Source organism: Hibiscus syriacus, unplaced genomic scaffold, assembly GCF_006381635.1.
Source record: "Hibiscus syriacus cultivar Baekdansim isolate YM2019G1 unplaced genomic scaffold, ASM638163v2 tig00110183_pilon, whole genome shotgun sequence".
In the NCBI taxonomy this organism is placed as follows: Eukaryota; Viridiplantae; Streptophyta; class Magnoliopsida; order Malvales; family Malvaceae; genus Hibiscus; species Hibiscus syriacus.
Window position 1 is genome coordinate 624,856 of NW_024062614.1, and position 134,245 is coordinate 759,100.

The 134,245-nt window shown below is 36.0% G+C and overlaps 2 protein-coding genes and 1 pseudogene across 2 annotated transcripts; 2 read left to right on the top strand and 1 right to left on the bottom strand.

Moving 5' to 3' along the window:
- Positions 1-15,779: 15,779 nt before the first annotated feature.
- On the bottom strand, positions 15,780-18,082 carry LOC120217100 (glutaredoxin domain-containing cysteine-rich protein 1-like). The gene is made up of 3 exons (XM_039214306.1): positions 17,949-18,082; positions 16,586-17,111; positions 15,780-16,481 (listed from the first exon to the last, which is right to left on the bottom strand). The coding sequence occupies exons 2-3, from the start codon at positions 17,096-17,098 to the stop codon at positions 15,780-15,782; spliced, it is 1,215 nt and encodes a 404-aa protein (XP_039070237.1). The 5' UTR covers positions 17,099-17,111; positions 17,949-18,082.
- A 29,082-nt stretch (positions 18,083-47,164) lies between these two features.
- On the top strand, positions 47,165-48,784 carry LOC120217121 (annotated as a pseudogene).
- Positions 48,785-53,636: 4,852 nt separating this feature from the next.
- Positions 53,637-91,976, top strand: LOC120217101 (DExH-box ATP-dependent RNA helicase DExH1-like). The gene is given in 18 exon segments (XM_039214307.1): positions 53,637-53,685; positions 53,687-53,784; positions 53,970-54,069; positions 54,159-54,332; positions 54,335-54,373; positions 54,484-54,579; positions 55,818-55,851; positions 55,854-56,090; positions 56,434-56,492; positions 56,590-56,628; positions 63,867-63,959; positions 64,358-64,572; positions 89,857-90,016; positions 90,133-90,406; positions 90,478-90,670; positions 90,772-90,958; positions 91,165-91,533; positions 91,652-91,976. Coding segments are annotated over 18 exon segments (2,547 nt in total). The 5' UTR covers position 53,637; the 3' UTR covers positions 91,784-91,976.
- Positions 91,977-134,245: the final 42,269 nt, after the last annotated feature.

Below are 134,245 nucleotides of genomic sequence, written 5' to 3' on the forward strand. Positions count from 1 at the left end.
AATCTAATCGTCATGTACTTGCCTATGTTTTAAAGGTGTCAGGCTAATCTTTTTCTCATCATGTTTGAAAGTATACCGATTTGTAAACCAATCATAAATGATATGCTTATTAAATTGACAAGGCCTCCCTAACAACAAATGACTAGCGTGCATAGGTACCACATAACAAAGCACTTCCTCCTTGTATTTGTCAGTAGAGAACGAAATTAGTGCTTGCTTGGTGACCTTTAGTTCTCCTCCATCATTTAATCATTGTAGCTTGTACGTGCTTATATGCTTTTTTGTTTTCAATCCAAATTTTACCCTTAACATCTTCAAAGGTGAAAGCGAAACATTGGTAAGTTTGGTTTAGACGGTATCGCATCAAAATCTCTTTAAATTAATAAATTATTAATTCATCTATTAATTAATATCTCTTTAAATTAATAAAATTATGTGGTCCCGATATTATTAATTTATAGATGTTTTATTGTATTAGTGATCTAGCTTAGATCAGTGTTTTAGATGCAATTTTCAGGATTTACTTCAAACAAAGGACAATGTCGTAATATTAGATTGTTAAATACACATTTACTTGATTATGATCGTATTTATTATGTTAAATTTATCACCTCACATAATTACAACATACATAAATGCTCATAGGCCGCATATTCAATTGTTATCTTACAAGGCTAAACAAGGCACTTTAACTACACAAGCATCACTATCAAAGCAGTTAAGTGTGACATTTCCTCTCTCATCATTGCGTAACTACTTCTCTCATCTAGAATATTATCCAATGGTGAATTAGTTAGTATCTTATAATATTTTAAGGCATTAAGCATCATCATTTTCCATATAACACATTATTTTGTTTACTCATTATTGATTCATTTTCGATGCACTCAGGAGTATTTTCGTAATATTACTCATTTAAGGATATTTTTTATAACTTACCACTCTTGAAGGTATGTTAATCATATGAACACATCTAAGCCTTTCATTTAGGTTAAATCTTTTATTATGAACCAACCTTTTATCTTAAAAAATTTTAGAAGTTGAACTTAACTTTCCGGAGAGTTAACCTTGTAAAAACAGTATATTTTATGCCTTTTTACTTAAGTTTTTGTGTGTTCTCACGCCCATTTAATCACATGTAGATACATTTAGTTCTAGGCCTGTAAATAAACTGAACGTTCAGTGAACCGTGCGGCGGGAAGTTCGTTTATATTCGTTTATTTATTAAATGAACTAACATGAACAAGATTTTGCGTTCGTTTAATTAAATGAATGAACACGAACAAAGGGCTTGTTCGTTCATTTACGTTCGTGAACATTCGATTATATGATTGTTTATGTTCGTTCATTTATGTTCATTTATGTTCGAATAGAGGACAAGTTGAATATGTTACGAAGATTATTGAAGTTGTTTGGATTTTAAGAAGATTGTTTTGTTGAACAAATTAACTTTAAGACTTTATTATATTCATATAGTTTATTTATGATTTATATATGTTTTTGTCGTATTCGAACAAATTAACTCTAAAGTTGCATGTTATATTAAAGAATTTTAAGTTGTTATTCTTGTTGTTTACTTTTTTTACATTCATTTGTTGTGTTCAAATAAGTTTGTTTTTTGTGTTTGTGTTGTTCGTTTATGTTCATTTATTATGTTCGTTTATGTTCATTTGTTTGTGTTCATTTACGTTTGTTTATGTTTGTTTATCATTTAAATGAAAGAACATGAACAAGCTATATTCCTTAATAAATGAACATGAACAAAAAAATTTGTTGCTTATGTTCATGTTCGTTTATTTATTAAATGAACAAACATGAACATACTTCCGTTCGTGTGCGTTCGGTTCGTTTACAGGTCTATTTAGTTCATTTCATTGCATGTGGTGGTATGTGAATGTTTTGCTTCGATTATTTTTTTATATTGGTGCTGCTTTGGAGGAAGGTGTGTTTTGCTTGATGATGTGTAGGATAGGTAGGAAGCATTATTAGCGAAGGGATTATGCTGCAACATTTTGGGTAGCATTTCTGGGGCACAAAAGGAAAAAAGCTGGAAGATATTTATTCAGCACCCAAAGAATTAAGGGCACTAAACCCTAGGTGCCTCCACTGTAAATAAAACAAGGCACCCCCAATTAAAAGGGAGGTGGCCACCCTTCTTCTTCATCTTTGTGTCCTCAATTGTTGGGAGATTCAAATGCTCTAGCGTTCTGGCCTTTGAGAGAAGCAGCTTGCTCGAGTGGTTCACGACAATCCAACGATATTTTGGGAGTTCTTCTTCTCTAGTGCTTTTTACTTTTTCTTTATTCTGGAAAATGGGTTGTAATCGATTGATATTATTTGAATATTACCCAACCATCAACTAACTAATTTGGCTTGGGTTTATTGTTGGATGATGATATTTTGTTGAACTGAATGTGATAGCATTATACTATTTTTGCATGTTTTTTCAGTGTGCTTGTTGTATGGTTTGTAAGAGCTTTCGAGAGTTAGCCATTACCATTTTTTTAAAGCTTAATATTGAGAGAGTTAGGCTTAGAAACAAAATGAACAATGGGATTGTGATGAGAGGTAAACCCTAACTCACCTTTGAGATAAAGAGAGAGTTCCAATGGATAGAAGGGGTAGAGCTTAAGGGGTAGTAATTTGCTAGGGTTCACACTGAGAGTTATAGCTTTAGCATTTTAGCTCTCAGCTTCTTCCTAGGATGGTTTAGAAACACCTTAAAAACAAGTTATTAATTGGATAATGCTTGTCGTTCATGTAAACAAATCATATGATTCCTTAATAGACCCAACCTCTTTATCCCTAGTGAAGAAACCACGCGTGTGAGGACATATCTTAGTCTCAACTTGAATTTCCAGTTTTGTTTATAATTATTGCTGCAAGATTTCTTTATCTGTTAATATCACAACTCACACACCATACTTTTGTTTATATTTTGTGTGCATATTGTATACTCAAAATACCTCTAATCCATGTGGAGATGATACTCACTCATCACTTTATTACTTGTTCGATGTGTTTTTGGCGCCATTGTCGGGGATTGGCAATTGGTTATTTTAAGTTTAGTTTATGCACACTTTATTTTCTTATCTTTTTAGATGCATACTAACTTGTTTTTGTTTACCTTTTTGTTTCATTTCTTTTCAGGTGTTATGCTATTGCATGAATAGAAGAACACTCAATGAATCATTATTACCTATTGAACTTGAAATTGAAAGGTTTTTTCATCTAAGAAGACGTATACAAAGAGTTATGTATCAACCTGGATAAAATCCTGTTCAGCATCCTGCAGATTAAAATTTTGCAGCAATTCGCAATGTTGGGTGATAGTTCAACCACGTCCCATTCGAGATCATTTAGCTCCTGTGTTAGATGATCTTAACCCTTGGATTGTCTCTATAAAAATTCAGGAAGCCTACTTTGAACTCAAGCCTATGATGTTTAATATGCTGAATTATATTGGGCAATTTGGTGGTGCATCTCATGAAGAGGCAAGGCAACACATATGTTCCTTCTTGGAAGTATGTGATTCTTTTAGGCAGCAAGGCATGCATGAGGATGTGTTAAAATTGAAGTATTTCCTTATTCTTTGCAAGATCAAGCAAGAGCTTAGTTGAGTTGTGTTCCTCCAGGCTTGATGGAGTCATGGATCAATCTATGCAAAAGCTTTTTGCTACGTTATAACCCACCCAATATGAACACCCAACTCCAAAATGATATAGTTATCTTTCGTTAATCTAATGACAAGTCTATGTACGAGTGTTGGGATCGATATAAGAGATTGCTTCGTAAGTTCACATATCATGGCTTTCATGATCGAACACAAGTAGTGGTATTCTACAATAGTGTAAATGCTCTAACCAGAATGATGCTAGATGCTCCAGTAAAGTTTCATTTGCTGGACAAGTCACCCGAGGAAGCATTTGACATCCTTGATAGGATAGCAAATAACGACTATCAGTTCCCTACTTCGAGACTTGGTACTAAAAGGAGAACGCATGGGACTCTCGAGCTTGATACTAAGGACTCCGCTTCAGCTCAATTTTCAGTCATCACAAATATGCTAAATAATCTCCCACGCCCAAGTAAAGTGAAGGTAGCGTCCATACCTTGTGTTCCTTGCAATAGAATTCACCACGTAAATGAGTGCCCCGAAAACCATTAATCTATCAACTACGTAGGGAACTTCAACCGAATCAAAAATAACCCATATTCGAATACCTAAAATCCAGGATGACATCAACATCCTAATTTCTCTTAGGGTAATCAAGGAAGCAACAATACAAGTAGCTCGAATCCAAAATAGAATCATATTGAACCCCCAGGTTTTCAACAAAATATATCATGGCAAAATTATAACAATCAACATCCTCTTCAAATTCCAACTCATTGGAAGCCACCTTGTAGAACTTTATGACCACCAATAAGGTCATATTCCAAGATCATGCATCTTCTATTCAGAATCAAGAAGTATTGTTGTAAATTCATAGCTCATCCTTGTGAGTTTTAGAGACGCAAGAAGGTCAAATAACACAAGCCCTACATGTTTGACCTTAAGGTAATCTCCCTAGTGATGCTGAAGTCACTAAAACCCATGGTAAAGAGTAATGTAGTGCACTCACCTTGAGGAGTGGCACACAAATCAACAAAGAAGACAAGTTTAGGGGAAGAAAATAGAAGATCTCAATCCCAATTCTATATAGGAAGAATCTGAAATACAAGAGGAATTTCTTGAGAAGAAGAAAGATGAGGGTTTGATTGATGAACATACTGACGTCAGGTAAAATATTGCCACAACAAAAGTTAAATCCCCACCAGTAGAAGAAACAATCAGACCCTACCACCCTTCCTCAAGAGACCAAAAAAGCAGAATGAATACCTTCAGTTCAAGAAATTTATGGATATTCTTGATCAGTTACACATCAATGTCCCACTTATGGAGGTCATTGATCATATGATCATCTATGTGAAATTTCTCAATGATATCATCACCTAGAAAATGATGGTTGAAAAGTATGAAACTTTTGTTACATCAAAAGAATGTTGTTATGTACTTAGTAGTTTTCCACCAAAAAGAAAAGATTTTGGTAGCTTCATTATCCCATGTTCTATTGGGGATAACTATGTTGGAAGAGCCTTATGCGACCTTGGGTCGAGTGCAAATTTGATGCCCAAATCTATGTTTATGAATCTTGGGATGAGAAATGCTAGACCAACCACCATAATTTTGCAATTAGTCGATCGATCTCACGTCAGTCCTGAGAGGATGATTAAATATGTGGATGATTCGGAGGAGTGTCAATGTCTTCAGGATGTGGACTCTTTGATAGAAGCTAAAGTAACCAAATTTTGCTGTAGCAATTTTTCACAGATTGAAGACTATGAAAAGCTTGATGGAGATGACGTTGAAGAGCTTAAAGAATCTACAATGGAGGTGCAATAGTCTAGTTTCCTCATAGCTAGACCAGGGACGCACTTTGAACCTTTAGATTTTGCTAAATTTACTACTCCTAAGCCTTCACTTGAGCATGTACCCTTTTTAGAATTAAAACCCTTACCATCACACCTTAAGTATACTTATTTGGGTAGTAACAATACATTGCATGTGATTATTTCTTCTAGCCTAAAACTTGAGTAAGAAAATAGTTAAATACATATTTTGACTCAGCATAAGAAAGCTCTAGGTTGGACTATGGTTGATTTAAAGGGTATTAGCCCTACTATTTGTATGCATAAAATTCAACTTGATGAATGTCACAAAAATTCTATTAAACCCCAAAAGAGGCTTAACACAGTTATAAAGAAACTGGTGATGAAAGAGATCATCATGTGGTTCGATGCTTGTGTCAACTACCTTATTTCCAATAGTTCATGGGTTAGCCCAGTGCAATGTGTGCCCAATAAGGGAGGCACTATCCTTGTGAGTAATGAAGACAATGAATTACTCCTCATAAGAACAGTAACAGGTTAGAGGATATGCATAGACAATAGGAAGCTCTACAAGGACACTAAAAATGATCATTTTCCCTTCCCTTCGTCAATCAAATGTTGGATCGGTTAGCAGGCAAACCATTTTATAATTTTCTTGATGGATATTCGGGCTACAAATAGATTGTTATAGCACTAAAGGACCAAGATAAGACTACTTTTACATGTCCCTATGGCACCTACACCTTTAGGAGGATGCCTTTTGCATTATGTAATGCACCAGTCACATTTCAAAGGTGCATGCTAGCCATATTCTCGAACATGGTGGAAGAATTCTTGGAGATTTTCATGGATGATTTCTTGATCTTCGGTGATGATTCCAACTTATGCCTTGGCAATCTGGAGAAAGTGTTTAAGAGGTGCGAAGAAATAGACTTGGTTTTGAACTGGAAGAAATACCACTTTATGGTGTCCGAGGAAACTGTTTTAGAGCACAAAATCTCACAAAAGGGCATTGAGGTAGACCGAGCTAAAATTGAAGTGATCAGAAAATTGTCTTCTCCCACCACAGTCAAAGGAATTCTAAGCTTTCTAGGGCATGTTAGCTTCTATCGAATAGTCATTAAGGATTTTTCCAAGATCTCGAAACCCTTGTGTACTCTGCAACAACAAAATCAACCCTTTATCTTTGATGATAGTTGCATTGTAGCATTTCATTAACTAAAGAAAAGACTCATTTCAGCCCCTATTATTGTCCCACCTGATTGGACAACCCCATTCAAGCTTGGGACGACGTCGAGGTAAGATTGTCCATGTCATTTATTATGCTAGGAGAACTCTAAATGATGCATAAATCAATTACACAACCATCAAAAAAGAGTTACTAGATGTAGTATTTTCTTTTGATAAGTTTAGGGCATATTTAATAGGAACTAAAGTCATTGTGCATATTGATCATTCTACTATCATATATTTAGTGACTAAGAAATATGTCAAACCTAGACTTATTACATGGATACTACTTCAAAAATTTTGACCTTAAGGTTAGGGATTGAAAAGGCACTGAAAACCAAGTAGTTGGTCACCTTTCTAAGATGGAAAATAAGGTTGAATTAGAGCATGAACTAGATATTAAAGAAGAATTCCCCGATGAGACAATATTATATGCTATGATAATTTTCTGATATGCTAATATTGTTAACTTTCTTGTTAGTGGTGTTTTGATTTTGACTTGACTAGCCATGGAATGAAGAAGTTCAACCATGACGCGTGTTTATATTATTGGGATGAGCCTTATCTCTTCAAGCAATATGCTGACCAGATGATTCGAAGATGTGTCCCTAAGGAGGAACAAAAGATATCATATATCATTGTCATTCCGCGTCGTGTAAAGATCACTTTGGAGGTACAAGGACTGCTGTAAAAGTCCTTCAATCAGGATTCTACGGGCCCATATTTTTCAAGGATACTCATGACTTCTACAAGTCTTGCGATAGGTTCTAAAGAACTGGGAATATCTCCAGGAGACACGAAATGTTATTGCAAAATATTCTGGAAGTGGAACTCTTTTATATATGGGGCATGGATTTCATATGACCATTTTCTTCATTATTTGGGAATTTATACATCTTGTTAGCTGTCGATTATGTCTCCAAGTGGGTCGAGCTAGTTGCCACACAAAAGAATGATTCAAAGGCAGTCTTCAAGTTCTTGTACAAGAATACATTTACGAGATTTTGAGCTCCACAAGCCATTATAAGCGATGAGGGAAATCTTTTTGACAACAGGCTTATTTCCAAGGCGTTTCAATGTTATGAGGTGTGACACAAAATTTTCACAGCATATCACCCCAGACTAATAGGAAAGTCGAAGTCTCTAATAGAGAAATAAAACAAATATTAGAGAAATTTATCAATCCAATGATAAAAGACTGGTCACCTAGACTTGATATAGCCCTTTGGGCTTATTGAACTACTTTTAAGGCACCTCTAGAAATGTCTCCATTCAAGTTGGTTTATGGAAAGTCGTGTCATCTTCCTGTAGAGCTCAATCATAGAGCATACTAGAAAATAAAAAAGCTCAATCCAGATTCCAAATTATCTGGAGAACGAAGGCTACTGGAGTTGAATTAGCTGGAAGAATTCCACACACATGCCTATGAAAGTGTAAGACTGTACAAGGAAAAGACAAAGACGTGGAACGATAAACACCTTTTGTCGCGGCATTTTTCTAAAGGCCAACAAGTGCTCTTGTAAAAATTAAGGCTGAAGTTATTCATATTAAAATTTTAAGTCAAGGTGGTCTGGGCCATTCATTGTACACAAAGTCTACCCTCATGGAGCTGTGGAGATAAAGAATATTGATGATGATATTGTGTTCAAAGTTAATGGTGACAGATTGAAGATATATAATGGTGCTCTCATTCTACAAGACAAGCCTTCTTTAAACCTCAATGATGTCTGACAGTTTGCTTCTCTTTACCTTTATTCATTTTGCTATAGCATTTTTCCTATTTTCCTGTGCACATAAATAATATTCTTTACTTTCTTTCTTTTTGTCTTTACGTTCTTTATTTTTCAAGTTTTTATGCACTTTATTTATTTCATGTTTTAAATATAGGTGTTTAGCATCAGAATTGTTTAAGAAATTGTTGATAGTATACCTACACATACACCTGCACCAACCGCTGAAGTAATTGACCAACCTATCTCGACACTAAGGAGAAAACGAGTGAAGCATATGGCAACCAAAACTCCACCACCACCACCACAATAAGATGTAGTGAGGTACCTCTCTCTTGCATTTCGTATAGGTTAGTTTAGTTTCATTTTAGTTAAGTTTGATGTAATAAGGGAAATGATTCTATAAAGTTTGGGGTATGTATTATTCATAGTTTCGTTTCATTTGCATTTGTGGTATTGAACATAATTTTTCTATGGCATTTTTACTTAATTGAAGACTGTTTTTTGGAATAAGTTGACGATGTATGATGATGATAATTTTTTATGGCTATCGAGAATTGAAAGTAAATAACAAGTTGAGATTGATAGAATTTGATCTAGGATGTGATTCCCTATACTTGAATATTTATACGATTGTATGTTTTCTATGCTTAAAGGCCTTAGAATTTTTTTTAAAGAACTCTTGCATGCCTTAGTATACTTTGAAAATTAAAATGAATGTAATGCTCAACGTTAGCATTTAAAAAAACTCTATTGTGCATATTGAAAATCTTGAATGTTAATAAATGCCAAAGGCATAAAATTATTCGGGATACTCCTCTTTGCATTGAATTACCTGGAAATAATCTTAAATAAATGGTAGCAATTGCATATGAGTAAATGAAAGTCTTCACAGGGTGACTCTACTCTAATGGCTGGGGGATGTGGTGTTTGCTCCACTTCATCTTCAAGTATGTGAGAGTACTTGTGAGGAGCTGAAGCCCCTTTAAAACAGTGTATTTTGTTAAGGAAATGGGAGTAATTAAGTGCTTAATGTGTTAAAAAATAATAAGGTTGAATAGGGAACTTATTTAGAAACTTTCTAACTCCATTAAGCATAGACTAGATGCAATTACGCACACATTTAGAGGGAAACTAATCTTAGAGAAAAATCTTGATTCTTGATTTTGTCTAGCATGTTTTAGCCTACGTATATATTCCGAGGACTAAAATTTTTGCCATAACATGTCCTTGATTTGAGCTCTTCTATAGCATTTTTCTTGTTTGCCACTACTCATTGCTTGAGGAAAATAGATAGCTTAAGTTTAAGGGTTTGTTAACCTTGTAAAAACACTATATTTTATGCCCTTTTTACTTAAGTTTTTATGTGTTCTCAAGCCCATTTAATCATATATAGATACATTTAGTTCATTTCATTACATGTGGTGGTGTGTGCATGTTTTGTTTCGATTATTTGTGATATTGGTGCTTCTTTGGAGGAAGGTGTGTTTTGCTTGATGATGTGCAGGATAGGTAGGAAGCATTACTAGAGAAGGGATTATGTTGCAGCATTCTGGATAGTATTTCTGGGGCACAAAAGGACAAACGTTGTAAGATATTTATTCAGCCCCCACACATGAACTTTGAGGAAAGTTATACCCCATGTGAAGGGAATCATTTCCCTAGGGAACCTAAAGAATTAAGGGCACTAAACCCTAGGCACTTTCACTATAAATAGAACAAGACACACCTTATTAAAAGGGAGATTTGATTGATCTAAGATATAGGAGAAAATTGGGAGGTCGCTACCCTTCTTCTTTATCTTTGCGTGTCCTTCATTATTGGGAGCTTCAAGGGCTCAAGCATGTTGGCATTTGAGAGAAGCAGCTTCTCGAGTGGTTCACGGCAGTCCAACGGTATTTTAGGAGTTCTACTTCTCTAGCTCTTTTTACTTATTTCTTTATTCTGGAAAATGGGTTGTAACCGATAATCTCGGGGTCACTCTATAACCCTCCCAAGCACCTTAGAAAAAGCTTTAATCGATTCCTAAGGTTTATAGGGGTTACATGGTGTCATTTAACAACCATTTTATACATATTTAAAAACATATATCATTTATTGTATCCAAAGCATACTTTAGCACTTCAACACTCAAGATGCATATACAATCAACAAAGCATCACATTTAGAAGGCACAAGTTGCAATTCAAAGTTGGAAGTGTATTATTTTGGTGCTAGAATCTTGAAAGGAAACTCTTTACTCAACTCTTACTAAGCTCTTCCTTTCTTCTAGTACAATAAGACTCTCCAACCTTTTTCTCTTCTCATATATGCAAGAAAAGAGTTTTCTAATTAAACAAAAGATTGCATGAAGACTCAAGAACGAATTTAAAGCCTTTGAAAGTTATAAATGAAGCTCATATTACCTTAAAATCCAAAATCTTCATTAAATCCTCCACTTGTTATACACTCTCTTCATTAAATCTTCATATTACCTTAATCTTACGTTATTTGGACTTGATATCCCTTTGTAAGAAGCAAACCTTGTACATTGAATTATAGAGTTTTAGATTTATGGAAGAAAGAGAAAAGAGAAGGTGAAGAAGATAAATGAGGGAAAAGAAAAGAGAATTAATTTTTTTACCAAAATAATCCAACATATGACTTAAGCAAAATCCTAAGAAATTAGCATATTTTTATTAATGGTATAATTACTCTTTTACTCTTTCCATATTTTATCTAAATTCAAAAACTTCCTTTTTAAGGCCCATCGAGATCGAGCTCTAATTGCATCTGATTAGGCTCTCATTCGGCCCAACAATTCTAATCAAACAACCATATCAGTTCATAGAGCTCTTGGATTAACCATTATGAATTGACTCAAAAATTTGGGACGTTACAAGTTTCTTTCTTTTGTGAAAAAAATAACATTAAGGGTTCAAAGATTAAAGATACATTTGTTGTTCCAAAGATGTATAGGAGAAAAATTCATGAAGTTTCAAATTTGCATCATTTTCAATTTTCATGTTGAATTATTTATAAGGTGATTAATACACAATTTTAAGAGTTTAATAATCATTTTTCTTAGACAATAATATAGTTGCTTCTTTGTGTAGCTTGCTTGAGTCCAAAAGATTTTTATCTTTCTTTTGATAAGAGAAAATTGATTCGTCTTACCCAATTTGATCCTTATGAATTTTCTATATGAGTGTCACACCCCAATTTTAATTTTTAAATATAATTAATTTAATTAAGGGACCAAAATGTATAATTTTGAAAATTTTGGGGTTAATTTCAAAAGTTTGGGAAATTCAAGGACTAGCCTCATAATTTTCCCATAACTCACCTGACTCCAAAATAAAAAATAGAAATAAAAGGCTGGGAAGGTTTGAACCCGTAACTTAGGGTGTGCCTGGCCATCCCCTACTATCTGCCCTAGGTCTCTATTTGAATATGATTTTAATATATATATATATATATATAATTTATTTGTTTTATACTCGGGTTTTAATACCCAAAATCCCCATTCTCGTGAAATCCCTACTCAAACCCTATCCATCATGATCTTTTCATCAAATCAACGCAGTATAGCCACCTTTGGAGCACGCCATCACCCTCAACTGACTCGCTGACTATCGGCGACCAAAGCCCATACACCACCGTAGTGTGATTCGATGTCGATCAATGCAAATCGACGCTTGAATCATCGTCGAAACCCCCACCTTGTCGCTCAATTTTTTCGTGATCTAATCGTTCCAGCCGTCATTTTGCCTCAACATCGCTACCATTGAATTCCTCATTGTCGTGCGCCCAAAACCCGATCGGGTTCATCGTCCACTGTCGACATTCTCGCCATCCATTGTGGGTAGGTTCTCAAACATTTTGTTTCGGTTATTTGTTTAGGTTTTGGGTAATTTTTGAGTTCTTAGTGTTGCAAATGATGTTTGGTTGATCGTAGAGTAGTCAGCAACCGTCCCCTAACTCGTCGCCATCGTCACGCACCGTCGCGTACGCGTGGGGCTCGTCTTTGCTCCTTAAAACCTCTAGAAATGGTTGAAACGATTTAAACCAGTCCAAACCAATTTGAACCAGCCCGAGTCAACCTGAACTGACCTGAGTCAACCTGATCCGATCTGAACTGTTAACTTTGACCGTTAACCGTTAACTTTGACGAAAAAGTCAAAATTTTCAAAAAGTTATATTTTATGCTTTTCGACGTTCTGAGTCTAAATTCGAAGTTTGTTTTGCTAAATTCGAACCCGAAAGACTCTTAATTGACCATCAAACCGGAGTGTGCATATGTAAATTAAGTATTTATTTCAGCGTACCTAATTTAACTGAAGGGGCAATGGTATATTTAAGGTACTCCTAGATCTCTTGACGGTTCGACTGCTCGGCCCGGTTCCTCCTGATCCGCTCGTCTGCAAGAGCCCATGAATACTCGTATAGTTCTGAAACCTATTAAATAATCAGTTTAGTATACTACTCTGATAATAAATCTATACTATTATGACCTAGGTTCCTTTACTACTGAAGAGCATAGTGACGCCAATACTCAGTAGATCTACCAGACTGATTCTTTTTGCAACGTGTATTCCTTGTGTGTCATGTACCTGTTTTAAATATATGTTTGAAATACCATGTGCACATGACTATTTTATCTGATTTGCAATGTACTATATGTTTGACTTGTGTCCGTATGATTTATCTGATTTAAAGTCTTATTTCTGATTTACAAAGATTTAAGCTTGATTGTCGATTCATGTTCTTTGGTTATAGATTTTATTGAATTTATATCTATTTAAACTCTGATTTCCTACTATCATTGGTTACTGTTTGAAAAATGTTTTTTCTTTGAGGTACTCTGGATCTAGTATGAAGTCTCTGCAGGTTCAGCTTTGGTCAAACTGGTAATTCCTTATACAGGTTCATATCGATCGAGTTGGTAATTCCTTATGGACCTAAGGCGACCCTTGGGTGGGCTTCTAGGCTCAATGGGCCTAGTGGTAAGACCTTATGGACCCTAAGGTACTCCTTTAGGGTGGCTCATTTGTTGTGTGCATTGAGTAAGTCCTTGTGGGCCTGAGGGAACTCCCCTTAGGTGGGCACCTACGCTTCGACTAAGGTAAGACCTTATGTACCCAAGGTGCTTCCTTAGGTTGCCACCTACGCCCTTTGGACCTAGGGTAAGTCCTTATGGATGCAGTTCTAGGGAATTGCATATGGTGTTCGGTTAGAGGGCGATTCTATATTTTTAAGCTAAAACACTACTGACGTTTTCACAATTTAGAACTGAATTGATTTTAGAAACTCTATCGACGTTTCATGACTTTATTGATGAATTGATTTTGAAATCTAAACTATATGTTTTATTTCTGCACTGTTGGAACACACTGAGCTCCCTAGCTCACTTCCCCAAACTTCTCTCTTTCAGATATTTTGGATAGGCATCCCAGACCTGACATTTGGAGGATCGACACATTAGTACATTGATATTTTGTTGTAATGTATTTATCTTCCGAGCTGCATTTATTTTGGGTGACATGTGCCTATATTTTGAAAATGTTGATTTTATGATTTATACTGCCTTTGATACTGATGTTGGAATATTTTATTTTTATTTAGTCCTTACAACGACTTTTATTTACTGGAATTGAATTTTTATATTATCAAATCTAATTTTAAAGATGTTTATTCGGAATATGGTTTAAAATTATTGGAAATGTTTTGGAAAACTTTATCATAATCTACTATATCTGGTCGTAACACATAGGTCGGATCTAGGGGTTTACAATCAGACCTTGTGGTGCTTGATTGTCAACTTGAGAATCATATTGTTGATATTTGTTCATATGAAAGATTGTGTAATTTAAAAGGACTTGTTGATTTATCTGAAAAAATTGTTGAGACAATAAAACATGTTGTGTACCCAATTGTGTATTTACTTTTGAAGTTGACTTTGATTTTATCGGTTGCAACCGCAATAGTGGAAAGAACATTATCTACGATGTACTTTATAAAGAATTGATTGCGCAACCGTATGGAAGATGAATGGTCGAATACTTGTTAGTTACTTTTATTGAGAAAGAAATATTTAATAATGTAGACAATGAAAAGATCATACAATGATATTAGAAAATAAGGCCTAGAATGAACATATGTTTGCCCGCTCTAAAAAAATATTTATAGATTCTCCATTGGAAATAAAATTAAATATGGGTCAATGAGTGTTCTTAGAGATAGTTTTAGAATTAAAATTTCAAAAATGCAAAAAATTCCTAAGTTATGAAAGACTCTTATCTATAGATTTCAAGAATGTGAATTACAAAAGTAGACATTAAATAGAACACTCGAGAGTGATTTCTGGTTATAAATACAATAATGCTTTTAGTAGTAGTGAGTAATGAACTTTTGTTCATTAGAATTTCAAAATAAACTAAGAACATTTAATGCTAAAAGGAACTGTTAAGAAAACTCATCTTATCCACTTATATAAAAAAGAACTCATCTTTCTCCGGTGATGGAACCACGTGGGGTAGGAGGAGGACATGACCCACCCCATTTTTATGATTTAATTGTATTTTAAGTTTTCAAAAAATTTTAAACCATTAAAGTTAAGTCTTGACCCTCTTAAAAAAATTTGTTTAATTATTTTTAATACATTATCAATTTTAAAGTTAAATGAAATTAAGTTTTGCCTCTAACTTTTTTGTTTAATTACTTTCTAAGATATGACAATTTTGAAATTAGTAAAATTAAACTACGATCTTTTTTTTATTTAATTACCTTTTAGAACCTTGTTAGTTTCAAAGATAAGCAAATTAGCCCCTCCCAAAATTTCATCCTAGTTCCGCCCTCAATCTTTTCTACTTCGATATATGGTCCACCAAGCCAAACTCTTTAGAATATCTCAAGAGTGAAGATAACTTAAGAATCATGTTATATTCCAGGTTATTTACAGTTTATTTTCTTTAATGAAGAAGTACCTTATTAACACCTTCATATATTTTGGAGAATATGTTCTTACTAGACAATTTTATTCTTTGATGAACTGTTTATCACAATCTGATGCAACAATGTACCATTATAAGTATTCCCAAGCACCAGTATAAAATTTTTAGTGTCCTTTTACACAAGAAAAAAAACGTAGCAAAAGTTGATGATGAACAAAGGAATAATTAAATAGAAAATTAGATATTTCAAAATCAAAGACCTCGGGATCTAGCCCATTTATATCAGTTGATGAACAAATATTAAACAATTCATCATTTTCCTTGATATACATGCAACCTATATCCAGACCTGCAAATGAGATCTATAAGATAAAAAGGCAAAGGGAAGTATACAACATCAAGTGAAAGGGCAAACAAGAAGGTGAAATATATTGTAAAAAGGGTTAAACGTGTTTCAGCTGCAAACTGAGCATTTGACCAATCCATTCTCATTGCAATCTGGACATTGCAAGCACAGTTCATCATTATCTTCGTTTTTTGTAAAAACCTTGCGACTGCCATCGCAGTTGGGGCAAACCAGGAATCGCATATTGGCACATTCCCTGCAAGGGATATGTATTGAAGGTATCCCTTTGAAGAGTTCCTTAAGTTTTCCTTCTTCATGCAGTCCAATGATTTCATCAGCTCCTCCTATGTATCTCCCTTTGATGAACAACTTTGGAGGGACTACTCTTTCACTAAATAGTCTCCACAGTTCATCCCTGAATTCCATGTCCATTGAAACATCTCTTTCATGGACCAGAATATTGAAACTGCTCAGAAGATATTTGATATTGCTGCAATCTTTAAATGTTTTCCTTATCCCTCTCAAGCTTGTTGTGTACAAAACCACTGAATCTTCACCACCTGGTGGACATTTCTCTTCAAAATCTTTTAAATATGGATTCGCTTCAGTCTCATTATTCTCTATTTCAGGTATGTTTTCATCTTTGACAGTGGTGTTAGAGGAGACCGGAAGCGGAGAATGATCCTCTTTAATCACTGTCTCTTTGACCTCTATGTTATGTGTAGGCTCATTAGTACGCTGGTTGCCAACATCAATGTTCAAACCATTTTCTTTACCCTTTTGATCTTCTATATTAGGCTTATTAGTATCCTGGTGGCCAACATCAATGTTCAAATCAGTTTCTTTGTGGCCAACATCAATGTTCAAACCGATTTCTTGGTGGAAAACATCAATGTTCAAACCAGTTTCTTTACCTTATGATCTTCTATGTTGGGTGTAGGGTTATTAGTATCCTGGTGGCCTACATTGGTGTTCGAACCAGTTTCTTTACCCTTTTGATCTTCTATATTTGGTGTAGGCCTATTTGCATCTCCATGGCCAACAACAAAGTCCAAATCAGCTCCTTTACCCTTTTGATCTTCTATGCTGGGTGTAGGCTTATTAGTATCCTGGTGGCCAACATCAGTGTTCAAATCACTTTCTTTACACTTTTGATATTCTATCTTGGGTGTAGGCTTATTAGTATCCTGGTGGCCAACATCAATGTTCAAACCAGTTTTTTTACCCTTTTGATCTTCAGAATCAATAACTGGTTCTGGTGGATTAATGTTGATTTTGCACTCTTGGTCTTTGTAAACCGGACTACGGTGATTTTGATAGGTAAAATCGTGTTGTTGTGGATTAGTACAGGTAAAGCCTTTTTTCAAAGTGTTGACAGTAGGAATCAATTTGATTTTCTTCAGAAATCTTCCCTTCAAGCCTTTCATCTCTTATGCTGATCTGATACATAATGCAACGGAAGAACTTAAAATGAAAACTGAGAATGAATGAATCATAAAAACTCAACTCTTTTAGTTTTCAAAGACAAAAATGAAAAAGCTGTGTGGGGATGCTTTAAAACTTTTGAATCATAACCTGAATATGGAAAAATGAATAACTTTTTCAGATATTACATGCATCAGCTAAATTAATTTTCAAGTTGTGCATAAACACTATCCAGACGTAGTTACTTGAACCTGAATAAGAATGAATGAATCATAATAACTGAACTCTTTTGGTTTCCGATGACAAATGAAAATGCTGCGTGGTTTGCTTTTAAAACTTTTGAATCATAACTTGAAGATGGAAAAATGAATCACTTTTTCAGATATTATATGCATCAACTAAATTAAATTTCAAACTTATTGAGAAAAATTTTGTTGACAATATGCATCAACACACTGCAGACGTAACTATTTAAACATTATTAAGAAATGAATGAATCATAATGACTAAACTCTTTTGGTTGGGGTTGCTTCTAAAACTTTTAAACCATAACTTGAAGATGGAAAAATGAATCACCTTTTGAGATATTACATGCATCAGCTAAACTAAATTTCAAGTTTAAGATGACAACAATTTCTATTGACAAATACCTACAAACACCTTGTAGACTTAATTACTTGAATTTAAATTTTTTAAGAAGAATATCAATCCCATTACCATTGAGGTCATCAACAATAATTTCATTTTTAAGCACAAGGCTTAATGACATATATCATGTGCGTATAGAATTGAATTCATTTCCTAATAACAATGGTTAGAATCGATGGAAGAAAAGGGTTAGAAGTCTCAAACCTGAATTTGTTCGTCCCATTTGCTTAGCGTCGAAAAGTTGATGGCCCAAACTACGATCTGATGATAACAAGGCGTTTATTGAATTGGGGATGGTATAATTAAAATTCAAGACCCAAATGTTAGCCAAGAAAATAGGCATTAACAAGAGACATTGGTTATTTATAGCAACCTTGCAACGGCTTTTGTTTCATCATACATTATAAAGCTCTCTTCCCCCCCTCTTAATCCCTAATTAGCACTGTTAGTTTGTGTTACATATTTAGTCATTTCTATACCTTATGTTAGCTTGACATCTAAAAATAGAAAAAGCCATCATTTAGGATCTCAAGATGTCGATCTGTTACAATTTTTCCATTTTGATACACCCATAAAATTATAAAACTAGTCTGGATGGTCATGAATCGGGTCAGGTTTTTTGCTCATCCAAATTCGATTCGAAAATTAAATCCCTTCACTTGTATCTGACTCAAACCAGTTTTAGAAGGGTTCCATTTGACCCGTAAGTTGACCCGATATTTAGGGGAAAACTAGTATTCGTACCTGACCCGATATATATATATATAAATTCATTTCATTAGATAAAATAAGGACCTAATTGAAAAAATAATAACAAAGAGAGTGTCTTACAATTATTCTTAAATATTTAAGAGATAATTATCATATTATATCCGGTCAGACTAAATCGAAACCCATCGGACTCAGATAAAATATACATCCCTAATTGTATCACCTCAATATTAAAAAAAGAAAAAAAACACTTTAAAACATTGATTTTTTAAATATATATAATATGAATAATTTTAACTCAAAAGATAATATTCAATGGTCAAGTTACTCATTTGATAAAGACTTTTGAGAAAATATATAATAATTCGATGGACTAAATTATTGTTTAAACAATTTTAAAATATTTGAATTTAACTATAAAATAAACAAATAAATATTAATATAAAATATATTTAGTTTTAAATAAATAATGAATTCAAAACTATAATAATAGTTAAAAATTGAGGTGATTCGACTGTACGGAGGTTAAAATACAACTAAAAATGACGTGATTACTTTGATCGATTATTTGTCAAATGAAAATTTCAATAAAATAGTGATAACTCCGTAAAAAGACTATATCTAGGGCATTTTTCATTTAAGTATTGATTCTCTAAAAGCTCATATTGAATCATATAGATGCATTTAGAATCATATAGATGCATTTAGGACCATATAGTTGCATGAGGTGGATATATATTTTGTCGTGTCAATTTATCTTGAAAACGGTGTTGCGTTATGGGGAAGGTGCGTTATTTGATGATGTGAAGGATTTGGGAGCAAGGATGCGTGTGTAGAATTGGCATGACAATTTGGGAATGCTGAGCAAAATGTGAATATCGCGGTAAATCATATGGTATTTCTAAAGCAGAAAAGACAAAAGAAGATATTTTTATAAAAAGTCATTTGTTATTGTCTTCACGTGCTCTCAGGTGCCAGCCACCTTGGAGAGACCACTGCCACCTTTGTACCACCCCTCACGTGAAGGGAATGAACCTTAGGGTATCATGGGAATTTTGACACAAATCCCTAAGTTTATTCCCCACTATAAAAAGGAAATGAGATCACCAAATTACATATACTGTATTTTAGACCTTTTGAACCTAAATTCTTGAGCAAATAGAGAAGAGGAGGCTGGAAGAAAAAACTTCCACCTTTTTCCTTTCCTTCACCTTTGTTGTGGTGTTCCTCCATTAGCAAGCTTGAGGGAGTGGCGAGCTAAGAGTCCGAGAGGAGCTAGCAAGCTAGAGCAGTTCGTGGTGGCTGAAGAGAGCTATGGTAGTGCGCGTCGAAGGCTTTTTCTCCATTCCTTCGATATTTTTTTATCATTTATCATATTTGGGTTGTATGGAACGGATGAATTTCATGTTTTGTTTCATGGAATATTCGAACCCCACTATGAACTAGCTTTATTTGGTGGGAATTCATTATGGATGCTTAAGTTTTTCTTTAATGGATGGTTGTTTTTTTTAATGTTTTTATTTATTTTGCTCATGGTGCTTACTTATTTAAGTTTATAGGAGCTATGAGAGTAGTTATTCCTTATGAGACTACTTAGTGTTCGAGAGAAACCAAGTAACTCATCTTTAGTGTTCGAGAGAAACTAAGGAGGATTAACATAAGCAATAGGTGTTAGATAATAACTAGACCTAATCCACCCTTAGACATAAGTCTAGGATTTCAATTGACTAAAAGGAGTAGTGCTCGGTCGAGAGGTTAAATGCTAGTGCCAACACTGAGTGGTATTACTGTGACATATTCTATTGATTTGAACTGATGGGATCCATGTACCTACTAATGTCGAGAGGTATTGCCATGGCATTCTCAACATGTTGAGTCCTTTGACTAGAGATAGCATATGGCACCTTTAGTAAACTCTGTCGAGCAAGTAAGACATAAAAGTAAAATCATCCTGAGAAGATAAACTTAAGTTTCCTAAGTGACCCCTATCGTTCATTTCCATAGTAATGTTGTGTGAGGATTATAATGTCATTTTATTCAAATTCAGTGTTTAAATTTTGTTTTGCCTTTACATTTTCATTTGATTTCACTACACACAATTTATTTTAACATGACATTTCCATCCTTTTTGCCACGACATATTCATTTGCTGCCACGTCACACTATCATTCCAACCCCACCAACATACATTTTCACATTACCTCATCATTCTCATTAGTACATACCATCAACTAACTATAATTAGATAAAGTGGTTCTTTTCTTTGATTGAACTTATAAATTTCCTACAATCCCTTTGGAGAGATACTCACTAATCACTTTATTACTTATTCGATTGTATATAATTGTACATACTTCGCGTCCATATTTAATACTCACAAATCCGGACAAGTTTTAGGCGTCATTGTCGGGGATTGGGAACTGGAAGTTAATTAGTTCTGTCATAGCATTTTTTTTTTCTTCATTTTTTGTATAGTTTTACTTGCTATTTTTCTTGTCTTTTTCAGGTTTTTGTTGTGTATAACTCGAGGACATCCCAAAGGACCACTACTTCCAATTGAACCTGAGATTGAACGATTTTTAAACAAAGGAGACGTACTCAACGTGCTCAAGAAAACATGTATCAAATTGGAAATCAAGGTATTGGTCAAGAAGAAGATCAGAATGTCGAGGCAATTTTGAATAAAAGGAATGCAACTAGGCCTCATGCTATTCGAGATCACTTAAACCCTAGCTTGGACGACCTAAATCCTAGAATTGTGGCACCCGAGATTCAGGAAGCCTATTTTGAGCTCAAACCATTCATGTTCAATATGTTGAATTCTATAGGGCAGTTTAGTGGCATGCCTCATGAAGATGCCAGAAAAAGCACATTCGTAACTTCTTGGAGGTTTGTGATTCTTTCCGATAACAAGGAGTATACGAGGATGTATTAAATTTAAAGATATTTCCATATTTTTTGCATGAACAAGCAAGGGTTTGGTTGAGTGGTGTTCCCGTTGGCTCAATGGAGTCTTGTACTAATATATACAAAAGTTTTTTGTTGCAGTATAATCCATTAAACATAAACACTCAACTGAGGAATAACATTGCTTCTTTTCGTCAAGCTGATGATGAGTCAATGTATGAATATTGGGATCGATATAAAGGATTGCTTCGTAAATGTTCTAATCATTGGTTTCAAGATTGGAATCAAGTAGTAATGTTTTACAATGGAGTCAATGCACCCACGAGGATAATGCTAGATGCCTCGAAAAATGGGACCTTGCTAGATAAATCACTTACAGAGGCCTTTGACATCCTAGATAGGATTGCCAATAATGATTATCAGTTCCCATCTTCAAGGCTTGGAGCCGGGCGAAAAGATCCTAGGACATTCGAGTTGGATACTAAGGATTCCGTGTCCGCCCAACTTTCTACCATCAACAATATGTTGAAGAATTTGCAACAATCAAGTAGGCTGAAAGAAGTGAAGGCAACCAACTCAATATGTCCATTATGACATGGCACTCACAATGAGAGTGAGTATCTAACCAATCATAAGTCCATCAACTATGTAGGGAACTATAATTGAGGTAATAACAACCCCTATTTTAACGTCTACAGCCCTGGATGACATCAACATCCAAATTTCTCTTGGGGAAATTAAGGAACCAACAATGCTGGTCAGCCCACTAGGAAGTAGAATTTCAATGACTCCCAAAGTTTTCAAACAAATATGTCATTGCATAATTTTAATGAGGGAGTATCATCTTCATCCAAAACAAGTTCTTTAGAGGCCAATATTCAAGATTTTATAGCAACCATGAAGACCATGCTGCAAGACCAATGCTACGTCCATAGAAAACAAAGAAGCCTTATTACACAATTAATGAGATTTGCTTCAAACCCACATCTCTCATCTTTGAGGGCCTTGGAGGGTCAGGTTGGTCAAATTATTGCAACATTACAGGAACGCCAACCAGGTCGTCTGCTGAGTGACACTGAAGTTACTAAAGCTCATGGAAAGGATCAATGTAGTGCACTCATTATAAAGAGTGGAACCCAAATCAATGTACAAGATAAGTTTGAGGGAATGAAAAAAGGATGATTCAACCCTCGTAACAGTGTATGCTGAGCATGTAGTGCCAGAAGAGACACAAGTAAAGGAGGATAAGGATGAGGGTTCATCCATTAAAACTACTGAGGGAACAAACAAAAATGACACGAAAAATGTTGTTCCCACCCCTTCATTAGAAAAAGTCAAACCCTCACCCTTCCCACAAAGACTGAAGAAGCATAATAATAACATACAATTCAAGAAGTTTGTTAACATTCTTAACCAGCTCTACATTAATGTTCTTTTTCTTGAAGTTGTAGAACAAATACCCACATAAGCTATATTTCTCAAGGAGATTGTTACCAAGAAGAGAAAATTTGAGAAGTATGATACCAATGCCATGGCAAAAGTATACTGCTCTGCCTTGAGCAATCTGCCGCCAAAGCAAAAAGATCTGCCAGCTTTATTATTCCATTCTATATAGGAGAAAACTATGTTGGGAATGTACCACATGACCTTGGCTCAATTGTGAACTTAATGCCAAAGTCAAACTTCTTGAAGCTTGGAATGGGAAAGGCAAGACCCACATCTGTTATTTTGTAACTAGTCGACCGCTCTCATGTTCGTCATGAGGGGCGAGTTGAGTATGTCATTATGAGAGTGAAAAAATTTGTGTTCCAGTAGACTTCCTTATACTTGATTACGAGGTTGATGTCATGGCATCCATAATTTTGGGGATACCCTTCCTCACTAATGGTCGTGTTCTTATTGATTATGATAAGGGAGAGCTCAACATGAGAGTGGTCGACCAATGTGTGACTGTGAATGTGTTCCATACTCTTAAGTATGTGGATGAGTCTGAATAATGTCAGAGTTCTAGAAGAAGACTCATTGATAGCAAGAAAAGCGGTCGATTTTTCCATAACAATTTCATTCAGCTGGAAAATTATGAGAGGCTTATTGAAGAGGAAAGCGTCAATGACCCCCAAGGACTTTTTACACACTTTGAACCTCTTTATTTTGATGAGTTTATTCCTTCTAAGCCCTTATTATATCATGCACCTAGCCTAGAGCTAAATAATTTGCCACAATATCTTAAATATGCTTACTTGGGTAGTGATGAAACTTTACCTGTTATTATCTCCTCTACCCTCACTCCTAACCAAGAACGTAGTTTGCTAAGTATTTTGTCGCAGCATAAAAAAGTTAGGATGGACTATGGAAGATTTCAAGGGGATAAGTCCCACTATTTGCATGCATAAGATTTGGGTTGAATAATGTCATGGCAGTTCCATAGAGCCACAAAGAAGACTCAACCCAATCATGAAAAAGGTGATGATGAAAAAAATCATCAAATAGCTTGATGCTGGAGTGATTTACCCCATATATAATAGTTTATAGGTGAGTTATGTCCAATGTGTTCCCAAGAAAGGAGGCACGACCGTAGTGAGCAATGAAGACAATGAGATATTACCAATGTGCACAATCACCGGATGGAGGATATGCATGGACTACTGTAAGATAAATAATGCTACCAAGAAGAATCATTTTTTCTCTACCCTTCATCGATAAAATGTTGGTTGATTGGGGGTAAGGCATTCTATTATTTTTTTAGATGGATATTCTGGGTAAAATCAAATTGTCATTGCACCAGAAAACCAAGAGAAAACATTCACGTGTCCTTATGGCACTTATGCTTTCAGGATAATGCATTTTGGACTCTGTAATACCCCGAAAACTTTTCAACTCTGCATGTAAGCTATCTTCTCTGACATGGTTGAGGATTTTCTAAAAAACTTTATGAATGATTTCTCTGTTTCTAGAGATGACGTTAAGAACTACCTAGGCAATCTGGTAAAGGTACTCAAGAGATGAGGAGGCTGACCTCGTGCTAAATTGGGAAAAGTGTCACTTTATGGTAATCGAAGGCATTGTTTTCGGCCATAAGATTTCTCAAAATGGCATTGAAGCAGACAATGCAAAAATTGAGGTGATTGAAAAGCTACCCCCACCAACATCTATCAAGGGCATTAGGAGTTTCCTTGGACATGTTGGGTTCTATAGAAGATTCATCAAGGACTTTTCCATGATATCCGAGCCCTTATGCACCCTGCTTCAACAAAATCAGCCATTCAAGGTGGATAAATTTTGCCATAACGTGTTCACTGAGCTGAAACAAAGACTTATCTCTACACCATTGTGGTTCATCCCGATTAAACATCACTATTTGAGCTAATGTGTAATGTGAGCGATTATGCCTGGGAGCTATGATTGGGTAACATCGAGGTAAAATTTCTATGTTATTATTATGCTAGGCATACCTTGAATTAAGTACAATTGAATTATACTACCACTGAGAATGAATTACTTGTCGTAGTATTGTATTTGACAAGTTTAGGTCATACTTGATAAGCACTAAAGTTATTGTTCACACTGATCACTCAACCATAAAATACTTAGTGAACAAGAAGGATGCCAAGCCTAGACTCATTAGATAGATACTACTATTGCAAGAATTTGACTTGGAGGTGATAAATAAGAAAGTTATAGAAAACCAGGTTGCAAACCATCTCTCTAGGCTAGAGAACATTTCAAAATGTCATGACAATTTAGATATTCAAGAAAAATTTCCTGATGAGAAAATTTTATATGCCATGGCAATTTCGTGGTACGCGCTGACATAGTCAATTTTTCTTGTTAGTGGTATTTTGCCTTACGAATTGAACAGCCAGGGCAGGAAGAAGTTCAAGAATAATGCCAAGTTCTATTTTTGGGACGAGTCATATTTATTCAAACAATGCGCAGACTAAATGATTCGACGTTGTGTCCCTGAGGATGAGAAAATAGACATTCTATAACATTGTCACAGGATGCTCAGTTTTACAAAGCGTGGTGATTGATGCCAGTTGTGTTGTGAACATTTCCAGATACATGAAATGTCATTGCAAAACATTCTGGATTGAGTTCTTTGATGTGTGAGGCATTGATTTCATGGGACCATTCTCATATTCTTTTGGAGACTTGTATATCTTGCTTGTCTTGGACTATGTGCTCCAAGTGGGTTGAGGAAATTGCAACACTGAGGAATGCCTCTAAGATCATGCTCAAGTTCCTTCACAAGAACATCTTCACACGATTTAGAGCACCTAGAGCCATCATTAGTGATGAAGACACTTATTTTGATAACAAAGTAATTGCCAAGGCATTGCAAAGATATGAAGTGGACACAAAATTTCCACATATCACCCACAAACCAAGCAAGCTGAAGTGTCCAACCATTAGATTAAGCAAATCTTAGAGAGGTGGGTGAATCCTAGGTGGAAGGATTGATCCCCAAAGCTTGATGAAGCACTTTGGGCTTATAGAACGACATTCGAAACGCCCTTGGGCATGTCACCTTTCAAGATGGAGTATGGGAAAACATGCCACCTACCTGTGGAGTTAGAGCATAAGGCATATTGGGTTATCAAGAAGCTTAATTTGATACACAACTAGCTGGGGAATAAAGTATATTAAACCTAAATGAATAGAAGAGTTTAGAGCACAAGCATACGAAAATGCCATGCTTTACAGAAAAAGACCAAGTGGCATGATCGAATGTTTTGCCAAGGCATTTTCATGTTAGCCACGTGCTCCTCTAAAAATCAAGACTGAAGCTCTTCCCCGCAAGCTAAAGTCACGATGGTTAGGACACTTTGAAGTGCACCTTTTTTACCCACATTGTGATGTTGACATAATGAATATAGATGATGGGACCATCTTCAAAGTCAATGGTCAGCGTTTAAAAGTTTACAAAGGAACCCCGCCCTTGCGTGACAAATTGGCACTCTTATTGCAAGATGCATGAGTTTCCCGTGAAGTATTTTAAAGATGCCACGACATTTTGGATTTACTTCTGTGCATAAATACACGTGTAGTTTATTTGATTATTATATTTTTTATTTTTAGTTAATTTATTTTTAATTCTTTTTTAGGACCCACACATATGGCATGTAAGGGAAATGACAACTAAGGACAAAGCAATGACAAACCTTAGCTTTTTGGAGTGGAGACAAGAAGACAGGATATGAGGGCAATTCTTTTACTTTTAACTTTTTGAAATTTTTTCCTTTTTGGATTTTACTTTTACATTAATTATTTTTCCTTTTTCTTCAAGCTAAACCCCATCCACCCGTTACATAACCTCCCCTTCCCTTTTATTTTCATCTTTTTTATTTTACCTTTTATCCTTCAACCACAAGCTATACCACCAAAAGCTTTAAGCTTTTTATCTTTCTTTCATTCCACAACCCAAAGATGGTGCTCACATCCTTAAGATCAACTTTTCCTTCTCACCTTGGTTCATCGACGAAGCGGTGCATGAACATTTTCAAGGGCTCAATAACCATCGAGTTTTCTTTAGCAAGGCTTTTTCTTCGATGATGAATATGACTGCATTGGAGGATATGTCATGAACATTTTCAACCAACATAAGTGGCACAAATTTTCTAGGCATCCGGGGAGCGTGAATGCATCTCTTTAAAAGAGTTCTATGCCAACATTGTCGATCAACCAACACTCAGTGGTGTTCAAGGTATTTCGATTCGCTTTACTCTTCGGTTATTAATCAATATTTTAAATTGCATGATGTTGTTGATAACCATACAACATTCGAAAAGGGCGGAGACCTATCATGGTGTTTTAGAGGACCATGTTTTTCAAATACCATATGGAATGAGAGGCAACAAGCCGGAGATCGGTGCATTGTGAGAGGTTTCCACCATAGCTAAGTTATGGAACCATTTTATAAAGCATAAGCTCCTTCCACTGCCCAAAACCATTGTCTCACTACCGAGGATCATTTTGCTACACTCAATTTTGGTTGGGTACTTGATTGATGTCGGGAAGATCATCGTGAAGAAGTTAATGCTGTTTAAAGCGAGCAAGTGCCCTAGTATTTCCAAATCTCATCACAACAATTGAAATAAAATAAGGTTGTTGAGAACCAATTTGATAAACTATTTCACGGGCTTTCGTGTATTACAAGGTCCAAGATGCTTACGTTACTTAGGTTCAAAGAACAAGGGCAAGGAGAAAGAAGTGAGCACCTCAAACTACTGCAAACCAAAATGCCATGGCAAAATAAATGGTCTAGAGTGGCAGCTTTGATCAGCAACCTGATGACCTTCTTTGCCTATGTCAAGCGAAGGGATGAGTTCATGGCAACAACCTTCATGAAGCTCATTCAATGTAGCTCTTGATCTCTCAGTCTTCCCTGATACACTCTTGCCATATATGTGGATGTGACACATCTATAGGTGCTCTGTAGCCAGATAATGAGGATGAGCTGGAAGATATTGACCCAATCCACACAGTACCCACAACAAGGAGATGAGAGAATTAGCCCCGGCCACCAACCCTGACAGCACCACCATAGCTAGTGAAACCACACGATGCCACACAATCAGTAATATGTCGGTAATTCCTTTGTGTAAGAGTCGACGCCATCTAAATAAGGCTTCAGAATGTGAGGAGACCCAGTTTATTCTAATTCTTAAAGGCCTTAGGACCCCCTACTGAACCCACCATCGGACTGAACACTTCATCCCCATACTATTACGCAAGCGCCCACGTCGCACAGCCACCACACCACCATAAATAGTTAAGGTATCTTGCATAGCATAACATGTAGTCTAGTTTTATTTAGCATTGAGGATAATGTTTCTCTCAAGTTTGGGGGAGGTAGGATTCTTAATAAGTCATTGTATTATAGTATTAGTAGAATAAATATGCCATGACATTAATAAGTGTTCAAGTTAGTTTTTTGGAATAAATTAATTATGTCTGATGATGATGAACTCTTTATGGTTAGAATTGAATGTATATGATTATTGAGAATGATAGAACCAACTCTAAGACTTGCTTCTTTGTAACCTTTTGATACATAATTGTATGTTTTCTATACTTAAGGAACTTTGAAATTTTTTATAAGAGAACCCTTGCATGTCTTGGCATAAAACTGTGACAGTGACCTTAAATGATGAAAAACCCTACATGTTCATGAAAATGGAAAAATGATAAAATAAAATAAAATTGTGAATAAATGCTTTGGCATAACTGTAGAGGGAATCTTTGTGCCATGGCATTGTTTGGATACTGTATTTAAATAAATGGTAGCCACGACATATGAGTGAATGAAAGTAGTCACGGGATGACTCTACACAATAAGTAAGGGAATGGAGTGTTTGATCAACCTCATTGTCAAGTCTAGAACGGTAGGTGTGATGAGATGACACCCCTAGCAGTGTAAAAAAAGAGAGAGAAAATATTGTGAGTAATTTGTATTTAAGTGACTAATAAATGTCATAGTAAAATAAGAGAGCTTGCTTAAAAAATAGATTGTTAAGAATGAACTAGATACAATCACACACACACAAAAGATTTTGCCCTAGGGAACATTACTTGATTTCTCAAACAAGTCTAGCGTGTTGAAGCTAACTATTCTGAGGGTTGAGATTCTATCCCATATGACTATCTTAATCAAGAACTTTGCCATGGTATTTTATTTTGCTTACTACTATCCATTGCTTGAGGACAAACAATGACTTTAAGTTTGGGGGTGTGATACCTCCGTAAAAATGCTATATTTAGGGCTTTTTTATTTAAGTTATTGAGTGTCTAAAAGCTCATATAGGATCATATAGATGCATTTAGGAGCATATACTTTCATGAGGTGGATATATATTTTGACGTAGCAATTTATCTTGAAAACGGTGTTGCGTTATGGGGAAGGTGTTTTGTTTGATGATGTGTGATCGCTTGTGAATGTATATGCTAAGGCAAGCTAATCTATGCAAGTATACACAATCGATGCAAGTAATATAGTAGTGAGTGAGTATCGTCTCCACAAGGATTGGATTAGAAATATCTTTTCACCACAACTAGAACTAATGCCACAAATTAATCTTACTAAGTATTAAAGCTAAGAACTAATTAAGGAGCTAAGATAATGATTCAATGATTACAGACAAGTGTGGTCGAGACAAAGAAAGTATACAGACAGATAAAACAAAACAAAACAAAACAAGTATTGGAATAAATATAATGCAAACAACCTCACATATTCAGACGTGTTACAGAGCACTAATGCTAAACTATTGTCTCGACAATAATTATTTTAAGCCCAGAATGAATTATTACGACTCACTAAACTGCCTGACAGGATTACTAGGTATTCTTAGACGGTTGCTATGTTAATACCTCTCAGCGTTAACTATAGTCATTTGAAATCTCATGCTTATCTATAAGGTAGACAAGTTAGAACTTCACCATCACGGATTCATTCCTTTGTTCACGTTGATCTCTCTTAATTCTCTCAAATTCAAGAATCATTTTATAGACAAAAGGCTATCTCTCGATGCTCTTACAATGCCCAGATATGTTTTACCGAAACCCCAGGTGATCTCTCGATGCTCTATAGTGTTAAGGCAAAATATTGAAACTATAAGCAAAACAGTCATAAGCAAACATAATTCACATCATAAACATAAAATATTATTCAGGCAAACAAAGTTAACACCAAGTAAAGCATTCATGGTGTTATCAAAGATCATCCAAGATTAGACCGTTTAATACAACCCCAAATAGAATATAGTTTAGGAACAAAGGAAGAGTGACTTCCAAAATCGGGGTTCTGTCGCGACAATCTTGATCAGCACACGCCTGCCTTGGTGATCACCCTCTCTTGAGGCCTGATCATCGCTCTGCTATCGTCTGGCTATGGAGGACACCAAGAAAGACTGGGGTAGGGAAGCACTGCAGCTGCTTGCTCATGCCTAAGGTAAAGCTCTTCTTTCTTCTTCCTTGCCTCTTTCTTTTGCGGCTACGGCTATTATAAGAAGAATCTCTAGGGCTTTGCATGCTTTTGGAGTTTCCTAATAGCCGTTATTAATTTCCCAAACTTAAAAAGGAAAGGCGGCTGGCGGTTGTCAGAATAATCAAGGCTTGCTTGCACGTGAAGTAGGTCATCCAGCTGGTATGTGACATAGGCGGTTTCGCCACATGTGCTTCAGACTTCTTCAGATAAATCTTGCCTCGTGAGATAAATCTGCTCCTCACATTCTCATCGACTCCATTGGCCTTTGAAACTTTTCATTGTCATAACTGAAATGTTCTTCCTTTGTAGAGTTCCTGCACAAACACAACTCAAATAACCCCTTCTCCTCAGCAATATCAGTTAAGCCAAATAAATCTTGCCTAGGCAAAACTTATCCACCACAAGCAAATATAACCTATATGCAACTAAATACAACTAAAATTCTAATACATACTTTGTTTAAACGAGCAATAACTTAAGTGAAAAGACTATAAATTAAGTATTTTTACGGAGTTATCACACCTCCAAACTTAAGCTATTGCTTGTCCTCAAGCAATGGATAATAGCTAGAAGAAAATTAAAATTGTCATGGGAAAATAGTATCAAGAATATCATCAGGTTTGAGATTTCAGCCCTCAGCAAAAATATGTGGCCTCAGTATGTTCGACAATCATATTAGTCAAGTCCCCTCCCTAGTCAGGATCTTACTATTGTGTGTGCGTGATTGTAACCAGTCTAGCACAGAGGTAATTAGAAAACTTAAAGTAAGCTTCTAGGTTGTCAAGGCAACAAATTATTCATCAGGCTTAGTTTATCTAGTTATTTATCAATTTATTCTCTTTATTCACTTTTTTTATATAGGGAAGTAAGCTCATCACATACGTTCCACACTCTAGGTGAAGAGAGCATACCTTCCACCCCCAAGCTAGTCAAGCAGAGTCATCCTGTGACTACTTTCATTCACTCATATGCATTGCTACTCTTAATTTCTTTTGGAGTTTTTATTATTCATGCCTTTGCATAGGAGTGCCCTTTGTATTTTTCAAGTTTTCAAGTTTTTAAACTAGAGAGTTTTTACCCTTAGATATTTTGAAGTCTTGGCAATTAGAAAGTTATTTCCCTAAAATTTTACAGATTACCTAGAGCAAAGATAGCCTACAACGTGTTTTATAAGTTTCAAAGGATCAGCCTAGGGTTGGTTCTCTTCTTCAGACAGTCTTTACAATAATTCTGGCCTAGGTAATAGAATTTTGATTCATCATTTGACATCCCTAATCATTCCTAACAATAATCTTAACCTGCTTATGTCATACAACCAAAAGTTTCAACCAATTAACAACATTACTATTTAACAAAGTATGACAGAATGGACAACACCAGAAGGAGATGGCTAAGTATACAGCCCGCCGTTATCTTTTATCGCTTCTTGCTGGTCGAAGTGCGGGCTGGAGTGGACTGCTCGGTCGTGGGAGTCGGTTGTGGTGGAACTGGTGGTGAACTAGGAGATGCTGTTAGGGCTGGTGGTATCGATTGAACTGGGGATGGAATGGGATCCTGCTCAGCCTGCTTCGGTGCTGGCGTGAAATCTTCATCAGTGAAGAAGTGGGGTAGAGTATCACTGCTGCTTTCGATGGTAGAGAATGATGAGGAACTGATGAACTCTTCGTGTCGTCGTGGCTTCTTCTGGTATGGGTGAGAATGGTTACCAATGGTGGCACATCAGTGGGACCCCTGGTGGAACGTCTGGAGGGACATAAGATGTCGAGGCATGGAATGTGTTGCCGCCCGCATTGTAGTTGATGATGATACTGGGGAAGGTTGGCAGTTTGATCATTGTGGTTGGGATCAACTCCTTGATGAAGGCGTTGAGTTACATGTCCCTTGCCTTGGCGTATTCAAAGTAAATTTTCATGTGGTCCTCCAAGCACCCAATCTTTTCATGCGTCTCACGCGTGTGTTTGGCCACAGCGGCCATTCTAGCCGCGGCAACCGATTTTGCTCCTAGCTCCAGACCCTCCTTTGGGTCGTTATCATTGAAACTCATCAACTCGGGGACCTTTTTCTTTGTAATACCCTCCTTGGGTTTGATGAAGTCTTCGAATGGGTCCTCGTGAACCTTTTTCTTTCTGCACAGCGTGGTTATAAGGTTTGGGAATAGTCGATTACCACGATTCTTCTTAGCACAGTCATGGATCTGTACAAAGATAATTTAACCCACATCGATCGTCCTGCCGTATATGATCGAGTGTAACAGTATCAGCCGCTTGACGAGGATAGTGGTGCTGTGGGACGTTAGCATCAGCTTGCCTTTAAGAAAATGGTTCCACAGTTTCACGTGTGGCTTGAGGGCTCGGTGATCTACCCGCTTTCTTGTGGGGACATTCCCTTCAAACTTGGCCCACCCAAAACATAAATCCTGTAGAACTCCACTGTACGTTTCTTGATCTACCTCGGCCAAAATTTCTTGTGTTGATCATCCACCTTCCCCAACTTAAAGTATTTGTTAAGTGCAGAAGGGGAAAAGCGAATGAGTTTTCCTCGAACATATAACGTGTGGTTGGAGGTATCCGCGAGGTAGGCATAGAACTCCCTCACTATTGCCGGTGCTACGGCGTTAGGATTACGAGCAAACTTCTCCCAGTTATGTTTCTTTATGACGTCCATCACATCAGGTCCAAACTGCTCTTCTCCCTCGGCTGGAAAAACGAATCCATCTTCCAAATAGACTTGGCGTTGCTGAATAGTTTTGAAGCGTGCATCGGTTGTTTGAAAACGTTTGAAACTCTGTCTGGGGGTGGGGCCGGTCTCGATCTCACCATTTTTCTTGGCTGATTTTAGTGGTGGTGATGGGAAAGTATTTTTTAGAGAAAGAAAACAAATTTTCTAGTTTGTAGAGAAAGATGGAAACACGATGAAGAAGAAGAATAGTGGTAGTTTTTTTTTCTTGGAAAATGATGGTTGGTTTTGGGGTATTTGCGTCTTTTCTCGGTAGGGAAAAGATTTCTCATTAAATGAGAAATACGTGATTTGACGTAAATGAGGGGAAAAGATTTCTTTCCCTTTTGTTCTGCCGCCAAAACCTTTTTCCCTGGTTCGTCCTTTCTTCCTCATGCATGCTTCAACTCCCCATACTGACACATGTTCCTTGTTTGCTTACAATATGAGAGAATAGAATAATAAAATAAAATGGATTAAAGCATAAAATAACTTAACTTATTTATGTACAGAATTCAGATTTTCGTTGCCTAGGCAACGAATATTTTCTCAATTAAGAAAAGTAAACTCTTGGGTATCTTGTGCCAACGATGACGGTTTGTCGCGCATGATTGGGGCTCTTTTGTACTCCTTAAGTCTCTGCCCATTCACTTTGAAGATGGAACCATCGTTTTGGTTCTGAATTTCAATCGCTCCATTGTCATGGACTTGGTGTACGATAAATGGTCTTGACCATAATGATTTTAGCTTACCTGGGAATAACTTAAGGCGTGAATTGTAGAGCAATACTTCTTGTCCAGAATAAAATTGTTTCCACAATATTTTTATGCCATGCCATCATTTTGTTCTCCTTGTAAATGCGAACATTCTCGTATGCATGTGCTCTAAATTCATCTATCTCGTTTAGTTCCAATAGTCTTTTTTCTCCAGCAAGCTGAGCATCCATGTTTATCTTTTTGATGGCCCAATAAGCTTTGTGTAAAAGTTCAACCGGTAGATGACATTCCTTCCCATAGACTAGCTTGAACGGGGACATTCCTAGCGGTGTCTTGAATGCTGTGCGATAGGCCCACAGTGCTTTATCTAGATTCGGTGACCAATCTTTTCGACTTGGGTTGACCACTTTTTCGAGGATCTACTTGATTTCTCGATTAGATACTTCGACTTCTCCATTCGTCTAAGGGTGATACGCCATAGTAATTCTATGTCGTACTCCATATCTTTTCAGTGCCCTTGGCAATCAATTTATTATCAAAATGTGTCCCTTCATCGCTAATGAGAGCTCGTGGTGTCCCAAAGCGGGTGAATATATTTTTGTGCAAAAACTTCAACGCCGTCTTGGAATCATTCTTAGGTGTTGCAATGGCTTCAACCCATTTTGATACGTAATCCACTACCAAGAGAATGTGCATATCTCTGAATGATGTTGGAAAAGGTCCCATGAAATCTATGCCTTATTCGTCAAAAAGTTCGTTCTCCATAAAGTTTTGCCATGGCATCTCATGTTGTTTCGAGATGTTTCCTGTTTGTTGGCATCTATCACATGACTTGTAGAATTCATGCACGTCTTTAAACAGGGTTGGCTAATAAAATCCCGACTGAAACACTTTTGTTGCTGTACTCATCCCACCAAAATGCCCTCCATATGTGACGAGTGGCATTGGAGTAGGATATCTTGCTGCTCTTCTTCTAGAATGCACCTTTGGATTATTTGGTCTCCGCACTGCTTGAATAGAAATGGTTCATCCCAGTAGTAATGTCGCACATCGTGTCGAAATTTCTATTTGCCCTGGCTAGATAAATCAAGAGGAACAACACCACTAACAAGAAAATTAACGATTTCAGCATACCACGGTGCAGCCATGACAAATAATAATTTTTCATCAGGGAAATCCTCTTTAATATATGTGATGTCAGGATAATCAGGTTTTTTATCTAGCCTAGACAAATGGTCTGGTACTTGATTTTTTATACCTTTTCTATCATTGATATCTAAATCAAATTCTTGTAGTAATAATATCCACCGAATTAGTCTAGGCTTTGCATCTTTTTTATTAATCAGATATTTAATAGCTGAGTGATTTGTATGCACAAATACCTTAGTGCCTATTAGATATGGCCTAAACTTATCGAATGCAAATACTACTGCTAAAAGTTCCTTTTCAGTGGTGGTATAGTTCACTTGAGCATCATTAAGCGTTCAGCTTGCATAGTAGATAACATGAAAAATTTTACAATTTTCGTTGCTCTAGCACTGCTCCGACTGCATAGTCACTAGCGTCGCACATAAGCTCAAATGGTTCGTTCCAGTCTGGTGGGATAACTATTGGCACTGTTGAAAGCTTTTTCTTCAAATCTGTGAAGGCATTCAAACAATCATTAGTAAACTTAAATGGATGATTTTGTTGAAGCAAAAGATATAAGGGTTTAGAGATTTGAGAAAAGTCTTTTATGAACCGCCTATAGAATCTTGTATGTCCAAGGAAACTGTGTACACCTCGCACATTAGTGGGTGGGGAAAGATTTGCAATTACATCGACCTTGGCTTTGTCGACTTCGATGCCATGGCATGAAATTTTGTGTCCCAACACTATTCCTTCAGTTACCATAAAATGGCATTTTTCCCAATTCAGTACTAGGTTGGCTTTTTCACAACGATTCAAGACCTTGGATAAATTACCGAGGCATCGGTCAAAGTCATCACCCGAAACGGATAAGTCGTCCATAAATATTTTCATGCACTCTTCCACCATTTCTGAAAAAGATTGCCATCATACATCGTTGGAATGTAGCTGGAGCGTTACACAGTCCAAACGGCATTTGCCTAAATGCATAGGTACCATACGGGCATGTGAACATTGTTTTCTCTTGGTCTTCGGGTGCTGTGGCAATTTGATTATACCCCGAGTATCCATCGAGGAAGCAATAAAATGCCTTTCCTGCGAATCTATCCAATATTTGATCGATGAAAGTGAGGGGAAAATGATCATTCTTTGTGGCTTTGTTGAGCTTCCTATAATCCATGCATATGCGCTTGCCCGTGACTGTTCTCGTGGTGAGTAACTCATCATGCTCGCTTTTAACCACGGTTACACCACCTTTCTTTTAAACACATTGGACTGGGCTAACCCATGAACTATCGGATATAGGATAAATCACTCCGCATCCACCATTTTATTATTCTTTCATGACAACCTTCTTCATGATTGGGTTGAGCTGTCTTTGGGGTTCTACCGAGGTGCTATGGCTATCTTCAAGATTGATTTTGTGCATGCATATGGTTGGACTGATTCCTTTCAAGTCTGCCATCCATCCTATAGCTTTTCTGTGCTGTGACAAAACATGCAACAAACTATTCTCTCTGTTCGGATAGGTTGGCAGAGATTATCACTGGTAAGTTTTTTCATCAACTCCTAGATAAGCATATTTCAAATGTGTGGTAAAGTCTTAAGCTCCAATTTCGGTGCATGTTGTGAAGATGACTCTTGAGATTTAACTTCATCATAATCTAAAGGTTCGAATTTCATACCTGACCTATGAAGAAATCTCAATTGGTTATTTGTCTTCCCTCCGTGTTTTGCATTGTCGTCGCTTTTAGGGTATTTATTGTGCAGATTTATGTTGTCGTGGCCATGATTGTCAGAACCGTCTTCTGAAAATAGTTCATCTGGGCCAAAGTTTCCTGTTTCATGCATCTCGGTTGTAGGTTCATGGTACAAAGTATTGTACTCATCGAGCCTTAGGATTCACCTCATCCAAGGATTATCTTTTCTTCAATCTTACTAATGCATTGACATTCCTCTGGATCATCTGTGTATTTCATAGAGTTGAAAACATTGATTGTGACGCTTTGCTTGCCAACTCTCATGGTGAATTCTCCCTTTTCACAATATATTAAAATTCTCCCGGTGGCTAATAATGGGTCCCAAAATGATTGTGCATTTTCATCGGCTTCGCAATCCAGAATGAGAAAATCCACTGGAAATATGAATTTATCCACCTTTACTGCAGCATCTTCAATTCTGCCCTCGGGTCGCACATAAGACCGATCAGCCAACTGTAGAATACCGAGGTGGGATGGGTGTGATACCCGTCTAGTTTCATGAATATCGATTTTGGTATCAAGTTTACACTTGATCCCAAGTCAATGAGCTCGTCTGATGAAGTCATTACCAATGGAACATGGTATTACAAAGTTGCCAGGGTCTTTTTGCTTTGGTTGGAGTTTGCTCACTGCTGAGCAAATTTCTTTACTGTGGTGACACGTTCTACCTTCCTTTCTTTGTAACAATTTCTTTCAGATACTTGGCAATGGAAGGCATTTGCTCGATGGCTTCGAGTAGGGGCACATTGATACACAACTGGTCCAGAACATCAACGAATTTCTTGAACTGGATGTCATCATCATGTTTCTTCAATCGTTGAGGGAACGGTGGTGGAGGTCTCATATCGACTACTGATGGTGCAGGGTAATCGCTGGCATTGACCATGAATTTCTTGTTATACCTGTTGATTTTCTAAGCCTTCACTTCTTTCCTTCTCTTCATACGCTTTCTTGTTCAGCATTCTCAATTCCTAGATTCCTCATCCAGTAGTGTTACACCTTACCGGAATTGATCAGTTTCTCCCCCAAACTTGTCATCTTGATCAACTTGTTTTCCACTCCTTAGCGTAAGTACATTGCATTGCTTTTCCCATGATGCTTAGTGACTTCAGTATCACTAGGGAGATTTTCGTGTGGGGGAGAATGTAATGTCGTGGCAATCTGTCCCACTTGATTCTCCAATACTCTAGAGATGAACTATGGCTTTGCAAAAGTGTTGCCTGGCTTTGTAACAAATTTCCTTGATTTTTATTGTTGCAGAATGTTTTTGCATCAAAGTCTTTGTAGACGCCATGAAATCTTTTGTCGAGGCCATGAATTCCTGCAAGGATAATTCCAAGGAGTTATTGGAATGAGTATTAGAGGAAGAAGTTATACTTTTATTATTCTGTCAAGGCTACTGATGATACTGATTCTGAATATGCTGATGGTCTGAATTATTTTGTTGTGGCATGTAATTTGTGGCTTGATTGTTGTTGTTCCCTTGATTATTCCACGAAAAATTTAGGTGTTGTCTCTAACCAGGGTTGTATGTTCGAATAGGATTATGTTGTTTTGATTAGTTGCCCACAAAATTAGTTACTCATGGTTTTCAGGACATTCACTCTCATGATGGTTGTCGTGGCAGCATAGGCACACATTATTGGTCGGCTTGACTTCTCTTACTTCATTAGGACGTTGCAAATTTTTCAACATATTGGTTATGGCAGAAAGTAGGGCTGCTACCGAATCTTTACTTTCTAATTCATATGCTCCAGAGGTTTTTCTGTCGGTTCCCAATCTTGCACTTGGAAATTGATAGTCATTATTCGTTATCCTGTCGAGGATGTCAAAAACTTCCTCGGGTGAATAGGGTGCCATTTGCTGAGGCATCTAACATCATTCGAGTTGGTGCATTGACTCCATTGTAAAACATCACCACTTGCGTCCAATCATGAAATCCATGATTAACACATTTACGAAGTAAACTTTTATATCTATCTCAATATTCATACATTGATTCATCATCGCCTTGGCGAAAACTTGCAATGTCATTCCGAAGTTGTTTATTCATATTGGGCGGATTATCAGTAAGAAACTCTTGCATAAATCTGCCCATGACTCCATTGATCCGGAAGGAACTCGCTGAGCCAAGCTCTTGTTTATCACGTAAGGAGTAAGGAAAAAGCTTCAGTTTGCGCACATCTTCATACTCCTTGTTGTCTAAGTGAATCACATACTTCAAGGAAAGCACGCACAAGCTGTCTAGCGTCTTCATTGGGTGTACCACCAAATTGGCATATAGAGTTCAGCATATTAAACATCACCGGTTTGAGTTCAAAATGAGTAGCTTGTATCTCAACAGCCACTATGCCAGGATTGAGGTCATCGAGAATTGGGTTCAAGTGATCTCGTATCGCTCTAGGTCTTGCAACTTGATCTTAAATCTCCCATGTCGTTTTGTATTTGATTCAATTATTCTCTGGTTCTTTGGACACACAACCTTTGTCTGAACGATTGCTCAACTTCAGGGTCGAATGGTTCCAAAGGCTTACCAGCAGATCTCAAGGTCATGCAATAATAAAAACCTATAAAAGAAAATAATAAACTACGTTAGACTAAATAATTATAAAGTGACACAAAGAACTTGTTATGGCAAGAAATTTCGTTAGTTGCCAATCCCCGGTAACGGCCAAAACTTGATCGCTTGTGAATGTATATGCTAAGGCAAGCTAATGTGCAAGTATACACAATCGATGCAAGTAATATAGTAGTGAGTGAGTATCGTCTCCACATGGATTGTATTAGAAATATTTTTCATCACAACTAGAACTAATGCCATAATTAATCTTACTAAGTATTAAAGCTAAGAACTAATATTAAGGAGCTAAGAATAATGATTCAATGAGTGTGGTCGAGATAAAGAAAGTATGCAGACATATAAAAAAACAAAACAAGTATTGGATTAAATATAATGCAAACAACCTCACATATTCAGACGTGTCACAGAGAACTGATGCTAAACTATTGTCTCGGCAACAATTATTTTAAGCTCAGAATGAATTATTATGACTCACTAAACTGCCCGACAGGATTACTAGGTATTCTTAGACGGTTGCTATGGAATACATCTCGACGTTAACTATAGATTGTCTTAACCTACTCTAGCCTTTATCCCTTTTAGTCGTTTGAAACTCACTCCTTATCTCTAAGGTAGACAAGTTAGAACTTCACCACCGGATTGCTCACGTTGATCTCTCTTAATTCTCTCAAATTCAAGAATCACTTTAGAAAAAGGTTATCTCACGATGCTCTTACAATGCCAGACATGTTTTATGAAACCCCAGGCGATCTCTCGATGCTCTTACAGTGTTAAGGCAAAATATTTAAACTATGAGCAAACAGTCATAAGCAAACATAATTCATCATTCATAATAAAATATTGTCATGCAAACAAAGTTTAACACCAAGTAAAGCATTCATGGTGTTATCAAAGATCATCCAAGATTAAATCGTTTAATACAACCCCAAAGAATTAGAGTTTAGGAACAAAGAACGAACGACTCCCAAAACCGAGGCTCTGTCGCGACAATCCTGATTAGTACCACGCCTGCCTTGGTGATCACCCTCTCTCAAGGCCTGATCACCGCTCTGTTATCGTCTTGCTATAGAGGACACTAAGGAAGACTGGGGGTAGACGGAGGGAAAGCACTACAGCTGCTTGCTCACGCCTAAGGTAAAGCTCTTCTTTCTTCTTCATCGCCTCTTTCTTTTTATGGCTACGGCTGGTAATTTATAAGGAGAATCTCCTAGAGCTTTGCATTCTTTTAGAGTTTCTTTAATTAGCCATTATTAATTTCCCAAACTTAAAAAGGAAAGGCGGCCGGCAGCTGTCAGAATAATCAAGGCTTGCTTGCACGTGAAGTAGGTCATCCAGCTGGCATGTGACATAGGCGGTTTCGCCACATGTGCTCCAGACTTCTTCAGATAAATCTCGCCTCGGTGAGATAAATCTGCTCCTCATGTTCTCATCTTCTCTATTAGCCTTTGCAACTTTTCATTGTCACGACTGAAATGTTCTTCTTCTATAGAGTTCCTGCATAAACACAACTCAAACAACTCCTTCTCCTCAGCAGCATCAGTTAAGCCAAATAAATCTTGCCTAGGCAAAACTTATCCATCACAAGCAAATATAACCTATATGTAACTAAATTCAACTAAAAATGCAATGCTACTTTGTTTAGACGAGCAATAACTTAAGTGAAAAGACTATAAATTAAGTATTTTTACGGAGTTATCAATGTGCAAGATTTGGGAGCAAGGATGCGAGAGAAGAAATGGTGTGACAAATTGAGAATGCAAAAGAATATATCGCGGTAACTCGGACGATATTTCTGAAGCAAATATCGCGGTAACTCGGACGGTATTTCTGAAGCAGAAAAGGCAAAAGAATATATTTTAGAAAAAAAGTCAGTTGTCCTTGTCTTCACGTGCTCTCAGCTGCCAGCACCTTGGAGGGACCACTGCCACCTTTACCACCCTCACGAAGGGAATGAACCTTAGGGTATCATGGGAATTTTGACACAAATCCCTAGGTTTATTCCCCACTATAAATAGGAAATGAGATCATCAAATTCCAGATACTAGATTTTAGACCTTTTGAGCCTAAATTCTTGAGCAAAGAGAGAAGAGGCTACTGGAAGAAAAAGCTTCCACCTTTTTCCTTTTCTTCACCATTTTTGTGGTGTTCCTCCATTAGCAAGCTTGAGGGAGTGGCGAGCTAGGCATCCAAGAGAAGCTAGTGAGCTAAGGCAGTTCGTGGTCGCTAAGGAAAGCTCTGGCAGCGTGCGTCGAAGGCTTTTCCTCCATCCTTTGCTATTTTTTTTATCATTTATCATATTTGAGTTGTATGAATTGATGAATTTCATGTTTTGTTTCATGGAATATTAGAACCCCACCACCTTTGCTATTTTTTTATCATTTCATATTTGAGTTGTATGAAATTGATGAATTTCATGTTTTGTTTCATGGAATATTCGAACCCCACCATAAACTAACTTTATTCGGTAGGAGTTCATTACGGATGCTTAAGTTTTTCTTTAATGGGTGGTTATTTTTATGGTTTTATTTGTTTTTCTTATGGTGCTTAATGACTTAAGGTTGTAGGAGCTATGAGAGTAGTCATTCTTTAGGAGACTACTTAGTGTTCGAGAGAAACTAAGTAACTCATCTTTAGTGTTTGAAAGAAACTAAGGAGGATTAACATAAGCAATGGGTTTTAGATAGTAACTAGACCTAATCCACCCTTAGACATACGACTAGGATTTCAATCGACTAAAAGGAGTAATGCTCGTTCGAGAGGTTAACATATTCTGTTGATTTGAACTAATGGGATCCCTTTACCTACTAACGCCGAGAGGTATTGCCATAGCATTCTCAACCTGTCAAGTCCTTCGACTAAAGATAGCATTGGCACCTTTAGTAAACTCTGTCGAGCAAGTAAGACATAAAAGCCATCCTGAGAAGATAGACTTAAGTTTCCTAAAAGTGTTCCCCTATCATTCATTCCTATAGTAGCTTGTTGTGTGAGGATTATCAAGTCATTTTATTCAAATCCAGTGTTTACATTTTGTTTGCCTTTACATTTTCATTTGATTTCATTACACACAATTTATTTTGACACGACATTTCCATCCTTTTTGCAACGACATCTCCATTTGTTGCCACATCACTCTATCATTTCATCCCACCAACATACATTTCACATTGCCTCAGCATTCTCATTAGTATATCATCACACTAACTATACTTAGATAAAATGGTTTTTTTCTTTGATTGAACTTATAAATTTCCTCCAATCCCTGTGGAGACGATACTCACTCATCACTTTTATTTGATTTGTATACTTGCACATACTTTGCGTCCATATTAGTACTCATATAACACGGACAAATAGTAACCTAAAATTTTACCGTCAACCTAAAATGTTACATATTTTAATAAAATTTCTTGTTGTAACTTAAAATGTTACGTGATTTTCTAAATTGATTCAAACTTAATATTAATGGTAACATTTTATGTTTTCAGCCAAAAATGTTATCCATTTTATACTTTGATATGATTTTCAAGTAATATTATGATTTGAGTAACATTTTAGGTTGTAACCTATAACCATTAATTTAGGGTTTCACTTATTCCTTGAAGAATAATAAAATTAAATACATCATTCAATAGTAAATTTTGCAATCTTTCCAATAGTATCCTTATTTTAGGGTTTGAGACCTAAATTTTTTTCAATCCTTAAACTTAAATTTAGGGTTTTATATCAATAATTTTTAAATAAAAAAATGAGAATCAATACTAGAAAGCTAGATTGAGAGCTTACTAAATATGTAATCAATTTATAATTTGAATGAACAGAAACATAATCCTTAATTTTAAGTTTAGTCCTAAACTATTAAAGTTAAAAATAGTAATTTAGGGAGAAAGAAGACTATAAAATGACCTTTATTTCCTCAATTTCCCTTTCTTTATATCGGTTGAGAAAACCTTCACATGAAGGTAACCCAATTTGTATAACTAATTATTTTTATTAATTTGATATAAGTACAAGATAATATATGTTTAAAGATAATTCTTGACTACAAGATAATATATGTTTAAAGATAATTCTTGACCATTTGACATTAAACACTCACACCCTTAGCATTCGTGATGTTCGAACCTGATACCTCAAGCAAATAATAATTCATATATCACCGAAGTCGCTTGGTTTGTGTCAGTTTATATAAATTAAGAGTTAAAAAAAAATGACTAAATTATAATAAATTACCAACTAAATAACTTATTCACCAAAATGAAAATGGTGAAATCAAAAGCTAGTCATCCATCTTTTCTACTCCCTAAATGGTCTAATTATTCCCTAGCCATTAATATTTTTTCTTGTTTTCATGTGAAGCCTAGTTTTTGTTTTTTTCTCTAAAGACATAATATTTTTCATTTATCATATTTTAATCCTTAACCATTATCAAAGTAATTTTCTTTAATCATATTTATTCAATAAAATTAATCACATCTTTAGAATTATAAATTAAATAAAAAAACTATTAAAATAATTTTTGGTTATTGGGTATAAAAAATCTAAATCACTTTTTTATGTATTACAATATCGATACCTTAGTTAGAGAGATAGATGCCTCTTGAATAAAATTCATTTTCGAAACTAAATCTAATTTTGGTACTGATACCAAGTGTTAGCAATGGTATCTAAGCATGAATATCAATAGTTAGCTTAAGATATTGATTCCTAAAGTCAAGTATTTATACTTGGTCTATGGTATCGGTAACATGGTCAATTTTTTAACATTTATGATAAAAGATCTAAAATAGTATAGTATCTTTTCAAGGTATCGATGCCCTCTATAATTTTTTCAAAATCTTTGTTTTGCCCCCAAAACTTTAACGTTTTCAAAAAAAATCATTCATGATTAAGTTGATATGAAATTAATTATTTTAACTATTGAATGTGTATGATGTCTTCAATTTCATGCAATATGTTTAGGGTATTTTAAGTCGTACATGAGTTGGAAAAATAATAATTTGTTTTGATTCTTACCCCAATCCACGAGTATACCTTTTTTTTTTATATGTGTGAAACTACTGGATCAAGCATAAAATGTTACACCTATATACATATAAAATATCAAATTCATCAAATGATGTATGTGATAAAATGAAAGATTATTCTCCTTAAAATTCATGGATTCGATTAATTGGGTCTGTAGGGGGTGTTATCAATATGTTAAGAAAGTTTTGAACAGATATTAAATTATAATCACCTCATACTATTAAAAAAATCATTAATGAATACACAAATACAGTCAAGTATATCATCAATGTAGGCCTTATTTTTACTAAGAATTTAACTGATTCATGAATAATTTGTAATTCTGAACCTGTACCAAGCTTCCATGAGCTTTTTCTTTGTGTTCTCCCGTAATTTGAAAACACTCCATTTAAACACCTCTTAGTATCTAACTTTGAATTTCACCCCTTAGATTTCTTCATGCTTAAACTCTTCTCAAATGGTTAAGTAATTCATGATAGGAACTTCCACATGATTCATGAATGATAAGGTTTCTTTAATCTAATGAGAAATTTAACCACAATTGAAATATTCTTCCAAATCTCTCAATTCTCTCCTAGGGTTTAAGGAAGAAATATAAGAGAAATGGGAAATGCAAGAAAAAATGGGGTATTTATAAGCTTTAAAATATCTTCAATTAAATCATTAATTAAACTTTTCGTAAAACTTTCATTTAATTATACAATTTATATCCAAATTATCTTATACAATACACAAAATACTAGAATAAAAAATTACATATATACAATTTATCAAAATTTATATAAATTAAATTATTATCATTATAATATGAATGTATTATTGTATGGATTTAAATTTTCAGTGTTTTTATTTTTAAAGGAATATAACGATAAATTTATTATTATAGTTTATTTTAAAGAAATTTTAAGGGTTTTAGATCATGTTTGTGGTGTTTGAGATATTTTAAGTGAAATGAACATTAAATTCACGTTCAAGAGGTTAAAATGAGTGAATTGAAAGTTTTAGGTCCAACAATCATTGTTGACGATGGTCGTCCATTACTGTTGTCAATAATCGATGATGACCAGCGACGGTGATGAGTGGTAGCGGACGATGGAAACTTTGATTAGATTCAGGGGTCAAATTGATATTTAATCTAAATTCATGGGTTAATTAATATTTTTTATGTAAAGTTTAAGGATAAATAATAGTCTATCTAAAATTAAGGGGATCAAGTTAAAATTTAATCATTTGTATTAACGTGTCATATCAATAAAATAACGGGAGTTAATAGTTTAGTAACAAAAATATCAATTCGGTTTTCAAGTTCGAGTTAAGTTGAAATTTCAAAATTTTGAATAATTCGAAAAACTAAAAATTTGGATGAGTATTTTGACATATTTATGATTTGGTCCCTGATTTCTTATTTCTTTCATTCCTTTTTCATTTTAAGTCAAATTTTCACCAAATTTAAACCACATGCTCCTAAACCATCATATAATGCACATATACTTTTAATTCCACTTTTGATAACAAATTTTATATTTTTTTCAATTTAGTCTCTCAATTTTGCATGATTTATGTATTTCTTCAATCCATCTTTCATTTTAAGTACGTTTAAACCACAAGCTCCCCTACTACTATAGAATACATATGTAACTTCAATTCTTATTTTTTTTTACTAAAAATATATTCTCTTGTTTTAATTTAGTCCTTTAACTTTACATTTTACTCAATTTAGTCTTTTGACTATGATTGTTTACCAATTCTTTCTTCACATCAATTCTTTGACTCCTTTATACTCCCATTGATCTTTTATCCTCGGAATAACTTCTTTCAAATATAATATTGTAAATATATTTTTATAATTTTAGATTATATGTATAGAAACTTGAACAACTCGACTCGAATTTCATAAATTCAACTCGACTCAGAAAAATTTCAAGTTAAGTTCGAGTTATAAAATATGATTCGCCAACTCAAATAACTCAAAAATTTTTGACTTGACTTGATTAAATGCTCACCCCTAAAATTTATAGTAAAACAATAGAGACATTTGAATTACCTAACGTTTTCATGAAATGTATGGAAGATTTAGTGTTTTCTTAAACAACACACGAAAAAAATTATCTTTTTACATTTCCATCGAAGAGATTAGGTGATTCAAATATCTTTCTCAAATACTATAATATTCAGGGGGTAAAATCATTTTCTCAAAGCACTATAAAAAAATTGTCAATTTTTTTTTTATTTTCTCACCAACAATAATAGGAATGTCTAAGAGACAACATCCTAATTTAAAGCTAAGGAACGACTAATTGAATATGATCTAAGAATAATATTTTTAATTTAATCAAAAATGTTAAAAAATTAATATATTAAATTGTAGTCATATAAAAATATTATATTTTTATGACATTTCATGTTATATATATTTCCTACCACCAGCCTTAAATTAGATACTTGTACAACGTAATTTTCCACAATAACAACAAAATCTTTCTTAAAATATATAACGAAGGAAACAAATAAGTACTGAATCAAATCATTTATCCAAATTTTCACACGTTTTCCCAACCATCTTCCTAATGAACACCGGAAACTTACCAAACACAAAAGAAAACGATGCGACTCGGTTCCTGATGGACTCGGTCATCACCTTCTTTTCTCCCATTTTCCAAGACGTTTCCTCTTTGCATTTCCTTCCCACTAGAAACAATAAACAAATGATACATGCCGTTTTCCCCATTTTGACTCTTTCAAATGCCCTCTTTGTTGAAACTTGACCAAAATCCCACCTTCCTCAGCAGCCTCCTTCCACCTTCAAAAACCTCTCCATCTTCAGTACCCTTTTTCAGAATCTCTCATCTGATAGAGAATATCCATGTTTGTGACTTGATACACCAAACATATTTCCCCAACTATTCCTTCTGATCCTGTTTTTGGAACCCGAAGATGAACAATCTATTTCAGGCTCTTTCTCTCGCTTTCGAAGCGAAGAAGCATCCCCCGATCACCACGTAATCGAGATGTCGGAGTCCTCCTTCGCCTCCGGTGGTGTTAACCTCGACAAGTTCTTCGAAGACGTGGAATCCATCAAAGACGAGCTCAAAGAACTCGAGAGGCTAAACGACGACCTTTCGTCGTCTCACGAGCGAAGCAAGACGTTGCACAATGCAAAATCCGTGAAGGAGTTGAGAGCGAAGATGGATGGTGATGTAGCCATGGCTTTGAAAAAGGCCAAGCTTATTAAGGTCAGGTTGGAAGCGCTTGACCGCTCCAACGCCGCCAACCGGAGCTTGCCTGGGTATGGACCGGGCTCTTCTTCCGACCGGACGAGGACCTCGGTTGTGAACGGGCTGAGAAAGAAATTGAAGGATTCTATGGAAAGTTTTAGTGGGTTGAGAGAAAAGATCTCGTCCGAGTATAGAGAAACTGTTCAAAGAAGATATTTCACGGTCACCGGAGAAAACTCGATGAGAAAACTCTTGATCTTTTGATTTCAACAGGTCAGTGTAATCTCCCTCTCTCTCTTTTCCCATTAAAAGTTATTTCTGATTCAAACTTCAGTTTCTTGTGGAAAGTTTTAATGAAATAGTTCCATAAAAAAATCGGGAATAATGTAAACTATAGTCTAGATTTGTATAATTCAAAGTTGTTTTTGGTTGAAGTAATCACAACGAACACATGATTAACAAAGCGGCATTTGCAGTAGTTTGCAAGAGAAATATGAATACATTTGGGTACCAAGATAAACTAATATTGTTGGGAATCTTGTGTTGCATTTGCAGGAGAGAGTGAGAGTTTTTTGCAAAAGCCATTCAAGAACAAGGGAGGGGTAGGATTTTGGACACGATCAATGAGATTCAAGAAAGGCATGATGCAGTTAAAGACTTGGAGAAGAATCTCAAGGAGCTGCACCAGGTGTTCTTGGACATGGCGGTGCTGGTTCAGGCTCAGGGCGAGCAATTGGATGACATAGAGAGCCATGTGAACAGGGGCTAATTCATTTGTGAGAGGTGGAAACTGAAAGGCTTCAAACAGCTAGGAATTACCAGAAAAACACCCGGAATGGACTTGTTATGCCATCACACTTTTGCTGGTCATCATCTTGTTTGTGGTGCTGTTCACTGTTAGACCATGGGAAAAAAACGGCGGCGGTGGCGGCGGCAGTCGTAACAACAGTCCAACCCCAGCAACACAATCTCCGCCGTCACCACCACCTCCAGCTACTGCTTAATCATAGGTTGATATGTCAGCTATGCAGTATTCATCTTTGGGATTCTGAGTTTTTACATGTTCCTTTTTTTTTCTTTGGATTGGTTTGAATCTATCAAGAGATGAATGCTTGATAAGCATTCGAAGCTTTTCTTCACTGCAGTGAATGTTGGATGGGGCAATCAATTCTTTTCAGAATTCAGAATAGAGACTCCATTTTTGGTTATAGATTCTTTCCTGTAACTAGTTCTTCTTTGTTGCTACAATATTCAGTGTTGATTGAATGAAATGTTGTATTATCTTATTTTTCTATAGTTTATGGAGAACTGCTTCCTGAATTTACAATTTTTGCTTTCTTGGATTTGGAATCAAATTCACAAATGGTGTGGTTGACCCTTCACAACCGGCAATACTTAATGGGAGAAAGCAATAAATAAATGCAGACTGAAAAGGACAGGTAGTTTGCACTTATGGCAATTTCGATTAAATAATTGCCTCCATTCTTCTTTTATTTAGGATTTGTTTTGTCTTGTATAAATAATGTGGTAATAAAATATGGGTAAACTTGTTTAGTACATAAACTATCAATTTTGATCCGTTTCAGTATCTAAATTTTCATTTCTTTTCAAAATTATACCTAAAGTTAGCTTTTGTTTCATTTTAGTATCATCATTAAAAACTTAATGGACAGACTCGTCAGCCGTTGCATCCTCGGCCGATGAAGTCCAAACTTTTTTACTTGCACCTTTCGACCCTAAAAGCGATTTTAGCCTCCATTTTCACCAAAAAAAGGTTTCAATCTATTCAAATCGACGATGGACTCTTGATTTCTTCATCCTCTGACTCCATAGTCCACCTTCCAATGGGCCTAAAACTGAATTGTTGGTCGACTTGTCATTTTTTTGTGGTCCACCTTTCAGATTGATCATATGTCTACCGAAAATCCATGTCAGCCCGTCCGTTAAGTTTTTAACAACAGGATACTTAAAAATGAAAAAAAAACTAAAAGTTAGATTGGTTTGAAAAAAATAGGTACTAAAACAGACTAAAACTAATAGTTTATGTGCTAAACAGGAACTTTACCCTAAATAATGTATATAAAATCCTAAAAAAATAGAGTTAACTACATGTCTAGTATTCTAACTATTACTTTTTCATTTAAATTACCCAACTATTTCTCTTTCAATCATATATAATGTTTAATTTTGTCACCTACCGTTAAAAAATTAATGGTATGTTGACATGTCACCTACCGTTAAAAAATTAACGGTATGTTGACATGTCGCCATAGGATAATGTCACCTTGTCACTGAAAAAAAATATCATATCAACAGTTCTGTTAATTGTTTAAAGAAAAACGTAATGTTGTTTGATCTTGAAAGAAAACGTAATTGAATATGATCTTGAAGAAAAAAAATAATTGAGTGACCAAAATATAATGTAGTTTAACCTCTCATTATATATTATATTTCAAGGAGTGATTAGGTGAATTTTGTTTGTTATAGAATCCTTATTACAATTTCATTTTATCAGACAAACCCTCCAATTGTAATAATCCTAGTAAAAACCTTGATTCTAAACCCCAGTATACAAAAAATGTAATGGACCTCACCCGTAAACAATCATTCACTTAACGGGCAAATGATTAGAAGAGATACACATTCGTTAAAAATTATATTCAGAACTTAGAATATAAATTAGTAATAATTCCAATAACCCATTTTCTCTCACGAAGAGAGGGTACTCATGATGGACTTGGACTACACTTATGATAATTGAACGATAATGATATATCATATTAGGTTTAATACAAAAATTTTCAAATTATACAAAAAAAAAATCAAATTATTCAAGCAGGGAGTGGCAAGGGCACTGGGATGCGTGCCTGGGTAACGACACAAAAACTGAAAAAATTTCAAATTATACAAAAAAAAAATCAAATTATTCAAGCAGGGAGTGGCAAGGGCACTGGGATGCGTGCCTGGGTAACGACACAAAAAACTGAGTGCGGCGTTATAGATCAAACATCATGGGAGGAGTTCTGGGAAGGGATTGAATGAAGGAGAATTTGGAAGCCGTTGGTATGCTCAGAGTCGTGGGTCACAAATTAAAGGGTGAGACTTGGGAGAGGGGATTAATTCAAAATATGTTCGGATTCAACGAGAGGGTTGTAAAAGATGAACGATGATCTAGCACCTAGGCATAGCGGTGATGAGGCGTTGCAAATGGTGGAAGGGTGAGTGATATTGAATAGATAAAAAAGCTCGTATCTCAACCAAGTAGAAAGGTACAGTTTGAGGTGGCGGTGAGGCGAAGACGGTCGGGCAAGGGATCTGAATCCAAGATCACTGGAGAGAAAGAGGAGCAGAGGACACTGACGACGTTGGGATGGAGGCGGCACAAAAGGGGGTTAGTGTTTGGCATCTTCAAGATCGAAGAAAGAAGATAATAAAGCTAAAAGGGGTAAATTTCTTGGAAAGGCACATATCTACTTAAGGTTTGCGATAACACCTCAAAACTTCTAAACTTCGAAGTTTAAACCTAAAGTTTCCAAAACATTTATTATAATCCTACAACTCTCAAGAATTATGATTTACCCTTCAAACTTTTAGAAATTCTGATTTTGTACCGCAATACCACATTAAACTTAATTTAATCTTAAGCTTTCTCAAATTTATAATTTAATCCCTAAACTTCCGATTCTCTTTTATTGGACTGTTAGAAATTAATTAGTGAAGGATGGATGATATAAATCTTGCATATGAAATCGATGTAAAACGTATGATACTGACACGTCTCCACTATGTTCGCTTCCTTTAGATTGATATATGACAAAGGTGTGTTCCGTTTCTACTAGTTGATATGATTTTATTTTGTTTATAAAAAATAATATATTAAATAAATTTTAATTAGAATTGAATAAAAAACAATTATACAAACTTTTATCAATATATTTTAATTTAATTTGTCAAGTAATTTAATAGAATAATTATTTTATAATAATAATATCCAAACCAATGATCAACTCTCTTAAATTAACTTCGTTTGCTTAGGGTGTTCATTGTTCGATTTTAATCGAATTAATCAATCGAATCAAATTTTAGTTCGATTAATCAATTAGATAATTAGATGTTAGATCATTAACTATTAAGAATATTTATAAATTTTAGTTAACAATTAATTCAATTTGAAATTGATTAATTAACCTGATTAATTGAAAATATTAAATAGTATATATATATATATATTTAAAGCTCAAAACTATTAAGAATCAAGATCTAACTTCTTTTAACTAAATTAGAACAATTAAATTTTCAAGACTCAATCAAACTTTAACCTTATTGAAAACAATACTTCTATTAAATCTAAATTAATTAAATTAATTTTTTTAACAAATTTCAATTAATTTGAAAACATAAAAATTTGTTCAATTTTATAAATAAATTTTAAAAAAAATTCTATTAACAATTAAAGAAAAGATCGATTAATTCAATTTTAATTAGTTCATTTCTATCGATGATTGAATTAACGATCTTAATAGCCTTATTCTATTCAACCACAATCTATATTTTTCCTTTTTTGTTGTCCTTTTGGATCTTAAAGTTTTGTCCGGTTAATTTGGACTAATTCAAGTCTTATATCTAGAGATGGCAACTCAACCCGAATCCGACGGGTTCCGACCCGACCCGACCCGACCCGATCGGGTCGGATTTTTTTAAAAAAATTTCGGGTTCGGGTCGGGTTTTTTTTAAATACACTGTTCGGGTCGGGTCGGGCCGAGTTTAGGGTAAAAAAATCCGACCGACCCGAAAAATATATATAATTTTATCTTATATATTTAGGGATAATTACAATAATATCCCTCCATATATAATCTGTTCGGGTTTTATCTTATATATTTAGGGATAATTACAATAATACCCTCCATATATAATTTTTTTTCAATTAAGTCACTGTTTTCATTGAATTAATTTTTTTTATTATTTCGGGTCGGGTCGGGTCGGGTCGGGTTTCTAAGTCATATATTCGGTCGGGTGGGTCGGGTGAAACATTAATTTTGTCGGGTCGGGTCGGGTCACGGGTGGAGAGCCCTTTCTTCTCGGGTCGGGTCGGGTGGCTCAAAAACCCGACCCGACCCGACCCATTGCCATCCCTAATATCTAATTTTAATAGATAAATATTTGGACGAGAATTTTTTACATATATAAAATTTTAAATTCAAGAACTATTTAAACGATATCAAATTATTTATTTGGACCATTCCGACAGTAACCACAATCTACATTTCACTAAATGAAATTTGGATTTGGCTTATGATAAATCAAATCCCTAAAATGCATCCAACAAGTGTTGCATTGAGCTCGACTCTCTTCAACAAATAAACCACTAACCTCCCCACTACCCACCGTGCGGTCCATCCATGTGTATAAAGTAGAGTTCTATTTTCTTCGATCGATCGAATATAAATGTCCCTGCGCTTGTTCAGCACTAGCAATATTCCCACTTGGCTTCTTTTCAATCGCCCCCTTTTCGCGCCTAAGCTGATCTCTCCTTTTTCTCCACTCCAGATTTCATCCTTTGCTATGTCTCATCGCCCTAACTACCAAGGTGGCCGTCGGGGCGGTGGTCCCAACTCCAGACGCGGCGGTGGACGCCGAGGAGGAGGAGGAGGAGGACGCGGTGGCGGAAGCGGACTCGGAGGTCGTGGCGGCGAGAAGCGCTGGAGGGACCCAGTTTGGCGTGCTGAGCGCCTCCGTCAAATGGAAGCTGAGGTATCTAAATGCTGTGGAGTTTTGTTTTGGCTGTTTGAAATTGTGCAATGAAGGTTTAAGCTTCTGATTTAAGTGTGCTCATTATGTAATTAGCCTCTGTTTTTGGCTGTTTTCTGATTGACATTTGGATACATAGGTAAAATCCCAGCGATTTTGAATAATTTTGATAAATAAAAATTTTAACTATCAAAATTCAAAAACATTCTTTGTTTGAATATTGGTGTATCAAAATTTATTTTTTTCCCCTTGTTTTTATCCTAACATATTAACTTTTTATCATTTGCTTTTGCGTTGGAAGTAAATCTTTGTAAGAAGCAAAAAATGAGTAATAAAATTAATACAAAAAGGAAGCTTATGAGTATTATTATTATTAAACATACTTTTGGTTGTGTTTGATGGAAGTTCTTGATGAGGCTGAGTGGTGGGATAAGATGAATCAAATGAAAAACAGGACAGGAGCAAGAGATTATCTTTAAACGAAATTTCAGCCGTTCCGACCAACAAGTTCTTTTTGATATGGCCTACGAATTAGGTCTTTACTTGTATGTGTTCTATAACCACTTCTCAATAGCATCATATTTAAGTTTGAATTTTTATTTCCCTATCATTTTTTTCAAAGTAGAGATGGTTGCTTTTCATTCAAATATATATTAACTTTTTACTTAATTGTTACAATCCCCTCCCCACCCCACCCATGGGTCTTGATTTTGAATTTGTGGAAAGGAAGCCATGCATATAATAAAGGGAAGGCTCTTGTGGTTAGTAAAGTTCCATTGCCAAATTATCGTGCAGATCTTGATGAACGTCATGGATCAACACAGAAACAGGTTAAAACTGAGTAGTATCTATATTCTTTATGTCATTGTATGCTTACTGAGCTTGTTCTATAAGTTCTCATTTTCCAACTTTTGTACAGATCCAAATGTCTACAGAAACTGAGAGGCGAGTTGGAAATCTTTTGGATATCTCAAAGGACACAAGGTTGGGTGATGATTATGGAGTCGCATCTAGTAGGGGAGCCATAAAGCCTTTGCCTGATGCAAAAGGAACTGATTTAGTTGCTACAAATGAAACTGATTTGCGAAGGAAAAACTCAGTGCTGAACTCAAGAAAAAACAGGAAAACTTGAATGTGTGTATTCTAATCGTGACATTCTATTATATAATTTTTGTTAAATCCATATGTTCCTATGGTTCAGGTTGCCGTGCTTAATATTTCGCATGTTATTTAATCTCTTATAGGTAAGTAACAGTGCGAAGGTGATGCGGTCTTTCAAAGAAAAACTACCTGCATTCAAAGTTAAAGCTGAGTTTCTAAAAGCTGTTGCTGAAAATCAGGTCTAATACTTGTTAAACCATTTCTCCTGAATTCAGATAGCATCATTTTCTTTCTTTGGTGTTACTAGCTTGTTGATGGCATGTTTTACTCTGTAAATCAGAAAAGAGGTGATAATTAGATGCTATTGTAGAAGTGTAATAATTTTTTTTATAAATATGGAACCTCAAATAAAATATTCACTGTGCTTACTATGTTCAAGCCTCTTTGATGTAATTGCACGTGTCTTTTCTTTATGGAAAGAAAAGAAGGCTTTCCACATGCTGGATGTTCCAAATTGATCAGCGCGTATATATTCATAACCCTTTTTTCCTTATTAGACTATTATGAAATTATCTATTAGTTGTTTTGGTATGTTAAAGGCTATTCTAAAATTGTAGTCTCTCTATGTGCGGTGTATTGTGAAGCTATCTATTAGTTGTTTTGGTATGTTATATTCATTGCTAAGATAATAGGCTCTTTATACTCATGCTTGTGTGCTTGGAGGATAAACTGAAAAGTTTGCATGTAAATTTCAAAGAGAGCTGAAAACTTGAATTATCACTATAAGAGTTGAGGAACCAAGCTGAGCTAGTAAAAAAGCTTTAGTTCATGCCCAATGAACTCTTGTTCATTGAAGTCAATCAAGCTGTGCTCAAGCATTACTAAAAAAAAACTTGACGCAACTAGTGACTTGATTAAGCTTTGTTTGTTGCTGTTAATCACATTAAATTTCAATTATAGGATAAAGTATTGTGCTATATCTTTATCTGCATGTTAAATATACAATTTATTACAAAGGAATTTAACTAGGCCTGCAATTTTATTAAATCGACTAGGTAAGTATTTAAATGCTCTAAATCAACTTGGTTTCACACTTCCACTACTTGAACTATTCAAGCTCAATTTTATCTCCATGATGAATTAGCCTAGTTCAATTACTCAATGAGTCATCCTAATGAGCTTGCAAATATGTTTTCTCGCATACACTCCAAAGGAACTATAAGAAGAGGACATAAAACGTAGTCAATGATGGGTTTCAGGACACCACAGTTTGCAGATTTTGGATTCCTTCATGGTCAATATTGCTTCTCTGTGTCTCCTTCATCTATCATCCTCCATTTCTGTTGGCTTTATTTCCAATTTTTATATACTGACCTACCATGACATGATCAATAAGATAGCTCTATAATTCTATTTATTTCCTTGTTTGCAGTGCTAAAGAGATGTCTGATTTTTGTTATTTAATCCAATGGTACAGGTTTTAGTGGTTTCAGGAGAAACAGGCTGTGGTAAAACACACAGCTTCCTCAGTTTATTTTAGAAGAGGAGATATCATCTCTGAGGGGTGCTGATTGTACATTATGTACTCAGCCACGTCGTATATCTGCCATATCTGTTGCAGCTAGAATATCCTCAGAAAGGGGAGAGAGTCTTGGTGAAACAGTTGGTTATCAGATTCGCCTAGAGTCAAAGCGGTCGGCTCAAACACGGCTCTTGTTTTGCACTACTGGAGTGTTACTTCGACAGTTGGGTACTATAACATCGTCATTTTCTGTTAATTCAAGTTCTTACTTCTGTGTTACATTGCTCTCTTCCAAAGTTCTAGTGATACTTGAAGGTTTTTTTTCAGAAATCTGATTGTTATTATAGCTTGGCTGTTTTTAGCTATCCTGTCACTAGCAAAGGGTTTTTATTTCTTCCTCAGTCTATCTTGTCACTAATGAATCATACTGTCACGCTAAATGCATCTTGCCAGTGAATTCTTTGGATGTTAAAACTAGAGCATTTGTTTGCTTCATGTGATATTTCCACCGGTCAGCTAGTTGTTTCCCTTCTAGACATTGTTTTTCGTTTGTCGTTTTTCAAACTGTAGGTTCAGGACCCAGATTTAAATGGCGTGAGTCATTTGTTAGTGGATGAAATCATGAAAGAGGCATGAATGAGACTTTTGTTATAATTTTGCGTGACCTTCTTCCTCGACGTCCAGACTTGCGTCTTATTTTGATGAGCGCTACCATCAATGCTGATTGTTCTCTATGAAGAAAGATAATTTAAGTGCACTATTTGAGGTACGTATTCAATCATCAGTCTATTTTTAATTGTTTAATTATACAATAATACCAAAGGATCGTTACCTAGTTATGCTGCCACTAAAGTGGGACCAGACATTTATAAGTGTCACCATTCTGCCATTTTTTCCCTTAAAATTTTAAATCGATATAAAAAATGAACTAACTAGTAATCCATAAGTTTACCATAGAGGGTCATTGTATGGGTCTAACCAAACCAGGTTACTTATAGTAATGGCCTGAAACCACTTTACTCTTTGGGTTTTGGCGAGCTAATTGGTTCTTATCTAGTTCTTTCACTCTTGTGCTTCTTAGCTAATGCCTTCCTTCACCCCCATACTATGGCAACAATTAAGCATTTTATGTATTGTAAGTTTATTAGAGATTTAGAGCTTCGTCTCATTTATGCTTTACAGAGTCTAGACTTGCATGGTAATTGTGGTTGTTGTGAGTGCGCCTTTTAGCTTTATTTCAGATGTTTTCCGTCTCTATGTGCCTCTATCTTTATCTCACAATCTCTCCATTTTCTCATTGTTATTAATTCATACTGTCGTTATTAGAAGTTTAGCATTTATTAATTATGGATGTAATGCTTTAATCTGATAATCTGAATTTGTACCCTTTTATTCTTCTGCAAATAGAACCACTTAACTTGAGAAAGAATCATCAAGATAGACTGCAAAAAGGTGGGGGAAGCTGGATGGGAGTAGAGAGAGCGAGAGGGAGAGAGGAGCGGAATCGCTTTGAGTCTCTGAGGGAGATAGAGAGGGTCTGGAGGTGGATCGTGGGTTGCATTCGTGACAATCTTAGCAGGAGAGTGCATAGAAGTGTATTATGGGATCGTTTTAGCCTCTATGGTAAGGTGATTAAAGTTTTTATTTCGTTTGTTATAGAAGACTCATTATAAGGACAAGACGTTTGCCTTGTGCATTGCGAGTAAGGAGGATTTGATTAAGGCTAAAGAGAAGATGAACAAGGTCCTAGTTGATGGAGGAGAATATTGGGTCATATGCGAAATATCGAAGAGCAGTTTTCCGAGGAACTTGAAGCGCAATAGTGTCGCAGAGGCTGCAGGTGTAGGTGTAGAGATGTCGAAAAGGAAAAATGCATCTAGCCAAGTGGTTGAGGCAGGGAAGAAGGAGATGATGAACAGGTTCCATGATGGCAGAACATATAAGGATACGTAGTAGGTTTGAAAAAGGTGAGGGTCAGCAATCCAGAAACCTTGGTGATAAGAGAGAGGAGAAGAAGCCTTTGGATTTCTTCATTCCAATGGAGGAAAGATCTGGATGAGGTCGTCTTACCAGGTATCGTTAAAGCGATATTTGAGGTTGAATTTGTGCAAAGGGCATTGAGAACTGAAGGAATCAATGTCAAGGTAATTGGATGAGATATGCGAAAAATGCATGTTTGATATTATTCCAGTCTGTGAGGAGAAAGAAGCAGCATTGGAAGATAAGTGGGAGGCTTTGTCTTTTGGTTTGAACGGTTGGAGTCTGTGATAGAAGACAGGGGTGTTCCATTACCTTATTGTGCAGTATCCATGATGGGCTTTCCATTAAACTGTTGGTCAGTTCCATTTTTTACCAGTTTGGCTTCGAGATGGGGCAAATTAGTGAAGATTCAAGAGCAGACAGCTCAAAGAGTTGATTGCAGGGTGGCTCAGATGTTATTAAGAGTTGAAAGTCCGTTTGACATCCCTCCACATGTCATCATTAATACTTATGGAAGGTCCTTTACTATCAAGATTAAGGTAGATAACAACGATGATTTCTTCCCTGAGCTTGAAGTTGGGGTTGGTGATGATGGGGTTGAAGATGGTTCTGAAGGAGGATCAGTGGATCCTTGGGAGGAGGTTTCGCCGGATGGGAGCAAAGGTGAGGATCGAGAAGATCTGCAAGGGCAGTTGAATTTCCAGCAGTTGTCAGACTCTAGGAACAGGGAAGAAGAGTGGGTTCGAGGTACCTCACAGGGAGGTGGTTCAATGAACGAGGGAATTTTGAAAAAAAAAATGCTGAAGCCAATGACAGTTTTAATGTTGACCTTTTCTGACGGGAGGAAAAAGTGGCCAGCTTAGAAGGAGTCACTCGGGGAAAGTGGCTTAGTTGTGAGTTGATTTCCAGCATCGGAAGGAGGGAGGTATATGGGCCTGAGCAGGTTAGTCCAACAGTAAACAAAAATGGGAATAAGAATGAAGCTTTTAGATCTACACAGGTTGAAAATGGTATGCAGTATGGGTCTGTATCATTGTCCCAGCGGTCCTTCTGGGAGAAGTGCGTCGGTTAGTAATGTTGAAAGAGGCTTCATAACAGAGTTTTGTTAGGAGGTGGGATGCTAAAGCTGTGGTGGTAAGGACGATGTTATGGGAGCAGGAGATGAGAAACAGGGGAGGACAAAAGAGTGTTAGAAAGTATCAAATTTGTTGGGGGTAAAGTTTAAAGGAGGAGAAAAAGAATTCGTGACCAAAGTTGCTCATTTGGTGAAGGATAGAGATGATTGAGGGGTGTAGTTGGTTCAGGGGTTAAGGTCATAAAATGGAATTTGATGATAGAATGGTCCATTATGGTTGGAATGTTAGGGGTTTGGGTAGGAAGGTTAAAGCTAGAGCTATTCAGAGATTTTTGAGGAGAAAAAACCGACTATCTTATTCTTCAAGAATCCAAATTAGAAGCTATTAGTACTATGTTAGGAAGGAAAATGGGGGGGGGGGGAAATCCTTAATGGTTTGGCTGTCGTGCTTGCTTTGTGGAATCAGAAGGTTTGTAGTTAAGGAAAAGATCATCCAGACTAGATTTGTGGCATTAAAGGGATGGATGGATGGTATACCAAACATTTGTTGTTTCATAAATGTCTATGGTCTAAGTGTGGAGGCTATAAAGAGCCGTTTTTCAGAGAGTTAACTTCGTTTCTGGAACAGGTAGACTGTCCAGTGTGCTTAGGTGGAGATTTCAATGCCCTTTTGACTCAGGAAGAGAAAATGGGTGGTGAGGTGAATGTGGTTTCGATGAATAATTTTCGAGATTTTGTTTCTAAGGCAAATTTAATTGATTTGCCTTTAGTGGGGGGGTCAGTTCCCGTGGTGTAATAATAGGGAAACTCCCACTTTTGAGAGATTGGATCGATTTTTAGTTGATCATAGTTTTTTCTCGCAATTCCCGAAGATCAGCCAAACTTTGCAGCCTCGGTCCATTTCTGATCATAACATATTCTGCTGGAGAATAGGGATTAATTGGGGGCCGAAGCCGTTTAGACTGTTTAATTATATGTTGGGGAGGAAGGGTTTAGCGAATTGTTGACAAACGAGCTGCTCAAACTGGGAGCAGGAAAACTTGATGCCATCTCCAAAATACTTAACCGGGTGAAGGATGTGGTAAAAAATGGTCTGGTAAAGATTATCTTCAATTACCAGGAAAAATCAGAACGTTGGAGTCTGTGATCCAGGATATGGAATTAAAACTGCAACAGGGTCTTTCTTGATTTCAATGAATTCTATTGTTGAAGCAAAGAGAGATTTATGGGAGTTACAAAAGAAGGAAAGAATCAATCTGGATGCAAAAGTCGAGATTGAATGGAGACTGGAGGGTGATAAGAACACAAGGTTTTTTCATAACAGTGCAATAATTAGAGGGAGGGTAAATTGCATTAAAGCCCTCAAAGTGATGGGGAAGTATAGAAGATCCTAGGTCAGTTAAAGCTTCAGTGATGGAGTTCTCAAGAGGTTGTATAATAAAAAAAAACACCCTGGAGGCAGAGGAATTAAATCTGGACTTTTTAGGCTCTCGGAAGGTCAGTGTTTAGCATTGGAGAAGCCTTTTTCTGAAGAGGAAGTTTGGGAAGCTATTGTTCATCGGATATCAACAAAGCTCCGGGTCCGGATGGTTGAACTTAGGGTTTTTTAAGAAGTTTTGGAATATTTGAAGGATGATATGATGCGATTTTTTAGGGATTTCTATTGGGGAAGGAGTGGGAGCCGAAGGTGAATTTTTCCTTCATTTCTCTTATCCAAAGAAGGCAATCCGGAGGGGTTGGAAGACTTTAGGCCAATTAGTCTAGTGGGAGGTCTATATAAAGTTATTTCTAAGGTCTTAGCTAGATGGCTGAGTTCGTGTATTAATGATATTATGAGTCCGTCCCAATTTGCTTTTATTCCGGGGAGGAACATCTTGGACTGCTCTTTTTGCAAATGAGAGCATTGATTTTTGGAGAAAAGAGGGCTGAAGGAGAGTCTTCAAGGTGGATTTTAAGAGAGCATGACTTGGTGGATTGGAAAATCCTGATACAAAAATGAGTAAAATGGGGTTTGGTGATAAGTGGAGGAGTGGATGTATCATGCATGTCAACTGCTGAGATTTCGATTTTAGTAAATGGGTTCCTACGGAGAAATTTCATTCATCCAGGGTCTGAGACAAGGATGTTCGCTTTCACCTATGCTTTTCAACTTGCTGCTGAGTTGCTGCTTTGTTGTCAACTAAAGCAGTGGATTTGGGATTGTTTTTTGGGGTTTGAATTAGGTGTGCAAGACAGAGCATTCAAACTGTCACATCTTCAATTTGCGGATGATCTTATAATTTTCAGTAAAGGCTCTATTCATAGTTGAGGAATGTTAGAAGAGTGTTACTCATTTATGAGCTTCTGGTGGGGTTGAAGTTAAATCTAGGCAAAAAACAGGATTTTTGGAGTAAATGTTGAAGATGGGGAGTTAGCTACTTGGACAGACGTATTGGCTGCTCGGTAGGATATCTTCCATCGGAATATTTAGGACTGCCTTGGGGTACAAGAGAAATTCGCTGCTGTGGGATCCTATAGTGGCGAGATTTCATGGTAATTGAGTGGCTAGATAGCTAAATCGTTGTCAATAGCGGGGTAGTATTGGTCAAATCGGTGCTTTGCTCTCTACCGATCTATTTTCTGTCTATGTTCAAATTCCAGCTACTGTGCTACTTAAACTTAACTCTATCATGGACAAGGAAAAAATCCATTGGGTCAACTGGAAGTCGGTTACTAAACCAAAGAAATTGGGGGTCTAGGGGTCCCTAATCTAGCACTAATGAACCGAGCCTTACTAGGGAAATGGGTATGGAAGTTTACTTTTGAAAAAAAGTCTTGGTGGAAGAGAGTAGTTGTGCTGTTTACAATCTGGATCCGAATTCCATTATTTTGGGGAATTCGTGGTCAGCTCGTGCATTGTGGATTTGGAAAGGTTGTGGTGAAAAACTTCTTCAACAATGATGATTTTGGAGATTGTCTTAGAAGGAATATGCGTTGAAGGCTGGAAATGGGAAGCTGTGGAGTTTTGGAATGATGTATGGTTGGGTGATGATCCTTGAAAATGTTGTTTCCTAGACTTTATGTTTTATCAAATAATAGAGCGGGCAAAGTGACGGAGTTTATGGTGAAGATTGCCTCGGGTTGGGTGTGGGGACATCCAAATGAAAGGAACTTGGTGATTGGGAAATTGAACAGTGGTTGCAGTTGATCACTATATTGAATAATACCTTTATTTTTCCTGAAGATGATTGTTGGATTTGGTTAGGGATAGGGAATGAACTTTCACAGCAAGTCTTGTATAAACTCTTTCTTTGACCATGGTGAAAAACTTCTTCAACAATGATGATTTGGAGATTGTCTTAGAAGGAATATGCGTTGAAGGTGGAAATGGGAAGCTGTGGAGTTTTGGAATGATGTATGGTTGGGTGATGATCCCTTGAAAATGTTGTTTCCTAGACTTTATGTTTTATCAAATAATAGAGCGGGCAAAGTGACGGAGTTTATGGTGAAGATTGCCTCGGGTTGGGTGTGGGACATCCAAATGAGAAGGAACTTGGTTGATTGGGAAATTGAACAGTGGTTGCAGTTGATCACTATATTGAATAATACCTTTATTTTTCCTGCTGAAGATGATTGTTGGATTTCGGTTAGGGAATAGGGAATGAACTTTCACAGCAAGTCTTGTATAAACTCTTTCTTTGACCAAGGTCGAATTGGGAAAAGAATATTTGGACAGGTTTAGCTCCTCCAAGGGTGGAAATGTTTGTTTGGCAATTAGTGCAGCAAAGAGTACCGGTTAAAGAGGAGTTAGCTAAGAGAGGTGTTGCAGAGATTGTTGATCAGCTTTTGTGTTTGTGTGGTTGGGAGGTGAAATCAATTTCCCATTTATTTCTGCATGTAGGGTTGCGTGGGGTCTGTGGTCTTCCTTCTTGAAAATGTGGAATGTGTCGTTGGTGATTCCAAAGTGTACCATGGACTTTATATTTTGTGGGATGATTTTATGACTAACTCTTTGATTTGGAAATTCATTCCTAGGGAAGTGATGTGGTCGGTCTGGAAATGTAGAAATGAGATTATCTTTCAGAAAGGAAAGCTGGATTTGGTCAGATTATCCTTCATTGTTAGATTTAGAGTGGCTTCCTGGTTTAGTGCTCGTTTCAAGGATGTGGGCATTCCTTAAGATTCTCTTGTAGGTGATTTGAAACTTGCAGATTCGGCAGACAGATCAGGAAAGGGTTGCTATCAATCAACTTGCTGGGTTCCTCCACCGGATGGGTTTCTAAAGTTAAATGTTGATGGAGCGATGGTTTTGGGTGGGAAAAGGAGGTATTGGTGGTCTAGTTCGGGATAGCAGTGGACTATTGCTACAGTGGTTCTCTGAATCAGTAGGGGGTGGTCTTCCTATCTGGCAGAGTTGTTGGCAATTAAAAGAGGGATTTGTCTTATGGAGGAGTTGGATTTGTCCCAAATCAGAGATTATCGTGGAATCAGACTCATCTAACGCTCTGAAGTGGATCCAGAATCCGGGTTTAAGCCCCCCTATGCATCTATCCTTGGTGAAGGATATAGTTTCGAGTTTGACCGGAAAAAAGATATTTAGGCATATTTTGAGGGCGGCAAATGGTAAGCTGACAAACTAGCTAAAGATGGGATAGGGTGATTTTGGGTTATATGATCGTGCTGAGTAGTAGGAATTGTATTTCCTGTTTGTTAGGTGGTTTGTTTTAAGTCTTATGTTCTTCAGTTGAAAGTTTAGGAGTTTGTTCATCTTTGTAATTTGGCTCTTGTGAATAAAGTTTCATGGCACTCTTTTCCTCCTTTGTTCCGTCATGTTACTTTTATAACATGGCAGGGCTTGAAGGAGGTTTTAATGAGGCCTACTTTCTATAAAAAAACCCACTTAAAGTTTAGGAAGTTTTGTTCTTTAATTCTGTTAGGTACTAATGACATTTTGACATTTCCTTATGTAGGATGTGGACATTGATTCTGAATATAAGAGTTACAGTGCAACTACAAGACATTCACTTGAAGCATGGTCTGGTTCACAGATTGATTTGGGACTGGTATAATTTCTGAAGTCAGTTAAGTCTGGAACTTGCCCCCCGCGCTTGAAAGGAAATTTCCTTTTATGTGATGCGACCTTTTAATTATCATTTGATTGGATGTTTGTTTTCTTATTGCTTTTCTTTTGGGTCTGCCATTTTCATGGTTAGCCTCCACGGTTGAAAGGTGATTTTATGTAATCCGACCTTATAATTATCATTTGATTTGATGTTTGTTTTCTTTTATTTTTCTTTGGGCCTGCCATTTTCGTGTTTATAGGGAAACGAAATACCATTTTCCTTTTTCTCAAAAGAGAACATATGTTGGTGATACTACAATATCATTTTTGCAAAAACCTTTTAAACCATATTATTCGGCATTTGTGTCTATCATATTTACCATTGTTGGAAATTTCTAGGTGGAGGCCACAATTGAACATATTTGCCGCTTTGAAGCTGATGGAGCTATTCTTGTATTCCTCACGGGCTGGGATGACATTTCTAAGCTCCTTGACAAGATTAAAGTGAACAACTTTCTTGGGGACCTTAGCAAGTTTTTGGTTCTTCCACTACATGGTTCTATGCCTACCATTAATCAACGAGAGATATTTGACCGTCCTCCGCCTATTAAGCGGTAAGCATTTCTTTTATATTATTTTAAAAAATAAAAAAAAATTCTTGAAGGTGTATGGTGCCCTTGTCCTTTAGCAAATAGAATTATCTTTTAAATTTTTATTTTTTATTTTTCCTAGGTGTATACTTACTATATTTTTATAGGTAACATGAGACAGTTCATTTTTTGATAGGAATAGGAGGTCTCATTAAAAACCTCCTCATAGTTGCCTCTTGAGAAGAGGCAACTAACGGAAGGAGGAAAAGAGTACCTCAATATATTAATAAACCAGAATTACATACAACTATAATTTACAACATCACCCGAAATAAAATACCAAACATAACCACTAACACTAAGGACATTCAACCTATCCCATCCTTAGTTAACTTGTCTGCCACCCAATTACAAGCCCTAGGAATCAGCCTAACCATAATATCCCTACCAGAAATTACATCCCCAATTTCCCGAACCAAAGAACTGAAGACCGATGGAGCCTCAGAAGGCCTGAAAATCCAATCCACTGCAGTTTACAATCACTTTCGAGAAAGTCTTCCCTTCAACGCCCAATCCGAATGTAGAAATAGATCTATTCCTTCTTTAATGGCTTCAAACTCGGCAAACAGAGGAGGACCAGGTCCGACAGGCTTAGAGAATAGATCACGGTAGAGCCATTCGAATCTCTCAACAGACCTCCAATTCCACCCTGCAAACCATCACTCTAACAGCCCCATCCACATTGAATTTATAAAAATCAGGTGGAGGTGGATACCAGCAACAAATCCTTCTTCTTCTTGTGAAAATTGACTGCTAAACCATCTGCAAGCCTTGGATCCTATTAATAAATCTACCTGGATGTTAGCTTTAGGAAATTTAGCTAGGAACCATTTGGCCAACCTGAATCTGCAAATGAAGAACAGTGTAGAGCTCTCAAATTCCATTTTTCAAACACACTAAGTTCCTAGCCTTCCAAATCGACCACATAACAACACTCGGGATGAAATTCCAAATAGAAGAAGCCTTCAAACGACCATGAACTAAGTAGACGGGGGATCTTTAGGCAGAACAATATTAACTTTCCATAAATTGATGAACAAATTCCACAACTCCAAGCAACAGGACAAAACATAAATAAATGGTGAATTGTTTCTTCCTCCTTTGGCATAAAGGACATAATAACTCTTCCAAAGGAACACCTCTTTCTTCATTCCACTCTAACAGCTAATTTTTGGTGAGAAATTGTCATAAAAATGTTTCAACTTTTGGGAGAGCCAATCCAGCCAAACCCATTTCTTCCACTGAAAATTTCCTCCAGAGCTACGAATAAAGCTGATCTACAGGCCTTAACTGAGAACAAACCATCTCCACTCCCTGACCAAGTTAGAAAATCATCACACATCAGTCAAAACAATAATCAATCAAAGTCATTAGAGATATCCATTGATCCAATTCCCAATCGCATAAATTCCTCCTCAGACAAATATTCCAACTCCACAAATTATCATAGCAGCCAAAGTCCACAACTTTCCCCGTTTTGTTAATCGTAAAGAATAATCCTAGGAAATTGTTTTAAGGTGAAATTATTAGCCCAAATGTCTTCCAGAATTCGATTGATCTACCATTCCCCACTTGGATCTTGGATTTGGACCTCAAACAATTCCCAATATCATCTTTTTTCTCATAATTATTCACAATTCCTCTCCATATCCATGAATCTTCTGCTGGTTAGCAACCTTATAATTGAAGAGACAAATACTATTGTGCTTGCAGCAGATCATCTTCGTCCACTGAGATGTTTATCATTTGCAAACTTCCAAACCCACTTCCCCAGAAGCACTCTATTCGCCATCGACAAATCCAGGTCACCCAAACCACCCTCCTCGTACGTGACACACAATTTTCCAATTCACCCAATGAATCGCTTCTTCAAGGGATCGTCCCCCCAAAGGAATTTAGCCATCAGAGAATTCAACTTTTGGTTAATCTTTAGAGGGATTTTGAAAATAGAGAGGAAGAAAATTGGCAAGGACGACCTAACACTAATCTCCATGCCATCGATAATGATTTTGCTTTCTAGCCCTCTAATTTGCTATTGAACTTCTGCAGAACTGGTTCTCACAACAGATCCGAATTTCTGTAAGTACCTATTGGTAGACCAAGGTATGTCATAGGAAGAGCCCCCACACAACTTGCGATCGTAGCCCATTCCTTTATAACCTCCTCATCCATATTAACTCCAAATAACTTGCTCTTAGATAAATTAAGTTGGAGGCCTGACATTAAACCAAAGACCCTCAATACTCTCCTAATATTCATAATTTGGGCAGAAGAGTCCCTGCAGAAAAGTATTAAGTCATCTGCAAATTGTAGATGCGTCAAATGAAACTTATTTTCCGCCCTACCAACACTAAACCCTTCAAACAGAGCACAATCAGCAGCCTTGATCAACATTAGATTCAGTAATTCTCCAACAATATTGAACAGCATAGGAGACAAACTGCAGCCTTGTCTCAACCCTTTCCCCATCTTGAATTCATTAGTCGGAGAACCATTGACAAGAACAGAAATTGAAGCAGAGGAGATGCACAAATCAATCCCAGAAATCCACCTATCTCCAAAACCCATAATTCTCAGAAGTCTCAACAAGATCGGCCATTCCACCGAATCATAAGCCCTTCGAAAGTCCACCTTGAAAACAACACCTTTCCTCTCTTTTTTCCTCCAATCATCAATAACTTCATTAGCCAAAAAGGCACAGTCCAGTAGTTGCCTTCCGGGAATGAAGGCGAACTGAGACAGACTAACCAGAACATTAATAACAGCCGCAAGCCTTCTAGCTAGGACTTTGGAAATTATTTTATACAGACTGCCAACTAAGCTTATCGGTCTGTAATCTTCTATACCTTCAGGATTTCTGATCTTTGGAATCAACGTTAGGAATGAATGATTGACCCAATGCTCCCAGTTCCTTCCATTATAAAAGTCTTCGACAAATTTCATAATATATGGCTTCAGAGATGGCCAAAATTTCTTAAAGAAACCCATGGTGAAACCGTCTGGCGCCGGCGCTTTGGCACTATCCGAGTGGAAAATTGCCTCCCACACTTCTTGTTCTGAGAATCTAACTTCAAGAAGCTTCTTTTGATAATCTGTCAATTTAGCAAAATTCTAATCAATTTTGTCCACCTCTAGGGTGGTTACCGAGTTAAAATTGTCCTTGAAATAATAAAAAACAAAGCCTCTCAACTGATCCGGGTCTGAAACATCCTCAGCTACCTTCAATGAAGAAATAGTGTTAAACCTATTCCTATTTAAAGCACACATGAAAAAACTTTTTGTTTCTATCCCCCTCAATACTCCATTTCACTCTTGACCTCTGTAACCAAATGTTCTCCTCCTTCCTATGCAAATTCCACAGCTCCTTCCTCGAAACAACCAGCAAGTCCCGTTCTTGAAAAGAAGTCCCCTCTTCCTGTAGCTTCAATTCCAGACCATTAATTCTGGCTTCTAATTCAGAAATATCATCGAAAAATCCCCTGTGATTATTCCTTGGCCAATTCCTAATAGCCTGCTTAGTTCCTCAAAGCAGTGAAACAGACCCCTACCACCAATACCCTTCCTTAGATTTGATAATGAAGACTCCACCACCCCAGCAAACCCATCTTCCTCAAGCATGTAATTATAGAACCGAAACAGCTTAGGACCCCAATTATTGCATTCTTCTACCAACAAAAATGGATTGTGATCCGAAAGGGATTTAGGAAGCATTTTTTGGATCACATTTGGGAACTGATTTAAAAATGAGCCACTAATCAAAAATCTATCCAGCCTTACCCATATAGGTAACTCTCTATTATTGCACCATATAAATCGCCCCCTACTAGAGGTAGATCCATCAGATTTGATGACTGAATAAAAGACCTAAGCAGATCCATAGAGTGCCAATTCTGAGTAAACCCACATTTCTCCTCAGGGTCTAGATAAGCATTAAAGTCCCCCCCAAGCAGACCGGCAAGTTGATGCTTTGAACAACACACAAAAAATCCCTAAAAAATTCCTCTTTATCAGCCTCTACTGATGGACCATACACATTGATAATGACATTCAAAATTGCTCATCTTGAACTTCCCTGATAATGCCATAAATCTACTACTGTTAATCTGTGCACTAACCTCAAAGTAATTCTCATTCCATAAACATATTAGACCTCTTGCCGAACCATCAGCTGGAAAAAAACAACTACCTCTGAGCAGATTACCCCCAAGCTTTCTTGTTAATCCACTTCGACAGACATTCAGTTTTGATTCCTGAAGTAATAAAATAGTCGGCTTTCTCTAAGAACCAACCTCGACATGCCCTGATTTTTCAGACTTCCCAAGCCCCCTAATATTCCATGTAATCATTTTCAGTTTGACATTTGGTTTAATAACATTCAACACCATATTCAATCCACAAGGTACAATCAGGAGGCCTTTCCAGTCCCCAACATCTCCATCTTGAAAATCTCTTCCTCTACAATTGACTCCCCCCTTTAAAAGAAATTCCCAGCATGTCACAACTTCCCTAGTATATTCCGCTTCTTGCCTGGCTTGAACAAAGTCTTGAATGGCTGAGACACCTCCCTAGCGTGTTCCACCGACTCCCTGTCCATGCTACTAGACACCCTCCTATATATTCTATCATGAAATCTTACTTCCACTTCACCCTCCGAACATACGCTACCCGAATGACAGGGAGCAATTCTGAACCTTCTCCTGTTCATTAAATTTTTTGACCGAGGAAAGCCCTGACCAAATTTTTTGTAGATTACAAACTGCTCTCCTTATCTAAGCATCTGCCATCCACCTCATGGTCAGCAGATACACTATTCCTATGAAAGTCCATCTGTCTATGAGAATTTAGCACTATATCCTCAAGTATACTCCTCTGTTCGATAGCCTGCTCTACAATCAATTCGACGCCTTGCTCAACTTGTACCAATTCCTTTCTCCCCCCCCTGAAATTATAATCACTTGCCTAGGGTTATCAACTTCTACAGGAACCAAAGGATTGACTAAACTGTTATGGGCTGAAAAATGAGTTTATCTCCAATCCTTTTTACATTATATGCAGGCCCAGAAGGATAGATTTTCATTGTAAAGTTTAAGGAAGCCTCATTAACATCAGATTGGGTTTTTTCAACGGGAGAAATACTTTCTCTTAGACCTAGCCCCACGTGACCTCCTACTTGGAAAGACCTATCTTCCATAGAAACTGACAGCCCACCATTGGACTTTTCTGCATTTGACTTTCTTGAAATATCCTGACCCTCAGTAACTCCATTCATACCACTATTATGGCCATTATTCAGCCAAGAAATAACTTTATGCGAAGAAATCTCTGCAAAATCTTCTCCTTCAACTGCTCTTTCTGGAACATAATCCTCCTCTGACTCGGATAGGACAAATCACTGTTCACCTTGTTTGAAAATTTCTCTTACATCTTCCTCCCCAGTTCCTTCGGCTGGATCAACACTGACCCCATGAGAATCTTAACTTTGAAAGATCTACCATAAGAACCTATAGTAACCATTTCTGGAACATCGAAGGGACTCTCCACCCGTAATAAAACCTTCGCAGACGAAAGATCATATCTCATCTTTGATTCTTCCTTAAAACAAATGAACCTTCCCCAATCCCCAGTAAGCTTCTCCAAGAAAGCCTCATTCCAGCACAGTAAAGGCAAACCACACAGTTCTATTTGGCACAAAGCCAAAGGAACTCCATTCTCATTTACTGCTGGAGCTAACCAATCGAAACACAAGGACAACTCTTCCTTCTCGTTCTCCCAAGCATAAGAAAATTCATCAACAGAATCGAAAGTGATGATACAAGCCTTCCAAGCATAACCCCATCTCGACACCTTGATTCCCAATCCCTCTATCTCCAAAGCTTCCTTTACCGACTCATAATCATAAGATGATTTCATTATTCTTGTTAATGATTGTTTCACCCACATGAAATTGTCTGTCGCAATATGCATCTCCTACAAGTTCCTCACACCAGTAACATTACGTTGCTACACTCCACAAACATCTCTGACTCTTGTTCTCTTCTCTTGTTTACATCAGACCTCGCTACTTACTATACGTTCTGCCATCCTTGAAGCTTTGCAACGACTTTGCCTTTAACCCATTTAAAGCCAGATCCTGCTCTCTTGACTTGATACTTAGCATACTCTTCCCATCATCAACCTCCTTCTTAGTTCCCTTCTGATACTTAGCAACCCCTACTGAAAGTCTCCTCCCTTCAAACCATCTCCCATTCACAGACTGGATAGCTTTTTCCCTACTTTCATCAACAAATTGGACAAAAGCGAACGTCGAGGACTTATACTTTGATTTCTCTAAAACCGCGGAATGAATATTCTCAAAATCTGACCATAAGGGCTAAAAAACTCTCTAAGCACACATCTTGAAACCCTCTTACTAAGATTATCAATGAACAATGTCCATTCCTCAGCAGAAGCAATGGACTTTTTCGAGTTTTCTGCATTTCTCTCTCTACCTATCTCACTCATCTGCACTTCTCTAGCTAGACTTTTATTCGTATGACTCTCTCTACCACTGACAATTTTGATAATGATAACATTAGACAGTTCATAAACTTGCTTGTCTTACAATCATGATATCTTCTCGTGTTAATTTTATGGTCATATAGTATGGCTATAATGACCTATGGAGTTTACTGAAAAGAGGAGAGAGTTTACCGGAAGAGAGTTGTTTTTCTTTGCTATTCCTCTGTTATTCTAATAAACAGACCAAATCAGACCTATTAAAATAGGTTGAATTACAACAGTAGAGTTCTACTAGTACTTGCTGCAACATGAGTCATGCTAGGTGTTTACTTATCTAAACAGATAACTATCTTATCTTCTACTTAGATAAATCTAAAATACAAGTTCAATACAAAGTAAAATACTAAATACAAGTTGCTCAGAAAGGATCAATTATTGAGGATTTTTTTTGGCATTTTCAGGGGATAGTCTTATCAATTGTAATTTGAAGGCATTTTATTGTATGAATTTTATATCAATAAAATGAGGTACTCTTTTCCTCCTTCCGCTAGTTGTTCCTTACCTATCGGAAAGGATCAATTATGAAGGGGGTTTTTAATGAGACCTCCAACTTTTATCAAAAAAATAAATAAATACAAGATGCTCAGCTTTATCCTACACTCCCCTCAAGCTGGATAGTATATATCATATAATCCTAGCTTGGACATGAATCTATCAAAATTAACTCTTGGAAGAACTTTGGTGAGAATATCAACTAGTTGCAGTTGAGTAGGAACATAGCTTAGTTTGGCTATCCTATTATTGACTCTATCAATCTCTACATGCTTAGTTCTGTCATGGTGAACAATATTTTTTAGAAATACTTATGGCAGATTGGTTGTCATCTTTGCACCTTGAATTGATTATTAAAGTCAACCTTTAATTCTTTTAATAATCTTTGAATCCACATTCCTTCACAAATTCCCAGTGCAAGTCCTCGTAACATAGCTTTTGCAGTGCTTGAAACTGTTGATTGCTTCTTACTCCTCCATCTCTTAGCTTTCCCACTAACCTTTGGTATTGTTCTTTATTAACTTGTACTCCATCTCTTAGCTTTGAGTTGGGATCCATGGGTGTTTTTGCTAGTTTACACCCAAGCATATCATTCTCTTTTAGGAAGTCCATAATGTGTTTCTTGATGAGATCATAATCCCAGCTTTTGATTGATCAAAAATACTTGAGTATCAAGATCTTTGATTTCAAAATCAGCAGCAAGTTGACTTTTTAGCTTACTGATTTTTTCAAAGTCATCTCCTGTTATGATAAGATTTTTTTATATAAGTAGGAGATCTCATTAAAAACTCCCTTCATAGTTATCCCATCCCACAAGGGAAAATAACAGTTAGCTGAAAGAGGAAAAGACTCAATTTTATTAAAAGTCCAAAGAAACATAATAATCCTTTTACAAATCCAAAACTACATCCCTCGAAGTACAATTAAAGCACCCAAAAGTTCCCTATAATTCACCCTAGCCTTTCTTTAGCTAATTTATCAACCTCCCAATTACTACATCTAGGAATCAACCTAAGGATTATATCCCTAGACTTTACAAGAGTCTATTTCCTTGACTAGATTGTTGAAACAGGTAGGAACAGAAGTAGACAACTTTATCCAATTCACTACAGTTTTACATTCATTTTCCACTATCAATCTACCCTTACCTACACAAAAAGAAGAGAAGAAGAACTCAATGCCTTTTCTTAATGCCTTCAATTCAACCAACGGGGAGGATCAGGTCTGACACATTCCGAAAATGAGTCTAGAGTGATGTTGGAAGTCTCTATTAAAATACCCCTTGCCAACCAGTCCTTTATTGTACCATCAACATTCAATTTGAAGAAGTCCACTAGGGGAGGGAGCCATCTTTGCAGTGGCTTGCACTGGACCCCTTTGAACAGGATCTTATCTGCTAGGGAGGTGTCACCAATCAGCGAATCCACTAAGATGGGGGCGTAAGGGAACTTGGCCAAAAACCACTTTGCCAATTTGAATCTAATGATAAAGAAAAGAGAAGCCCTGTCTAATTCCCGTTTATCGAAAACGATAGAGTTTCTAAACTTCCAAATAAACCAAAGTAGTACACCCAGGATGAATTTCCAAATGGTTGACTTTGGCACCAAATCAACCCAGGAAGTAAGGAGTGTTGGAAGATCATGAGGCGGTGCCGAGGAGACCTCCCAAAACAGTAAGAATTTGTTCCAGAGTTCCCAAACTACCGCACACGATATATACAAATGCTGGACAAATTCTTCAACCTGTTTGCACAACGGGCAAAGAAAATCGTCTGCCAAGGGAACCCTTTTTTTCTTCAACTCAGATTTCATAGCCAATTTTTCATGAATTGCTTGCCACAAGAAAGTTTCCACTCTTGGAGGAACAAACCCCATCCAAACCCATTTCTTCCAAATAGGATTCTCATCAGGAAACTTAGGAAGAGTCGGCCTACAAGACTTCACCGAAAACAACCCATCTCCCTTCCCAGACGAAGAGAGGAAATCAGCTTTATCCTGCTCAATTTCCTCGTAAGTTCCATCAACTGCTTCAATTCCGAGTCACACAAATTTCTTCTTGTTTGTACTTCCAAGACCAGCTTGTGGAATCATAAATGCCGAATTCGACCACTTTGCCCCTTTTGTTTGTTGACAGCGTGAAAATCCTGGGAAATTGAATTTTCAAAGGGGAATCATCTATCCATCCATCATTCCAAAAGGAAATTGACTTACCATTCCCACTTGAAACCGAGAATGATCCCATAAGCACTCTCCAACCATATCTTTTTTCAGGTAATTATTTACTATTCCTTTCCAAATCCAGGAATCTTGGGGAGATTGCAACTTGTTGATTGTCATAGAATTATTGTCAACATTATGCCTACTGCAAATGCAAATCAAACTCTTCCACATGGATTCTTTCTCATTTGCAAACTTCCAATTTCATTTCCCCTGCAAAGCCCAATTAGTTAAATTCAAGTCAAGAATTCCCAAGCCTCCAAACTCCCTCGGACGACAAACCATTGGCCAATTCACCCAATGAATACGATTCTTCTCTGTTCCACCGCCCCTCCTGTTGTGATAATGTCATTAACATAAACAATAGAGATGATCTTTTTACCTTTTGATGAAATCTTCAAGAACAATGTGTGTTGTATCCGTAGTTAATTGCATCTTTGGTAAACATGTCAAACTATGCACGAGGAGATTGTTTTAGCCCATACAATGACTTCCTTAGCTTGCAAACTTTGTAACCATTTTATGTCTAATTGGTGAAGATGTCAATCTTCGTTTATTGCTAATGATAGTAATACTCGAACTGTGTTTAGCTTAGCAACATGTGCAAAGATCTCCTGATAATCAATGCCATATGATTGGGTGAACCCTTTTGCCTTCAGTCTTGCTTTGAATCTTTCAATACTCCCATCAACCTTGTATGTGACTCTGAATATCCATTTGTAGTCTATTATTTTCTTTCCTTTTGGTAGTTTAGTGAGTACCCATGTTCAATTAATCTCTTCAACAACCTTTTTCCATGTTGGACGTTTTAGTGCTTTTTGGATCGACTTTGGAATCTATATGCTGTCAAGAAATGTAGTGAATGCTCTATAGGATGGTAGTAATTTTTCATACCCTACATACCTCTCAATATGATAATTAGTGTACTTTTGAACACCATTTCTCTTAGCAATAGACATGTATGAGTTATAATTGAAGAAACAACATTTTACTATGTGAAGATTCCATACCTGTGTTAATTACTATCTCTGAATAGGACAATTAGTGCACTTTCGAACACCCTTTGTCTGAGCAATAGGATATCAATTATCAATAAAAGGAACAACAGTCTCACTATGTGAAGATTCCATACTTGTGTCAATTTCTGAGGCAGATGGATCTAGTTCAAGTTCTTGGCAATTTCTTGTATGTGTGATGTCTTCTATATTCTATGTAGGTCGACCCTTCCTAGTAAAGACACATAGTTCTTGATTTGTTTCAAGTTGAGTTTTGGATGGTGTTTTATTTTGTGGAGTTTGCTTGAATGGTGTTTTGGTTGGAGAGTCTTGAGAAGGTAAGTCTATTGGTTTTGATGAAGGTGGGTCTTTTTGATTGGTTTCTGGTTTAGTGGAAGAAGTAATATATGTGGACCGAGAATGTTGAAGGTTGTCCTAAAGCTGAAATTCCTTGATCCCCCCCCCCCCCCCGAATTTCAGTTTTGGTAAAACAAGGTTGATTTTCAAGAAATGTGAGGACCATAGAGGTATACGTTTTCTGAGTGAGTGGGGAGTAACATTGTAGCCCTTTTTATTAGAAGAATAGCCTACGAACACACATTTGATAGACTTAGGATCAAGTTTGGTTTTATACCTGTGGTGGATGCGAACAAACGTGGAACAACCAAATACTTTCAGGGAAAGATCAAAGAAAAACTGAGGAAATTGCTCTAGGAGAACATCACGAGGTCTTTTGAATTCTATAACTTTGCTAGGCATTCTATTAATAATAGGTGGCAGTAAGGACGGCTTCCCCCAAAATTGTTTGGGAACACTCATGGAAAACATGGTAGACCTACTGACCTAGCAACTTCTATCGGATGTCTATTTTTCCTCTCGACTATCTCATTTTGTTGAGGTGTGTTAACACGAGAACTAACATGAATTATCCCTTTTTCTCTAAAGTAAGCTCTTAAGGTTGTGGTCAAGTATTCACCCCCATTGCTTGTTTTGAGGATTTGAATTTGGCTCTTGAATTGGCTTTCAACCATACTATAAAAAGATTTGAATATACCACAAGTTTTAGATTTTTCTTTCATAAGGAAATGTTGTCCTAGGATGATCATTTATAAATGAGAGGAACCTTCCAGCCCCATTAATATTTTTTACTCTTGAAGTGCCCTAAATGTCAAAATGAATGATACGGAGTTTAGGGGTTATAGGGTAGACTTGATGAGTATGTTTTGTAAGTTGGAATATTTGACAAAAAAAGATTTTGGGATCTTTATTGACAAATAACTTTGGAAACAACTTTGCAAGATATTGAAAATTGAGAGAACTATCAAAATACATTAGAGTGATCAACATAAGACCATTGTGAGGAAAAAAAGAGTTAAATCCTCTGATCAGAAGACTCAAATGCAAAAAGATATAGCTAGAAGCTAACCTCATAAAGATCGATCTCTTCATCAGGAGCATACCCTAATTGTTTCAGATTCCAAATAAGGTAGGAAAAAAGTCTTGAGAGATGGGAGAGAGAAAAGTTGAAAGGGAAAATAGATTCCGACGAGGTCTGGAAGGCTTTTGTCGATAATCTTAGTAGGAGAGTTTCTCGACATGAGCTAAGGGGTATTTTTCGTCTCAGGGAACTGTGGAGAGTTTTCATCCCAAAAGAAACTAGAAATCCAAAATATAGATTTTCCACTTTCGCATTTGTTCAGTTTGAGAGGGAATCTGGTTTGAAGAGGGCAATCGATATGTTAAATGGTTCACTGATAGATGGGAGAAGGATTACAGTTGGATTTGCAAAATACACGGATGTTCGTCCAAGGAAAAAGGTAAAGAATAGTCCAGTAAAGATGGCTCCAGATTCGTCTACAGCAGGACCTTCTAAGTCGAAAGAGGTAGATTTTTTCAGCAGGAGTGTTAGGGATGACAGAACGTACAAAGATGCTTTACTGACTAAGGATAGGAGGAACAATGCATTGGGATATAGGGAGTTATACTCTGAAGGGAGTCATAGGGAGAAAGCAAGGAAGAATGTTCTGGAAATGCATATTCCTTCTGAGAGTTCTAGTTGGGTCAAAAGATCTTTAACGGGGATTATTAAGCTTTCCTTTGATTTTAAGTCAGTTCAGGAGTCTTTCATTGATAATGGTTATGAAGTACAATTGTTGGTTGGGGTTATGTCTGAAATTCCTGTGCTATCATTTTCAAATCTCATGAAGAGATGATGGAGGCATGGACAAAGAAGAAAGATGAAATAGGCTTCTGGTTTGATAGATTGACCCTTTTACTGAATGAAGATGGAGTTCCAATGGTGTTTGCCAGGTTGAGTTAACTGGGGTTCCTCTGTTATGCTGGAATGAATCCTTCTTGGAACGAGTTGCTGGGAGATGGGGAAATATGGTAGAAATCCATGATTCTACTAAAAACAGGGATGATCTCACTTCTGTGAGGATTCTTATGAGAGTTGCAAGCCCTTTCGATGTTCCAGAATTCATTACTCTTGGATCTTATGGTAGATCGTATAGAGTCAATATCAAAATTGGATCGATCTATGAAGATTTAAAACCTTTTTTCAAATTTTCTCCGGTGGTCGGAGCAGTTGGGGAACAGTTTGGCGAGTTGAGGTATGAGGAAGGTGAAGATAGGGAGAAGTCAGAATATGAGGAAAGTTCAGTCAAATCAGCAGAGATATTCAGACAGAAGGTTGACTTGTTGATTGATGATGGTATTTCTTTCGGCTTAACACAATCTGATGGGGAAATACACTTTCAAAGATTTACTAAACATGGGAAGGGCATTAAAAGAGGATTGTCAGGTGTTCAGAATGGTGGGAATATCAAAGTAGGTGATTTTGCAGGTCTAGGTATCAGAAATTCAAATAATCCGGCTGATGGGTCAGAGGCCCAATCCGATGACAATGAGCTGTCTGGGTTGGAGGCTTCTAAGATAATTCCTTCTGGGCCAGCTTATAAATTAATAAGTTTGGTAAATTGGTTCAGAATAGGGGAATTGCAGAGGCTAGCAGTGTTAAAAAACAGTATAAGGGGTCCAGCTTTATTTCAGATTCGTCTGGCACTGAAGATATTGAGGCTTCTAAAACTAATTTTATGTTGATAGTTCCTAATTCAGAATTATTGAAGAGCCACTTAAGAGGTAGATCAATGGTTGTGCATAGAAGCTCGTTATCTACAAAAAGTGAGCCTTTAGAAAGAGGAAAATGGCCAGTTACAGAAGAGTTTATAGAAGATGTAGGGAGAGGAAATATTGGCATGGGGAGAATCAAAAGGGAATTAATGTTACAGAGGATGTTCTAGATCCAAAGAAGGTTAATGAACAGTTCTGCACGTCTGTTCAACAGATTTATACAACAGCAGAGTTTAATTTACAAGGCAGTGAGGAGACAAATTTAGCAGAAAAAGCTAGGGTTAGAAGTTTTGATGGAGAGCCTGAGGGTTGTGTTGCGGATAGACATTTGTCCAATTCCAATTCTGGCATTTCCAAGAAAAGGGCAAAAGGATTATTGGTAAAAGAAGCTTTAGAACATGTTAATATTTCTACAGCATCTTCTTCAAATTTTTCGGAGCTTTTGGATGAAGCAATAGCTACATGGCAAGTTAGTCAGATTTTGGGGGTTTCTTTTACACAGGGGAAGAAAGCTTTTCTGGAAAAAAATAATTAAATTAGAGAAAGGCTTGAATATGGCCAATTGAGTTGCCATATTGGGGAAGTCAGATTCTTCAATTATTATTCATGAAGGATAAATTAGCAATAATTTCATGGAATGTAAGGGGATTGGGAAAAAGAGAAAAACAGAGAGCAGTTCAGAGATTAGTTTCTAGCACATATCCTTTTTTCTTTGGCTACAAGAAACTAAAGCAGAGAAGATACAAAGGTCTTTTCTGAGAAGGAATGGGTTGAATATTTTTCAGGGTGTTATCGAATCTCTAGCTATTGATTCTTCAGGGGGATTATTATGTTGTTGGGATGACAATGTGTTTGAGACAGAAAATCACTGCATTAACAGAAGATACATTGCTGTTGTAGGGAAATTCATATTGAATCAGTTCAGAAGTGTTCTCATAAATGTTTATGAGCCTTCGATGGAGGAAGAAAAAGAAAGCTTTTTTAAAGAACTTAGTGTGTTCATTTCTGGACAAAATCTGCCGGTTTGTGTTGGAGGGGATTTTAACGTATACTTGTGTGAGGATGAGAAGGTGGGTAGACCTCAGAACAGGTTCTCAATGAGGATTTTCTCTCAGTTTATTTGGTCTTCAGGTTTAATTAATCTGCCTTTCAATGGGGGCAGGTTCACTTGGTGTAATAACCAAGATGATCCAACATTTGTTAGATTGGATAGGTTCTTGGTGGATGGTCAATTTTTGGCTACTTTTCCTGAGATAATTCAGTCACTTATTCCTAAATCCATTTCAGACCACAATGCTATTTTATTACAAGATGGAGGAATTGATTGGGGCAAAAAGCCTTTTAGACTTTTTAATTATTTGATGGAGGAAGATGGTTTTGAGGAAATGGTCAAACATACTATAACAGATGTAAGAAGCTTGGGAGAAAAGCTAGAATTCTAAGTATTTTGAAGAACTCTAAAGCAGCCATAAAAAAATGGGCAGGGAAGAAAAACCAGTTTCTGGGAGCTGCAATCTCAGATTTAGAAAAGAAAATTCAAAAGCTAGAGGAGGATGCCCAGCAGTTGCATGACAGTTCGATTCAGGGGATTGCTGATGAGCTAAGTGTTTGTAGATCAGAATTATGGAGACTTCATAGAATTGAGGAGCAGATTTGGTTTTAAAATTCTAGAAAGAAGTAGATTAATGATGGAGATCGAAACACAAGATTCTTTCATACTTGTGCTTGAGTTAGGGAGACAAAGCTGAATGTTTGCCATTCAGGTCTATGGAGGAAGTTAGGGGGTAATATTTGAAAGGTGGTAGCTTTAATCCTACCGAGGGCTCGGCTGGTGGACAGTTATTTATGTGGATGAAAACATTTTTGAGGTCACAGCAGAACATATCCAGAACAGATTCATGGCGTTGTCAGGGAAGTTCAAGTTGCTTAACTTTGAGTGTGTTATCATAAATGTATATGGTCCATCAGTAGAGGCGGATAAAGAGGAGTTTTTCAGGGAATTGTTGTGCTTTGTTCAAGGTCTAAATCAGCCAGTTTGTATAGGGTGAGATTTTAATGCATATTTAGATACCGAGGAGAAATGTGGAGTATCTCAAAATTGGCATTGCATGGATTTGTTTAGATCCTTTGTACAACACACTAATCTTGTGGATCTTCAGTTAGTTGGTGGAAGATTTACTTGGTGCAACAATAGAGATTATCCCACTTGGGTAAGGCTTGACAGATTTATAATTAGCAGCTCTTTCCTTAACAAATTTCCAAAAGTGATACAGAAAATGCTACCCAAGTCCCTCTCGGATCATAATCCGGTAGTGTTAGCAGAAGAATGCAACAATTGGGGACCGAAGCCTTTTAGATTTTATAATTACATGTTAGAGGAAGACGGGTTTGTTGGATTGGTTGAAAAGTCTTTGTCTAACCATATGATGGGTAATGGTAGAATGGGGCTGTTTTCTTTACTTCGAGGAACAAAACAGCAGATCAAGAAGTGGCCTAATAGGAATTTAAGTGGGATATCTGAAGGGATTTCAAAATTAGAAGGTAAGATTAATGGTTGGGAACTGAAGCTACAAAACGGTGGAATTTCAATGCAAGAAAGGGACATGCTGAGAATGGCTAGACACAAATTGTGGAAGCTGCACTGAAGAGAAGAGAGTATGTGGCTACAGAGATCAAGATTGAAATGGAGCAAGGATGGGGATAGGAACACGAGGTTTTTTCACTTAACAGCATTGAATAGAAACAGAATAAATTCTATTTCGTCATTGAAAGTTGCTGATGAAGAGTGTTCAGACCCGACTAAGTTGAAGGCCTTTGTTTATGATTATTTTAAGAAGAATTACAATTCTAAAGATACATTAGAGGTGGAAGAAATCAATTTCAATTTCATGAAATTAACAGAGGAGCAGAAGAATAGTCTGGAGGTTATATTTTCAGAACAAGAAGTGTGGGAAGCAGTTTTTCATTCGGACAGTGCCAAAGCCCCGGGTCCAGATGGTTTCACGATGGGCTTCTTTAAGAAATTCTGGCCTTTCTTGAAGGATCATCTTATGAAGTTTGTGAATATTTTCATAAAGGGAGGAGTTAGGAGCATGGGGTCAATCATGCTTTTATTACATTGATTCCTAAGAGACTTAATCCAGAAGGTATTGAAGATTATAGACCAATTAGCCTAGTTGGTACCTTATACAAAATTATTTCCAGAATCTTATCGAAAAGGCTGGTTTCAGTTATTAATGATCTTATTAGCCCCTCTCAGTTTGCATTTATTCCTGGAAGGCAGCTGCTGGATTGTGCTTTTATGGCCAATGAATCCATAGACTTTTGGAGGAAAAAAGGAAGGAAAGGAGTCGTCTTCAAGATTGATTTTCGTAGAGCCTATGACTCAGTCGAATGGCCAATTATTTTGAGATTATTGAAGATCATGGGGTTTGGGGAGAAATGGATTTCTTGGATTCGGTACTGTATTTCTTCTGCTTCAATTTCAGTTCTCGTTAATGGTTCTCCAACAGCAGAATTTCAGATGGGCAAGGGGTTGAGGCAAGGTTGTAGTTTGTCCCCTTTGTTGTTTAACATAGTTGGGGAACTCTTGAATTTAATGTTGTGTAAGGCTGCGAATCTAGGTCTTTTTGAAGGGTTTAGTATCGATAAGGAGGACAATACATTTAATTTGACTCATTTACAGTTTGCAGACGATCTTATTTTATTCTACAGAGATTCTTCAACTCAAATTCTCAATTTAAGGAGAGTTTTGAGGGTGTTTAGTCTAATTTCAGGGCTTCACCTCAATTTGTCTAAGAGTAAACTGTTTGGAGTTAATTTGGAAGAGGACATTGTCAAAGATTGGGCATCTGAAGCAGGTTGTGGGATGGGTTATTCTTGGTTTACCAATAGGTGCATTTAGAAATTCAGAAGTATTGTGGGAGCCAGTTCTGCAGAAAGTGTACAGCAGGCTAGCAGGTTGGAAAGTTTCCTCTTTATCGATGGCTGGGAGGGTGGTGTTGGTGAAATCGGTACTGTCTTCTTTACCTATTTTCTACCTTTCTATCTTTAAATTACCGTTGAAGGTTAATCAGAAACTAAACTCTATAATGGCTAGTTTTCTTTGGGGTGAAGGACAAGCCAAGAAACGGATCCATTGGATAAATTGGAATAAGGTGTGTCAACCTTATGACGAGGGTGGCTTGGGAATCTTGGACATGAGATTGGTGAATAGAGTATTGCTAGGGAAATGGGTTTGGAAGTATGCAAACGAGAAGGAGGCTCAGTGGAAAAAATTACTGTGTTGTAAGCTTAATGTCAGTAATTTATCCTTGCCAATATGCAATGCCGTTTCTTCTGTAGACTCTTGGATTTGGAGAGCTATTTTGAATAATTATGAGAAAGAGGATCGGATAGGGGAGTGCTTGAGGTCCAATTCGAAGATTCACGTAGGGAATGGTAGATCAATTGAATTTTGGAATGATGATTGGGTCAATGGCTCTTCCTTAAAGAGTCGGTTCCCTAGGATATTCGCTCTATCGAACAATAAAAAAGGAAAAGTGGCAGATTTTGGGTGCTTTGAAAATAATGGTTGGATTTGGAATATTCAGTTAAGGAGAAACTTATGTGACTGGGAATTGGATCAGTGGATGTCATTAATGCTTTTGATTGATAATATTCGCCTGACTGAATCAGTAGATGATTTCCTTGGGTGGTCGGGGAATGGTGATGGTTTGTTCTCGGTTAAGTCATGCAGAATTGCTCTTTCAAGCAGAAATGGAGATACTTTTCAGTGGAAGAAGTGAGTTTGGTCTGGTTTGGTACCTCCTAGAGTGGAAACTTTCCTATGGCAGATTTCTCATAGGAAAGTGGCTGTTAGAGTGGAACTTAAGAAGAGAGGAGTTAATCTGGAAAATGTCCAATGTCCATTATGTCATAACTTTGAGGAGTCAATTCAACATCTTTTTGTATCTTGTTCGGTTGCAATGGAGCTTTGGAATAGATTCATTAATTTTTGGGATATTTCTACAGTTTTGCCCCAAGATCCGGTTTCACTACTTTGTTCTTGGTCCTATATTTGGGAGTACTCTACCATCTGGAAGTTTATTCCTGGAGTAGTTTTATGGTCACTATGGAAAGCGAGGAATTCGATGGTATTTGAAAACTGGAATTTTGATAGCTCATCTCTGTTCTTTTTAACCAGATTTAGGCTGGCTAAATGGTTCTTAGCTAAATTTCCTCTTGTTAACATTCCTCTTGATGGGGATCCATCGCTTGCGGACAGAATCCATACTAAGATATCTAAGAAGAAGAAGGTTATTTGTTGGTCTCCGCCCCCTCATGATTTCTTTAAATTCAATGTTGATGGGGCAGTGAGAGGGGATGGGCTGCAGGGAGGAATTGGAGGAGTTTTAAAAGATTCCAATTGCTCTATTTTAGCCTCTTTCTCTATGGCTGTGGGACCAGTCCCTCCTATGTTAGCTGAGTTAAAAGCTATTAAGCAGGGAATTGATGTATTTCTTTCATCGGAGTGGGAAACGAAGGGAAGACTTATCCTCGAGAGTGATTGCAGGAAAGGTGTGGATTGGATCTTGATACCTATTTCTGCCCCAACGTTCTGTAGCTCTTTGGTTGAGGAAATTGGGGCCTATGTATCTGCTAGGGGTTTTATTATTAATTGGATTCCAAGGAGTTTTAATTGGGAAGCAGACAAGTTAGCAAAAGAGGGGATTGGTTGAGGTGTTGTGTCTGTTGTTGTAGTGTTATGTATTTTATCTAGGGAAGTTTATTATGTAAGTTGTATCTTGTGTAATTATGGGTTATTAATAAAATGAGGTACTCTTTTCCTCCTTCCGCTAGTTGCCTCTTTCACAAGAGCCAACTAAGAGGGAGGTTTTTAATGAGGCCTCCTATTCCTATAAAAAAAAAAGTTAAAAGAAAACAAAATGCGTTGAATGCTTTAATAGTTGATGGGAATATTACTCATGATCCAGCTGTTATCAAGGCCACTGTTAAAGATCATTTTTTCAAAATTTTCAATGATCGGTCTACTTTAGACGTTGAAGATATTGGGTTGGTTTTTCCTAGAATTTCCCTCGAACAAAGTATTCTTTTAGAGAAGGAATTTTTCAAGGAGGAGGTTTGGGAGACTCTAAAGTCTTGCAATAGTTATAAAGCTCCGGGGCTTGACGGATTGAACTTGGGATTTTTTAAAAGGTTTTGGTCTGTTCTTAAGGGAAACATTCTGCAGTTTTTTCACAGATTCTATGTGGGGAAAGATTGGGAACATGGTATTAACCATACTTTTATCACCCTTATTCCTAAGGGTTCTAACATTGGGAGCCTTGATGATTATAGACCTATAAGCCTAGTAGGATGAGTTTATAAGATTTTATCCAAGTCTTTTCAGAAGGCTTAGAAGTTGTATAGGAGATCATCAGCCCGACTAAATTTGCTTTTATACCCGGACGACAAATTTTGGATTGCTCTCTCATTGCTAACGAGGGTATTGATTATTGGAGGAAGAAAGGGCTAAAGGGTTGTGTTTTTAAAGTTGATTTTAAAAAGGCTTGTGATACGGTTGACTGGCCTATTTTGTTCAAGGTGATGGAAAAGATGGATTTCGGTTCTACTTGGATAAGTTGGATCAAGAGATGTGTTTCTATCGCTTCGATTTCAGTGTTAGTCAATGGGGTTCCATTCGAGGAGTTTCCAATGGCCACGGGTCTTAAACAGGGATGTTCACTCTCTCCTTTATTATTTAATCTAGTTGGGGAATTATTGAATTTATTAATTCGAAGGGCTGTTTCTGAGGGATTAGCAAGGAGAAAGGGTCCTTTAATCTTACGCACTTGCAGTTTGCGGATGACCTAATTATTTTTTGTGGAGTTTCGAAGACGCAAATTATGAATGTGAAGAGGGTGCTTAGTATTTGAGGTTATGTCAGGGCTGCAACTAAACCTTAAGAAAAGCAGATTGTTCGGGATTAATATTTCCCAAGAGGAGGTTAAGATTTGGGCATATTTTATTGGTTGTACAGTTGGAAACTTCCCCTCTAACTATCTAGGCCTCCCACTAGGTGCTACTAAGAATTCTTCAGTTATTTGGAAACCAGTGGTGCAGAATTTTCACACTAAATTAGCAGGTTGGAAGGCTGCTACTCTTTCATTAGCAGGGAGATTGGCATTGATCAAATCGGTTCTATCCTCATTGCCTACATATTTTTTTGTCTATGTTCAAGATTCCAACTTCAATCCTTAAGTCTCTCAATTCAATTATGTTTAATTTTTATGGGGAGGGAGAAATGGTATAAAGAAGATACACTGGGTTAAATGGGATGATGTCTGCAGATCAAAGAATGAGGGAGGCTTGGGAGTTCGGAATCTGGTTTGTATGAACAGAGCACTGCTAGGAAATGGTCTTGGAGGTTTGCAAATGAGAGAAGTTTCTGGTCTGATAATTGGGCGACTGTTTCCCCTCTTAAAGAGGTCTTCCCCAGATTATTTGTTCTGTCTGTAAATAAAAATGGGAAGTTAAAAGAGTTTGGTGAGTTCAAGTACTCAGTTTGGTGTTGGCATGTTCAATTGAGAAGGAGTTTGAGTGACTGGGAACTGGTTCAATTCTGCGATCTGATGACCTTAATTCACAATATACCTCTGTCCAAGGATCTGTCTGATGGGTGGGTTTGGAGAGGAAACGGGGATGGGATCTATTCTGTTAAGACCAGTGTCAAAGCTTGCAGTCCTGTTTTGTCAGCTGATTCTTTTTGGATGAAATTCATTTGGAGGGGTTTGGTGCCTCCCAGAGTGGAGGTCTTTTTGTGGCAGGTTGTGCATCATAGACTGCCAGTAAAACAGGAACTACAAAGGAGAGGGGTTTCAGCTGTTATATGTGTCATGTCCCCTTTGTAAAAAAGAGGTTGAATCCTCTTTGCATTTATTTTTTACTTGCCTTGTGGCATGGGCATTGTGGATGAAATTTTTGAAATTGTGGGGTGTTAGTTCGGTTTTGCAGGCCAATGCTCAAAGTTTTCTGATAGCTTGGGAGCATTTGGTCCCTAATTCTAGAATTTGGTCATATATTCCAGGTGTGGTGCTATGGACTATATGGAAATATAGGAATGACATTGTGTTTGATGGGGGTAGGCTCGATCAGATCGATCTGTTTTTTATGGCAAGATGTAGGCTGGCGACCTGGTTCATAACGAATACCAAGGATGTCTCTATTCTAAACGACTCTCTCATCTCTGATCCTACTATTGGGGATTATTGCTCTAAGTCAAGGTGTTCGATCATTGAAATTGTGTCTTGGTCTCCTCCTCCAAAGGGTTTTATTAAACTTAATGTGGATGCAGCAGTGAATGGTGATTGGAGGAAGAGTGGTGTTGGGGGAATTCTTAGAGATGAGGATGGCTCGGTGATGGGCTCTTTTCAAGAGCCTTCTGGTCCAGGTCCTCCGGCGCTGATTGAGTTGTTGGCAGTTAAGAGGGGCCTAATTTTTTTTGAGCCGTTTCATCAGCAGATGAAGGAACGTTTATTGATTGAATCTGACAGTAAGCTTGCAGTAGAGTGGGTCAAGAATTTTGAGCTATGTCCCGGTGTATACTCTAATTTAGTAAAAGATATTGTTACTAAGTTAAGGGAGTTGAATGGTATTATTAGATGGGTTGCTAGGTCAGCCAATGTTGAGGCTGATAGTTTAGCCAAAGCTGGTATTGGCTAGTTTTACATTTGTGATTTGCTTTTGTAGTCTTTGGGTTGGATTATGTAAAGGGAGTGTTTATGTGTTGTTAAACATTATGTATATTGTGGTTTTTAATTAATCCTAAGGCACTCTTTTCCTCCTTCCGCTGATTGAGAAACACTTAGTGTTCCATTAATCATGAAGGGGGTTTTTAACGAGGCCTACATTCCTATCAAAAAAAAAAAAGGGGGAAGCTTGATCAGACAGAATTATTCTTCTTAACAAGAGTTAGGCTTGCTTCTTGGTTTCTAGCAAAGCATAAGGATGTTTCTATTCCTAAGGACTCTTTGATTTCTGATCCTTCAATAGGGGATTCTTACTCGCCCTACAATTTCTTGAAGTCTTCTATAATCCCTTGGCTACCTCCCCCTATGGGTTTCATCAAATTGAATGTGGATGCAGCCACTAGCAGTGATTGGAAGAAATCAGGTCTTGGAGGTCTTTTGAGGGATCATTCTGGTGCAATCCTAGGTTCTTTTCAGGAGCCTGCTGGTTCGGGACCTCCGACATTGAAGGAACTTAAAGCTATTTTTTTTATAGGAATAGGAGGTCTCATTAAAAACCTCCATCATAGTTGACTCTTGAAAAGTGGCAACTAGTTGAGGGAGGAAAAGAGTACCTCAATTTATTAATAGACCAGAATTACATAAGATACACAATACATTCTAGCCCTGAATAACATAAGATATACATAACACTCTAACCCTCGATAATAAAACAGGACATTAATACAAATAGCATTGGGAAACAAAGACCCCTTAGCCTAACCCATCCTCAGCTAGGTCATCAGACTCAACAGAAAGCCTGCAACACTCAACTGATCCCCTGCTTAGCTAACCTGTCCATATTGCAACTCCTAGGAACCCATCTAAGAACGACGCCCTTAGCAGTAACAAGAACTCCAATTTCCTCCACCAAATCACTGAAAAAAGTAGGAGCAGGTTGTAGCTTTAAAATCCATTCCACTGCACATTTGCTATCACTTTCCAAAATAAGTCTACCCTTGTTAGCCCAATTGGAAGAAAAGAAAAAAACCAATCCATTCTTAATAGCTATTCAAAGGGTATTTCTTTCTCTGTCTCTTTTCAGGAGCCTGCTGGTTTGTGACCTCCGACATTGAAGGAACTTAAAGCTATTCAAAGGGGTATTTCTTTCTCTGTCTATTTTCAAGGGAGGGTTAAAGATAGGCTGATTGTTGAGAGTGATAGCAAGGTTGCAGTAGACTGGATCAACAATGTTGATTCATGTCCAGTTGTATATGGTTTCATTGTTAGAGATATAGTGGATAATCTTAGAATTTTGGGGGTTGTTAAATGGGTTGCAAAGACAGTTAATATGGATGTTGATGCTTTAGAAAAGGCTGGTATAGGATGGTTTTTGTGGTGTTCGCATTTTCAGTTTGGTTTTCTAGTTACTGTTCAGTGGGGTTTTCTAGTTACTGTTCAGTGGGGTTTTCTAGTTACTGTTCAGTGGGGTTTGTTGATTGTTGTAAGGGTTATTTGGAATTGATTTTCCTAGGTTGTAATAATTATTTTCTTTAATGAAATTATAAGGCACTCTTTTCCTCCTTCCGCTGATTAAAGAGCTTCTATACAAGCTCCATTAATCAAGGAGGTTTTTAATGAGGCCTTCAAATCTTATAAAAAAAAAATGAGAGAACTAAATGAAGAAGTAGAAACAAACTCTAAAATGCAACTTGTGTGAACTTGTCTTGTTGGAGAGGTCTTTTTTAGGATGTAGAGACCATCACACAGCTCAGCAGTGGCAATCACCCTCTCCGAATCTTGTGCCTGTAATTTGCAAAGATTGGAATGAAATTTAGTGACAGTTTTCACCATATAGCTTACTAACAGAAACGAGATTGCAAGCTAATTTAAGGATTATAAAGGACAGATGAGAGAGTGAGTCCTTTGTTAATTTAATGGTTCTTATTCCTTCTACTTTGGAGAGAGAGTCATATGCTGTTCTAACAGTTGAGTGACTAGGTTGTGGACTGAAGCTTTGAAGAACGTTAATATCACCGGTCATATGGGCTGATGTTCCAGAATCTACTATCCAAGATTTGTTTGCAGCAATAGTGGCAAAGGAGAAAATTCCTTGATGTGCCATCAAAATAAAATGTTGATCATGACAGATTGACATCTGCCCAAGAAGCTTTTGTAGTGCTCCAATCTGCTCCTTAGTGAAGTGATTGTTGTCACTGTTGGTGGTGGAAACACCCTCCGTATTAGCATGACAGACTATAGGAATAAGTGAGGAATTGAAGAGGGTATTTTGTGATGAATGCTGGTCCAATTCGGAACTGATTTCAGAGTAAAATGTTGGTGTGTACACCATAGTATTCCAGGATCGGAAACTAGCCTGATACCATGTGAATTTACTGAAAAGAGGACAGAGTTGTTTTTCTCTGCTATTCCTCTGTTATTCAAATAAACAACTAAATCAGACCTATTAAAATAGGCTGGGTTACAACAGTAGAGTCCAACTAGGATTTACAACATAAGAGCCCTGCTAGGTGTTTACTTTCTTATCTAAACAGATAGCTATCTTGTATTCTACATAGATAAATCTAAAATATCAAGTTTCATACAAAGTAAAATACTAAATACAAAGTACATGGCTATATCCGACATGATCAAATCATCGTGTAAAGAACTAAGCATTAAACCATTAATATGCCCTTACCTGTAGCAAGGATTCTTATCCTAAAGCAATGCAGGAGATACTGAGATTGGCATCCAAGATTCTTCTCATGGTTGGATGGATTGAAGAGCAAGGATGATGCATTATATTTTTAGTTTGGATTCTTGTAAATTCATATGACTTCTTAGATAATATTGTACGAAATATATATGTTATCATTTTTTAATGTCAGAATACAAATTCTAGAATTTCATGTCATTAAAGATGGGTTTTCTTTGTCAAGTGGCGAATAATTAGTTAATGGCCTAACTGCTGTTTTTGCTATGCTACTTGTTTCCATTGCCTGTTTTGCAACATCCATATACCGTTCGTTGCTGTATGCTTCCAACTGGTCACTATGGCCTGTGCTGTTCTACATTTTTTTATCATTTTGTTTTGGTTCTCTTTTATCTCATCTTGAATTCTGAATTTGCTGCTCCGTCTTTCAGAAAAATTGTTTTGGCGACAAATATTGCTGAAAGTAGCATTACCATAGATGATGTTGTGTATGTTATAGACTGTGGAAAGGCAAAGGATACAAGTTATGACGCTCTTAACAAGCTGGCTTGTCTTTTACCATCATGGATTTCAAAGGCTTCAGCACGTCAGGTATTTATTTATTTTCAAGTTCAGGGGTTGATAGGTAATTCTCTACATTTATTCCAAGTTTTGGCTAGTTTCATCTGTTACCAAGATTTCTTTCTGACTTGGTGTGGTTGTTATAGAGACGAGGCCGTGCTGGCCGTGTGCAACCTGGAGTTTGCTATAGGCTGTACCCAAAATTAATTCACGATGCAATGCTTGAGTATCAATTACCTGAAATTCTCCGAACACCATTGCAAGAGTTATGCCTTCATATCAAAAGCTTGCAGCTTGGAACTGTGGGATCATTTCTGGAAAAGGCACTTCAGCCGCCAGATCATCTTTCTGTTGAAAATGCAATTGAGCTTCTTAAAACAATTGGAGCTTTGGATGATACAGAGGAGCTTACACCTCTTGGTATATCTTTTCTCTTTTTAATCATTGTTCTCAAGGTTTGTCAAATATTATCTGAACTGCTCTTTTTGCAGGTCGCCATCTTTGCACTCTACCTTTGGACCCAAACATAGGAAAAATGCTTCTGATGGGAGCCATTTTTCAATGCCTGAATCCTGCCTTGACAATTGCAGCTGCTCTTGCTCATCGTGACCCATTTGTCCTTCCTATAAATAGGAAAGAGGAAGCTGACGCAGCCAAAAGATCCTTCGCTGATGATTCTTGCAGGTTAGGTCGCTTTGCTGAGTTATCCATTCTCCGTGATTTGCAAAATAAACTTGATTATAATCGTGTTTCTAACTGGAAAATATTAACTTTTTTACATGTAGTGACCATATAGCAGTTCTTAAAGCCTTTGAAGGATATAGAGATGCAAAACGTAATGGAAGAGAGAGAGCATTTTGTTGGGAAAACTTTTTATCCCCCGTAACCTTGCAGATGATGGAGGATATGAGAAATCAGTTTATTGACCTGTTATCAGACATAGGATTTGTAGACAAATCACGGGGTGCTAGTGTAAGCTCGTTGTCTTAACTATTCTTATTGCCATGCACAAACCTTATTCTATCTGGCGTTTTTTTTTAATTAAAAAAATAACTAGGTTTTCATTCATTCTGTACACATACTGCTAGTTTTATCAGTCTTTGGTGTTAGTTTTTAACTTGAAAACGCTGTCTGTCTAATTGTGCTTATAATTAAGTTCCATGTGTATTTTTATACAGGCTTACAACCAATACAGCCATGATTTGGAGATGGTATGTGCAATCCTTTGTGCTGGGCTTTACCCAAATGTTGTGCAATGCAAAAGAAGAGGAAAGCGTACAGCATTCTACACTAAAGAAGTCGGGAAAGTCGACATTCATCCTGCATCCGTTAACGCAGGGGTTCATCTCTTCCCATTGCCCTACATGGTTTACAGTGAGAAGGTCAAAACAACCAGCATATTTGTCCGAGACTCGACCAACATCTCTGATTATGCTTTGCTTCTATTCGGCGGTAATCTTATTCCTAGCAAAACAGCAGAGCATATTGAGATGCTTGGAGGGTACCTTCATTTTTCTGCTTCAAAGAGTGTATTAGACTTGATACGGGTAATCACTGGCACGCTTTTCTTTTGCATAAAAAAGTACATCAAACACTTTTAAACATACATGGTTATCTCTGTTTGTTTTGCTTATAATCATCGTCGTCGTCATCGTTTTCATGCAGAAACTGCGAGGAGAACTTGACAAGCTTTTGAACAGAAAGATTGAGGAACCTGGGTTTGATATTTCCGTTGGAGGAAAGGGAGTGGTGTCTGCTGTGGTTGAGTTATTGCACAGTCAAAATGTATGGTACTGAATTTGTACTCTTTTTGACACTTTATATTAGGACGGACTGCTATATATTTATTATGCCATGATATAAGCAAAAATGCAACTTTTTAGGGAATAGACTATGCGTTCTTTTATAGACTTAAGGCAGCTCAGCCGATGATACCTTAGGCACAGCCAATTATTTCATTAATGTAAAAAAACATTACCGTCTTTACTGCCATTTATATCAAAGATTTATGACTAAAGATCGAATGACTCCACTGTGAATGAGTAAATTAGATTGAAAGAGTCAATTTTATAATGAAATTTTGTATTATCTGGTTCGGATTCGTTGATTAATGAGTTAGACATTTATGGTTGTTAGAAAGAAAGAAAAAACAATGTGATAAGTATCTTGTGGATTAACATTTTAACTTGTTAATATGTCAAGTACAATATTGGCTCCATTTGAAACTGTGACATTACCTTCATGGTGAACGTTTAGTAAATTTAGGATCAGAAACTGCTTTATATTAAGAAAATGAGTGAGCAATGGAAGGAAATGATTGACGAAAATAAAGAGAACACGCAGACTGAAATAGATAACCAGGTGACTCTGAGTTTGAAATCGGCCATTGTTATATAAACAGAAGTTAATGTTGTGTACAAACCAAGTGACATTGGGGTAAAGAAATTGTTATTATTTCTTGAGGTTTTAGGTTTGAATACCATGAATATCAGGGGTGTGAGCGTTCAATGTAAAAAGGCTAAGAGTTATTGTTGAATAGATATTATCTTGTATATATTCCGGATTATTCATAAAAAAGAAAATGCTGTGGTATTGATAAATTTATGAACGATGGGTGGCGAAATATTGAAGACTGTTGAAGGTCATGGAGGAAATCTGCAACGAAACTTGAATGTCCTAATGTTCCTGATTCTGATGGATGAAATATACATCAGAGGCAGCTTTGCCTCACTGCATAATAGAATAAAGAATAGAGCTCAAGATAATTTTGTATTAAATGTCGAATGTATTGGTCAGTATATATAGTTGGTTATAAATCTAGAATATAAATTATTAAAATACACATTTTTTAAACAGATATGTAGTAAGTATAAATCTTGAATACAAAATAGATATTTTTAAAATGGTAATTTTATTTATTTTTTAAATAGAAGTCGCTATTATTTTTAAAAAGTAAAAATAATTCCAAATTACAATAAGGATTTACAACTATCTTTGTAAACTAAATACATAATTTGGACATCTTCAAATTAGCTACTTTAGATCATATGATGATCATACATGGAAAATGTTAAAAATCCAACCAAAATACTTTAACAAAAAAATAGATACAAATAAATATAATCACATCAACAAGCAAATCACAAAAGGGGATTAAGTTATTGAAAGATCACTAAGAACCGCAAATCAGAGTTGAGCGTCGTGATAAACTATCCGCGAATGCAAAGTCGCATCCAAATTTAATCTGAGAGTCCATAACAAGGAATATCAACATGGTTACAAATAAGCGCTGTCTTGATCAATCGTAACGTCGTCATATCCAATCCTGAGAAAACATAAAATAAAAAAGGTCACACGACCGAGAAAGAAGATGAAATTGTGTCACAAAAGAAGAGAAAAAGTACCATAAAGAAGTGTCACAAATGCAAAATTATTCTTATTAAAATATTTAAAAAGAAACAAAAGGAGAAGATAACCGGCGGTCGACAACTAGCATCAAAATTAATGTCGTCGTCAGCTAAACAAAATAAAAAAAGGTTGATCGGATCTATACAAAATGATATAAACTCTAAAGAAAAAAGAGGAAGAGGGAAGAAGAGAACAACTAATTTTATTTAAATAATAGAGTGAGAAACATTATTCATATAAACTACCGTAAAACTATTTTTTGAATTTGGATTTTTGCTATAGTACTAGGTGAAAGTCATCAATATTATACGGTGACTTTTGGAAATCATCAGAATTACATGATGTTTCTGTTCGAAATTTTCTTCTTCTCTGTCATTTGTATGAAAAAGTCGTCGTGCAATCCTAACGGCTTTCAAAAATCGTTATATAGTCATGTCGACTGCTATCTAATATTGTAGTAAAGATTTTAGTTTAAAAAAACAAATTTTACTTATCTTATATAAACAGTATTTTCTCATTTTATTATTCAAGTAATTTTACAAATAGATAGAGATTAAAGATATCATAACTGTTTGAAGAGCAAAAACAATCTTATATTAGTTATTTACAAATGTCATTGAACTTTAATAAAATTTGAGGCTCATATCTCAGATTGAATTAGACTTAGATAAGCATAAGCTGTATTAGCATATGACATAAATCTAACTTACTCTCCATTCATAAACACCTCTGGGCTCTATCAATTTACATAGATAAGTATAATAACCCTGAGAATTAAAGCATGCGACTGACCACGTAAATCATCACTCCTTAAGTTTTTAGTTTAATAACATTTAAGCTTCTATCGATTTAAATTTAAGTTAAATTAGATTTTTGAATCATCGATCAATCTGTAGACACCTCATTTCGTCCCATTACATAGCCCAAATACAAATCTAGCAACCACAAGCAAACAAAAACCAAACAAGTTTCAAAATATAAGTGGCCCAAAAGCCCAGATACAACACTCAGTAACCTAGAGCCATTACACAAGACCCAAATAGTCGGTGACCCAACAACAAACCCGCGACCCGTTTGGAGCACCCAACAGTGGACCCGAACCCATACCGACCCGGTTTGAAACCCTAGAGCAAATTAGGGTTTCAAACTTTTCTCCACAAGCGATGCATGCCTACACAGTAGGCCTGTAAATGAACCGAACGCACACGAACGGAGGTATGTTCATGTTCGTTCATTCAATAAATAAACGAACATAAACATAAACGAACAAATTTTTTTTGTTCATGTTCGTTCATTAAGAAATATAGCTTGTTCATGTTCGTTCACTTAAATGATAAACGAACATAAATGGACGTAAACGAACACAAACGAACGAAAATAAACGAACATAAACGAACACAATAAACGAACAAAAACGAACAACACAAACACAAAAAAACAAACTTATTCGAACACAACAAATAGATGTAAAAAAAGTAAACAACAAGAATAACAACTTAAAATTCTTTAATATAACCTGCAACTTCAGAGTTAATTTGTTCGAATACGACAAAAACATACATAAATCATAAATAAACTATATGAACATAATAAAGTCTTAAAGTTAATTTGTTCGACAAAACAATCTTCTTGAAATTCAAACAACTTCAATAATCTTCGTAACATATTCAACTTTCCCTTTATTCAAACATAAAAGAACGAACATATAATCGAACGTTCACGAACGTAAATGAACGAACGAACACGAACAAAACGAGCCCTTTGTTCGTGTTCGTCCATTTAATTAAACGAACGCAAAATATTGTTCATATTCGTTCATTTAATAAATAAACGAATATAAACGAACTTCCCGCCGCACGGTTCATGAACGGTTCACTGAACGTTCAGTTCATTTACAGGCCTACTCCACAACGCTGTTCCAGCCCCATGACCGCATTCTCCGCCTGTTTTCTCGGCATCAACGTCAACAAGCAACAAACATTAGACTTTAGGTTCGATTAGGAGAGTAAAAATAGTTTTTATTTTTCTATAAATAAGCGTAACATTTACATACGATGGACACAGAGAGATACTACGAAAGATAGAGAGAAATACAAAACAAATTTGAAATCTTTTGTAACACGATTCGAAGATAAATTAAAAGGCGAATTCTTTTTTACCTTGCATGATTCTTGCATGTTTTTTTCGCTTGCTTTGTCTTCGTGTGGCCTCGAATAACACCCAAAAATTGGCTTCGTTGATGACCGGAAAGGGGGTTGTACGAAACATTTTTTCTAGATCTACTCCCCTTGAGGCGTTTTTTCGAAAAATTGTTTTGATATTTGAAGAGAGCGTACGAAAAAGTTTTCGGAAAAAAAATATAATTTTTTCGTCGATGACCGACGGTCGGCGCCAACCAACGACGGCTAGCAAGGCGGCACAACGGCCGGAATCTAGAAACAGCGATGGTTGTTCTTCCCTGATGAAGAACAACTGAGAGAGAAAGGGAATAGGGGGAGGAGAGCTTGGGTTAAAATGAAACAAATGAGGTTTTTTTTAAAAATTAAGTTATCTAGTGTACCCATGGATCGACCCATAACTCGACCCAAACAGCTTCTGATCCGCGTGTTTTGCTTTAAAAAAGGGCAAACTCCTCTTTTGGCCTCTCCGATTTTAAAAACTTCTATTTTGACCCCAAATTCAATTTCCACATCAATTTTCATCCCAATTTGGCCCCATATTTGATTTTTGTTACACTTTAACCCTTTTATTATTATTTTTATTTGATTATTATTTTTTATTTTTTTTTATTTTTATTATTTTTATTGCTTACACGTTAATATATATATATATATCTATATACATGTTACCCTCTGTTTTATTGTTTTACCTAATATTATATATATATATGTATTTTATTATTTATTATTTATTTTATTTATTTTTTATTAAATAATATATCTTACTATTATATATATGTATATATTTTACTTTATTATTTATTATTATTTTGTTTTTACCAAATATTTTATATGTATATATTTTTATTGTTTTTTACTTACTTTATTACATATTATATTATATATATATTACCAACTTTTGACATTATCATCTCCCTAGGCCTCATTCTTTTTTTCTTTATGTCTGACCAAGCTTTTCTTTGTTTTCGGTGAATTAATATTAGTGGGTAGATTTATTACTTTTTTATTTTTTTAGCATTTTATATGTATATATTTACTATTCTTTCATTATTATTATTTTCAAACACTATATTATATGTATATATTATTTTTATTATTTTTATTATTTTTCTTTTATTATTTAATTTGCAACTTTCTTAACTAAAGACAACTGGAAATTAAGCAGTACCGAAAGGGCAGTTCAAGGGTACTAACCCTTCCTTAACTGTAACCGACTCCTGAATCCGACACATCTTTGGAAAAACACAGATCATGTAAGAAATAAGGTATCCTATCAACCCATTTGTTTTAAAATAAATGATCGATGGCGACTACAATTCGTTTTATCCAAGTCGAAGCCCAATTTCGGGCTCACCCGAAAGACGGTTCCGACAGCTTGGCGACTCCATTGGGGACAAGTAAGTGAGTCAGGTTAAGGTAATTTCAGTTGTCTTTTCAATGAAAAGGGTAAGTTTAAATTTTAAGGTAACATTTCAATCCTTATTGCTTACTTTTGATTATATTTTGGAGTAAATAGTTGTACTGACCGTTTTTTCAATGATTTCCGCCTTTAAAGATTTTTCATCTAAAGCTCTAAACCCGAGCTCCAAACCCATTTTTTAAGTGGGGGTAAAAGCGACGCTTTCGTGAGAATTTATTCTCCGTATGGGCATAAGGGAATGTATCCTCTCGAGTTTAACTTAGTCCACACAAGCTTGTAATGAGCTTAGAACTAAGGGTCTGACAAGCCCAAGGGGCACCAGCAAGGAGAACTCGGGTACCTTTCTTTAGAACCTAAACCATGAGACTACATGGAATTAGAGCTTACCCCAAAATCTCATTTCAAACCCTAGGCTGCTTTGAGATTATTTCCTGCTTTATTTTCTGTTCAAAGCATGTGAACTAGAAATTTATGCGGTTAGGACTGGTTTAAAATTAACATGTGGGATAGATCACGTCCGAGTAGGAATAATAAGCATTAGGGGTAGATATCATGTGTGGTAGGACTTTATTTTCATTATTGTTTTGATTATTATATTTACCTCGCTAACTCTTTTCATTTTTGTTCTCTTTCATTTTATTTTCATCATTTTCGTCATTCAAAAGAGGTGTTGATCCACTAAAACGTGTTCGTTAAACCTAAATAATTTGCATTAATGACAAAGGGGTTGTAATACAAGAGGTGAAAACGCGGAGGTTCAGCTATGGTCAGGGAGACAATCTACAAGACAATTCAACCAAGAAGATGTGGTACCTGCAATCAAAGAATATGTCACTCTGCTGCATTGTGAATAACTCAGAGTGGACCGAGATTTACACCAAGCACAACAAAAGTCCACTTTTCGAAAATGGTTTGGCAAAGGTTGCAGGGGCAAGACGAGAAACGATTGCTGACTTATAGAGTCCCTTCAAATAGAACAAGAAAAAGATGAAATTGGAGGCCATTATTAACAAATTAAAGAAACAAGCAAATGAACTTCGGATAACTCCTATCGATGGAATGCTCCAATAGCGTTTTGTTAGGTAACAAGTTCAACAAAGGTATAGTCATTCTATACTTCAGGAAAAAGTACAAAAAGTAGCTCGTCACTTGCACGGTTTAGCCAGAGAATCCGGAACGGTTGGATAGGGTATTCACTGGTGACAGAAGAAGGCAGAAGATGAGTCAACCTATCAGAAGCTGTTCGGGGTCTAGAAGACTTGGTGGTTTTTTTATTCTTAAGAAATAACATTTTTGTCCCAATAAAGATTATTTATAATAACATACATGTTTTCAGATCAATGCTTCAAACATTTCATGCATTTTTACATTTACATCTATATTTCATTTTTAAGCATTTTCATAAACATGAAATTAAGTCATGGTGCATTCGATGAAGTGGTCATAATCACGTGACACCACATGGAAGCAAGATTTGAACAATTAAAGAAAAACTGAAATCAGTACGGTGGAAGTTTGTTCAACAGGTTGTAGGATTGAGCCTTCTAGGATGATCTAAGAGAAGAGTTCTCATTCCCTACGGTTTATGATGTTGAAGTTGTGTGCAGTTACCACATAGGAAGCTCCAGATATTCCTTTGATAACTGTAAGGCACTGAAGCACAAGATCCAAAACCTGATGGATTCAGGGGCATGGACAATCAAAGAATGGGGCATTGCATCTATTATTTGCACTGAGAGCATTGTTTTGTTTGAACACGTTTTTGATATTTCATATTTGCTTAATCTTTTAAACGACTGAATTTATGTTACCTTCTAAGGTGGAATAATTGAACAAATTGTAATCTTTAGTTCTTTGAATATCGAATGAATTAAGATTCTTTTAATTATTCAAGAATTATAGATTTTGACATATGGCAAGATCAGACATTTCTTATATTGTCTAAAACAAAAAAAATCCCTCGATTGTTTTACCCAGAATAATTAATGAAGATACAAAGAGTCATACTCATACCTTTGAGTCAATAAAGTCACACCATCATCTTTTTAGACCTAAAATCAACATTTTTTCCAATAAAACCTAAGACATTGAGTTGTTCATTTGAGCATTCTTCTAAGACACAACTTGGGGCATCTCGCAGGGAGCTTGAATATTGAGACATGTTGGGAGCAAGAAGTAGAAAGAAGAATTCATTCGAAACAATTCTATCATGCATTAATTACACTGCTTTCATGTGAATAAAATTAATCCAGAAATTCTATCCCCCTAAGGATACCTCTTCTGTGAGGACTTTTGTGTATGAGATGATGAACGACTCTGTTTCATTTATCCATATATATATATATATAAATATATCTTTTGTTGTCCCCTTTTGAGCCTATAGTATTTTTCTTCTGATTCAACCCTAACTAAGGATCACCCTCCACACTAGGGGGCAAGGTGGAAGAAATCTGCTCACATGAGTGAAATCATCAATCCAATGAGATACCAAAAGGTGAACCAAATGCCAAGTGCGAAGATCCAATCAAGAACAAAAAGAGAAAAGAAAAAAAAAAAAAAAGAAAAAAGAAACAAAAATAAAGGAACAAATGAAGAAAAAAGAAGACAAGACATATGCAAAGATTCTATCGATTCAAATGACTCATCGAGATTGAAATTATGAGATTGATCAAGCACAACCATCCCAAATCACTTCACTCGAAGATCATGGAGCATCCAGAGGGAATCAAGAGAAACACATACGAGCATATTCAAATTGAACAAGACATGATTGAAGGAATCATAATGAATTGATCCTTGGTTCAATACCCTTAAACACTTGTTTGAGTCTGTTTATTATTTTCTTTCATAACCATGAACCATGGCCTACGTTACGTGCCATAAAAGTCCCTTCTAATCATACATGGATTTCTGAACAGAAAAAACTATCTTCACCCGCCAACAGGATTAATCTTTATTTACAAAAAGTTTTCTAAAATATTTAATGTATGATAGAGAAAAATAACAAAGGGGGTTCAAGACGTAAACTCTGATTACACCTTGAAACCAAAGGAGGATTCGAGTTGAAAACCTGAAAAGGTGGCTCAAATATACAAATTCCTTGATAAGGCATCACACAATCTGAGTGTGACCATGAGAGCTGAGAGTTGGAGAACACTTTCAGTAGAGGAGCATACAAGCTACCCATCAAACCATTGAGCATCAAATAAACAAAAATGCCAAACCGTTGACCAAACACAATAACCTGAGACTTTTTTTATCCTTTTCTTACTTAACCATTTCCCAAAGATAGCTTTGATCTTGACACTTGTCAAATAGCTATAATTTATTGAAGGATTATCAATTTAATTAATTCTTTGATATCCAAAGAACTCTAGTTTTATGATTCGTCTCAATTGTAAAACTGAGAAAGGGGCAATATTTTCAAAACTTTTTCGAAACTCTTTTAATTGATATTTTCAGAACTTTGAAAATAAAAGAGAAAGAAAAATATTTTTCAAACAAGACAATCTCTCTAGAGTGAATCTTGGTAAATGACATGTAGCTCTCAGATATAAAGCTCATGTTTAGAATCAATGCTGAAGCAAGAAATGAGGAACAATGGGGCATCTTTGAAGATTCAACATCAAATGTTGTTGCATTTTTTTAGATTCAACATCGAATATTGGGGCATCTTGGGGAATTCAATATCTTGATATGAATTATCAGATCTTCTGAAGGTCTTTCCTCCACATGCATGAAAATGCAGACAAAGAATAAGGCTCCATCTAAGAAATAAAAGAAGAACCAATTCATGTTGCATGCATCTTAGCATACTCAAGAGTATCACATTTGTTATTTTCAGCATACGTTTTTTTTACAGCTTTTAGAGTCAAGTTTCAACTACAAGACGAAAGATACTCGATTCAAAAGCTCCTTTAAAGATCGATGGTGGTTACTTAACTCAGTAGTGAGAATCTACAACTCAACTGACTTGACATATCAACAGATCTCAGAATCAATTTCAGATGGGTTCGAGAGCCAATTCAGAACGAATCCAGTTCAACTTAACTCAACAATGAGTAGCATGTTTCCAGTTAACATTTTCAAGCTAGATTTTGATTCCACGATGAAAGATATCCGGCTGACAGAATTTACCACATGGTTTTCCCGTGAAGATGAGCCATTCAAAGATCATCTCACCTGGTCCAGACCCGCTCAAGGGAACCACCTAAGAATTTTGACCGACTTAGACCTGTGAATGGAAGCCATTTTTTCTATTTGCAGCATAGCTCAAGACGAGAAGGGCTATCTGTCAAGAAAGACCTTTGAGTTCGATTACACTTAGCTCAAAGACACATCATTTGTAGCATAGCTCAAGGCAAGAAGGGTTATCTGCCACCAAAAGACCTTCGAGTTCGATTACACTCAGTTCAAAGACACATCATTTATAACATAACTCAAGGCTAGAAGGGTTATCTGTTAACCAAAACCTTCGAGTTCGATTACACTCAGCTCAAAGGCATATCATTTGCAGCATAGCTCAAGGCAAGAAGGGCTATATACCAACAAAAGACCTTCGAGTTCGATTACACTCAGCTCAAAGGCACATCATTTGCAGCATAACTCAAGGAAAGAAGGGCTATCTGTCATCAAAGACCTTCGATTTCGAATACACTCGGCTCAAAAGCACATCATTTCCAGCATATCTCAATGTAAAAAGGGCTATATATCATCAAAGACATTCGAGTTCGATTACATTCAGTTCAAAAGCATATCAAATTTACAGCATAACTCAAGTCTAGAAGGGTTATCTGTGAACAAAGACCTTCGAGTTAGATTACACTCAGCTCAAAGGCACATCATTTGCACCATAGATCAAGCCAAGAAGGGATATCTACCAACAAAAGACCTTCGAGTTCGATTACACTCAGCTCAAAGGCACATCATTTACAGCATAGCTCAAGACAAGAAGGGTTATCTGCCAACAAAAGACCTTCGAGTTCGATTACACTCAGCTCAAAGGCACATCATTTACAGCATAGCTCAAGACAAGAAGGGATATCTGTCAATAGAAAACTGTCGAGTTCGATTCCATCAGCTTGATGACATATCGACTACTTTCCGGTCAAATTTTCACACCAAGGTCTTTAAGTCGATAAGAAGACCAAGGTTAGGAATAGCAATAAGAAGCCACTTTCCGTTCTTTCTACGATTTCAACTTCACAGCGAAGGATATCGTACCCAAAAGATTGACCCAACTTTACGACAAATGAGTCATCTGTAACACAGTAATACCGAAGTGTTCAGGTCAAATCTCAGCTTCATGATGAAGTATCTTGAAGAAGATTCAGGAGCTGCTTCCTAAATCTTTGAGTTCGGCTTCAACTTCACATTGAATGATATCGTACTCAGGATTTTCTAGTTTATCTCAACCTCACTATGAGAGAGTCATTTCGTGGTTCAATCCAAATTAACAAACCAGACTTAACATCGAGTTTCAACTCTACGGCAGAGGACATTCGATCTGGACGAAATTTGTGTCTTTTAATCTTTGCCCTATTTTCATTACACGATAATGAGCAAAGAGGGGCATCTGTAGACACCCCATTTCGTTCCATTACATAGCCCAAATACAAATCTAGCAACCCACAAGCAAACAAAAACTAAACAAGTTTCAAAATATAAGTGGCCCAGAAGCCCAGATACAACACTTAGCAGCCCAGAGCCATTACACAAGACCCAAATAGTGGGTGACCCAGCAACAAACCCGCGACCCGTTTGGAGTACCCAACAGTGGACCCGAACCCGTACCGACCCGGTTTGAAACCCTAGAGAAAATTAGGGTTTAAACTTTTCTCCACAAGCGTTGTTCCAGCCCTACGACCGCATTTTCTGTCGGTTTTCTCGGCATCAACGTCAACAAGCAACAAACATTATACTTTAGGTTCGATTAGGAGAGTAAAAATAGTGTTTTATTTTCCTATAAATAAACGTAACATTTACATACGATGGACACAGAGAGATACTATGAAAGATCAAGAGAAATGCAAAACAAATTCGAAATCTTTTGTAACACGATTCGAAGAGAAATTAAAAGGCGAATTCTTTTTTACCTTGCACGATTCTTGCATGTTTTTTTTTGCTTGCTTTTTCTTCATTTGGCCTCGAATAACACCAAAAAATGGGCTTCGCCGATGATCGTAAAGGGGGTTGTACAAAACTTTTTTTGTAGATATACTCCCCTTGATGTGTTTTTTCAAAAAATTGTTTTGATATTTGAAGAGAGCGTACGAAAAAGTTTTCGAAAAAAATATAATTTTGCCGCCGATGATCGGAGGCGACACCGAGAAAACGGTGGTCGAAATCTGGAAACATCAATGGTTGTTCTTCCCTGATGAAGAACAATCAAGAGAGAAAGGGAATAGGGGGATGAGAGCTTGGGTTAAAATGAAACAAATGAGGTTTTTAATTTTTTTTAAGTCATATAGTGTACCCATGGATCGACCCATAACCCGACCCAAATAGCTTCTGATCAGCGTGTTTTGCTTTAAAAAAGGGCAAACTCCGCTTTTCGTCTCTCCAGTTTTAAAAGCTTCTATTAAATTCGATTTCCACATCAATTTTCCTCCCAATTTGACCCAGTTTGATTTTTATTACAATTTAACCCTTTTATTATTATTATTATTTGATTATTATTTTTTATTTTATTTTTATTATTTTTATTGTTTACACGTTAATATATATATATATATATATATATGTTACCCCCTATTTTATTGTTTACCTAATATTATATATATATATTATTTTTATTTTTATTTATTATTTATTTTTTTATTAAATAATATATATTACTATTATATATATGTATATATTTTACTTTATTATTTATTATTATTATTATTTCTTTTTTACCTAATATTTTATATGTATATATTTTTATTATTTTTTACTTACTTTATTATATATATATATATATATATATTAGCAACTTTTGACATTATCATCTCCATAGGCCTCATTCTCCTTTTTTTTCTTCATGTCTAACCAAACTTTTCTTTGTTTTCGGTGAATTGATATTAGTGGTAGATTTGTTATTTTTTTTAGTATTTTATATGTATATATTTACTATTCTTTCATTATTATTTTTTTCAAACACTATATTATATGTATATATATTTTTTTATTTTTTTATTTTATTTTGTTGTTTTATTTTTATTTTTATTTCTGTTTCTTTTCCATTTTTTCTTTTTATTCTTATTTATTTTTATTCATTTTTTTGCTTTATTTATTTTAACATTTTATTTGCTTTTCTTATTTTATTTTATTATTCTTTTTATATTTAACATTTTATATCTTAATCCAATTCGACTTTTCATTTCAAATCTTTAAGTCTTTTTAAGGGTCTTTGTTCAGTCAATCAGAGGTAAGTAATTCGGATCAATTTTTACTTTTTAATTTAGCTTGCAACTTTCTTAACTAAAGACAACTGAAAATTACGTAGTACCGAAAGGGCAGTTTAAGGGTGCTAACCCTTCTTTGACTGTAACTGACTCCCGAATCCGACACATCTTTGGAAAGACGCAGATCATATAAGAAATAAGGTATCCGGTCAACCCATTTGTTTTAAAATAAATTATTGGTGGCGACTCCAATTCGTTTTATCCAAGTAGAAGCCTAATTCCGGACCCACCCGAAAGACGGTTCCAACACAATCCTTATTATTTTAAACTTAAGTAATTTGTCTCTTTTAATATTTGATCTTAATATCATACCTAATTGAATGATTCCGATTATACTTCATTCGGTAGGACCAACCAAACTATGTATGCGTAAACTTCTCTCCACCCGTAAATAATAGGAAAATGAGCTTAAACATGTTTAAACCAATATTTTTTTAGATATTATAATAATAATTGTATCAGTTGAATTAAGACTCCACTAATATAATTATTTTATATGTATAGAGAAAAAAATTCTAATATTCATAGTTATCTTATCCCTTTCACAAACTAAATATTTATGATTTTTTATGTAAATAGAAGCTGCTGGTTTTATTAAAAAAGAGATAGTAAAATCTAATTTTACAATGGACATGTAATTAGAACATATTCTTATAACCATTAATACATACAAGAAGCATTTAAGAATTAAGATCATATAAGGATCATACAGGGAAAAAATTAAAAAACTCATCTAAAATATTCCAACAAAAGATAGATACGAACATATCTAATTGCATCGAAAATCGAACCGCAACAGGGGATCACACTATTGAAGACCACCGACAATTGCAACTCAGAATCAAGGGTCATGAGAAAATTATCTCTGATCGTAAATCGCGTATCAAAATTTAATTCGAGAGTCCAAAACAGGGAAGATCAATATGATTATAAATAAACATCATCTTGATCAATCGAGATCTCGCCAAAACTAACCATGATGAAATTAAACGAAAAAAAGACCAAACGACCGAAAACATACAAAAAGACAGAGAAAAACGTGGCATATAGACAGACAAAAGCGTACTATAGAGACATAATTATTGATAATTAAAAAAATAAAACAAAGAAAAAAATAGAATGTAATATAAAAAATAAAGAAAAAAATACAAACATTCGACGATGAATATTAAAATTGTTGTCGTTGCTAGTCAAACAAAAAATAAAAGAAAATAATAATAAGAAAGCGGTTAATGAAAAAAATAGGGTTTTAACATTCGTCACTATTTTTAACTCCACTCTTAAAATTAAAAAAAATATTCATGGTTCTTGTAATAAAATACATGTAAAAAATACATTCAATTCTTAATATAAAAAGATTCACCTAAAATAAGATATTTTTCTTATTTGTTTATTATTTTTTATATTTAACATTTTATATCTTAATCCAATTCGGCTTTTCATTTCAAATCTTTAAGTCTTTTTAAGGGTCTTTGTTCAGTCAATCAGAGGTAAGTAATTCGGATCAATTTTTACTTTTTAATTTAGCTTGCAACTTTCTTAACTAAAGACAACTGAAAATTACGTAGTACCGAAAGGGCAGTTTAAGGGTGCTAACCCTTCTTTGACTGTAACTGACTCCCGAATCCGACACATCTTTGGAAAGACGCAGATCATATAAGAAATAAGGTATCCGGTCAACCCATTTGTTTTAAAATAAATTATTGGTGGCGACTCCAATTCGTTTTATCCAAGTAGAAACCTAATTCCGGACCCACCCGAAAGACGGTTCCGACACAATCCTTATTATTTTAAACTTAAGTAATTTGTCTCTTTTAATATTTGATCTTAATATCATACCTAATTGAATGATTCCGATTATACTTCATTCGGTAGGACCAACCAAACTATGTATGCGTAAACTTCCCTCCACCCGTAAATAATAGGAAAATGAGCTTAAACATGTTTAAACCAATATTTTTTAGATATTATAATAATAATTGTATCAGTTGAATTAAGACTCCACTAATATAATTATTTTATATGTATAGAGAAAAAAATTCTAATATTCATAGTTATCTTTTCCCTTTCACAAACTAAATATTTATGATTTTTTATGTAAATAGAAGCTGCTGGTTTTATTAAAAAAAGAGATAGTAAAATCTAATTTTACAATGGACATGTAATTAGAACATATTCTTATAACCATTAATACATACAAGAAGCATTTAAGAATTAAGATCATATAAGGATCATACAGGGAAAAAATTAAAAAACTCATCTAAAATATTCCAACAAAAGATAGATACGAACATAACTGATTGCATCGAAAATCGAACCGCAACAGGGGATCACACTATTGAAGACCACCGACAATTGCAACTCAGAATCAAGGGTCATGAGAAAATTATCTCTGATCGTAAATCGCGTATCAAAATTTAATTCGAGAGTCCAAAACAGGGAAGATCAATATGATTATAAATAAACATCATCTTGATCAATCGAGACATCGCCAAAACTAACCATGATGAAATTAAACGAAAAAAAGACCAAACGACCGAAAATATAAAAAGACAGAGAAAAACGTGTCATATAGACAGACAAAAGCGTACTATAGAGACATAATTATTGATAATTAAAAAAATAAAACAAAGAAAAAAATAGAATGTAATATAAAAAATAAAGAAAAAAATACAAACATTCGACGATGAATATTAAAATTGTTGTCATTGCTAGTCAAACAAAAAATAAAAGAAAATAATAATAAGAAAGCGGTTAATGAAAAAAATAGGGTTTTAACATTCGTCACTATTTTTAACTCCACTCTTAAAATTAAAAAAAATATTCATGGTTCTTGTAATAAAATACATGTAAAAAATACATTCAAATTCTTAATATAAAAAGATTCACCTAAAATAAGATATTTATATCAAAATTCAACTTCTTCATAACCTCATTATTTACATAATAAAGTACACAAATGGTCATGTCAACACACATTTTCGTCATACTAGAATTTAAACTCCTAAAATTAAGATAGAATTTTGCTAGGATTCAAACTCCTAAAAATAGGATAGAGTTCTACTATGATTTAAACTCCTAAAGATAGGATCCACAAGCACTATAAATAGCCATTGTAACTCACTATTGTAATACACGATTTACAGACAAAATACAGAGGAAAACACAGAAAATACAAAGGCAAAGCTATTGTAAACGATTCGAAAAGGAAATAAAAGGTAGCTTTTTTTTTTTGATTCGTTCATTTCTCGCATGTGCACGTTATTTTTTTTAGATTTGGTTCGAATAACCCAAAACGTGGGTTGCGCCGATGACCAAAAATGGGTGGGGTTTCGAAGTTTCGAACTTATATCTACCCCGAGGCGTGTTCATTTTTTTATCCCCCTAATGCGTAATATCAACGTTAATTGTTTTTCAAATTTGGCCCCAATCTTTATTTTTCTTTATAGTAGTCCTTTTATTTATTGTATAAATATTTTTATTTATTTATTATTTACATTATTGTCATTATATAAATATATATACGTATGTTTTTTTTAAATGATTTTTAATTGATTTTTTACACTATATATTATTATTATATATACATATATTTTTTATTTATTTATATTCATTTGGTTATTTTTTAATACTATATTTATTATTTATATATATATATATATATTTTACTTATAAGCGTATTATTACTATATATATATATATATTGTAATTATCTTTATTTAGTTTTTTTTACTTTATCATTATATGTATACTTTTATATTTGGTTTATATATTTATTTATTTTTGTTTTTGGTTTTTTTTATATTATATTATATTTTCATATTACTATTATTATTGTTATGATTATTATTTTTATATTTTACTCATTTATATATATATATATATATTAATATTTCATTTATTTATTTATTTATTTTTCCTTTTATTTTTTTTACTTATTTTTATTCTTCATTTTTCATTTATTCATTTTTTCCATCTAACACGTCTTATGACTTTTTAAGGGTATATTCGTCAATTAATCATAGGTAAGTAATTCATGATCAAATTTTACCTTTTAATTTAAAATTACAATTTTCTTAATTAAGACAACTAGAAATTACGTAGTACCGAAAGGGCGGTTCAAGGTTGCTAATCCTTTCTTGACCGTAACCGACTCCCGAGCCCGACATATTTCTGGTAAGACGCAGATCAGGTAAGAAATAGGGTATCCGATCAACCCATTTATTTTTAAATAAATGATCGGTGGCGACTCCCAATCCACATTTTCAAGTCGAAGCCCAATCCCGGGGCCCAACCAAAATACGGTTGCGACAGCTTGGCGACTCTGCTGGGGACTTTCAAGTGAGTCAGGCTAAGGTAATTTTCAGTTGTATTTTTAACGAAAAGGGTAAGTTTAAATTTTAAGGTAACATTTCGATCCTTATTGCTTACTTTTGATTATATTTTTTCGAGTAAATAGTTGTACTAACCGTTTTCTCAATGATTTCAGCCCTTAAAGTCTTTTTTTCATCTAAGGCTCTAAACCCGAGCTCCGAACCCGTTTTAAGTGGGGGTGAAAGCGACGCATTCGTGTGAATTTATTCACCGCATATGCCTAGCAAGTAGCCTTCGGGATTCATATACCTTATGTCTTCGTGTGAATTTATTCTCCGCATAGACATAAGGGAATGTGTCTTCTCGAGTTTAACTTAGTCCACACGAGCCTGTGATTGGTTTAGGACTAAGGGTCTGGCAAGCCCAAGGGGGCACCAGCAAGGAGAACTCGGGTACCGTTTTTTAGCACCTAAATCGGGAGACTTTGAAGAATTAGAGCCTACCCCAAAACCTCATTTCAAACCCTAGGATGGCAGAATTATTTCATGCTTTACTTTCTGTTCAAAGCATGCAAACTAGACAAATATGCGGTTAGGATTTGTTTGAAATTAACATGCGGGATAGAGATCATGTCCGAGTAGGATTACTAAGCATGTTCGGGTAGATATAATGTGGGGTAGGATTTTTCATTTTATTATTTTGATTTACCTCACTAATTTTTTTTATTTTATCCTCTTTTATTTTGTTTTCATCATTTGTATCATAACAAGAGGCCATTGATCCCTAAAAAGGTGTTTGTTACTCAAAATAATCTGAATTAATGGATAAAGGTGATGTAATACAAGAGATTAAAAACCCCGAGGTACGACTAAGGTCCGAGAAGACTCAGAAGGAAAAGGAAGACAGTCTTCAAGGAAGCTATGTGTCAAAACTGGTTAGCTACGCCTCTATTAGCCTAAACCAGAACGACATGCAAGAGCTTCGGGACATCTGGGGCAGTTGGAAGAATGATTGGAAACAGAAGTTCAGTCAGCGATATGGTGACATTGCACTTTTGCTTCATGTTAAGACCGATGAGCCCTTAATCAGAGCCTTGGTTCGATTCTGGAACCCGGGATACAGTTGCTTCACTTTTAACCAGGAGGACATGGTACCTACCATTGAGGAGTATACTACACTATTGCACTGTGAAAGCATTAAACTGGAGCCAGCCTACATCAAACACATCAAGAGTCAGTCTTTCAAGAACAGACTGGCTAAGATTGCAGGAGTTGATGAAAAGTGGGTGACTGACCAACTCTGAAACAAAGGTAACGGGCAGGAAATTGAGTGGATCCACATAAGGAAACTAATGAATGACCACCCTGATGAATGGAAGACTATAGACCTTTTTTCACTAGGTTGTATTGCTTGATCATCTTTTCGAAGATTTTGGGATGCATTAACGCAGTCGTGGTGAAACTGTTTGAGCAACTTCCGAAACGGGTCAACCTAGAACCAACCATCTTAGCCGAGACCTTTCGGTCTCTCAACCATTGCCGAAGAGCTGGCAGAGGTAGATTAATTGGATGTGTTCAGCTCCTTCAAGTCTGGATTCATAGTCACTTCTGAAAGAATAATGGGGTTACCTACCGCCGATTTAGCACTACGTATTCACCTTTGAGAGAGTTCATCACCATGAAATGGCATGAAGGAACTTCAAAAGAGAAGTGGATGAAAGTCTTCACTCATCTATCAAGACCGAGATATTACTTGGAGAGCCCCCTAGTTGTTTCTCAGTGACGTTCTTTCCAATGTGGGGACTCTGACACTATGACCTTATCTGAACTTTGGGATGCAGTTGGGTATGCTCCATTGTTAGCACTTAGACATTATGGGGCACGTCAGTTTGTCCCAGCAATATGCGGACTAGCTAAATCAGAGTTTGAGTATCACGGTGACAGTTATAAGAAGAGGATCAAAGAGATTGTCGGTTCATGGAAGAAAGTGTTACGGATGGATATTGTGGCTGCTAAAGACATGCTTACCCCAGATTATTTAGAGTGGCGATGATTGCAAAAAAAATGACAACACCCCGGTGCCAAAATGTGAGGACACACGGACCATGGAGGAGCATTTCAGGCATGTCCCTTCTAGACTTGAAATAGCCAAAACAGAGTTTGAAGCTGTGAACAATGAGCTAGGGAAGAGGATAAAGGAACTTGAGGCTGAGCACTATCAGTGGAATCTAGAGGTCGACTCCCAGAAAGATCGAGCAGACAAACTAGAAAGAGAACAAAAAAGAGTCCGTTTAGAGCTCGAAGACTTGAGAAAGGGGTATCAAGATAAAGTCAAGGATAACTCCAAGTTGAAAGTGGCTTCTAAATATTGGAATGAGAGAGCTTGGAAGGAACAGATGAAGACTGCCCAGAGGCGCTTAGCAGGCAGTAGAATCAAAACCAATGCTTGAGAATCCAGATAGCTGATCTGGAAAAACAACATGAGAGAGATGGCAAAACAATAGCTGTGTTAGAAGCTATTATAGATGGGTTCAAGAAGCAAGCAAGCAAGCTTCAGATAGTGCCCTTCGACGGATGTTTACAGTGGCGTTTCCGTTGGGAGCAAGTACAACAAAGGGTGAAGGCCAGAGGCTCAGTCATCCGAGACTTCCTGGATCAAGTACAGAAGGCAGCTCGTCATCTACACGGCCTGGCAAGGGAAGCTGGAATGGTCCGACAAGGCATACAACCAGTGACAGATGAAGACAGAAGACTTATCAACCTACTAGAAGCTATTTGGGGTCTAGAGAATTTAGTCTGAATGTACCTTTGATTATTTTTACGTCTCTTACAAGATAAAACATTTTTGTCTAAGTAAAGATTATTTATAATAATAGACACTTTTCTGGATCAATGCCTCGAACATTTCATGTATTCTTGCATTTTTGCATCTTTATCTACATTTTTAAGCATTTTCACTAACATGAAATTAAGTCATGGAGGATTCGATGAAGTGGTCTTAACCACATTACACCACATTGAAGCAAGATTTTAAAAATTAAACTGAAATCAATACAGTGGGAACCTGATCAGCTGATTGTAGGACAAAGCCTGCCAGGATGATCTGAAAAAAGAGTCCACATATCCTAAGGACTACGATGTTGAAGCTGTTTATAGTTGCCACATAAGAAGCCCTAAACATTCATCTGAAAATTGTAAGGTGCTTGCCGAAGAAGGGGGCATGGCATATACCATTTGCACTTAGAGGATTGCTTTGTTTGAACACGTCTTTGATCTTTCATGTTTGCTTAATCTTTTAAAGGATTGAATTTATGCTACTTTCTAAGGTGGAGAAATTTAACAAATTTTAATCTTTAGTTCTTCGAATATTAAATGAATTAAGGATTCTTTTAATTCTTCAAGAATTACAGAATTTTGACATATGACAAGATTAGACCTTTCTTATCCTGTCTCAAACCCCAAAATAAAATGTCTCGATTCTTTACCCAAAATAACTCATGGTCATTACCAAAAAGACCAAATTCTTGAACATTGCTTTTATCTTTTTGATACACCTATACCTTTTTTTGAGTCAATAAAATCACACCACTGTCTTTTTGGACTCAAAATTGATATTTTAATATCATTAAAACCCAAGGCATTGAGTTGTTCATCTGAACATGAGCGTTATTCTAAAGACACAACTTGGGGCATCTCGCGGGGAGCTTGAACATTGAGACATCTGGGGAAAAAAGAAGAAGAATTCATCCGAAATAATTCTATCATGCATTAACTACATTGTTTTCATGTGAATAGAACTAATCCTGAAAATCTATCCCCCTGGGGATACCTCTTCTGTGAAGACTTACATGTATGAAATGATGAATGGCTTTCTTTCTTTATCCCTTCACAACAGGAGAAAATATATATCCCTTGTGTCCCCTTTTGAGCCTATAGTATTTTTTTCTTCTGATTCAACCCTAACCAAGGATCACCCTCCACACTAGGGGGCAAGGTGGAAGAAATCTGCTCACATGAGTGAAGACATCGATCCAAAGGTGGACCAAATGGCAAGTGTGAAGATCCAATCAAGAACAAAAAAGAAAAGAAGCAAAAGAAGAAAAAAAACAAAGAAAAAACAGAAACAAACGAAAAAAAGAAAGAACAAAAATCAAAAAGAAAAAGGGACAAAAAGCACATGCAAAGATTCCCTAAAAATAAATGGCACATCAAACTTCAAACTATGAGATTGATCAAGCACAATCATTCCCGAATCCCTGAATCACTTCACTCGAAGATCATAGAGCAACAAGAGAAAGAGACATTTGAGCAAGACAAGATTAAAGGCATAGAATGAATTGATCCTTGGTTCAAAACCCTGTAACACTTGTTTGGGCATATTTATACTTTTCTTTCATAACCATGAGCCCTGGCCTATATTACGTGCCTTAAAAGTCCCTTCTAATCATACATGGATTTCTAAACAGAAGAGACTATCTTCAGATTTCATCCCGCCCATCAGGATTAATCTTTGATTGCAAAAAAACAATGTAATTAATGCATGGTATAGAAAAATAACAAAGGGGGTTCAAGACGTAAATCCTGAATAACGTCTTGAAACCAAAGGAGGGTTCAAGTTGAAAACCTGAAAATGTGGCTCGAATATAAAAATTCTACAACTGAGGCGATCACACAAGTTCCTTGATACGACATCGCATAATCCGAGTGTAACCACGAAGGTTGGGAGTCAGAGAACACTTCTAGTAGAGGAGTATGCAAGATACCTCATCAAACCTTTGAGCATCAAATGTCAAACCTTTGACCAAACACAATAACCTGAGACTTTTTTATCCTTTCCTTACTCAACCATTTCCCAAAGATAGCTTTGATCTTGGCACTTGTCAAATAGCTATAATTTATTGAAGGATTAACATAGTAATTAATTCTTTGATATCCAATGAACTCTAGTTTTATGATTCGTCTCAATTTTAAAACCGTGAAAGGGACAATATTTTCAAAACTTTTGATATTTTCAGAACTTTGAAAATAAAGGAAAAAAACATTTTTTTTTCAAACAAGACAGTCTCTCTAGAATGGATCTTGGTAAATGACATGTGACTCTTAGACACAAAACTCATGCTCAAAATCAATGCTGAAGCAAGAAATGAGGAACATTTGGGGCATCTTTGAAGATTCAACATCAAATATTGGGGCATCATTTGGGGATTCAACATCCTAATGCAAATTATCAGACCTATTTCAGGAGATAAAATATAACCAATTCATGTTACATGCATCTTATGCATACATTTTAGAGCATCATATTTATCATTTTCCACATACATAATTTTTTGTAGCTTTTAGAGTCAAGTTTCGACTTCAAGACGAAGGATACTCGATTCAAAAGCACCTTTAAAGATTCATGTTGGTTGCTTAACTCAGCAGCAAGAAGCTACACTTCGAACAGCTCGACAGATTGAGAGTTTCTCTCGAAACAACACAATTTGCTCGAGAGTGGATTTCAACTTCGTGACGAATGATATCTAGCTCGAAGCCAAACTTCACAATAAAGGGGTCTCCACGGTTTCAACTTCACGGCGAAGGGAATTGTGTCCACCCGTAACATACAATACTTGGATTTCAACTTCACGACGAAGGATATTCAAGTCAAGGCTCAAGTTCACAACGAATGAGCCATATGCGATTTCAACTCCACAACAGAGGATATCGTGCCACTCGAGACAACACAAGTTCAACTTCACGACGAAGGTACGGCTGGTTGTCAACAAACAACTTCCCAATTTCAGAGCCAATTTCAACTTCACAGCGAAGGATATTGGACTCCAGACAACGCAAGTTCAACTTCACGACGAAGGGACCGCTGGTTGTCAATAAATAATTTCCCAATTTCAGAGCCAATTTCAACTTCACAGCGAAGGATATTGGACTCCAGACAACGCAAGTTCAACTTCACGACGAATGGACCGCTGGTTGTCAATAAACAATTTCCCAATTTCAGAGCCAATTTCAACTTCACAACGAAGGATATTGGACTCCAAACAACGCAAGTTCAACTTCACGACGAAGGGACCGCTGGTTGTCAATAAACAACTTCCCAATTTCAGAGCCAATTTCAACTTCACAGCGAAGGATATTAGACTCCAGATAACGCAAGTTCAACTTCACGACGAAGGGACGCTGGTTGTCAACAAACAACTTCTCAATTTCAGAGCCAATTTCAACTTCACAGCGAAGGATATTGGACTCAAGAAAACACAAGTTCAACTTCACAATGAAGGGACGGTTGGTTGTCAACAACAATTTCCCAATTTCAGAGCCAGTTTCAACTTCGTAGCGAAGGATATTGGACTCCAGACAACGCAAGTTCAATTTCACGACGAAGGGATCGTTGGTTGTCAATAAACAATTTCCCAATTTCAGAGCCAATTTCAACTTCACAGCGAATGATATTGGACTCCAGACAACGCAAGTTCAACTTCACGACGAAGGGACCGCTGGTTGTCCATAGACAACTTCCTAATTTCAGAGCCAATTTCAACTTCTCAGCGAAGGATCTTAGAACCAAGACAACACAAGCCCAACTTCACGACGAAGGGGCGGCTGATTGTCAACAAAATTTCATTCAGAGTCAATTTCAACTTCACAGCGAAGGATATTGGACTCGAGACAACACAAGTTCAACTTCACAACGAAGGGACGACTGGTTGTCAACAAACAATTTCCCGGTTCCAGAGCCAATTTCAACTTCACGACGGAGGATATTGGACTCGGAACAATGCTACTTACTTGGATTTCAACTTCAAGACGAAGGATATCCAATTTCAGGCTCAACTTCACGAAGAAGGGAATCGTGCACACAAGAATCATCCATCTTTAGATTGGATTTCAACTTCACGACGAAGGATATCCAACTCAAAGAATGAGTATCTGTCAACAAATACCTTCGAGTTCGACTACGCTCAGCTCCAAGGCACATTATTTACAGCATAACTCAAGCCTAGAAGGGTTATCTGCCATCAAAATTGTCGAGTTTGATTCCATTCAGCTCGATGACACATCAATCGCACTACTTTCCGGTTGCAGTCGAGGTTTTCAAGTCGAGAAGAGGACCTGGGTTAACCGTGCCTTAGTGACAAGCAACCATTTTCAAGCAAAAGCTATCTGTCAATGAAGATTTCTGAGTTCGATTCCGATCCAAGGTCTTTAAACCGAGAAGAAGACCGAAGGGCAACGAGAAGCCACGTGCTGATTCAAATTCTGAACCACGGCTTCAATTTCATATCATTTCAAGATGAACTCGGCTTCACCATGGAGGAGTCATCTGTAACTCAATTCGACAGGGAGTTATTGAAACATCAGAGTCAATTTTCAACTCCACCGAATGAAAAGTGTGTCTTTTAATCTTTGCCCTATCCTCATTATAAAATTATGGGCAAAGAGGGGCAGCTGTCAACACACCTTTTCGTCCTACTAGAATTCAAACTCCTAAAAATAGGATAGAATTTTTCTAGGATTCAAACTCCTAAAAATATGATAGAGTTCTACTATGATTTAAACTCCTAAAGATAGGATCCACAAGCACTATAAATAGCCATTGTAACTCTCTATTGTAACACACGATTTACAGACAAAATACAGAGGAAAACACGGAAAATACAAAGGCAAAGCTATTGTAAACGATTCGAAAAGGAAATAAAAGGTATCATTTTTTTTGATTCGTTCATTTATCGCATGTGCACGTTATTTTTTTGAGATTTGGTTCGAATAACCCAAAACGTGGGTTGCGCCGATGACAAAAAATGGGTGGGGTTTCGAAGTTTTGAACCTAGATCTACCCCGAGGCGTGTTCATTTTTTTATCCCCCTAATGCGTAATATCAACGTTACTTGTCTTTCAAATTTGGCCCCAATCTTTATTTTTCTTTATATTAGTCCTTTTATTTATTGTATAGATATTTTTATTTATTTATTATTTACATTATTGTCATTATATAAATATATATACGTATGTTTTTTTTAAATGATTTTCAATTGATTTTTTACACTATATATTATTATTATATATACATATATTTTTTATTTATTTATATTCATTTGGTTATTTTTTAATACTATATTTATTATATATATATATATATACTTTTTTAAATATTTTACTTATAAGCGTATTATTACTATATATATATATTGTAATTATCTTTATTTAGTTTTTTTTTACTTTATCATTATACGTATATATGTATGTTTTTAATAGTTTATTTATAAGCTAATTATCATTATATGTATACTTTTATATTTGGTTTATATATTTATTTATTTTTGGTTTTGGTTTTTTTTATATTATATTATATTTTCATATTACTATTATTATTGTTATGATTATTATTTTTCTATTTTACTCATTTATATATATATATATATTATAATATATTTTTAATATTTCATTTATTTATTTATTTATTTTTCCTTTTATTTTTTTACTTATTTTTATTCTTCATTTTTTCATTTATTCATTTTTTCCCTCTAACACATCTTATGACTTTTTAAGGGTATTTTCATCAATTAATCATAGGTAAGTAATTCATGATCAAATTTTACCTTTTAATTTAAAATTACAATTTTCTTAATTAAGACAACTGAAAATTACGTAGTGCCGAAAGGGCGGTTCAAGGGTGCTAATCATTCCTTGACGGTAACCGACTCTCGAGCCCGACATATTTCTGGTAAGACGCAGATCATGTAAGAAATAAGGTATCCGATCAACCCATTTATTTTTAAATAAATGATCGGTGGCGACTCTCAATCCACATTTTTCAAGTCGAAGCCCAATCCCGGGGCCCAACCTAAATACGGTTACGACAGGTCTCTAGACTATAAATGTCGTTTTGTTGAATCTTTGACTATTAAAGTTATAAAATGGTCACCCGACAATTTATATGTTCTAAACTCATAATTTTTCGTTAAAATTTTGACGGTAATCAAAGATGGATGTTAACTTTCTGACTGAGATATGTTAAAATATGATATTAGAATATCAAACGACTATTATATCTCAATTAGCATGTTAACGACAAGATCAGATGATTGTCATTTTTTACCGAAAAAGGATGAGTTTAGAACATATGAATAGCCAGAAGATCATTTTATAACTTTTAATGGTCGAGGAATTCAACAAAGTAAGACCATATAGTCATACAACTATTTTATAACTTTTAATAGTCGAGAAACTAAATAAAATATCATCATATAATCATGGACCATTTGTGTACTTACCCTTATTTATATTAGAGAAAGTAACCTCAGTGACCGAAAATGCCTTATAATATACGATTTTAACCAACTTTTTTTGGATTTGCGAAAATGACCAACAAATTCGCAACGCGAACTCCAATTTCGCAACCCAGTTTCCAAATTCGCAACGCGAATATGTGAATCGCAACAAAAAAGTCAAATTCGCAACACTGAATTTCAAATTCGCAACTGAATTTCAAATTCGCAACTGAATTTCAAATTCGCAACTCGATTTTCGAATTCGCAACACGAATTTAATTTCACAACAGGTTTTAGTTTCGCAACACAAATCTTTTCGGTATATAACTACGCAGCAGCAACTCATAACCTAAATCCCTAAATCGCAACTCATTCCATCTCCATATATCACTCTCTCCGGCGACATCCGTTCTTATATCCAACGGCATCCTTCCCCATCTCTAATTGTTTTTACATAATTTTATTTCTATATAATTTTTCAATGATTTCTCTCCCAAATTATCAACTATCAACTTAATAAAGGTATGTTTTTATCTAAGTTAGAGATGATATATAGTTTATAGCTTGTTTGTTTAGTAAATTAATTTACAATTTGTATAATGAAATCATCTAATGTTAATCATGTTTGGATAGATTTGTGTTTTGGAGGGTCATGGGAGAATGTTCATGGTGTTTTACAATATGTGTCTTTACCCATGAATCTTCAACTAAACTGTCATTAAAAAAGTTAACTTATGAAACTCTAATGTTACGTGTTGCAAAAAAATTGAATTTAGAGCCTCTAAGTGTATTTAGGCTATCTTATCAGAGAAAAGGTAAAGTTTATTTGTTAACCGAAAATGAAGATGTTGAACGATTCATTGCTTACATTAGTGTTTCGCAAGAAGATGATGTTACATTGTATGTTGTTGAACCTAGAAGTAGTGAAGTTGGGACAGTAGCGGGTAGTAATCAACTAAGTTCTTCAACCCCAATTTATGGTGCTCACAATGTACAACATTGTTATCAACCTCAAAATTTAATGGTTCCACCAATATTTCATCACCAAGAAAATTTTGTTTCACTACATTTCCAATACCAAACACAATCTCAAAACCCACAACCTTTTCCTAATCCAAATCCCAATCAACTTTCAGCACCAAATTCCGGTTTTCGTATTGACCAGTTAGACGATTATTAGCCAACAGAAAAAATTGTGAGTACTAGTCAGTACTCGAAATTTGATCTTGGTCAATACCCGGACTTTGATCTTGGTCAATACTCGAATTTTGATGATGTTTCAGAAGAAAAAACAGACCCTGCGTGTAATGATTTTGATATTGGTCAATACCCGAATTTTGATGATGAAACAGCCGCTGCCGAGGAAGATGTTGTTGATGATAATGAGGAGGAAGTTACGACTGTGAATGAACATGTTGAACATCCATTCTATAATTCATATAACCCTGAAGAAGAAAAATAAGAAGAAGAAGTCCCCGAAGAAAAGAAAAAGAAGAAAATGCCACGAGAGTATAACTGGAATATGCCAGAGTTACTTCAGATACCGGAAGAAGAGTTGATAAAGATATCAGTTGATTGTTACACAAAAGTTATTCGTATCAAGAAAGATGATTGTTTTGATACAAAGGAAGACTTGAAGATAGCTTTGTATACGAAATGTGTGGAAGATGGCTATCAACTAAAAGTTAACAAATCAAGCAAAGATCGTTTCGAAACAAAGTGTATGATTGACAAAAACTGTACGTGGCGTATGATTGCAAAGAGGATAAAAGATTGCAAAATGTTTCAAGTTAGGACTTTTATTGATAAACATACATGTTCAAGAACCCAAGTTTTTCCTCACCATAGACAGGCAAACAAAAAAGTGTTGGGTGGTTTTTTGGCTGAGTTAATGTTTTTGAATGGCAGAGTATATCGAGGACATGAAATTATGACTGACATGAATACTCGGTTCAAGATTAGTATCTCATATTCTCAAGCTTGGAGAGCCAAATGTTATGCCTTGGAATTGTTGAGGGGGTCTCCAGAAGCATCGTTTGCCCAACTGTCGGCTTATTGTCACAATTTAAAGCTGAAAAATCATGGGTCGGTAACTCATATCAAAACAGATAGAGATGGACACTTTGAGTTGTTGTTTATCGCCATTGGTGTTGCGGTTAGTAAATCAATATAATTTTGTTGACTTATTTTTGTTAGTTACATGCATTTCACATTTAAATGATTATATGTCTTGTGTATATTATTTTGTAGATTCGTTCGTTTATTGCTTTCATGCGCCCAGTTATTATAGTTGACGGAGCACATTTGAAAGGTCGATACCTTGGAGTAAACTTATTAGCAGTAGTCATGGATACTAACAATGGGATACTGTCAATAGCTTACGGGGTTGGTAAATCTGAAACCTCTTATTCATGGACATGGTTTATGGGGCATCTTAGGGATTGCATAGGTCCTATTAACAATCTGATAATCATAAACTCAATTGACAACACTGTTAGAAGGTGTTTCCAATATGCTTTTCATGGACTTTGTGGTGTTCATTTGTATAGAAATCTAAAATCAAGGTCTGTTGGTATAAAAAATCACAAATGGACATACTGGAAGGCTGTAAAAGCTTATCGAGAAGTGGATTTTAATAAGCATATAAATTGTTTAAGACGTGTTTTGCCTCAATGTGCTCAAACACTAGAATATGTCGGGTTTGAAAGATGGTCAAGAGTACATCAACTTGGAGCAAGATATGGTTTCATGACGTCTAATAGTGCAGAATCAATCAAATCTCTAAGTCGTCATTCCCGGAAATTACCCATTACTATGTTAATGGAGTTTTTCTAGCCTTTATTCAACAGTGGTACTACAAGACGTGTAGTTGTATGAAACGGCAAACATCTGGTTATTAGTGTGGCCATGTTATAAAAGTTGCTCTTCATCTAAACCAAGATGATTCAAGCGCATACGCTATGGATTGCTACACTATAGAAGTATATCGACAGACTTATGCCGAAATTGTCTACCTTATTCCACATCCTTCTAAGTGGGACATACCATATGACTTACAAACAGTTTTGCCACCAGTCATGGATAGTAGGCTACCTGGCCGACCAAAAATCACGATCGTATACAGTCTAAGGGTGAAGAGAAGAGGATATCGACATGTAGTCGGTGCAAGGAAGGTGGTCATACAAGGTTGACCTGTGGATCACCAGTGCCATCACAATCATCTTTTCCTCTACCAAAATATGGATCCTCAGCAAAATCCAAAGCTCATATAGTGCCAAGCAAAAGGAAATCAAAATCGCAATCAAAATCAAAATCCCAATCACAACCGGTTTCACCTTTTGGGACTTATTAACTTAGGTGATTTTTAAATGCAAACGTTGAATTATGTGTATTTTATGTGTGAATGCATACATTTTCAGTTAGACATTCATTAGTAACTTGAGTTTGAACATTTCTATGATATGTTCAGTTGTTATCACTTATCAAATTCACGTTGCGATTTTTTGTTGCGATTGATGCAAAAGTCAAATTCGCAACGCGATTATCGTGTTGCGAAAGTCAAATTCGAAACGCGAAATCGCAAACCGAAAATCGCAACGCGAATTTGACTATCGCAAAGCGAATTTGACTTTCGCGTTGCGAAAATGTACCTTCAACATGTCTTTTTTGCCTTCAACATAATGCAGATTGAATAAACAACAAATCAGCTTTTACAAATCAATTAAAGAAGCAAAAAATAATTCTTATTTCCTCATCAATTAAACAAATCAACTTTTACAAATCAATGTAAAATTCAATTAAACAAACAAAAAAAGTGTACCCCAGACAGTTGTTTATGCAAAAATACATCAATTTCACGCAGCTCACTTCAGGATTAACCTATAGAAACTAAACATTTGCTCAAAGAACACTTTCTACACATCTAAAACCAACAAACAACAAATTATTGAATTCTAGGTACTTAACCAAACATTTTCAAACCAACAAAGAGTATATATGTTAACAACACTTGCACAAACTTACCAATTGTTAATGCACACTTTCAGCACGCGGATGCAGGTAGGCAGCGTCTCGCATATATCGCTCTAGCCATAAAATACCGAAACCACAAGCCTACTGCACCTCTATCTCTATCTGTGGGAAGTAGAAACTGTTTACTTCCTATCATCAAACGTTCCAAGCACATGCATACGAGAGGACCACAATCCCCTCTGGCTCCCTCCGTTTGTTGTGGCGCGGTCTCGTCTATGATCATATTAACTTTGAACTTTTTTGGCTTCTTGTTTCTAGAATTAGTCCAATAATCAATTGCATTCAAGTATTTCGCCAAATGAGCACTCCATCCCTTACAAATAATATCTCTCAAATCATACAATGGTATGTAATTTAACATGTTGTCATATACTATTGTCTTTAGGGATGATAGCTGAATCTCGAGGGGAAGCCAATGACGACGTTAAAAAACAGGGATAAACACCTGCAATCATAAATAATTGCGCACATCAAATAAAAGACGTTCCAAAACAGTGATAAACACCTTTAAAATATTCAAAAAATAAATACTAACCTTATCGACCTCCTAACACGTAGGATAAAGTTTAGTTTTTCCATTACCTAACATATATGAAGCATCTCTCGGATCCTTCAAGTGAGCTACATGAAAAGACGTCGGCATAATAGTCCATCAAGTATTTTTTATTTTCTTCAATTTCCTTATTATTAGAAGATGTGAAAACCATGTATCAATATGTTGTTTTATAAAAAATACATATATTAGTGAATTTATTAATAAATTTTAAAAAATTTAATCAAAATGCAATATAAGAAGAATATAAGACTTACCACCCCTTCGAGATAGCCATTATCTTCAACCCCTAATAAAATACCCCCACCAAGACCGATCAAGAAACAAATGAATAACATCGTCGAGTTTCCATATATCAGAATAACACCCCTTGCTCCGCTCGTGTAGATAAAAATCAACTGTGGTCTTAGCCCAAAGGGTATTATCCGTAATTGTGTCTGGTAGTGTTCCCCTCTCTTACTGAGGAATGTACTGGCCGGTAACACATACGAAAGCCAACTCGTATCCATCATATCAGGCACAGGAGGGGGTTTATCAATATATCGACATATGACGCCATGTGAATCGGGCTCTTGAACGGTAGGAGGGACTGTTGAGTTAATCGATCGACGAAATCGGCCAAGAGGGAGGTGAATTGGCAATTAAAATTTTAGTGGAAGCTTTTGCAGAAAATTGAAAGTAATTGCACATCAATTTAGAGTGGTTCGACTTTCTCAACCAAAGTCTACGTCCACTACCTTAGCTATCCACACTAAGGATTTTCCAACAAATTCACTAATTTGTTCTTTCTTTTGAGGCCAAAGAGATAACCTTACAACTCCCTCAAGAATATACCCCAATTCTTGAGAACACTCTTTCTCAAAGAGAAGATTACAAATATGCAAACTTACAAGGAAATCCTCACAAGGTAAGATATTTGCACAATTCTAGAACAAAGAAAAAAACACTAAAAAATGAATACAATTGAGTACAAGTAGCGTTCTTGAAAGCAAAATGAATATTGAATGAAAAAATAGGCTTGAAAATGCTCAAACTTGAGGTTTGATGCTTTCTCTTTGATTCTTTCTTGATTCTAATTGCTTGTTGTTTCTTATTATTGATCAATGGCTTCTAAGCTTGTTTAAATACACCTTCAAATAATTCTGAATGTTGGGGATGATTAGTGGAGTCAATGGAGCCGTTTGAGTGTGAAAATAATTAATAAAACAGCTTGGAGAGTGGGGGTATCGGTACCTGTAGTGTAAAATTCAAATATTTCGACCGTTATATGCCTTAGGGTATCGGCACCATATGAGGGGTATCGATACCATTGCATGGGGGTATCGATACCTATGGGGGTATCGATACCTTTCGAGCATTCTGTTATTTCTCGGAACCAAATGTTCACAGGGGTATCGGTACCCTATAGGGGGTATCGATACCATACTAAATAATTTTTATTTTTGGCTCGAATATGGCTCAAAATACTTTGTAAAAATTGTTTCAAGAATATTTTAAGATTGAAACTTAATTTTACACTTGAGTAAGAATTGAAATAGACTTTTGAAAACTTGGAGTAATAATTTTCATATTCGAATAATATAATCGAATATATAATTCTAGAAAATCTTAAAATTAATTAACACTTAATTTGTTATATCGAAACATCAAAATGTTTTCAACAATCTCCCCCTTTTTGATATAACAAAATATTTTAGTGATTTTAAGATTTTTTTTATAAAAAAATTGAAATCAAATTTGAATTACTCCCCCTTACTCTAACACTTTAACTTCTCTCCCTTTTTGTTAAATAAAAAAGAAGACGCTAAAAACTTTAGAAAATAAGTTTTTGCCAATTGATTTTAATTAGATAAAGCTTAAGATGCTAAGATCAAATAGGAATCGATGGAAGCAAACCATAGATCAAATGTCTCCAAAAACGAACGGAAATATGGAGGCACTTGATCATCTTGTGGTGTTGGTTCTTCGGGCTGCTCCGGTTCGTCGTTGGCTTCGTCAATATCTTGCATTAATTGTTGAAGCTATGGATCATCGTCTGCTCCTGGTGGAGCGCGTGAAGAACTAGCTCCTGGAGTTTCCTCAGAAGATCGAATCCATTCACCGGTCTCCTTATCCTTTATCCATCCCGCTCTCGTTAAGGAAAGAAGATTAATTTGGTTTTTTAGGGGAATGGCTACATCAAGTTGTACCTTAAGCCCGGCTTTCTTAAACAAGTTGCTCAGTAGACAACCGTAAACTAGACTTGGACAAGTTTTCTTATTAGGGACAAGATTCACGGTGTCAACGAGAACAGAGAAGATAATATGAGGAAGGTTAATTTTTATATTATTCTGGATACAATGTATCCACCATAAATCTAAAGCTCTAAGAGTTGAGTATTTTTCCTCCGGATGATCTAAACCACCAAGAGATCATAAGATGAAGAAATCGATCGTGATGATCTAAGATACTCACACTCGATTTAACCTTGTAATGGGAACCTACGATTTGTTTTTCATCACATAATCCATTATCATCTAAGCCAAAAGCATGTGCTATATACTGAGAATCAAGGTGAATGAATTGACCAAGAAGATAGACTGGATCCCTATGGTTGCGGTTTGTTCTCAATTTTGAACGCAAACGACATTGGAATAGAAAATTCGAACGAGTTGTTGGTAAACAATTAGTTCAAGTTGACATAGTTTATCAAATTTCCAATCTAATAGGATAGCTAGATATCTAAAGTTCAAATCTACCATAGCTTGAAGGGATGGGATGCGTTCTTCGCGGATTTTATATGACTCAAAGTAATCAGAATACCTATAGTAGAGATCTTGCCTACGTCCAGGTTCATTAAAGCACGGATTACCTATAGTCATAAAGGAATCAGGAATTTGAGGAGAAATAGGAGGGTTTGGATTTGGAGGTGGGTTTTGAGGTCGGTTTGATAGACTAGAGGATGACCTAGGTTGTTTGTGAGACATGGCTTACGAAATTGGAATAGAATAGGTAACCTGCAATTTTGAAAATACATGTATGTAAATATATATATATCAATCCCAAAACTCAAATGAGTCCCAATATTTTAAGGTTCTCTAAAACAATCCTAATGGGCAAAGTTTTGAAAATTATTTTGAAAATAACGTTTGAGAAACATAATATGTATAATTTTCATAAAACAAACAGCATATGATCAATGCCCAATAATTATTTCAACCTAGAACTAATTCAAACTAGTCCTAAGTTCAAAATTTGAAAAGATAAAAGTTTTTGAAAAATACCTTAAAATTTCAGATTGAGTGGAATTTGATGTTGTTTGCACAAATCAATGATTGAAGTAGGTTTGGGAGATGATATGCAACCGAATTTCAACTAAAATTTGATTTTTGAAGTAATGTAGTGATTTAGGGAGAAGAAAAGAGGAAACGACGGCAAAGCTCAGAGAAATGAGGGTTTGAGAGAATGAGGATTTTGGGTTTGTTTAAAACAGAACTCGAAGAGGGTATCGGTACCATCAGGGGGTATCGATACCCATTCAAGGGGGTATCGATACCTATTGCAGGGGTATCGATACCTATTGCAGGGGTATCGATACCTATTCAAAGGGGATATCGATACCATTATTAAGGGTATCGATACCTTATGCACAAAAGGTCAAAAATCCGTTTTAAAACACTCAAAATGCTAAATTAATCATCTCTAGTGGTATTGGCAACTCATATATTAAAAATTAATCATGTTCAATCAATCAAATTAATCCTTAAACTACATTTGAACATAAAATTAATTTTCATCAAGCAACATAAACTCCCTAACTAATAGCAATGAATGCAATCTAAGCATTTTTCATTTATTCTTAAAAATGCTAAAATTATTTTAAACACTAAGTGAAGATAGGTCAGTTAAACCTAATTCTCTCCTAAGTATCCAAAATCTTTCTTTGTCTAAAGGCTTTGTAAATATATTCACTAATTGATGCAAATTATCAACAAATTCTAGAACTACATCTTCCTTAGCGACATGGTCTCTAATAAAGTGATGTCTAATTTTAATATGCTTAGTTCTAGAGTGTTGGATGGGATTTTTAGTCAGACAAATAGCACTAGTATTGTCACACTTGATAGGAATGGTACCTACTTCAATTCCATAATCAAAAAGTTGTTGTTTCATCCATAAAACTTGTGCACAATAACTACCGGCTGAAATGTATTCCGCTTCAGTGGTAGATAATGCAACACAATTTTATTTCTTTGAAACCCAAGAAATCAACATATTTCCAAGGAATTGGCAAGTACCGTAAGTGATTTTCCTATCTAATTTGCATCCTCCATAATCCGCATCAGAGAAGGCATGCAAGCTAAAGCTAGAGTCTCTAGGATACCAAAGTCCTAAACTATGAGTGTCCTTAAGGTATCTAAAGATTCTCTTAACAGCTAGTAAATGTGATTCCTTAGGGCATGATTGAAATCTAGCACATAAGCAAACACTAAACATAATGTCCGGTCTACTTGCAGTTAGATAAAACAAAGAGCCAATCATTGACCTATAAATTTTAACATCCACACATTTACCTCCTTCATCTAAGTCAAGCTTTGTTGATGAGATCATTGGAGTGTCATGAGGTTTCCCATTTTCCAGTCCAAACTTCTTGAGCATATCTTTGACATATTTAGCTTTATTGATGAAGATGCCATATTTTCTTTGCTTGATTTAGAGTCCCAAGAAAAATGAGAGCTCCCCCATCATGCTCATCTCAAATTCACTTTGCATTAGCTTAGAAAATTCTTGGCAAAGAACATCATTAGTAGAACCAAATATTATATCATCAACATAAATTTGAACTACTAATAAATCTTTACCTTTATGCTTTAAAAACAATGTAGTGTCAACCTTTCCTTTTGAAAAATATTTTTCAATTAAAAAATTTGACAATCTTTCATACCAAGCCTAGGAGCTTGTTTTAAACCATAAAGCGCTTTTGTCAATTTAAGAACATGATCCGAAAATTTTGAATCTTCAAAACCTGGAGGTTGTTCCACATACACTTCTTCTTTTATAAAACCATTTAAAAATGCACTTTTAACATCCATTTGATATAATTTAAATTCATGAAAACATGTAAATGCTAATAACATTCTAATTGCTTCCATTCTAGCTACGGGAGCGTATGTTTCATCATAGTCTATGCCCTCTTCTTCAGTGTAACCTTGAGCAACAAGTCTAGCCTTGTTCCTCACTATATTACCACTTTCATCAAGCTTATTCCTAAATACCCATCTAGTACCTACAGTAGATTTATTACTAGGCCTTTCAACTAATGTCCATACTTTACTTCTCTCAAATTGATTTAATTCTTCTTGCATAGCCATAATCCAATGTTCATCTTTTAATGCTTCTTTAATATTCTTAGGCTCTATGCATGAGATAAATGCAACATAATTACAAATATTTCTAAGAGAAGATTGAGTTGTTACCCCTTTGGATGGATCACCTATAATTTCACCATCCTTGACATAGTTGTACTCTCTTGGGTAAGATACTTCCCTTTCTTCAATGGTTGGATTCTCGAGAGGATCATGAGTTTCATCATCTTTCATTTCTTCCTTTGATGATAGTTCTCCAACGTCATGTCTAACGTCATTTGTATTTATAATGCCTACATCATCATTCATACAAGAATCCTTCCTCGGAAGGAGATTATCATCGAAAACAACATGTATAGACTCTTCTACAACTAAAGTTCTTTTATTAAATACTCGATAAGCTTTAGAATTTAAGGAATAACCCAGAAAAATTCCTTCATCACTTTTAGCATTAAATTTGCCAAGGTTCTCTTTACCGTTGTTTAAAACAAAACATTTACATCCAAAAGGATGAAAATAACTAATGTTAGGCTTTTTATTTTTAAAAAGTTCATATGGAGTTTTCTTCAAAATAGGCCTAATCATTACTTGATTAACAACATAACAAGCAGTATTTGTGGCTTCCGCCAAAAATAAAACGTGATGAATTTTTCTAACGCTTCATCTTTAGTACTTAAAAATAAAACCCAAGTATATCTAGAATAGTCATCTACCAATACAAATGCATATTGTTTTCCACCCAAGCTAGTAGTCCTAGTTGGCCTGAAAAGATCTATATGGATCAATTGTAATACTCTACTAGTTGATACATCATTAATGGATTTAAAAGAAACTCGCTTCTGTTTTCCTTTAGCACAAGCATCACATATTTTATCATTATCAAATTTTAGTTTAGGCAACCCTCGAACTAAATCACCTTGATTTAGTCGTTGTAAAACACTCATACTAGCATGTCCTAGTCTCCTATGCCATAACCAACTATCATGCTCATCCTTAGCAACTAGGTATAAATTAGTCATATCAATTGAGTCTAAATGCACCATGTATATGTTTCATATTCTATGACCAACAAGCATAATCCGATTAGATGCAATGTCAATGACTTTACAACCATTAGTTTCAAACATGACATTGAATCCCTTATCACATAATTGACTAATACTCAAAAGATTATGCTTTAATCCAATCACGTATAAAACATTCTTAATTTGTATGGAATAGGTATTACCTATTGTACCTATACCTTCAATATGACCTTTTGAGTTATCATCAAAAGTCACTTCTCCTCCATTTTTGGCGTTGAGCTCTATGAACCGGCTTTTGTCTTTGGTCATGTGTCTTGAGCATCCACTATCAAGATACCATGAGTTTGAATTTATTTCCCGTGCTTTGTAGCAATGCTCTTTTTCCTACAAACATAGATTAATTTTTGATTTTTGGTACCCAAATTCTTTTGGGTCCATATTCATTAGTTTCCAAAATCCTAGTCCCCTTAGGTATCCATTTGTGTAGGATATCCTTATCTTTAGTAGTAATGAGTCCTTTAGGAACCCATATACTTCTAACGATTTTCCATTAAAGGTTCTTCGGGGACCTCTATGATTGTAGTTTTTAAAATTTTTCTAACAAAGATGGATTTTGAATTTTCTCCATTTTCAAAACGTTTTGTTCCAACTTTATCAAAAAAGCTTTAAGATCATCAATTTTCTTTTGATGATCATCATTGACCTTTGAAAGTGAATTTTGTAACTCCGAATTTTTCTTTTCAAACTCTTCTAGTTTGATTTGCAAATCTTTGATTTTATTTTCAAGATCGTTGTTGGTTTTGGATATGAGTTTATTTTCGTTTTTCAATTTTTAAATATCATTTTTATATTTTAAAAACAATTTCTCATAATCCGAAGCCAACCCATTATATTCCTCTAATAGCTCATCATAAGATAAATCATCAAAATCAGATGAGTTGGAGGTTACCTTAGAATCTTCCCGAATGCCATCAAGCACAAGTTTGCTACTTCTTGTTCCTCTTCATCGGAACCTTCTTCATCGCTCCATGTAGCCACATGAGCCTTGTGCTTATTCTTTGATTGACCCTTTCTCTTTAATTATGGGCAATCATATTTGACATGCCCTGGCTTTTTGCATTCATAGCAAATGATCGGTCCTTCTCTTTTGGTTTATTTTTGAGGACTTCATTTCGTTTGAATTTTCTTCCTCGGTAAGGTCTCATCATTTTTCTAAACCGTTTGGCAAACAATGCCATTTCCTCGTCATCGTCATCTTCATCCGAATCACTCTCTTCTTTTGTGGATTTGAGAGCAACTCCAATGTTTTTCTTCTTCTCCTTCTATTTTGGTGTCTCTTCAATCTTATCGAGGTCCACCTCATCTTCAAGCATCATTTCATTAGTGAGGAGGGAATCGATTAGGTCTTCAAGAGTTAAGGACTTTAGGTTCTTAGCCTCAATGATTGCCGTCTTTTTGGATTGCCACGATTTTGGAAGTGAGTAAACTAACTTCCTCACAAGCTTCTCGTTTGGAATGATCTCTCCATATGATTTGAGACCATTGACAATCGTTGAGAATCTATCCGTCATAGCTTTGATATCTTCATTTGGTTTCATCCTGAAATTTTTATAGCTATGTGTTAGAAGACTAATTTTAGATTTTTTTTACCTCGTCGGTGCCTTCATGAGTGACTTGTAGTTTATCCCATATTTCTTTGGCGGTTGTACAAGATGAAACTCTTCCATATTCATCTGGTCCAAGAGAACAAAATATGATATGGATGGCTTTGGAGTTGAGCTGGAACATTTTCGTCTCTCCTTCGCTCCACAATCTTGGATAAGTGAGAAGCTTGATATATATGTCTTCTACAACATTCCATACTCCCATGTCACTTTCTTGAATGAAATACATCATCCTATTCTTCTAATAGGCATAGTTAGATCCGTTGAAGAAAGACGGCTTGTTGACGGGCATCGAATTGAGACCGGAGTTGACGTTTGAAGTGGAGGCCATTGATGACTTGATTATCGATGTAACTCTTTCCGAATCGACTCAAGAGGCGATTAAACCTTTAAATGAGTGAGGCTCTGATACTAATTGTTGAGTTAATCGATCGACGGAATCGGCCAAGAGGAGGTGAATTGGCAATTAAAATTTTGGTGGAAGCTTTTGCAGAAAATTGAAAGTAATTGCACAACGATTTAGAGTGGTTCGACTTTCTCAACCAAAGTCTACGTCCACTACCTTAGCTATCCACACTAAGGATTTTCCAACAAATTCACTAATTTGTTCTTTCTTTTGAGGCCAAAGAGATAACCTTACAACTCCCTCAAGAATATACCCCAATTTTTGAGAGCACTCTTTCTTAAAGAGAAGATTACAAATTTGCAAACTTACAAGGAAATACTCACAAGGTAAGATGTTTGCACAATTCTAGAACAAAGAAAAGAACACTAAAAAATGAATACAATTGAGTACAAGTAGTGTTCTTGAAAGCAAAATGAATATTGAATGAAAAATAGGCTTGAAAATGCTCAAACATGAGGTTTGATGCTTTCTCTTTGATTCTTTCTTGATTCTAATTGCTTGTTGTTTCTTATTATTGATCAATGGCTTCTAAGCTTGTTTAAATACACCTTCAAATGATTATGAACGTTGGGGATGATTAATGGAGTCAATGGAGCTATTTGAGTGTGAAAATAATTAATAAAACAGCTTGGAGCGTACGGGGTATCGGTACCCCTTCATAGGGTATTGGTACCTGTAGTGTAAAATTCAAATATTTCGACCGTTATATGCCTTAGGGTATCGGTACCATCTGAGGGGTATCGATACCATTGCATGGGGGTATTGATATCTATGGGGGGTATCGATACCTTTAGAGCATTTTGTTATTTCTCGGAACCAAAGTGTTCACAGGGGTATCGGTACCCTATAGGGGGTATCGATACCATACTAAATAATTTTTATTTTTGGCTTGAATATGGCTCGAAATACTTTGTAAAAATTGTTTCAAAAATATTTTAAGATTGAAACTTAATTTTACAATTGAGTAAGGATTGAAATAGACTTTTGAAAACTTGGAGTAATAATTTTCGTATTCGAATAATTTAATCGAATATATAATTCAAGAAAATCTTAAAATTAATTAACACTTAATTTTTTATATCGAAACATCAAAATGTTTTCAACAGGGACCTCTTGAACGATGACAGGGGCCTCTTGAATGGTGGGAGGGGCCTCTTGAACGATGAGAGGGGCTTCTTGAATGATAGGAGGTGCCTCTTGAATGATGACATGTGCATCGTGCTTCTTCTTACGGAGTCTTGGCACTAGTGGGGTGAAAGGAGACGTAATGGCATGTGTACGACGTCTGATGCGTGAACCCCGTCGTGCAAGAAAAACCCGACGTAAAGCATCTACCTTATCAGGCTACTGAAAATAAATTAATACATAAATCAGTAAATAAATAAATAAATAAATAATGTCGAAAAAAGGTTATTTGCATTTTTAGTATAGTATTAAACAAATTTACCTCATTGCGTAGAGTATGAACCTCATTCTGCAACGATAAAACAATCTCACGTAGAGCGGCTACCTCATCACGTAAAGTAGATACCTCACCACGTAGCGTACCATTGTCATCGCGTAAAACATCCACCTCACCACGTAAATACCGTACCTCATCACGTAGCGCACCATTGTCTTCACGTAAAGTACCGACCTCATGACGCAAAGCATCGACCTCATCACGTAACTCCCCTAACTCATCCTGTGGAGGTGGAGAACAGGGAGATAAATGTCGTGGCCTCTTTATCGGTCGCCTATCATGAGGTGATGGTGGAGAAGAGGCTCGATGATGTGATGGAATAAGTGATGGTGGAGGTAGAGAAGAGGCTCGATCAGGTGATGGCTCCGGGTGTCGAGCTGTAGAATTGGCCCGATTAGGTGATGGCTCTCGAAGTAGGGGGTGCTCATAATCCGTCTCATCAAAAAAACTGTTTACTAGCTTGCCACCAATCAGTGGCAAGCTCAGCCTCTGTGGGTGTCAGCCTATGTAATGGATAGTTGGCCTCCTAACAATATAAAAGCTCAAACAAAGTTAAACGTGTACTAGTTATAACTTGTTTATATATGGTAGTATTTGTGTGTTAACTTACATCATTCATCGTCATATATGGTTGTAACTCTTCCCAATCCAACATCATTTGAATTTTTTATCGCATATGTCTGCATGCTGGGGAAAGCCTCAAATATCCAAATCTACAAACAATATAATACACAAACATCAGTAATTGTTAAATAATTAATTATAAATTTGGAAACATTATATAGAAATTCTTACCTTAAAGGCCCAAATAAGCCTGTCAAAGTGTATTTAGAACCATCGCCCCGCAAACTTTTTCGGTCCTCAAAGGCAGACGACAACTTATTCCAGGTAGCTTTCCATAGATATGAACCCCACGGAAATAAGTTCCATGCATTTAGGTCCTCTACCAATAATATTAGGTCCTCAGAAATAGATTGTCTGTCCTTTTTGCCTAAAAAGCTGGCATGCAAAAGTAATAAATGGCATACTCGGACAACATCAATGTCATCCATCCGAGTAAAGCATCTTTAACAAATAATCTCTTCAAGTCGTCGACGTGTAAACTCAGCTTCGACTATGCCAGCTCAGGAAAAACCCGAGATAACCATGATGGGCGGGAGATATGACTAGTGTACCGGGTTACTTCATCGTGTCCGAAGCGTAAACCAGTGATTAAGCAAAACTCCTCCCGCCCAAAACAAGTATACGCCGGAGGAAAATGAAACCATATCTCTTCATCACCACGTTGTATCCTCTCGGGTAGATCGTTAGTCATGGTCTGAAGAAACAAATGTGTCAACATAGCATCTCCACCCGGATGTTGTACTTTCAGCCATGGCCCGAAGCAAGTATCCTCAAACAATTTTCTTTGTAGAGGTGTAAGCGTCGACGCAATTTTAGTGACTAGGCTTAATTTATTCCTTAAGGTCAATTGAGCCGAAAAAAATTTCTACAAAAACAATAAACATACCAAGTTAGATATACCAAAAACTACAAATTATACACTATAAACAGACATGATATTAAACAGTGAAAACAAAGCCAAATATAATTCAAACTAGCACGATATTCACCCAAGTCATTATTCCATCATAGTTCACAAAATGCATCAGATAACATTCTAGAAGTAAGCACTTATAAAACATTTAAAAGGACAACATATAAGTTTAGTGCATGTTCAAGGACAACATAAAGAGT

Coding starts and splice junctions, on each gene's coding strand:
- LOC120217100 (XM_039214306.1), bottom strand. CDS start 17,098: ATGAAAGGCTTGAAGGGAAGATTTCTGAAGAAAATCAAATTGATTCCT. Junction 16,482..16,585: donor CCAACATAGAAGATCATAAG/GTAAAGAAACTG, acceptor GTTGGCCACCAG/GATACTAATAAGCCTAATAT.